Source organism: Nomascus leucogenys, chromosome X (genome assembly GCF_006542625.1).
Source record: "Nomascus leucogenys isolate Asia chromosome X, Asia_NLE_v1, whole genome shotgun sequence".
In the NCBI taxonomy this organism is placed as follows: Eukaryota; Metazoa; Chordata; class Mammalia; order Primates; family Hylobatidae; genus Nomascus; species Nomascus leucogenys.
In genome coordinates, this window is record NC_044406.1 from 104641107 (window position 1) to 104777898 (window position 136792).

Here is a 136792-nt window from a genome sequence, read left to right on the forward strand (position 1 = left end):
CCCTTCACCTTCCATCATCATCGTAAGTTTCCTGAAGCCTCCCCAGAAGTTGATGGCCAGCATGTTTCCTGCACAGCCCATGGAATTGTGAGCCAATTAAACTTCTTTTTTTATAAATTACCCAGTCTCAGATATTTCTTTATAGCAGTGTGAGAATGGACTAATACAACACTATAATAACATTATCCACTGCAACAACTATGTAATAGCCTAATCAATACAGCCCCAAAAGCAGAACTTTTATACAGTTTTACTTTCTGCCTAAAAGACTGCTTCCATTACAACTCCATCAGAACTGAATCCAGCCTATCCAAATCCCCATCTTTCTGTGGAATAGAATTTAACTGAGGTTATATGGCAGAAGAGATAGCCAAAGAAATACCACCCAGTATAGCACATCTTAAAATGATGATACATTATAGATGGTAGATAGATGGATAGATAGATAGAATATATCCTTTTAAATGCATGACTGATAGTTGAGATGGCGAGAATAAGAGCCAGTAAGGATATGTTAGCATTAATCCAGAAGGAAAAGAAAGCTATAAATCTGGCATTTCCTTTTGGATAGCTATTGGTTCCTAGCAACCCTAGAGAGTAGGTTTTTTTGTTTTTTGTTTTTGTTTTTTTGTTTGTTTGTTTGTTTTTGAGATGGAGTCTCACTCTGTCACCTAGGCTGGAGTGCAGTGGCGCAATCTCAGCTCACTGCAACCTCCGCCTCCCGGGTTCAAGCAATTCTCCTGTCTCTGCCTCCCGAGTAGCTGGAATTATAGGCATGCCCCACCACGCCTGGCTAATTTTTGTATTTTTATTAGAGACAGGGTTTCATGATGTTGGTCAGGCTGGTCTTGAACTTCTGACCTCAGGTGATCTGCCTGCCTTGGCCTCCCAAAGTGCTGGGATTACAAGCATGAGCCACCACGCCTGGCCCCTAGAAAGTAGTTTTAACGGATCACTCAAGTGCATGGGGCAAAGGAGACAACTTCCAGGGCCCAAGCAAGGTTATAAATTGGATCAGACACACAGTATCCCCCTTCTTCTCTGATTAAAGTCAGATCCCCAAATGATAATAGATGAACAGGGGGTAAAACTACCACTCAGAGGCAGATGGTAGAGATATGGGCCTGCCTCGGTTTTAGCTCTGTGAAGTATGGGGAAAAAATAAGGGGGAAAAAAAGAACTCCTTGAAAGCTTCATAACCCCAAACTTGTACTCAGGTAGGTCTAGGTTCAACTTTCACATTATCTGTATGATCAAGACATTTCACACTGGAAATTAAAATCATCCTGGATTAATAGCGTTCCAAGTTACTAGCAGGGTTAAGTGCAACTCTTCTCTGGAAGAATACACTTTAAACCTAGGCCTCAAAGAATTTCCAAAGAGAAAGTTCCAACGAATATATGTTCACAAATAAAGATCATAGTACACATTTTAAAAATACAAAAGACAGGTTAAAGCATATGGGGGATATAATAAGAAGGACCACGGTGCATCTAATGTGAGTTCTAGAAGAAAATATTAAGCAGAATAGGAGAAAGGCAATATCCAACAGTTAATGGCTGAGAGTTTTCCAAAATTAGTGAAATGTACAAATCTTCAGATTCAGGCCACATTTAATGAGCATCTTCACTCTGTCTACTGAATTAATTAGGCTAATGCCAACCCTTCATTAGCCCACATGAGAATCCTGGATTGACCACAGTCAAGGCACCCAGTCATGATGTCAGCCTCTAAAAGAGCAAAGGACAATGAGTTTAGTTGCTTGAATAAGCCTCGTGGGTTGTTTCAGAATACTAGAACTGAAATTATGTATGGTCAATGTAGACTTTTTTTCAGAATCGGAAGCAGCATCCAATAGGTGAGCTCTGTTAATTCTAACTCCTAGCTCAGCCATTCTGCAATTTCCAAAAGGAAAAATAGAGATAAAGGTATGCATTTGGTGTGGTATACCAGAAAAAGCATGCACTTAAGGCTCAGTACTCACCTAAGTTCAAATTTTGACCGTGCCACTGTGCTTTGGATTCCTACCTACACAATGAAAATAAAAATATAGTGGAGAAAGGTTTGAGAATTAAGTGATTGCGATAACTTGTAAAATACAAGCTAGATCATAGGTACAGACTAAATTATTATTTCCTTTTTACCCTCATCCCTCTTCTTAGGTCATGACTTTCAGACTTCTGCCCAAGACTGAGGCCAGATCCATGGTTCATTTCTAAACAAGTTGTTTACTGTTTTGTTTTGTTGTGTTTTGTTTTGTTTTGTTTTGAGATAGAGTCTCACTCTGTTGCCCAGGCTGGAGTACAGTGGTGCGATCTCAGCTCACTGCAACCACTACCTCCCGAGTTCAAGTGATTCTCCTGCCTCGGCCTCCCGAGTAGCTAGAAGCTGGAACTAGAGGTGTGTGCCACCATACCTGGCTAATTTTTGTATTTTTAGTAGAGACAGGGTTTCACCATATTGGCCAGGCTGGTCTTGAACTCAAGTGATCTGCCTGCCTCAGCCTCCCAGAGTACTGGGATTACAGGCGTGAGTCACCACACCTGGCCACAACAAGTTGTCTACTCTGCACAAAATGATCATTTTGGGTATAAAACTTTGTCAGAAAATTTGAAAAACTAAAATTATGTCTACTATTTCCCAACTTGAAGAGGTATATGGCAGGTCTAAAGGAATAGATATTCCCAACCATACCAGCCAGCCACTGTGACTTAGATGGGCAGTGTGTAAAGGTGGACAGGATGACAGAAGAAGACAAAAAATCCAGCAGGGCAAGCTAGATTTCAAGTCCAGACTTAGTACTGGCTAGGAAACATAGGAAGACTATAGTCACGGCAGGCTGATATGCTGAAGATTTGGCCTCAAAGGTGAGGAACATAGGCAAAAAACCATAAGTGAAAAGTTAGGGATTTTGTTTTTCAGGGACTGGCCAATGACTAATGGGAGCCCCATCCCCAGATGATATGGATCATGTGTCAGATTCCAGGCTTAGACAATGGAGATGAAAAGCTCAGTCAAGGATCAGGCCATACCACTGTTAACCTGATATGTAGTACAATACCTGGCATATAGTGAGCCCTTAATCTGTTATTAATTTTGTTGAAGAAGCGATGAATGATCATGCAACCACAGTGACACCAGATAATGACACTGGAAGGTCACTAGTAAGATTAACATTGAGGAATGCTATTCAGCCTTTAAAAAGAAGGAAATACAGTCATTTGTGACAACACAGATGAACCTGGAGTACACTATGCTAAGTTAAATAAGCCAGGCACAGAAAGACAACTATTGCATGATATCACTTACATGTGAAATCTAAAAATGTCAAACTCATAGAGACAGAGAGTAGAGTGGTGGTTGCCAGGGCCTAGGGGGAGTAAGGGGCCATAGCCAAGAAATGGGAAGATATTGGTCAAAAGATACAAAGTTTTAGTTAGACAGGAGGAATAAGTTCTGGAGATCTATTGCACAACATGGTGAATATGGTTAATAATAATGTATTATATAATGGAAAATTGCTTGCAGCCATAAAAAATTAATGAGATCATGTCCTTTGCAGGGACATGGATGGAGTTGGAGGCCATTATCCTTAGCAAACTCTCAGGAACAGAGAACCAAATACCACATGTTCTCACTTATAAGTGGGAGCTAAATGATGAGGACACATGGACACAAACGGAACAACACACACTGGGGCCTATTGGAGGGAGAAGATTCGGAGGAGGGAGAGGATCAGGAAAAACAACTAGTGGGTACTAGGCTTAATACCTGGATGATGAAATAATCTGTACAACAAACCCCTATGACACAAGTTTACCTATGTAACAAACCCACACTTGTACCCCTGAGCTTAAAGTTAAAAAAAGAAAAAGTGAAAATAAACATGGAAAATGAGACCAATGGCTAATATAAGTTACAGAAAAGAGAACAGAGAAAAATAGGAAGCAGGAAATTAGCAAACAAATAATGGAGAATTTGCCTGATTTGAAGGGTGTGAGTTTTCAGTCTGAAAGAGTTCTGCAAGTGTTCGACATAATAACACACATACACACAGACACACACACACACACACACACGAGTACATCATTTGAAAGTCTAAGGTATGAAAAAAAGAAAATTGCTAAAAGTAGATTTTAAATGTTCTCACCACAAAATAGTGATACATATGTGAGGTAATGGATGTGTTAACTAGGTTGATTTAATCATTTCACAATGTGTGTATATATATTTAAAACATCACATTATACACCATAAATATATACAATTTTTATTTGTCAATTATACCTTAAAATCTAAAAGTATTTGGAATGAAAAAAATAAAGATTGACATTGGAACTGAGCGCAAGTTCTAAAGGCAAGCAGATTCACCCAATGGGAAAGACCACAGAAGCAGGAATCAGGCAGTCCCTAACATCACATGCGCAGGAGGATTGCTGGGGTTCTGGGGAACATTTTGTAAATGGGTTTGAATTTGGGGCACAGTGTGTGCGTAGTGTATATGATGCTAAACATTTCTTTCATATCTTAAATGCATGTTAGGTTATTTTTTCTGAATTCAGTGTTTTTCTGTTAAGAGAAACACAACGTAATGTTCACTCCAGTGTTACATTTATTCCCAACGGCACTCAAGGACTTCAGAAAGCAAATAGTCCATGTTGATGTATTACATGTGCTTTTATCATGACCTGCCTAGATCTGTGGTTCTTAACCAGGAGAGAGGATAAGGATATTTATCCCTGTAGTAGTTTTCTATTGCTTCATTACAAATTACCACAAGGTTAGTGGCTTAAAACAATGCCAGTTTATTAGCTCACAGTTCTGTAAGCCAGAAATCTGAGTACAGTGTGACTAGGCTCTCTGCTCAGGGTCTCACAAGGCTGAAACCAAGGTGTCAGCCAGGCTGCATTTACATCTGGATCTTGGGGTCCTCTCCCAAGCTCCTGCTGACTGTTGGCAGACTTCAGTTCCCTGCAGCCACAGGACTGAGTTCCCATTTCCTTGCTGACTATCAGCTGGGGGTTCATTCTCAGCTCTTAGAGGCCACCCATAATCCACACCTCATGGCACTCATAGGCAGTTCACAGCATAGATGTTTGTTTTCATCTAGGCCAGCCAGAGTGCATTTTTCTGACTTCCTCTTCCCCATCAGCCAGAAAAAAAATCTGCTTTTAAAGAACTCATGTAATTAGGCCAGATCCATCTATATAATCTACCTAATCTTTTTTTTTCTTTTTTTGAGACAGAGTCTCACTCTGTCACCCAGGCTGGAGTGCGATCTGGGCTCACTGCAACCTCCGCCTCCCAGGTTCAAGCGATTCTCCTGCCTCAGCCTCCTGAGTAGCTGGGATTACAGGCATGCGCTATGACGCCCAGCTAATTTTTGTTTTTTTTCGTTTGTTTGTTTGTTTGTTTGTTTTTTATTATTATACTTTAAGTTCTAGGGTACATGTGCACAACGTGCAGGTTTGTTACATATGTATACATGTGCCATGTTGGTGTGCTGCACCCATTAACTCGTCATTTACATTAGGTATATCTCCTAATGCTGTCCCTCCCCCTCCCCCACCCCATGACAGGCCCTGGGGAATTTTTGTATTTTTAGTAGAGACGGGGGTTTCACCATGTTGGTCAGGCTGGTCTCGAACTCCTGACCTCATGATCCACCCACCTCAGCCTCCCAAAGTGCTGGGATTACAGGCATGAGCCACCATGCCCAGCCTAATCTACCTAATCTTAAAGTCAACTGATTTGGAACTTGAATCACATCTGACAAATCTCTTCACAACAGCGTCTAGATTAGTTTGCGACTGAATAACTGGGGGATGTGTGTATACCAGGGGCTGGGAATCCTGGGGGCCATCTTGGAATACCGCCTACCACAACCCCCCAATGTTGAGATGTACCCATTTAGATAAAGCATACCATAAAAAATGCAAAAAAAATCAACCAATTGCTTTTTTACTTGTTGCAATATTATTGTTTTAGATACTTCACTCATTAACATGCTTCATTTGTTGCAGGCTAGTAAAACTTCAAACTCTGGAGAGGTAATGAAAAAATAAAATAATAAAATCAAATCAAAGTGTAACCTGAGGCATGTCACCACTTTCAACATCTCAGTTTTCACATTTGTAAAGTAAAGGTGATAATATGATCTTTCCTACCCTTAAAGTGCTTAAGAGTTCAGGCTCTGAATTCAGAAGGCCTTGGGCTCAAATCCTGACCACTAAAAACTAGCTGTGAAACATAGGGCAAATTACTTAACTCTTATAAACCTCAATTTCCCTACCTGTAAAATGGGTATAATAGTAGCATCTTCTTCATTTAGTGTATGAATTAAGTGAAATAATATATGCAAAGTACTTAATGTGGTGCCTGTTACCTAGTAAGCACTAATTTAATGATAGTGATTATATTATCATTAAATAATAGATGAAACTGTCTTAGAAAGTATGAATAACTATTGTCACGTAACATATTATTGGCCGGGTGTGGTGGTTCACGCCTGTAATCCCAGCACTTTGGGAGGCTGAGGCGGGTGGATCACGAGGTGAGGAGTTCAAGACCAGCCTGGCCAACATGGTGAAACCCTGTCTCTACTGATAATACAAAAATTAGCCAGGTGTGGTGACACATGCCTGTAATCCCAGCTACTCGGGATGCTGAGGCAGGAGAATCGCTTGAACCTGGGAGGTGGAGGTTGTGGTGAGCCAAGATCGCGCCATTGCACTCCAGCCCAGGAGACAAGAGCAAAACTCTGTCTCAAAACAACAAAAACAACAATAAAAAAAGAAACAAAAAACCATATTATTACTAGGTACACACAGAGAACATACCATTAAACAGGTACTGTACACATATGGTGGACATGTATAGTATCTACACATATTATTGCATATTTATTTAATGCACCACCTTAATTGTGTAGTCAAAATTCCCATTTATCTGTCTCTGAACACATTCGGTGTAAACATATCAGTATATATTCCCAAGAGAAACATACTACAGAGAATTGATAACCATCTTTGAAAAGATGAAAGGTTTTGTATGGACTTAGTAACCAGAATCATAACCAGTGGATGAAAATTACAGAAATGTAGATTTGGGCCAAATAAAATGAAGAAATCTGCTAACATTAGAGGTTACCAAAAAATTGATTGGATAAATACTAAACTCCATGTCCTTGAATGACCATTTATTGGTGAAGTTTGTAGAAGGAATTCATCTATGAGATATGAGGCTTGGACTAATGACCTTTAAAGTTCATTCCCACTTCCAGATACCATCACATTGGGGATTAGGTTTCAACATATGAATTTTGAGAGAACACAAACAGTCTACAGCACCAGAAAATTCTAGTTGTTGCTGTTGAGTGTGTGTGTGTATGTGTATATTAGCCTGGTGATTGACATTTCTATATAAATATTTGCCTTTAGATTGAGTTTCAGGCATTTAAAAAAAATAAACAAAGATGCCATGGGTGGTAGACAAAAGACATCTTCTCCAGTTTGTGACCCAGAATAATTTTTTTGAAGGATAAAGTTCATGTGCCTTTATTCATTTCTCTTTAGATCACACCATATATACTTAATGTTTTGAAAAACAAAATTATGCTTAGTCCATATTGTTAGAAGTATACCTCCAACCTTGCTCCAAAAAGCTCCCAACCTGTTTCACAGATTCACCATTTCTAGTTGCTTTAGAAATTACCATTACTTATTCTCTTTATGTGTCAGGCTTGCAGTGCAGAAAATATGACTTTCTACTGGTAGACTAATTGCATTTCAAGATTTGCTTTGTGGGTATTTTTTCAAAGTTCAGCTTCTTGGTGGTATTTATTGAAGTGTTCCAGAAACCGTCTTACCTACAATAGGCCCAGGACTCACAGTTATGCACTATGTTGGAAATTAATTTTAGATCTTAATTTTGTATGTAAATCTACCTTGCATATGATAGGTTATATATTTTCTTTTAATAATTCCCCCTTATTTACAAAGTAATACATATTCACTGTAGAAAATCATTACACAAAGGTACACATAAGGCACAAACCTCTTATTATTATTATTTTAATCAGCAACAAAAGATGCTCGCCTTAATCCTTTGTGAATATTTTTCCAGAATTCTCCATACACAGAGGTATACACATGTGCATAGATAAATGACTGACATGAATGGGATTATTCTATACAGTATTCTGTAACATCTGTTTTCATTTAACACTTTATGAAGTCTTTTCATGTCAATCTATATAGAGACTTATCCCTTAATAACTTATATAAACATGTTGCTACTGTCTGCTAGTATCCTTTTGTTTGTCTGTTTGTTTGTTTTGCTAGTATCCTTTCCTTGAAAAAACATTCTATGCAGTCCTAGTAAGGAAGATAATCATAGTAGTCTCTCCTGATTTGGCAAGTGGCAAGGAATCAGCTGACCCAGGCCTGAACAAATGAGAGTTCTGTATGCTCCTAGCTAGATGGGCCTCCTAAGACCAATCAACATCCTCTCTGAAATTTAATATATAAACACTGACAGAGAAAGTCTCACTTCCTTTGGGACTGAGAGTTATTAAGACATTATAAGCTAAAGTTCCTTGCAGCCATCTTTACTAACTGTAAGAAAGAAGTTGTTTGCAGTAGGAAAATTGAAGCCAAAGCACAAAAAGAAGCAGATGGACAGAAAGAGAGAGTGTATTGATATATCTTGGGCCCTGGATCCAGCCATACCTGAAGCTACCACATCTGGACCACAGTCAGTTCTGCTATAAAGGGGCATGGGCATTCCTAAAAATCACTCTGCTATGCAAAATTGTTCAATAAAAACCACAAGGCTTATGGGGAAAATGGGGTAGGGGCACAACATTCAAAAATTTCATCAGTGATATATACACAAAAAGATATGAACCTAATAAAAATGGCAGCACAGTTTTACACATGTAAAATGATTAGGAAATACATAAATGCTACAATAAAGATGGTACTTTATTTTGAAACAGACCTGAAATTTGCTTGTGGAAGTAGGTATCAGAAGGGTTGCAGGTTGTAGACCAGGTACAGTGGCTCACGCCTGTAATCCCAACACTTTGGGAGGCCAAGGCAAGATGATCACTTGAGGCCAGGAGTTCAAGACCAGCCTGGGCAACATAGTGAGTAATATTAAATCTTTTCCTGTCAACATTATGTCTCAAATCACCTAACACTGTACATAAAAAATTATTTTTCCTGAGTTATCACTTTAGCTCTTGTTTGTAACAAAAGGCTACATGCATTAGGATGTACTTGGAACACTGATGTTCTGAGTGACTGGTTACCCTTGGGGTTGAGGCAAAATTGGCCTTAAGGATGTTGCCAGTTTGTATTATTCTTGCCAAGAGGAGAGAATGAACATCCCACAGATAAGTTGTTCCATACAGTGCCTGTGACCTCTAGTCTTTGGAGAGTAGAGTATTTGCTATGCAGATAAGGAATTTAGTTAAGCATAAAAATTTTCCCTAAACCCACCTTACCCTTAGATCTATGAAATTTTAATAGTCATTGGGAATGAGCCAGGTAGGAAAGGTTTTATTCTTATTTTTATCTACACACGATTTTGCAGCATCATATGATGTGCTGAAACTATTTAATTTGAGGGTATTTTTAGTTCTGAGATACCCTAGAAAATAGTATCTTATGGACCAAGGATCTGAAAATTTTTCTGTAAAAAAGACCTGATAGTAAATATTTTAGGCTTTGTGGGTCACACAGTCTCTGTCCCAGCTACTCAACTCTGCCATGATAGCAGCCATATGCAATACATAAACGAATAGTCCTGGCTGTGTTCCAACAATATGTTATTTACAAAAACAGAGAGTGGGATTCCCTATTTAATAAATGGTGCTGGGAAAACTGGCTAGCAATATGTAGAAAGCTGAAACTGGATCCTTTCCTTACACCTTATACAAAAATTAATTCAAGATGGATTAAAGACTTACATGTTAGGCCTAAAACCATAAAAACCCTAGAAGAAAACCTAGGCAATACCATTCAGGACATAGGTATGGGCAAGGACTTCATGTCTAAAACACCAAAAGCAATGGCAACAAAAGCCAAGATTGACAAATGGGATCTAATTAAACTAAAGAGCTTCTGCACATCAAAAGAAACTACCATCAGAGTGAACAGGCAACCTACAGAATGGGAGAACATTTTTGCAACCTACTCATCTGACAGAGGGCTAATATCCAGAATCTACAATGAACTCAAACAAATTTACAAGAAAAAACAAACAACCCCATCAAAAAGTGGGCGAAGGATATGAACAGACACTTCTCAAAAGAAGACATTTATGCAGCCAAAAGACACATGAAAAAATGCTCCTCATCACTGGCCATCAGAGAAATGCAAATCAAAACCACAATGAGATACCATCTCACATCAGTTAGAATGGTGATCATTAAAAAGTCAGGAAACAACAGGTGCTGGAGAGGATGTGGAGAAATAGGAACACTTTTACACTGTTGGTGGGACTGTAAACTAGTTCAACCATTGTGGAAGTCAGTGTGGCGATTCCTCAGGGATCTAGAACTAGAAATACCATTTGACCCAGTCATCCCATTACTGGGTATATACCCAAAGGATTATAAATCATGCTGCTATAAAGACACATGCACACGTATGTTTATTGCGGCACTATTCACAATAGCAAAGACTTGGAACCAACCCAAATGTCCAACAACGATAGACTGGATTAAGAGAATGTGGCACATATACACCATGGAATACTATGCAGCCATAAAAAGTGATGAGTTCATGTCCTTTGTAGGGACATGGATGAAGCTGGAAACCATCATTCTCAGCAAACTATTGCAAGGACAAAAAACTAAACACTGCATGTTCTCACTCGTAGGTGGGAATTGAACAATGAGAACACATGGACACAGGAAGGGGAACATCACACTCCGGGGTCTGTTGTGGGGTGGGGGGAGGGGGGAGGGACAGCATTAGGAGATATACCTAATGCTAAATGATGAGTTAATGGGTGCAGCACACCAACATGGCACATGGATGCATATGTAACAAACCCGCACGTTGTGCACATGTACCCTAAAACTTAAAGTATAATAATAATACAATAAAAAAATAAAGTTACACTGTCCCTATTATTTTGAAATTAACAGTCTAAAAAACTTAAATATGTAAACCATAAATCTGTAAATTGAAAAATTAAGCAAATATTTTAAAATACAAATTCTTATTTTTCATGATTTTTGGATAATTGTTTTAATGTGACAGTAACTGACAGCAATGACTACAAGTGTGTAAGTATACACAAATTATGTTTTGAAACTGATTTGATTTGTTACTCTAATAATGTTTACCTATTAAAAGTGAACTTTTAAAATTGCAACAACAAAAAAAACAGAGAGTGGGACAGATTTGTTCAGTGGACCATAATTTGCCAATCTCTGCTTTGGACCAATAGTTTTTCATTTGTTCTTTTTTTATTGGGCCTTAGGACAGTCTCTGGAGATTCAAGGAAGGTCAAACAGACAGGGACCTCAACATTGAAACCCTCTTTCAAATAGAGCAGTTTTTATTTGTATACTATATGGACTTTTGCATAAAATTAAGTTTGATTAAGGTTCCATTTCTAATACAGAAAAAAGCTTCAAAACCACTGCCTTGGATGATACCTAAAATCTGCTGCTTTAAAACTCAAGAACTGATATTTCAGGCAAAATAAACACATCTTTTCCATCTTTAAAAGTGATGATGGGGCCGGGCGCGGTGGCTCACGCCTGTAATCCCAGCACTTTGGGAGACCGAGGCAGATGGATCAAGAGGTCAGGAGATCGAGACCATCCTGGCTAACATGGTGAAACCCCGTCTCTACTAAAAATACAAAAAAATTAGCTGGGCGTGGTGGCTAGCATCTGTAGTCCCAGTTACTCGGGAGGCTGAGGCAGGAGAATGGCATGAACCCAGGAGGCTGAGCTTGCAATGAGCCGAGATCCAGCCACTGCACTCCAGCCTGGGTGACAGAGCAAGATTCCATCTCAAAAAAAAAAAAAAGTGATGATGGGCAGTATTTATATGTGTTTTAACGTTTCTAGCAATTCATTCTAGCAATTGGCTTTCTCATGCAATTGATAAAAGCATTTAAACGGACAACTTTAAAAGCTCTAAAAATGTTACCAGTTTATCATTCCTATCCATTTTACCTTTTTCTAAGTATAATGTTTAAGACAGCTTAAAAGGTCCAAGAGAGCTGATATGGTATATGGCAAAAAAAAAAAAAAGCACCAAACTAGGACTCTGTATTTGTCTCCACTGCTAGATTATTAGCTTTTTGTAGGCAAACTTGTCTTTTTCTGTTTTGTTTTTGTTGTTGTTGTTTTTGAGACAAGAGTCTCCCTCTGTCGCCCAGGCTGGAATGCAGTGGCGGGACCTCAGCTCACTGCAACCTCCGCCTCCCAGGTTCAAGCAATTCTCCTACCTCAGCCTCCCGAGTAGCTGGGACAACAGGCAAGTGCCACCACGCCCAGCTGACTTTTGTATTTTTAGTAGAGACAGGATTTTGCCATGTTGGCCAGACTGGTCTCGAACTCCTGACCTCAAGTGATCCACGCACCTCGGCTCCCAAAGTGCTGGGATTACAGGTGTGAGCCACCACGCCGGATCTAGTTGTCTTTTTAATCTGTGAATTGTCCTCAGCATCTAAAAACGCTGCATGACACCAAATTGTATATGTTTACTGAACTGAGTGACTGGTTTCCACACACGGCATGTTTTTTGTTGTTGTTGTTGTTGTTTGTTTGTTGTGTGTGTGTGTGTGTGTGTGTGACAGGGTGTGGCTCTGCTGCCCAGTCTGGAGTGCAGTGGTGCTATCTCAGCTCACTGTAGCCTCAACCTCCTGGGCTCAAGCGATTCTCCCACCTCAGCCTCCACAGTAGTTGAGACCATAGGCACATGCCACCACACCCACTTAAATTTTGAATTTTTTGTAGAGACGGGGTTTCACGATGTTGCCCAGGCTGGTCTGAAACCCTTGAGCTCAATAAATCCGCCTGCCTCGGCCTCCCAAAGTGCAGGGATTACGGGCGTGAGCCACCGCGCCTGGAACTAACACCTCTATCAAATAGAGAAAACTAACTTTTTTTCTTTGGAAGCCATAAATTCACTATCAGATATCTAGGAAGACAATACATTCAGGTAGTTACATCTTTCCATAAATATATCTTTCCCTACCTTATATCTGGTATCTTTCCATAATCCAAAAAGAAAACAAAAAAACCTATCTTAGTGAGCAAAACGTTTTTAAAAGTTAGTACTTTGAGTTACATTTTTATACCTAGGAAGTTAATTAACATGTATAAGACACATAAAACCAGCCGGGCGCGGTGGCTCACGCTTGTAATCCCAGCACTTTGGGAGGCCGAGGCGGGTGGATCACGAGGTCAGGAGATCGAGACCACGGTGAAACCCCGTCTCTACTAAAAATACAAAAAATTAGCCGGGCGTGGTGGCGGGCGCCTGTAGTCCCAGCTACTCGGAGAGGCTGAGACAGGAGAATGGCGTGAACCCGGGAGGCGGAGCTTGCAGTGAGCCGAGATTGCGCCACTGCACTCCAGCCTGGGCGACAGAGCAAGACTCCGTCTCAAAAAAAAAAAAAAAACACATAAAACCTAATAATTTTTAGGTTTGACAAAAGTCATACCCTCACAAGGATCCACAGATCCTTTGTCTCCAATTCTGAAACTCCAAAAGCTCTGGAAACCAAGTTTCTGTTTTTTTTTGTTTTTGTTTTTGTTTTTTTTTAGTAATTTATTTGACAGTCAAATAGATCTATCCTAAACTTACTTGTCAGAAGCGTCTGACTCAAACTGAATGAGGCTATTTACTTGTATTTATTTATCCCGTATGAACAATCATATATCTTGCTGCAAAAATATTAATGTATTTGATTATGCAGTGTTTTCCCTAAACTCCCTGGGGTATTATAGAATATACAGTATATGACATTTGGTTTTTACCCAAGTCCACCAGACCACAGCAGACCTTGCCCTGATTGCTTGACAAAATCTAGAGCCCCTTTCCAGCTTCTCTGAGGCCATACCCCTGGCTCCAATCCAGCCTTTTCTTGACTACTAATTGAGGCTGCACGAACAGCTCAAAATGCCTATCGTGATGTCAGTTGGAGAAATAAACATGCTGTGTGATCATACCGAAAGTCAATGTTATCACCTTGATGGTCAATGACCCGTGGTTTAAGAAGGAACATCTCGGTTTTTTAAAAAGTACCTTTCTATTTTTATCACCGGATGCTGGGCAGTTGAGGATCAGAATTAAGCCATTAGCTCGTAGGCTTGCAATGATATCTGCTCAATAAATATTTACCATTTAGCTGACGCACATCTTGGGCAGTATGTAAGAACTTCTCTCACATTGTGTTGGCAGCGACAGACATGTGCGGAGAAAAAGTAACCGGAGGCCTTATACTGGCTCAGCTCCAGCAATAAATCCATCATTACTCCATGGAACTGGCACACTCCCCGTGTATATCTCAAGGACCCCACCCTCTGGCCGGCAGGATCATATCTAGGGATCTCAATTAGAGATCTCGTAGTGAATAAGGGCGAGTTATTCTTGTAACGCCAGAGGTGGTGGACCTGCCGACGCCCTAGGGTGGGACATTCCGGGCTTGGATAGTAAGACATCGTAAATATACGCCAAAATGCCCACACCAACGTTTCCAGAGAGTATTTCTTTACAAGTAAAAGACCGACTCAAAATCATCCCTCTCAAAACGCGTCTCTTTGGAACTGCAGAGTTAGGGAGTTAAGACGTTCTGCCTGACCCCACCTACGTCGGGCTTGCGCTCTCAGAGCCAGGGCACCACGCCGCTCCTGCGCAGGTCCTAGACTCCTCCCTTCGGGAGGCTCACCCCCTCCCTTCTTGGCTACTTCCGGCCCTCACCGAACGCCCTCAACGCGCTTGCGCCGTTTTGATAGGCTTCTCGGGCAGAAGTAATCGGAGCTCTGCCTCTGTGGAACCGCCCCCGCCACCTCTTCGCTCCGCCCATGTGTTACCGCCCCTCCCGAAATCTCGCGAGGGTAGGTGCGCGTCGGTATTTTGCGGGCAACTAGCTCTTCCAGCTGCTGTAAATTGCTGCTGCGGGAGAAACTGGAGCCGCTGTAGCCGGCGCGCCCTTCCTCCCCTACTGCGAGGAGCCACCGCCTCTTTCGCGCTCCTTATACACCTATCACTGGGAGCGGTGGCAGCAACATTCCCTGGACCCACCGCCGCCTCTTCAGGCGGCCGCTTTGCCGGTCATTCCCGAAGCCCGGCAACTGAGGGCGGCCCCCTTTCCTTAACAGTCTCTTCGCTACAGATCGTCTGCTCCCTCAGCCTCGCCTGAGACCCACTTCCCCAGTCTCGCCCGGGTGGAGGTCGACGAGGAGGAGACAAGAGTCACCCTTCCTCCAGGCGGCGCCGGCCCCCTCACCCGCGGGTGTGTCCTATAAATGGCGTCGGAAAGCGACACCGAGGAATTCTATGATGCCCCTGAAGATGTGCACCTAGGGGGCGGCTACCCCGTGGGGTAAGTAACTGCAGCTATGGCAGGAAGCCGGGCATCCCAAGCCCACCGCATCTTCTGTGCCTTCCCCCTACACCTCTCCCAGGTCCCGCTGTGTCCGCCACCGGTGTTCCTCCCCGTCTCACTGGAGCACTTCAGAACCCAGACCTGAGGCTTCTTAGGGCGGGGTGACTCGGAGAAGGGGGAGTCAGCCACCTCGGGCAGCCTCCCGGCCGATTCCCTACTGAACGGTCCCAGGGTCTCTCTCGGAGCCCGTTTCTCTTCTGATCTAGCCTTCTGTGAGGGGGAACAGCTTACGTGCCTGAGTCGGAGATTTGTATCTGTGGGGTTCTGAGCTTACCTTTCAAACATCCGTTTTGGCCTCCGGTACCGTAGATTAAAGGAGCAGTAACAGGAGAAATGTAACTTGTAGTTTTTTATCCTCCCGTTTACCGCTAACTTACCTATTCACTTCAGAGGTGGCTGTAACTCTCCCCTATTTGCCGTCCTCTTTTTCTTGCACACAGCGAAAAGGAGCGGGGGGAAGGTTGGGTATCTGCTTAAGAAAGTCCTCTAGCGAATGTACTCTAGATCAACAGTGTTTTATTAAAATAACACCTTATCGTGAGGTAAAGGAAATCGAATACACGGTCCCTATTAGGAAGAATGCGGTCTAAAAGGATGGCCAGACAGAAGAAATGTGCACAACTGACCGCAGAGGGACAAACAAGTGCTGAGTAATCTGGTGATTGGAAGGAGAGCCCCAGCTTTGTGTTCTTTATCTAATTCTGCAAGATGTTTTAGTGGTGATTAATATGGGTGATTCCGAATAGGAAGTACAGTAGTTGGAATGCTCGCTTGACTAGGACTTGTATTTACTTACCCACTTCTCCACTTTTCAAAGTTGGGGTAGTGCTTTAAAGCGATTTCGCCGAACTCCCCTACGAATGTACGTGGAAATAGAGGCAGTGAAATATATTTTCATGCCGTAAGAACTTGAGGATTGGTAAAATGTATATGTTAGTATAAAAGACTAATATGGTTCCAGAAGTTCACTGCCTTCAATTCTCATACTTACTCCGTGGGAGAAATACCCGCTGTGATGCAAGTATAGTTAGCCACGCATGCTAGAAGTCATTCTAAAAACTAATGTATGTTTATACACAATATGCACCAAAAAGTTACAGTAATAAAATCAGAAAGCAATGTACGTTGGTAGATTTCAGATGTGTGTCTTTCCACCAACCTTCATGTCACTGTTGTGGGATTTTGGGGTGGCAGTGGCCAATCTTGAGATGGCACCTAATCTCCTTCAAGTTCAATATCTGAGACAAATTTAGAGCTAGGTGTAGAGCATAGGAAATACATTTGGGTTTTGAAATGTATTGGATTTCCGTGAAACTTAATTTTTGTGTGTGTGGTTTTCCCTTCAAAGTAATGAACTGACAATTCAGATTAAATGAGAGACCAAGTCCTTTGGTACTTTTGTGTGTGTGTATTGGGGTGGGGGAGGGAAATCATCAGTTTATGAGATGATCAGTTTAGAACTACTCTGTGGATATTGTTTCTTTCCATTGAATAAGTTTAATTTCAAAGGACGCAAGTTATATCAGGACCTGTGTAAACTGTCTAGTCCAGTACCTGGGCACAGAGAAAACATTCAAAATGTTCATGCTTTTCTCCTTCCTTTCTTGGCATTGGCAAATTTGTTAACTTTACCCAGAGCTTACTTTGGGAGATATATAGAACTTGGAGCTATTTTACTTATCTAAACCGGATGAGTCATTTTGATAGAATTGATAGAGTCACTTCTTCCCTCATGAGATAATATAGCTTCTCAAGCACTTTGATCCTCTGATATTAGGTGAAAACTGAAAAAAGTTTTTTTGGAACTCAGCTTTCTAATTTTAACTTTAACCTGCCCAATTACTAAGTGTATTGAGTTCTATGGATAAAACTATAGGGTCAGTTTGTGGATTTCAGGGCTCCTTTCTGTATTAAAGGATTGGAAAGAGAATAGACTAATCTGGAGAATTGCATCTGAAAAGAACTGGCAGCACTGAGGGCAGAAAAAGGTTAGCATCATTTACATTTTCCTCTATCCTTTGTGGAAGGTTGTACATTTGCATAAGACACCGTGAGGAGATCTGGGTGGGCAACTTATAACCTAGAAATGTAGTGAGAAATCTTGATTTGTGGAAACAGATTGCCTTACTAGATATTGGTCATCAGAAATATGTTCTGTTCCTTGATATGATCTGGAGTGGCAAACTATACAATTTCTAAGGTTAATAGACTGAATTTGGGCACTTCAGAAATGTTCCTTGCTGTTGTGTGTTTGGGAGTACACAGACTATGTCAACAAATTGTAGTAAATTGAATAGGCAGTGGAGACTTACCTCATGTTTTGTTAATTAGCACAATCCTAATACACAGGCTATTTCCTAAAATTAATTTATTTCTTGCATTTTCCTTCCAATGATGTCTTCAGCTTTGTTAATCTACTCTTTGAAAGCAAATTTAATAAGTTAAAAATCAGCCCAGTTTTTTTAGAGACTTTTAATTCCAATATAGCCTACTTTTCCACAGTGGCAGATGATCTTCACTTGCCCAGCTTTGCAATATATGCCATATTTATAATGCTTTTTAATTGATATTTTAGTTCAGGTTTTCTTTATTCTTTTCTTTTTTCTTTTTCTTTCTTTTTTTTTTTTCAAGACAGGGTCTCACTCTGTTGCCCAGGCTGAAGAGGTGGTGAGATCATGGCTCACTGCAGCATCAAACTCCTGAGCTCAAGTTATCTTCCCACTGGTGCATACCACCCTGCTCAGCTAAAGTTTTTTTTTAGAGATGCGGTCTTGCTATGTTGCCCAGGCTGGTCTCAAACTTCTGGCTTCAAGCAATCCTCCCACCTCAGTCTCCCAGGGCGCTGGGATTACTGTCAGGCATGAGCCATCTCGCCAGGCCCAGGTTTTCTCATTTTTATCTTCATTTTTACGTATGAGGAACTTTTTTTTTTTTTTTTGAGATGGAGTCTCGCTCTGTTGCCCAGGCTGGAGTGCAGTGGTACGATCTCTGCTCACTGCAACCTCCACCTCCCAGGTTCAAGAGATTCTCCTGCCTCAGCCTCCTGAGTAGCTGGGATTACAGGTGTGCGCCACCACGCCCAGCTAATTTTTAGTAGAGACGGGGTTTCACCATGTTGGTCAGGCTGGTCTTGAACTCCTAACCTCATGGTCTGCCCACCTCGGCCTCCCACAGTGCTGGGATTACAGGTGTGAGCCACCGCGCCTGGCCTAGGAACCTTAAACTCAGAGATGGTTAAGTGAATTTGTCCTAAGAGAGAGCTTTTAAGTGGCAGAACTGGGATTTGAAACCAGCTCTTCAGACTCCTAGTCCAGTATTTTTTTTTTTTTTCTGTGGAGGGCGATGAGAGCAGTGACAGAGAGGTGGACAGAGATCCTCCCCTGGTAAATTCTGGAGTAAAATGCTTTAAGACCAAGTTGCTGAATTGAACTGATACATCTTCATTAAAACCAGCAGCCCAAACTTTTTTGTTCTCTTGGCAAGAAATTCCACTTTCTTTCAGCAACGTGTATTTTTGTTTAGTCAGATAGGAATTTTGCAAGATCATAGCCTGTTGCAGCTAGAAGGGACATCTAGTTAAACTCCTTCGTGTAAAATGTTGTGAAAACTGAAGCCTAGAGAGAGAAAGGAACTTGTAAAAGCTGCCACAGCAAATTAATGGTGGAGCTAGGTCTAGAACCCAGATCAGTTTGACTGTCTGGCGTTCTTTCTGCTACCGGGCTGTCTTTTGATAGAGCAGGAAAGAGAGGAGGAATTGTGTGGTATACTAGAAAAGAGCCCTGGACTGTGAGTCATTTTATTTCCTCATCTTTAAATTGAGGGGATTACACTCTTGAGAACCCTTCCAACTCTAAATGTCTTTATATTGAGGTTTAATAGTGTGCTTGTATTGATAAGCTTTTGTTCTTGGTAAATCTTTTGTGATTTTTTTTTAACCTTTTAGTTTAACTTAATGGTATTTGGTACATAGTTCAAGACCCATACATTTGAAATTAAGTATTTACTGGGTAAATTATATATGAGATGAATGCCCCTGCTAACTCATGTGGTTTATACTTACACATACTAAAGGCTGGCACTGAGAACATGTTGTAAAAATAAAAGTAACATTTTCAGCACTCTTTTTTTTTAGTGGCAGCCAAAATATTTTTGAGGCCTTGGAAGAAGGATAGAATCATAACATTTTTAGAGTAGGAAGGGACTGGAGATCATTTTAGCCCAGCCTTCCCTTTTAACTGAAAGTGAAATTTAGGGTCTGAGAGGGGAAGTGACACATTGCTAATAAGGGCAGACTTGGAACTAGAACCCAGGTCTCTTGATTCCTCACTTATACCATGCTACCATATCTGCAGGAGAAGGGAAAGTATTGCTGGGTATTCCTGCCATAGGTTTCTGGCACTTACCCTATTAGCTGAGCTTTTAAAATAATTTACTTGACTGTTTCTTCATACCTTGCCTATCAGAGGTCTTGAACTGTTTTAGAATCCTAAGTTTTGCTCACTAGTTTTTTCCAAGTGAAAGTGAAAAACAATGGCAAAATAGCTTGTCTAAGAACAGTGATTATTTGTATTATTTTATTCTTAGGTGTTTAGTTAGTATTAACTGCAATCTACCATATTCAGATTGGAATAATGATAAAATCTTAAGTCATGGGAACTGAGACCAAACTGTCCTGAATAATTGTTAGGTCTGAAAAACAAAAAGGTGTGTAGCTGCCTTTGTTGAAAACTCAGCTTCTCACTTTACTTAGTTGTCAGAAACATTTGTCTCTGAATTGAAAATTGATACAAGTTTTAATTCAAAAAATACCTGTACAATATTTATTACTTTAGGGAAGTTTCCTTAAAAATGGCTGTTGATGAGTTGACATTTGATCACAAATTTGATTACTGAAGGCTTTGAGGAGTGATAGAAGTATATTTACAGATGCTGTTTTATCGCACTCATGTAACATCATTGAAGTGAGAAAAAAAAAAACCCCTCTACGTATTAGTTAGTAAATTCAAGTTCTAAATTTAGTGACATCTGGCCAGGCACCGTGACTCACACCAGTAATCTCAGCAGTTTGGGAGGCTGAGGCGGGTGGATCACCTGAGGTCAGGAGTTCGAGACCAGCCTGGCCAATGTGGTCAAACCCCATCTCTACTAAAAATACAAAAATTAGCTGAGCATGGTAGCACACACCCAGCTACTCCGGAGGCTAAGGCAGGAGAATCACTTGAACCCGGGAGGTGGAGGTTGCAGTGAGCCGTGGTTGCACCACTGCACTCCAGCCTGGGCAACAGAGCAAGACTCCGTGTCAAAAATAAACAAACAAACAAACAAGTTATATTTAGTGACATCTAACTGTCAATTGGTAACTCATGGGGGTAGGATAGTCCATAGTGGCATGGCAATTTGGGGGCTCAAATTGAATCTGTATAAACTCCTGTAAATTGGAAACTTTATTCTCTTCTTGTGATAATCTACTTCGTAAGATAGGACAGATAAAATTTGTGTTTTTTTTTTTTTTTGAGACAGGGTCTCACTCTGTCACCCAGACTAGAGTGCAATGGTGCAATCTCAGCTCACTGCAGCCTCGACTTCCCCAGGCTCAGGTGATCCTCCCACCTCAGCCTCCCAAGTAGCTGGGACCACAGATGTGCACCACCACGCCCAGCTAATTTATATATATATATACACACATGCACACGTATGTATATACACACATATATATGTATATACATTATATATACGACGTATATATAATGTATATACATATATATGTGTGTATATATATACACGTGTATATATATATACACACGTGTATATATATATATACACATGTGTATACACGTGTATATATATATATACACGTGTGTATATATGTATATACGTATATGTATATATATATATATATATATTTTTTTTTTTTTTTGTAGAGATGGGGTTTCACCATGTTGCCCAGGCTAGTCCCAAACTCCTAGGCTCAACTGATCCAACCAACCTCGACCTCCCAAAGTGCTGAGATTACAGGTGTGCACCACTGCACCTGGCCCTTGATTTTAAAAAATATTAAAAACCTAAATAGCTTTAGGATGTGAAGTATAGTGGTGGTCTTAAACAGAAAATAATTTCTAATTATTGGTATTTTAGACTTACTGTCTAACCTTTACATTACCCAACACTCCGTATGTTTGTACTCTTCAGTTCATTGTTAAGACTTTGACAGAATCAGATGAATTTGCCAGGCAAGCACCTTTAAGAGGCTGCTTGTTTCCTCCTCATACTCTGCAATTTTGGTAGTTACTTCCTGGAGTAGTAGTGGAGGTGGAGGAAGGGAGTATAAAGAGATCATGCAGGTTGTGGTGATGGAGGTGGAGGAGGTAAAGGTAGCCCCAGCAGTAGGTATAGAGACCAAGTTACAGTGCTGCTTCCTGGGGCATGGATAACTGAGATAAGACACATCCCATCATTTTGATACACATGTTCACAGCATGAATTAAATAACCCCTTCTCTAACAGATTAATAACCTATAAGAAATACCTCAAATCAAAGTAACAAAAATTGTAGGTACTTTATGATGTCCTACTGATATTTAGCTTGAATTGATAAATAACCTATGTTTCTCATTTCTATCCATAGTTAGGCTAATGCCTACAAACTTTCACAAGGTCTGTTCCCCTCTCACTGTTGGATATTATTCAGCTAACCAGCTAAACCTTTAATAGGGTGCTTTCCTTACTCTTCAGAGTGAAACTCTTTCTATTCCCTTATTTCAAACTCAGCAGTCTTTGTGTTAGTCTGTCATCTCATGATTCAAAACCGAGGAAAAAGCACCTACGACATAATGTGGGCCTCATACCTGATGACAACCCCGATGTTTTTCCTCAGTCAGTATACAAATTTATCTTGGTTACTATAGCAACCAGTCTATCAGTTATTCTTCTAGCTCTTTTGCCTTCTCTCAGATACTAGGATTACCATATAATCAGCTTCTGCCAGAGCGCTTCAGGTCTTAGAGTTCTATTACCAGCTGCAACTGTCTGGCAGTTCACAGTTTGGCATTCCATCAGAGTCAGTTGTTTTTTAAGTCCACAAAACCTTTTTGTCTCCAAATCTTTTTAAACATTTTAAACGTATAATTTAACAAAAACATGTTTAGGCAGCAATTTCCTCATACTAATTTTCTCAATCCAGTGTTAGTCATTGCCCTGAAGATTGAATGCATTGCATCGCTGCATCCAATAGCCATCCCTTTATAATAACAAGTAGAATCAATTTCCAGATCGAGGGTGACCATTTAGGAAATATATTTGCAAATGTGATTTTAGACTCAGTAGCATCACAAACTAGCTAAAATGACTTAAAAGCATCTTGATCATCAGCAGCTACCAAATAATCCAGCTTTTAACAAAAATGATTTCTATAGGTTGTAGAAAGAATGTTTGGCCTTTAGATTAATTCATTTTAATTTGAGAAAACTGTTTAGAAAACTAATAGGAAGTGTTATCTTTCTTTTGTAGCCCTTGAATAAACAGGAAGAGAACAGTAAAGACTGAATACTTGTATGGGTCTTTTTTTTATATATTTATTTGACATACTTTTTTAACTCTTAAAAACCTCAGAATTCATGTAACTAACATAGTTTTAAATTTTAAATATGTTTACCTGTTTTGCTCAAAATAAGGATTGGCCAGGTACAGAAGCTCACACCTGTAATCCCAGTGCCATTAGAGGCTGAGGTGGAGGGATCACTTGAAGCCAGGAGTTTGAGACCAGCCTGGGCAATGTAGCAAGACCTCATCTCTACAAAATGTTTTTAAAAATTAGCTGGGTATAATGGTGCATGCCTATAGTTCTAGCTATTTGAGAGATTGGGGCAGGAGGATTGCTTGAGCCCAGGAGGTCGAGGGTACAGTGAGCTATGATCACGCCACTGTACTCTGGCCTGGGCGACGGAGCCAGACTCTGTCTCTTTAAAAAAACAAAACAAAACAAAACAAAACAAAAACTATAGTTAAATTATGATAATGCTTCAAGGAAATCTTTAATTGTACAAATAGACTTAAGACCGGTTTCACTTTCTCCACAGAGTCCTGATCTTTAAAATTTTTCAAAGGGGGAGTCAGTTTTTTAAAAAATCTGAGGATGAAATATAAGATTTTTTGAAACTTCTGAGGGAAAACTTGAATGGTATTTTTTTATTATACTTTAAGTTCTGGGGTACATGTGCAGAACGTGCAGTTTTGTTACATAGGTATACACTGAATGGTATTTTCTAATAGGTATCCTATACAGAACAAGCCATACCTATAACAAGCTATCTATATCTGTATAAAACCTACTTGGCCACTACTAATTGTAACAGACTATTCCAGTACAAAACTCATTGAACCATGGGCATTCTTATGAACCACAGATCAAACTTTCTAGAGAATCTATAAATAGTATGTAGTGCTGTATGCAAACTCACTGTCTCAGGAGCAAGCATCCTGATTACTAAGCAAGCTCAAGAGAAGAGGTGGGAGTATTCTTTCTGACATTGTTCTTGAACTGGTAAGAATAGCTGTGGATGAACTTAATATCCATAGTCCTCTTTTAATTCTGTGCCTGAAAGTATTTATTGAAATTGGAAGACTAAGGGAATCATCTTTCTGGTTATTAGCAGTACTGTTAACAATTGAATTTTTTTTTTAAATCTGTCTTTTAAAATATATTACCTATCCATGCCAAACTAAAATGGCAGGTGGATTGAACATTTCACTCAGCCCCAACTCCACCCCTTTCACTGCCAGCTTTTTCTTTCCTAGCTTACTCAATGTCATTAGTGCAGAGATTTCCTAGTATAACTACTTCTTGTCCCTTAAAACTGAGAAGGGTCAGTGATGGAAGAAATATAAAGAGTGGGAACTTTTGGAAGGAGTAAGGGAAAAATTGGTTACCTTGGATATGGTGGACAAGCTGGTAAAGACTGTTTAGTGTTACAGGTGGGGCTTAGTCACTGGATTAGTGAAAGATGGGTGAGCAGAATGAACAAGTAGCTTGATAAAACTAGTAGCTTTGTGAGTGAAAGCAAGTAGGTTTGTCTGTATTTTGCAATGGGTATTTTATCTTTATTAGCTTGGCTTAAGGGTTAAGGTTAATGATTGAGATCAGTCCTTTTTCCTTTAAGTGCACGTTACTGTGCCTATTATGTCCCAGATCATAGCCCTTAGCTGTTGACTTTTAACCTTTGCCTTATTTCCCAGCATAGTCCACAGTTACGTCTAGCAGTGCACACAAGGTTTAGTTGGGGAGGCAGGTGGTGAGTAAGCATGCTCTGTGGTATCTACTGCTCTTCACAATTGGTTCTGCTTTTGAACTTCCTGGTTCTCTCCAATCTCCAGTCACCCCTAACCACACACAGGTACCAGTTCCTATAAGAGGAGGTAGGTAAGGGAGCTAAGGCAAAGAGAGTGCTTTAGATGTATAAGATCTTCATAACTTGGGGACATCCTATACTCAGTGAATATTAGATGTTAACAGTGAAACCTTGGGAGGTGTTGCCAGTTATCCTGCATTCCTATCAGTTCCTTGTTACCAACTTTTTTCAGGAATGAATGTGTTCACAGTAAGAAATATTATAGTGCTACATGTTACATGCAAAGAATGATAACACCATAATGCTAACTAAGGGTGGTCATTTGTTTTCAAAGTTCTTTTAAAAAGTTAGTGTTTCAAACAATGAAAAGCAGTATTTTTATGCCCTTCATTTTAAGCTTTGACATAATTGATTACGGTATGGTAGCCAGGTCAGAAAATGACCTTGCTTCTGAAAAAGCTGGAATCCCAGACACTGTTACTTCATTTCAAAGGGTTATGTTCTTTGTTCCTAAGGGAAACCCCCTCAGGATATGAGCCATTGCTGATTTGGGTTTCAGTGCCATGTCAAAAAGTCTTAATCCCAGATTTTTTTTTTCCTACAATTGTTTTATGGATTGTTGTCAGTTGCTTAGTTAGGCCACAGTACTGTATTGTGTTTTGTTTTTATTTTAGTATAACTGATTCATTTTTTTGGCCACAAGCCTCTAACTAGAAACACAATGTTTCTTTTTCTCTTTCCCTTCAAGTGTGTTTTGTAGCAGTCACAAAGAGTGACTGCTTTGTCACTCTTTGTGACTACCTACCTAATCAAACCTCTATTGGCTTTCAAACTAATGGGAAAAATGTATTCCTAATAGCTGGGTAATTACCAAAAAGTTAAATGATTAGTAATTACTGTTTAAGATATAAATAAGATTGAATAATTTGTAATAATAAATAGTAAAGGGCTTAAACTTGACCTACATAGTGTGTTCTGTAGGTAAGCATTCTAGATAATTGAAGATTTTTGTAGAATATATATATCAAGTCATTGATATATATTTCTTTATTTTTTTATTTTTTACTTTTTTTTTTGAGACAGAGTCTTGCTCTGTCACGAGGCTGGAGTGCAGTGGCACAATATCAGCTCACTGCAACCTCCACCTCCCGGGTTCAAGCGATTCTCCTGCCTCAGCCTGTGGAGTAGCTGGCACGCCACCTTGCCCCACTAATTTTTGTATTTTTAGTAGAGATGGGGTTTCACCATGTTGACCAGGATGGTCTCGATCTCTTGACCTCGTGATCCTCCCACCTCGGCCTCTCAAAGTGCTAGGATTACAGGCATGAGCCACTGTACCTGGTCTGATAAATATTTCATTAGAAAAAGAATGTAGAAGTAGAAATTCAAGTACATAAAGCATAGAAATTAAATTTAGAAAATAAAGTACTTAATAGCAAATTTTACTGAAATATATTTGAGTTTTTGTTATCCATGATATTGCAGGAAAACATGAATAATTAAAAGCTATCAGTTACACGACAATCTCAGTTCAGTCATTAGTTTACCATCAAAGCTTTTATCAAAGATAATAATAGTAGGTTTTCTTTAATTTTAAAAAATAAATAGTTTGGTTTGAGTTTTGTTCCTCTGCTCATCTTTGGTGATGAGCAGTGAACTCAAAAGAAGAAAAACAAATCTTGAAGTCTGAGTAGTTCACTAATAGAATTTATCAATTTAAATTTTTAAAAAGGGGGGCTCACGACAGGTGCTTTAGAATGCTACTTTTTATTTAGAAGGTACTGGCATTTACTTTTAAAAATTAGTACCCCACCAGGTGTGGTGGCTCATGCCTGTAATCCCAGCTACCCAGGAGGCTGAGGCAGGAAGACCCTTTGAGGCCAGGTACTTGCGACCACGCTGGCCAACATAGTGAAACCCTGTCTCTAACATTTTTTTTTTAAACTTAGCCAGGCATGGTGGTACTTGCCTGTAGTCCCAGCTAGGTGGACGTAGAAGGGGATTACTTGAGCCCAAGAATTCAAGGCTATAGTGAGCCATAATCATGCCACTGCATTCCAGCCTGGGCAACAGAGTGAGACCCCGACTCTTAAAACACACACGGCCGGGCGTGGTGGCTCATGCCTATAATCCCAGCACTTTGGGAGGCTGAGGCGGGCAGATCATGAGGTCAGGAGATCAAGACCATCCTGGCCAACATGGTGAAACCTCATCTCTACTAAAGATACAGAAAATTAGCTGGGCATGGTGGTACACGCCTGTAGTCACAAACTAGCTAAAATGACTTAAAAGCATCTTGATCAATCAGCAGCTAACAAATAACCCAGCTTTTAACAAAAATGATTTCTATAGGTTGTAGAAAGAATGGCCTTTAGATTAATTCATTTTAATTTGAGAAAACTGTTTAGAAAACTAATAGGAAGTGTTATCTTTCTTTTGTAGCCCTTGAATAAACATGAAGAGAACAGTAAAGACTGGATAGTTGTATGGGTCTTTATTTTTAAAAAGCCACGTGTCTTTCATTTTTTTATATTTATTTGACAAACTTTTAACTATTAAAAACTTCAGAATTCATATAACTAAAATAGTTTTAAATTTTAAATATGTTTACTGTTTTGCTCAAAATAAGGATTGGCCAGGTACAGAAGCTCACGCCTGTAATCCCAGTGCCATGAGAGGCTGAGGTGGAAGGATCACTTGAAGCCAGGAGTTTGAGACCAGCCTGGGCAATGTAGCAAGACCTCATCTCTACAAAAAGTTTTTAAAAATTAGCTGGGCATGATGGCGCATGCCTGTAGTCCTAGCTATTTGGGAGGCTGAGGCAGGGGAATCACTTGAACCCAGGAGGTGGAGATTGCAGTGAGCCGAGATCGCACCACTGCACTCCAGCCTGGCGACAGAGCGAGACTCCGTCTAAAACAAACAAAAAAGAAAAAACCACCACCACACACAGATTAGTACTCCATTTAATGTTTTAGGTAACTTACAAAATCATATTAATATGGCCAGGCACAGTGTATCACACCTGTAATCCCAGCACTTTGGGAGGCCCAGGCAGGTGGATCACTTGAGGTCAGGAGTTCCAGATCAGCCTGGCCAACATGGTGAAACTCCGTCTCTACTAAAAATACAAAAAGTTAGCCGGGCATGGCAGCACACAGGAGCTCCTCCAGCTACTCGGTAGACTGATGCAGGAGAATCCCTTGAACCCGGGAAACAGAGGTTGCAGTGAGCCAAGATCACACCACCGCACTCCAGCCTGGGCGACAGAGTGAGACTCCATCTCAAAACCAAAAAAATATCTTAGCACTTTAGCTTGATAAAGCTTCTATAATACGGCCTGTAGCCCAACATCTTGTTTACTTTTTCAAAAGTAACAGTGATCTAGCATGATTGCATTAGATGTTGATTTCTCTAGCCAGGCATAAATTTAGTCATCTGTTTCTGTCTCGATTTTACTGGAAATTACTTTAAGTCATTAATAGATTTGACTTTTATTCTAACCTACTTTAACAAATTGGGACATTGTGATATAGCTGCCTTACCTTGGTGTTATTGTTTTACTCTAGCTATTTATTGAATGGTTGTGAATGTGCAGAATAGAATGTTTTTAGTTTGGAATTCTTGAGTAGGCCCAGGAAAATGGTTTTCTGTTTATGTCAGTAAATACATTATCAAGCTGTTCTTTTAGGAATATGGCATAAAGCTGCACTACATATATCATTTTTGAAAAATCAGGTTGTCATTTTAGATAAGATATAATTGTGAGAAGGTCCACTTGAAGTTTTGTAATTACCCTGTATGTGACCAGATGCACAACAAAGTTTCCTTTGATTTCATTAAAGATCATTTACAAATATTGCCACAAAACCTTCCAAAAAACATAGGGCCATTGTGCCAAATTTTCTCACTATTTCTATTAATATCATTGATAAAATAATTATTTTAGATATAATCTGCTACGCTTTCATAGTATTTAAAATTTAAATGTCCTTTCAAAAGGTAATAAAAGTAATAATTCACATCTTGAAGATTCAGTTAATTTCCTATTAGATAATTGTCATGACTATTCTCAGCTTTTTGTGAATGTTGTTAATAAACCAGTATTGCTTTGTATCCAAGGAAATTCGAGTGATTTCTATTTTCTGCTGCCTAGTTACATGACATTTTGGGATGTACTAGGAAAATCAGACTAATTTATGATTGCCTAGCACTTATTTTTTTCCTGCTGTTTTTAGACTTCTCAGGTTTAGTTGGTATTATCACTTTTGGTAGTAGTCAACTTAAAATATTAGTAGTCAGCTTAAAATAGGACTGTGAGAATGAGAGTGGTACTGTTACAAATGATTTAGGTTTGAAAGGCCAGCAGATGATTTTTCTCTTAGATGCCATTTCTTCAATTTGAGTAGTACTGTCTTAGGTTGAAGGTGCTTATATACATTTCAACTCCAGTGTACAGTATTACATACCACATTTTAAAAGCTGTGTACTTAGAGCAAGATTTAAGAACAAAGCAGAACAGTCTCTTGTTCTCTAAACTTGAAGTGTTTTTAATTTTTGGTTCAACCTAGGGTTAGTTTTGTTTGTTTTTATTTTTGTTTTTTGCTTCATTTTTTGTTGTCATCATTTTTCTGCCTGGCCTCAGTGGGCCCAAGAAAGAGTTCTTGTTAAGTGTTTTCTGAGCACCAGACGCGTGATTCCCTGTTTAGACTTAGCACTTCAGTGTTGGTCTTAGTTTGCTATCAAATCTTACTGTTTCAACTTGCTGGGCTTTAGAAATCAAAACTCTTTAATTAGTTGCTTACTTTAATGACTGGCTAAGTCCTTATCTATGCTCATACCCTGTTCACCTCAAGGACCTTAGAATCCTAGCACCTTCTTTGTACAGGCAAGCTATTTGCTTTGCATGATTCAGTTCCTTGGTGCACTGCTTAAGCTTATCTTACTTTTATATTTTCCTTGTAACAAAGGATAGAGGGGGATAAAAACAAAATCAAGCTGTAGGGTAATTTCCTGGTGAACCTTTTGTAGTCACTTTCATGTAAGAAAAATGTTTCCCAAGCAACCAGCTTTATTCTAGCTGACTCACTTTGTACTCCCTCCTTCCATGTCATTGCTCCTTTTTACCTCTTTAGGAGTCTGTTAGGAATTTTGCAACCTGACAAAAGGCTTCTGCAGAGCCAACCACCATGTTTTTTCCTCAGGGCCTGAAAAAAAAGTGAGTCTTCTTACTGACAGGAAAATAAAAAGAGACCGTGTTAGTCAGTTTTTTTCTGTATGTTCAATTGTTCTGGTATATTCTTTTCATTGAGTATAATGAAAAGTCTGAAAATAATGTTAAGTGTGAGATTGCTCTCATATTTCCTTTTTGTACTTTAGGAGGTGGTTCTTTGAGTTCCTAGTTGTTTAGTTGAATATGAAGCAGGTGGCAAATGTAGGTTTGGTCTACACACTGATTCCTTCCTATTCGCAGAAGGGTTCATGTGTTTGTTTTTAGATAATCTTCAGGTAAGGAATAGAGAAACACCAAGCCCAAGAGGCAGAAGGATCTGTCTATAGCTAATGAGTGAGAAACTAACTGTGGGATGGTTTATGGTCTCTGGCTCTTTGAAACCACAGACATTTAAAGTTATTTTTAAAAAGCCAACTTGGCTAGGCACAATGGCTCATGCCTGTAATCTCGAGGCAGGCAGGGAAGCCAAGGCAGACAGATTTCTTGAGCCCAGGAGTTCAAGAACAGCCTGGACAATGTGGCGAAACCCCATCTGTTCAAAAAAATTAAAAAATTTTTTAAAAATTAGCCATATGTGGTGGCGCACGCCTGTTGTCCCAGCTACTCTGGAGGCTAAGGTGGGAGGATCACTGAGAGGCGAGGGTTGCCAATGACCTGAGATCATGCCACACTGCACTACAGTCTGGGAAACAGAGACCTTGTCTCAAAAAAAAAAATAACTACACCTAAGCACTTACACCATTATTTTAAGTCCTGATTACTTTAAGGCCATACCACATGAGTGCTGAAGATCTGAATTTAAACTTGGAAAAGGTGTTCCTATAATTGCCTGGAGAAAAACCAATAATTGCCCAGAGAAAAACCACTTGCAGAAGCTATGAAAAACCAAGTTAGATTCCTACTAGTCAGCCATGTCAGTAGCTGATTTCAAAATATGAGTTTTGCAGTAAGCCAGGCAAGACAGTGCAAGTAGCTTCTATTTGGGAATCTAATCTATATGGGTTCTTAATACATACTTGTATTGATTGCCATTCAAATATAGGAGCTATTAGTGCTTCAGTTGTGGGAAAATTGTGAGATTATGCATTGACAGAATTGAGAAGCAAATTCTACTTCATGTTGCAGAAGGCTCATCAGATTTTAGATTGATATAGGAATAATATAACATATTTCTACTACCTTTTTTGTAAAGTGAGGAGACTTCTGAAGTGACTTTGTATATGTAGTAACTGAATCCCTTTTTAATGACAAAATAATTTTAATTGATATTTATCTAGAAAGTTGGCTTTTGATGGTTATTTGACCTATACAGGTTAACCTCATTTTGAACATGTTGACTGAGGACAGTTTCAGTGATTATAAGTCAATTCACATATCTAGAGATTTTGTCAATGTGTTACAGTAGCCATCTTGGTTTTGTGGGGCAATCTAAGCCAAAAATAATGAAGCTGTTTATATACCTTCCTGCTTTTTGCTGAGCATTTTTGATCAATGTACATAATACCATGCATATAGTATTTGCATTTAAGCCTATTCAGTGCATGCACTGTCTGGAAGAGCTCTGACTAAATAGATACATGTGCAAATTTTTTCCCCATTCAGTGAACACTATTAAAAAATCAGATGAATATTTATACAGTGGCATTGGCCATGCAGTTCTTCCTGCTTTGTCCCTTTATCACACACTAACAGAACATAGGATTAATTATCCACCTAATTAACTTGGGGGTGGGGTAGAGTTGCTGGATAAAGTACAAGACACTCAGTTCAATTCCAATTTCAGATAAACATACTAAAAATGTATTCATTGTTTATCTGAAATTGGAATTGAACTGGGCATCCTTTATTTTTAGTTGCTAAATCTGGCAACCCTAGGTGGGGAAGAGGCAGGAGACTAGTAGATATAGGCACAGTTGTGAGATCTAAATACACCATGCATTGACAAGAATAACCTTACTCTCAGGGGAATACTAAGGTTTTTTTAGCGCAATGGTGTTTATTTTAGTGTCCAATGCTTTTTGTTGTTGTTGTTGTTGTTGAAAATGCATCAATGCTCAAAGCTCAAAAATAGTAAAACATGGCTCACACTGATAATCCCAGCACTTGGGGAGGCAGAGAGGCAGGCAGATCACCTGAGGTCAGGAGTTCAAGACCAGTCTGGTCAACATGGTGAAACCCCGTCTCTACTAAAAAATACAAAAGTTAGCCGGGCGTGGTGGCAGGCACCTGCAATTCCAGCTACTTGGGAGGCTGAGGCAGGAGAATTGCTTGAACCGGAGGTAGAGGTTACAGTGAGCCAAGATCGTGCCGTTGTACTCCAGCCTGGGTGATAAGAGTGAAACTCTGTCTCAAAAAAAAAAAAAAAAGGGAGAAAAAAGAAAAAAATAGAAAAATGTAACAACATATTGTTTAGGGATACATGCACGTATGATGAAACTATTTTTGAAAACAAAAAATTAAGGGAACAATAAGCGAAATCTGAGATAGTGGTTACCTCTAAGGGAGCAGAAAGCAGATGGAATAAAGCACATAGTAGCTGCACTGGTATTAATGCTAATTCTCAGTTAATGTGGTGAGTGACAGGATGTATTTTTTTATGCTTCATAATTACATGTACACATTGCACATATCAAATACAGAATAACATTTTAAAAGATAAGTTAAAACAGACTTCAATAAGAAAATTAGCCTATGTGCAAAATTTAACTGTATATACTTTCTAAAATAAATCCAAAATCCAAAAAGTAAGGTCAAAAGGCATTCTGAAATTTTACCAGTTTGCTAAAGATCATATTGCGTAATTAATAGATTCTAGAATGATTACTTATCTGCTGTAATACATCTAAAATAATTAAACTCTTTGGTTTATGAAAATTTCATTTTTATTACTTGATGTCTACAGTGGTGAATCTTCAGTTTTTGTCTTTACTTGGAAAGATTACTGATTGTTCAGATATATTATATGCCAAATTAAAGGAAAGAAAAACAGCAGCTAGAGCATGCATTAAGTGATTAATTCAAATGAGCTAGGCCTAAACTTTAGGATTCCTAGAACAAAAAATCAGAAATTTGTTTTCCTTGATTAATTTTTAAAAGTTAGATTTCTAACTCCTCCTTTGTAAAAACTATTATGACAGTCTACAATATCCATCAGTAAGCAGAAAAATTCATCTTTAGTAAGTGCCAGTTTAGAGCATTAAGCTGAAGTTAGTGTTTAGTGTAAATGTATTTAGTGTTTTAAAGCACTTCTAGCTCTCTATAGTCTTATATAATTTTGTCTTGTAGAAATAGCTGGAGGGTCTATTCCAGAAAGCCTATCCAAATATGTCCTCTTACCCCACTTACATACACACTTAGGTGCCCCTCCTCTGTGCTTCAAGGTTATCATGTGCTTGTGTCTCTCATTGCAGTTGTTACCTTATATTGAAATTATCTGTTATATTTTCCTCAGCTTATCAGATTGTGACCTTTCTGTGGGCAAGGGCTGGATCTTTCTTACTCTTTATATTTCAATGCCTGAAAGTGCCTGGCACATAGTAGATAACCAATAAGGATTTGTTGACTGAATGAAGGGACCTAAAGACTCAACTAATACAGCTCCTTCATTTTACAGGTGTGGAAACTGAGGTTTAAAGAGATTGTGACTTTAGAAATAGAAACAAGACCACAGAGATTGTCTGTTCCAGCCTTCTACAATATCCCTATTGAGACATCATTGAGTTTCTGTTTTAATACTTTATCAGGGAAGCAGCTCATGGCTTTTTCTAAACTCAAGTTGTTACTGAGATTGTTAGGTTGAACAAAAGCCTATCTCTTTGTAATTTCTACCCTTAGTCCTAGTTCTGCTGCATAATGCTTCAAACATTTGAAAACAACTACTTTTCTTCCTTATCTTCTTCTGGTTAGCCATCCTTTATATCATTCTACTCAGTTTCTAGAACATTCACCAAATTGATTTCTCTTTTGAATATGTTCTGTTTCATCAGTGTTCCTTTTAAAATGAATCTCAAAAAGTATATAATGTTCCTAAGTGTGCTTTTATCAGTAAGAAGTAGAATAGAATTTACCATTCCCCTTGCTCTGGACATGATAGTTCTGATAATTCAGCCTAAAAACACAGTAGTTTTGGCAGCCATATCACAGTCTTTGTCTGAGCAATCAACCAAAATACCTAAATGTTTTCACATGATTTGCTGTTAAGCCATGTCTCTCCCATCATGCATTTTACATTTATCCCTACTACATTTTGTAGTGTTAAGATTTGACACATTGTTCTAGCCCATTGAAATATTTTGGTGGCCAATTGCAGTGGCTCACACCTGTAATCCCAGCACTTTGGGAGGCTGAGGCAGAAAGATTCCTTGAGCCTGGGAGGTCGAGGCTGCAGTGAACCATGATCGTGCCACTGCACTCCAGACTGAGCAGAGCAAGACCCTGTCTCCAAAAAAAAAAAAAAAAAAAAAGATTTTGGGGTCCTGTCAGCCAGTTTACCTGTCTCTCCCAACTTTGTGTTATCTGCAAATTTAGTAGATATGCCATCAGTGTCCTCATCCAAGATATTTGTAAGAACATCAGGTAGGGTAGAAAATAATTTAGTGCTTAAAACCAGATTTTTGTGTGTATACAATATTCTCTTTTATTCTAGGCCAGTAACCCTATCAGAAGAGGAAATTAGGTTACTCTTGCATGATTGGCTTCTGTGAATGCTTGCTGACTCTTAATGAGTATCTTTTTCCCTTGCATAGGGCTCTTAAACAATTAAACAGTGTTTAAGAAATTTGTTTGGAATTGACATCAAATCAATCTGTCTGTAGTTGGTGGCATCTAGGCATCTACTTGCTTTACAGAGTTGACTATTAGTGTTTTCTTTACATCATCCCCTTCCATTCCCCTGATTCTTCAAAGGTTTTAGATGGAAATTGAGCTCTGTAAATTCTCCGATACACTGGGACATAATTTGGGAGAGTAGAATGGAAGTCACTTATAATGTTAATAGTTAGATACTTTTATCTCCTTGAATGCTTTGGGATTCAGTTTCCTCTTTCTACAATTTGTTTTTCTCTTTCTGGTTTGACTTATCAGTAATTTTAATAGAAAAAAAAAGCTGAGATAGCCTTTTACATTATAATAATGTATACTTATCCATATATAAGTAGACCTGCACTTTATATTTGTTGTGCTTGTTCTGAGTATAAATTAAAAAAAATCTTTGTCTCCGGTATTTTTTTTAAATCTTAGCACATTCTGAGTGCCAGCCTTTCTGATAATGTTCTTACAGGTTTTTGCAATTTTTCTTGGATATGTGCCCATTCCATCCCTCCAATCTCTCCTGCATGTTTTTAAAAAAATATTTCTTCTGACATGTCACCATGAAGATGCAATCAACAAAATTCAGACATGAGAAATTCTACAGGATGAGCAACCTACTTTCTTCAACACATGAATTGCAAGAAATAAGAGAGATTGAAGGGGAACCTGCTGATTTATTGAAAGAGACATATCAACTGATTGTAATATATGGACCTTATTTGATTGACATACACCAAACGTAAAAAAATTTGGGCAGTCTGGGAAGTCTGAATGTTATATAACAGCATGTTATATATAATATATATAATCTATTAATGTATATAATAAGGAATTGTTAAATTTTATAGTAGTGTTGTGGTTATGTTTTAAAGAGAAATCTTTGTCCCTTTTAGATGCATACTGAAATATTTATGGTTAAAAATGAAATGGTTTCAGCTGGGCGCAGTAGCTTACACCTGTAATCCCAGCACTTTGGGAGACCGAAGCGGGCGGATCATGAGGTCAGGAGATGGAGACCATGGTGAAACCCCATCTCTACTAAAAATATAAAAAAATTAGCTGGGCACGGTGGTGGGCGCCCGTAGTCCCAGCTACTCAGGAGGCTGAGGCAGGAGAATGGCATGAACCTGGAAGGCGGAGCTTGCAGTGAGCCGAGATCACGCCACTGCACCCCAGCCTGGGCAACAGAGCAAGACGCCGTCTCAAAAAAAAAAAAAAAATGAAATGGTTTCTGGGATTTGCTTCAAAATAATCTGGCAGAGGGGTGGAAGAGGAGTACTGATATTGATCATTGTTGAACATGATCAACGTGTTGTATATTTGGGTTTATAATATTACTCTCTCAATTTTGTATATATTTGAAATGGCCATAAGTAAATGTTGGAAAAACTCCCCCTAAATATTTATTGTCACATAGATTTTTACTGGCAGATTTGGGACTAAAACTCAGGTCTCCTGATTCCGCTCTTTTTTTTAATTGTGTAACTAAAATTATAACTCTTGTACTTTCAGATTGATGTCATGTTGTCCTTTCAGTCTCTGGGACCCCCAAGCTTTCCCTGAGAAATTTGTGGTGGTGCTTGTAGATAAATTAAGGCCTTACTAAAGGGCCACAGTTTCACTTGACTGGCTACCCACCTATGTGAAACCATAAGGGACATTAGACTTACTAGTGTAGAGAGGCTGCATGGGTTATTAGAACCAGCAAAGAAACTTGGGTCCTAGTCTTCACCAGGCCTTAGCATAAGTTCTAAGATGGCAGGGACCATGTCTGTTTTGTTCACTACTTTATACTCAATACCTGGGACCATGCCTGGTACATGGAAACAATCAGTAAATGTTGAATTAATGGATTAATTTAACCAATGGCATAATTTCCCTCACATGTAAAATGAGACAGTTGATCTAAATGATTCTTAAGTTTCCTTCAAACACTGAAAACAAAAAGTACTCTTGCCTTCTGACTGATTTTTTTAAAATCCTTTTAGGATTTTGAAAAGGATTACTGTAAATTTCTTTAACACTAGGTAACATCAGTAGGTAATATGTTCACTTTGAGTAACTGTGATAGAAAAACCACAGTTGTTATATTGCGTTGAAATCTCTTTAAAAATAGACTACTGTTATATATTTTCTGTTAGATTGGTATTTATTTCTATAAAGTACATGGATAGTGTTCTCAACATACTAGAGAGTCAGGTTTAGCAAGTTCCAAAGTGTAGCCATCTAAGAAGGTTACTAAAATGTTCCCTTTGCTTGCATACTTGTACTTTTTGCTTCAGTTGTATTGAATGCAATACTATTATGTCAGAGTTTATAAAGGATTTGACATTTTGCTTCCGTGGAAAAATCAATGGGCAACTTTTGGTTAAGTGACAGTTATTGTCATCACATCAGTGACTAGGCTCCTATCATTAGGAGTAATGACCTTGTTATGAAATTTTGCTTCAGGTATCTGAAGGTTATCGCTGAATCAGGTCAGAGTTTATAAAAGAAAACTAATTCCTATACCGTTTTATAAAATCACCAGAACAGTGTTTTGAAGCCATGTACATGTTTTGAAATAGTGATATATATACACACCTCTTGAGGACCTTTCCTCATTCCCCCAGCTCCTTCTGAAGCCTTGTCTTGGCTGATACATGGATGTTGATGGCCTCCCTTGCTGCTTCTCCCAGCAGTGTTTACCAAGGGCCTTTGGGAAAGGCTTTCATGACATCACAGGGCAGCTAGAGGGGAGAAGTGTTGGGAGACTGGAAAAGGCCTCTGTGTGTGTGTGATGCCACTAATCATATCAAGTAGCAATCCATATACTCTTCCTTTTTTTTTGAGACAGAATCTTGCTCTGTCACCCAGGCTGGAGTGCAGTGGTGGATCTCGGCTCACTGCAACCTCTGCCTCCCGGGTTCAAGCGACACTCCTGCCTCAGCGTCCTGAGTAGCTGGGACTACAGGTGTGTGCCACCATGCCTGGCTAATTTTTTTTTTTTTTTGTATTTTTAGTAGAGATGGGATTTCGCCACATTGGCCAGGCTGGTCTCAAACTCCTGACCTCAGACGATCCACCCGCCTTGGCCTCCCAAAGTGCTGGGATTACAGGCATGAGCCACCATGCGTGGCCAAAAAAAATTTGTATAATTAAAATGCTAAATGAATAGGGACTGGAGAAAGCATGTAATAAACTATTTTATATTCAGACATGAGCTGTGTTAATATAAACTAAATGTTAGCTAGTGTATGAAAATAACTTTCTTTTTTTTTTTTTTTTTTTTTTGAGACAGAGTCTTGCTCTTTCACCCGGCCCTATCTCGGCTCACTACAAGCTCCGCCTCCCGGGTTCACGCCATTCTCCTGCCTCAGCCTCCCGAGTAGCTGGGACTATAGGCACCCGCCATCACGCCCGGCTAATTTTTTGTATTTTTAGTAGAGACAGGGTTTCACTGTGTTAGCCAGGATGGTCTCGATCTCCTGACCTCGTGATCCCCCCGCCTCGGCCTCCCAAAGTGCTGGGATTACAGGTGTGAGCCAGCATGCCCGGCCTTTTTTTGAAATGGAGTCTTGCTCTGTCCCCCAGGCTGGAGTGCAGTGGCGGGATCTCGGCTCACTGCAAGCTCTGCCTCCCAGGTTCACGCCATTCTCCCGCTCAGCCTCCTGAGTAGCTGGGGCTACAGGCGCCCACCACCACGCCTGACTAATTTTTTGTATTTTTAGTAGAGATGGGGTTTCACCGTGTTAGCCAGGATGGTCTCAATCGCCTGACCTCATGATCCGCCCGCCTCGGCCGCCAAAGTGCTGGGATTACAGACGTGAGCTACCACGTCCAGCCGAAAATAACTTTCTAATAGAAAACAGGATATAATGCATTAAAATGTTCTATTTATATTGAAAGTTGCTGAAGTACTAATCTTTTTTTTTTTTTTTTTTTTTCTTGAGACGGAGTCTCGCTCTGTCGCCCAGGCTGGAGTGCAGTGGCGCAATCTTGGCTCACCGCAAGCTCCGCCTCCTGGGTTCACGCCATTCTCCTGCCTCAGCCTCTCCGAGTAGCTGGGACTACAGGCGCCCGCCACCGCGCCCGGCTAATTTTTTGTATTTTTAGTAGAGACGGGGTTTCACCGTGGTCTCGATCTCCTGACCTCGTGATCCGCCCGCCTCGGCCTCCCAAAGTGCTGGGATTACAAGCGTGAGCCACCGCGCCCAGCCTGAAGTACTAATCTTAAAATTGCCTTTATATTCAAAACCTAAGTGGAAGACACACTAAATAATGTTAGTATTTGATCTGTAAGCCATGTGGTTTCTTAGTAGAATATCAGTACTTATTTGAATCAGAATTTATTTTGAAGCTGTTTCAGACGTTGCTTTTTGTGTTTAAATTCAATGGCAGCATTGATAGACACTGTCTTCAATTTCAGAAACTATGCTGCAAAATCAAAAATTTGCTGTTTTTGACATTAGTCTAGGCAATGATTTTTTGGATTTAACCCCAAAAGCACAGGCAACAAAAGCAAAAATACACAAATGAGATTGTGTCAGACTAAAATTGGTCTGATAAAATTGCACAGCAAAGGAAACAACAGTGAAAAAGACAACCTACAGATTGGGAGAAAATATTTGCAAAACATATGGTTTAGTTGTTTTCTGCCCTCCAATTCTCATGTTGAAATGTGACCTTCAGTATTGGAGGTAGGCCTAGTGGGAGGTGTTTCAGTCATGGGGCAGATACCTCATGAATGTCTTGGTGCTGTCCTCAGATGAATGACTTCTTGGCCTGAGTTCACGCAAGATCTGGTTGTTTAAAAGTGGGTGGCATCTCCTCCCCCACTTTCTTCCTGTCTTGCTATGTGATGCATCCCTTTTGCATTCCATGATTGGAAGCTTCCTGAGGCCCTCACCAGGAGCAGATGCTGGTACCATTCTTCTTGTACAGCCTGCAAAAACATGAGCTAAAATAATAAGAGTCTCGCTGTGTCTCCAGGCTGGAGTGCAGTGGCGCAATCTCGGCTCACTAAAACCTCCAATTTCCTGGTTTAAGGGATTCTCCTGCCTTAGCCTCCCTGAGTAGCTGGGATTACAGGCATGCAGCAGCACACCAGCTAATTTTTGTATTTTTAGTAGAGACGGATTTTCACCATATTGGCCAGGATGGTCTTGATCTCCTGACCTCGTGATCCACTCGCCCCAGCCTCCCAAAGTGCTGGGATTACAGGCATGAGCCACCGTGCCCAGCCTAAACCTTTTTTTTTTATAAATTACTCAGCCTTAGGTATTTCTTTATAGCAATGCAAATGGACTTAAACACCATACATCTGATAAGGGATTAATACCCACAGTATGTAAGGAATTCAAACAACTCAGTAGCCAGAAAACAACCCAATTTAAAAATGGGCAGAGGACCTGAACAGAAATTTCTGAAAGGAAGACATACAGACAGATGGCCAGCACACAGTGGAACCCTATTCAACCTTAAGAATGGAATCATGTCATATGTGGCAATATGGATAAACCTAGAAGACATTATGTTAAGTGAAATAAACCAGGCATAGGAAGACTACTACTGTATAATCTCACTTATATGTGGAATGTAAAAATGATGAACTCATAGAAGCAGAAAGTAGAATGGTAGTTGCCAGGGGTTGGGGGAGTAGGGAGCAGCTGAGGAATGGGAAAATATTAGTCAAAGGGTACAAAGTTTTAGTTAGATAGGAGGAATAAGTTCTGGAGAACTATTGCACAGCATGATGACTATAACAATGTATGTTTCAAAATTGCTGAGAGTAAATTTTGAATGTTCTCACCACAAAAAAAGATCAGTATGTAAAGTGAAGAATATATTAATTTGCTTGATTTAAAGATTTACCATTTTTGTAATTAGTATTAATATGTTGGAAGTTTGAGTTTTGTTTTGTTTCTGCTGTTAGGTGAGCAAGGAAGCCTAGCTCTTGAAAGTTATATTTTTGTTCAACTTTGTAAGAAGCATATTTATTGTTTAAATAAATATTTATTGATCAGATAGTAAATGCATCAGAAATATTTGATTTAAAGGTGCCCTATGATGAAAGCTTTGGAAAGGAAAATGAACTTTTGAAGCTCTCATTTTGGTTTGTCGGGTTTTCTTTAAAAACATACCACCAATACTCAAATATGTCTACATGTAACTTCAGAGTTTTCTGAAAAATTTTCCACGTGTATGTGGTTAATAAAGTTATTTTATGTAGACATTTGAACTTTTTCTGGGAAAAATTACTGACCTTAATATGTAAAAAGGATAAATCCAATTTACCCCATTTAGTATCTACAGAATATTTTGAAGAAATATTTTTCTATTTTTCTTTTTTTATTTCTTTTTTTTTAGCTCCCTACTGTCACTGGAGAAAAAAATATTTATCTAGTTAACTAGATGTAGCAAAGTATTGGACATTTCTGGGTATGTACGTGTATGTCTGATTATATCCATGTTTTATATAATATATTTCAAATTTAAGGGAAATTAGAGGATATAATATTTAGATCATTAATCATGGTACAAATTATATCTCCACTCTCAAACTAATGAAGGATCTTAAGACAAAATTCCCTAAAATTATGGGAACTCTAAAATCCCTTGCTTAAGATATTTCTGCTAGTTCGTGGGAGAGCTAAGAGTAGAACTTAATTTTCTTGACATCTAGTTCCCCATTTCTCCCTCCCATCCCCAAACTTGAACATGAATAGTTGTTTTCTTTAGGCACATAAACACTGAAATAGTCTACTGTTATTATCTCTACTTTGACATTAGAGACTTATTTACAGAGAATTGTTGAGTTGTCTAAGGATACTGAAGATTAATAACACCTCACTTATCTGGTGGCCACCTCTGTGGTAATGACAGTTCTCAAGATACAGCTGAAAACAAGAAATAAGCATTTAAAAAGCCTCTGAACAGTTCAATAATAAAAAAAAAAGTGCCACAAAGTTCAAAATAAGATTGTGTACTTAAAGTCTCGTGGGGAGACTCTTAGGATCCCTAGATTCTCCCTTCACCATACAATTTCATATTAAGGAAATCTGGTGTCCCAGCTCAATGCAGATTAGAAGCACAAGTGAGAAGGATGGTGGGAAGAAAGCTTTTAAATGCAGGTGCATGGCTGACTGTAATAAGCCACCGCTTATAGGCTGGGTGCTGTGGCTCACGCCTGTAATTCCAGCACTTTGAGAGGCTGAGGAGGGAGGATCGTCTGAGGTCAGGAGGTCGAGACCAGCCTGGCCAATGTGGTGAAACCCCATCTCTACTAAAAATACAAAAATGAGCCAGGCTTGGGGGCGGGCACCTGTAATCCCAGCTACTTGGGAGGCTGAGGCAGGAGAATAGCTTGAACCTGGGAGGCGGGGGTTGCAGTGAGCCAAGATCACGCCACTGCACTCCAGCCTGGGCAACAAGAGCAAAACTCCGTCTCAAAAAACAACAACAACAAAAAAAGAAGTGACCACTTAAAGTGAGGAAGGAAACATAAAACTATAAAACACAGACATTCCAGGCATAGTAACCTAGGGTCCTAGAAGGCAAATAAGTCTGCACTTTAGGGTCCCTAAAGTGTATTAAAATATAATGTAGTATTTGAGTGTGATAATTAAGAAGGAAAATTGTATATCCTTTGTTTTAAGAAGATATTTTCAGGGAAAGAGTACTGAAACTGCAGGGTTTAACCTACTCATGTACTTATTTACAAGCTGCTTTTGAGATTTTTAAGTTCAAAAATAGTTAAAATATTATCAAAAATTTGGCACTCAAAAGCTTCATCTCTCTGGAAATTTTACATGTGGAACGTTTCATTATTTCATTCCCTAGCAGTGCCAAGGCAATTAGGTGTTAATTGTAGTTGTTAAAGGCAGGTCAGGATTCAGAGCCTTTGACTTAATCAGTTTAGTCCAATTCAAGAAGCAGTGTTAATTGCCTTTACTTTGGTGCTCATACACAGCACCAGTTACAGTGTTTTCATAATTATCTTCTTTTAAGTCCTTACCCAGAGAGGAGGCAATATTGCGAAGTGGTTGAGAGAATGGGCTCTGGAGTCAGGCTGCATAGGGTCAAATTCTGGCCCTACTGTTTACTAGCTGTACAATGTAACTGACCTAATCTGACTCAAGCCAATTTTTTGTTCTGTAAAATAGAGCAAGTAATATAACCACCTAATAGGACGGCTGTGAGGACCAAAGAAGCTAAAACATGTTAAGTGTTACAGTTTTTAGCAAATGCTTAATAAATGATGGCCATTGTTTTCTTTTCTTTTTTTTTTTCATTATACTTTAAGTTCTGGGATACATGTGCAGAACGTGCAGGTTTGTTACGTAGCTATACATGTGTCACGGTGGTTTGCTGCATCCATCAATCCGTCATCTACATTAGGTATTTCTCCTAATGCTATCCCTCCCCTAGCCCCCCACCTCCTGACAGGCCCTGGTGTGTGATGTTCCCTTCCCTGTGCCCATATGTTCTCATTGTTCAGCTCCCACTTATGAGTGAGAATATGCGGTGCTTTATTATTTTTACAACGCCCCTATTAGGAAAGTTTTGTGTGATAATACTAAATAGTGTTTTTTATTGCTTCTTAGGGTGAAATGAATTGTTTTTTTTTCATCTTGGCACATGATACGAATCATTTTAGCCGACTTTGCAAGTTATAAATATGCCTTCACTTTTTACTAGGCATTAGTGTTCTATAAATGGATTTAGAAATTTGTCACAAAAGAATTCTACTCTCACAGATTACCCTGTTAAAGACAGTTTTAGGCTTAATAGACTTGAAATTGTAGTAATTTGAAATGTTCCTACCTACCAAGGCCTTAACAACTTTGTAACATTTAAAATATACCTCAAACATGAGTGTCTTTTGTTACTAGTTTATTTAGTGATGTCACCCAGCTGTAAGCAGGATCCCATTTTAATCACCAGCTCAATATGATATAGCTTTTTCATGTTCCCTGTCGTAAATGTGCTGGAACTTGACAGGCTATAGGGGACCTTTGCTGTATTCCAGAAATTGGTCTCAGGCTCCCCACTACTGACAGACTGCCAAAGTGCCTTTGAGAAACTTGGAGCATTTCAGAGCTGCTGAAGAGACTACACTATCATGTGTGTCCCATGTACTCACTTACTTCATCCTCATAGAAGTTCTATGAAATAGATTGTTTTACCCCCTTTTGCAGAGGATGAGATCGAGGCTTGGAGAAATGATTTGATCACACATAGGATAAATAGTAGAAACAATATTGAAGCAAGGTTGATCTGCTCAAAAGCCTGTATTTTACTGTCTCCTTGTCTCTCAAAAGAAAATAATAAATTACTCTGTATAGTTTGTATACAGTTATATGTAAAGCCCCACCAGGACCAATCTAGAATATTTCCCATATATTTCCATGTGTGTCAGTAATTAGCCAATAACTTTGATCCTATGAATCAACAGCCAGAGAGTACTGTTTTTGAAACCAGTGACACACAAGAAATAAATATGGCTTCCGGTTTTTTTGTTTTTGTTTTTTTTTTGACAGCTAAAAAACCTGTTCAGATATCTCAAGGTGTGAGGGTTGCTGGAAAGGCCAAGTTTCTTCTCTTCTCTACCTCATATGGGGCTTAATTTTAAAATATCTTACCGTTGCCTTTATGCCTTTGTTGCAGGTGATTGGCATTCTGAATTTGTACCACATGGAAATTTGTGCCCCTTAAAGGTTTTTCATGCTAGGTGTAGTAGCTCACCTCTGTAATCCCAGCACTTTGGGAGGCTGAGGTGGGAGGATCGCTTGAAGCTAGGAGTTCAAGACCAGCCTGGGCAACAAAGTGAGACCCCATCTCAAAAAAAAAAGAAAACAGGTTTTTCATTTTTGCTTTTTAATATTTATTGTTTTGATTGCACTTGTATTATTTAGGACAATGATTTGTATGGAATCTTCTTTCTTTTTTTGAGTATGGATTAGCCTCAGTCCTAACTAATCAATTCTAGATAAACAGGATTTTGATACATTGTAGTGTAAGTTTGTCAGGGGACCAAAATAATTAGCAATGTATGTTTTCATTTCTGGAAATTGTCCTTTGTTAACACATATTTATATTGACCAGACATTGTAATTAAATGGGTACTATTTTATGACAACTACTTTTTTTGTTTTCTAAACAAATTTAACTCCCTCCCCCAAACTAGAATTGTATCTAATTTATCTTTGTATCTCTAGTCTTGGTACATAGTAGGTAATTCATAAATGTCAGCTTTGGGTGTCTGGTTTTGTTTTTTGTTTTGAGACAAGGTCTCGCTCTGTCACCCAGGTTAGAGTGCAGTAGCACAATCATGGCTCATGGCTCCTGGGCTCAAGTGATCCTCCTACATCAGCTTCCCAAGTAGCTAAGACTACAGGTGTGCAACCCCATGCCTGGCTGGTTTATTTTTATTTTGTAGAGATGGGGTGTCACTATATTGCCTAGGCTGGTCTCAAACTCCTGAGATCAAGCTATCCTCCCGCCTTGGCCTCCCAAAGTGCTGGGATTACAGGTATGAGCCACTGCACCCAGCCCATAAATGTTTGTTGAGTAAAGGGATTGATTTTCTGTTACTCAAAAGTAATTTTTTTAACAAATTAAGTTTTTATTAGAGGTCAAGGATTCCTCTACCAAAGGAATCGTTACCCAATTTGGCATATAAAAACATGTTAGTAGGACTCATTGCTTCTCTTGGTTGTGCTCCAAAATACGACTTTGAGGAAAAGTCACTTAATCTCTTGGAATCTCAGTTTCTTGATCTGTAAAAAGAGGCTGTGTGATTAGATCATCTTTAAGGTGCCTTTCAATTCATATTTGCATCATGTAATCATTGGATTTTACCAAAAAAAATTAGAAATGGCATATTAATTATTTAAAACTTTCCTACTGCATAACCCCAAGGTATAGCTAAGTAGCCTTATGCTTTGAAGCAGGTATCAGACTGTTCCTATTCCAAAAAAAAATGTGGGGGAAGAGGCGAAATGGTGAAAAGTTACTTTTAAAAATTATTACATCCAGGCCAGATGCGGTGACTCCCTCCTGTAATCTCAGCACTTTGGGAGGATGAGGCGGGTGGATTGCTTGAGCCCAGGAGTTCGAGACCACCCTGAGCAATATGGCAAACCCCGTCTCTATACAAAAGTGCAGAAATCAGCTGAGCATGGTGGCACGTGCCTGTAGTCCCAGTACTTGGGAGGCTGAGGTGGGAGGATCGCTTGAGCCCAGGAGGTTGAGGCTGCAGTGAGCCATGATGGTGTCACTGCACTCAAGCCTGAGTAACAGACTGAGACCTTGTCTCAAAAAAATATGTATTATATCCAGAGTAGTCTAAGAACAGAGTCTTGCCCCAGTAGAAAAATGAGCTGAGAGCGGTACACAGTGGTTCGTTCCTGTAATCTCAGTACTTTAAGAGACTGAAATGGGAGGATTGCTTGAGCCCAAGAGTTCAAGACCAGCCTGGGCAACATAGTGAGACCCCGTCTCTACAAAAAAAATGCACAATATTAGCTGGGTGTGGTGGCGCATGCCTGTAGTCCCAGCTACTCAGAAGACTGAGGCTGGAGGATCGCTTGAGACCAGGAGGTCGAGGCTGCAGTGAGCCAAGATCACACCACTGCACTCCAGCCTGGGCAACAGCAAGACTCTGTCTTAAAAAAAAAAAAAAAGTAAAAGCTGAGAACAAAAATGGGTATCTCTCTTCAAAAGCGATATAAATGTCTAATACATATGAAAATTTTCATCCACACTGGAAATCAAAGTACACATTAAAACACCAATGAGATATACTTTTGCCTGTCAACTTGGTAAAAAAAAAGTTTAAAATAACACTCATTTTTGGTGACGGTATTAAGGAACAGGCATTCATAGAGCAGTAGGAGTGTAAACAGGTACAAGTTGGCAGTTTGAAAGTAGTATTATGTCATATGCAACTCTATATATGCATATGAAGACAAAAGATACTCAGATCTCTAGGTGATAAGATTATATATGAATCACTTTCATTTTCTTCTGTTTTTTTTTTTTTTTTTTTTTTTTTTTTAAAGAGATGAGATCTTGCTGTCTCCCCCAAGCTGGAGTGCAGTGGCACAATCATGGCTCACTGCATCCTTGAACTCCTGGGCTAAAGCAATCCTTGTGCCTCAGCCTCCCAGGTAGCTGGGTCTACAGGCAATAGCCACCACACCTGGATAATTTTTAAATTATTTGTAGAGACAGGGTCTCACTCTGTTGACCAGACTGGTCTTCTCCACTTTTTTTTTCTTTTTCTTTTTGAGATGGAGTCTCGCTGTGTCACAGGGCTGGGGTGCAGTGGCATGATCTTGGCTCACTGAAACCTCTGCCTCCTGGTTCAAGTGATTCTCCTGCCTCAGCCTCCCAAGTAGCTGGGATTATAGGCACGCACTCCATGCCCTGCTAATTTTTGTATTTTTTGCAGAGGTGGGGTTTCGCCATATTCAGGCTGATCTTGAACTCCTGACCTCAGGTGATCCGCCCGCCTCAGCCTCCCAAAGTGTTGGGATTACAGGCATGAGCCACTGCGCCCAGCCTCTTTTCCACTTTTTGTTTTCCACATTTTCTATGTGCACACAGGACTTTTCAATCACAAAATATATACACATTTTTTAAATGTGGACTTGTCTGTAGTAAGTGTATAGAAGTATTTGTCTTCTCATCTCCTCTATTCAACACCTCCTTACTTTTATTTCTGAACAGGTCTCCAGGAAAAGTTGGGCTTTCAACATTCAAGGTAAGTTGTGCTTTCTGAAAGTTATGTTTTTAGAAATTGTATACTTTTTATTCATGTTTTTGTGTAATTCTTCATTTTCTTCCTTTTGCTTTTTTTTTTTTTTACTTATTTTTTACTCAGTAATATTGTCATTATGTCCTACTTGGTATAAATAGGTACTCTAGAAATGCCTAACTAAATGTTATGCTGTAAGGAAGGAACTGTAAGTATTTTTTAGATTTCTACTGATTTGTATTTGTTTATAATATCTAGAATAAAAGAACATTTGTGTGTGTGTGTGTGTGTGTTGAAAAAGTAATACTTGGCCAGGCATCGTGGCTCACACCTGTAATCTCAACACATTGGGAGGCTGAGGTGGGCAGATCAGTTGAGGTCAGGAGTTCAACACCAGCCTGGCCAACATGATGAAACCCTGTCTCTACTAAAAAAAAAAAAAAAAAAAAAAAAAAAAAAACACAAAAATTATCCAGGTGTGGTGGCGCAGACCTGTATTCCCAGCTACTTGGGAGACTGAGGCAGGAGAATCGCTTGAACCCAGGAGATGGAGGCTGCAGTGAACTGAGATCATGCCACTGCACTCCAACCTGGGTGACAGAGCGAGACTACACCTCAAAAAAAAAGCAAAAGATTAATACTTGCATGACAAAAATGTACAGTAACTGAAACACATGTATACTACTTCTTGTGGGCCCATGTACCATCACTATATATAAAAATCAATCCCAGCTTATATTCAGGCAGAGGAGTTTGGTATTGAGATATTATGCCACTGAGAGCCATTTTAAGTATAATATATCACCAAACAGAACTATTTATATCAGATAGAGTGTATATTGTATATGTATATGTGTATATGTATATTTATATGTATGTGTAATCTCAAACATGCTGTATTTTTTTCAGTTCCAGTATACCGACCTTCTATTTATACACATTGGATACCAGTCTCTTTGATAAATTATGATATGTTTATATGAAATATTCTACAGTAGTAGAAATGAATGAATTAGTTATATACAATGACATGGATGAATTTCAGCACTAGAGTGTTGAGTCGGGGGTAACTACTCATAGAAAAACGTATACACTAGCATTCCATTTTTATTAAGTTCAAAAGCATGCCAAACTAAAGAATATATTGTTTAGAGAATAGATTGTTTAGAGATACAAGCATGGTAAAACTGTGAAGAATTACCAGGGAATGAGAAATACAAAATTTAGGATATCGGTCATTCTCTGAGGGGGAGAGATTGTAATGGAAATGGAGAAGGATACACAAGAGACTTGAAAACTGATAATAATGTTCTTTTTCTTAAATTGAGTGCTTAAGAAAAGTTATATCATAACTCTTTTCTTATGCTAAATAAAAATTATTTTGTATTTACTTAATATTTAATAAAAACAGTCTTTAAAAGTAATAACATGTGTAGGGTTGAAATTTACTCAGGACAAAAGGTATATGGTTGAAAATGTAGCTTTCCTTCCACTTCTCATCCCCTACCTCTCAAACTTCATATCCAGAGGCGATTACTGTTTATGCTTACAGGTCTTAAAAGCCATTTAGCTCTAAGATATTTTTATATTATAACAAATAGATCTGGAGAATTTACTTTACCCCAGTAATTATAGATTGTCCTTAACTTGAATGAAATTAGATAACAAGTATACATATTTAGTAAATAAATATGAAGTTGGATATTGTTCATTTTTTTAACTTTTTATTTTGAAATAATTATAGATTCACAGGAAGCTTTAAAGATAATGCAGAAATGTCCTGTATATTCTTCACCATTTCCCCAGTGGTTATATCTTAATTATAGTACAATTTTAAAATGAGGAATTTAACGTTGGTGCAATGCAAGTGTATAGTTCTGCGCCAATTTATCATATGTGTATATTTGCATAACCCCCACAATGAAGATGCAGAACTATTTCATCATCACAAAGATCTCCGTTGTGCTACCCCTTTATAATACACCCACCACCATCCCCATATCATCCCTAAATCTGTTTTCCATCTCTGTAATTTTGTCACTTAAGGAATGTTCTGTAAATGGAATTATATACTATGTGACCTTATGCGATTGGTTGAAAGGGTCACGATCCATCCAAGTTGTTATCTGTATCAATGGTTTGTTTCTTTTTATTGCCGAGTAATATTCTATGATAAACATGTACTGAGGCTATTGAGTGCATATTATGAATAACAATATATCTATTGATATTGTAATATAAAGGAAGGCTTGATATAGTTATGATTGTTGGTGATTTTACAGTCTGATGGAAGAGACATGTATACAAAAGGGCAATTTATGAGGTCTCGATGTTTGTAAAATAGAGTAGATGTGTTAACCGCCACAAGGGCTTTGGAAGAACAAGAGGAAGATAGAATTGACGTGAGAGCACTGTTACCTGAAATAGCAGAGAAAAGTTTCAGGGAGGAAATAGAACTTTCGCTGAGCTTTGAAAATTGGGAGAGGTTTGCATAGGTAGATAGAGAAAAATTGGGAAAGCATTGTAGTTAGGAAATAGTAGGGACTAATTAATATGCAAAAGCACGGGATTTGCTAGGAGCATTGAAAAACTAATGTGACCAGTGTAAAAGTTTCAGTGGTAGAGTATTGGAAAAGTAAATTGAGGCCAGATTGTGACGAGCCTTGAATGTCAGGTTACCTGATTTTATCATAATACTATGTATACCTGCATTGAAACATCACATTGTACCCTGTAAATATGTATCATATTATGTGTCAATTAAAAATTAAATTATAATTTAGAAAAGAGATGGGGTGCAGTGGCTCACGCTTGTAATCCCAGCACTTTGGGAGGCTGAGACGGGCAGATCACCTGAGGTCAGGAGTTAGAGACCAGCCTGGCCAACATGGTGAAACTCCATCTTTACTAAAAATACAAAAATTAGCCAGATGTGGTGGCACACGCCTGTAATCCCAGCTACTTGGAAGGCTGAGGCAGGAGAATCACTTGAGAGAGGTCTGAGGTTTCAGTGAGTCAAGATTGTGCCACTGTACTCCACCCTGGGCGATAGAGTGAGACTCTGTCTCAAGTTAAAAAAAAAAATTTAGAAAAGAACTCTGATCTTTAAAATTTTGAAGCAGGATATTTTTGGGTTTCTTTTCCTTGCTTTTCTTTTTTTCTTTCTTCTTCTTTTTTTTTTTTTGATGGAGTCTCACTCTGTCACCCAGGCTGGAGTGCAGTGATGCAATCTTGGCTCACTGCAACCTCCACCTCCTGGGTTCAAGCAATTCTCCTGCCTCAGCCTCCCAAGTAGCTGGGATTATAGGCACCCACCACCACACCCAGCTAATTTTTGTATTTTTAGTAGAGATGGGGTTTCACCATGTTGGCCACACTGGTCTCAAATGACCTCAAGTGATCTGCCCACCTCGACATCCCAAAGTGCTGGGATTACAGGCGTGAGCCACTGGGCCCAACCAGGATATTTTTGTTTTCTGAAGGTCTCACTCTGTTACCCAGGCTAGAATGCAATGGCACAATCACAGCTCACTATAACCTCGAACTCCTGGTCTCAAGGACTCCCCCGACCTGAGACTCCCAAGTAGCTAGGACTACAGACTCAAACGCCACACCCAGCTATTTTATTTTTATTTTTTAGAGATAGGGTCTTGCTAGGTTGTCCAGACTGGTCTGAAACTCCTAGCCTCAAGCCATCCTCCTCCCTTGGCCTCCCAAAGCATTGGGATTACATGAATGAGTCACTGTGCCAGGCCTAAAGTGGGACATTTAAAAAGTCAACTTTTATATGTCTTACAGCTATGCTGCCCAAGGTTTGTGGTTTTTTTTTTTTTTGTTTTTTTTTTTTGCTCGGAAATTAAGAAAACTGGTGGAAGGGTGGAAGAAAGTTTGGAGGAAAAAGACTTAGGTGCAAAGAAAGCTGTCAAGAGGCAGTTAAAATGTCAAGACATGAAACTTCAGCAAAGGCAACAGCATTGAAAGGAATGGATGTATGGATATGACCGTGATTTAAGAGTTGTTTACTTTTTAAAACAATTTTCTCAGCAAAAAAAAGAGTGGAAGTCACATTTCTAAGTTTTTCTCTTTTTTTAAAATTTCACTTTAGTAGCTTCCCTTCCCTTACTACTAAAAATTACAAGTTACCTGAATTTTTCTATAATTAATGTTTTTAGCTTAATGTTCTTTGGTAGGTAATAATGAAGATTTCTGTGAGTGTAGATCACTTTCATACAAATACTTTGTTGGGTGTGCTTATTAAAATTAAAAAGCTGAAATCTTACAACCAAATACTGCAGGGGGGTTATAGACAGCTCTGTAATATCCAACACAGATGGAGGTAACTGTGATATGAATTGCTAAAAATTGAATAAGCTACCATACCTTTTAAGGAAGCAAATTTTTGATACCGTGATAGATAGGAGTTAGAGAAATTGCCTAATAGTAGGGAAGCTGGGATTTAGTAAGTACTGCATTTTAATAATGGGTCAGCACATCACCAGAAGTAGGTAATGGACTGTCTCAAGTATAGCTAGGTTGGCATTGGTTGTCTGTGGACACATGCTTGGCTTCCATTCCTTTGTCCCAAAAGCCTGATCAAGGTGTTAGAAGGACCTTATACATCACGGAGAGAAAATCATAATTGACTATATATCCTAAGTCTGATTTTATTAAGAAGTCTGCTCTGGAGATCAGGCCCTCTGGTAGATGCCATATCACTCCTTTAAACTTGTGACTTAAAACAGCAGAGTACCTTAGGAGTTACTATCTTTTAAAAGTTCAGACTCCAAGAGAGTTTTGTTAAAGCCAAATAAAATGGAAGTCTAATCACTGCTTGCCTGTTTTGGCTAGTGTAGGAATGTTAATCTTTTATAAGTAAATAATTGAAACAAATTAGGCCGAGTGCAGTGACACATAGGCCGAGTGCAGTGACTTACGCCTGTAACCCCAACACTTTGGGATGCTAAGGTGGGAGGATAGTTGCATTCCAGCCTGGGCAACTGCAAGACCCTGCTTCTAAAAATCAGTTAATCAAATTGAGGTCCAAAGATTATTAACGTGTAATTTTATGTAGCTTAATTTAGGGAAAATATCCACAGAATTATGCTGTACAATGCTTCTGATTTTCCTATTGATAAACAGTTATTAGAAAATAATTGGATAAAAATAATTAATAGGACAGTTGAAGGTGTTTCTCTAATATGCATCAACTGTTATTTTATTTATTTATTTGTCTTTTTTCCTGCAGACCCTGTTCTGCTGAGAGCATCAACTATTCTTAATGGTGATCAGCTTCCAAGTATTCTTTTTTTTGAGACAGAGTCTCGCTCTGTCCCGGGCTGGACCAAGTATTCTCTTAATGGTGATCAGCTTCCAAGTATTCTCTCTCCACCTTGTCAAGGTTATCTTACCAATCGGTCTTGGTTAGATTTTTATTTCTTTTTTTTATTTCTTTTTTTTTTCTTTTTTTCTTTTTTTTTTTTTTTTTTGAGACAGGGTCTCGCTTTCTTCCCCAGGCTGGAATGCAGTGGCATTATCATAGCTCACTGCAGCCTTAGGCTCCTAGGCTCAAGTAGTCCTCCCACAACAACCTCCAGAGTAGCTGGGACTGCAGGCACATACCACCATGCTTGGCTAATTATTATTTTTTTTAGAGGTGAGGTCTCACTATGTTGCCCAGGCTGGTCTCAAACTCCAGGTCTCAGCCCATGCCTGGCCTTCTTTCGTATAAAACCAGGATCCAATTAAAGCCTATGTAAACTTAAGATGTATGTATTAACTGAAGAAAAAACAGAGCATGCATCATTCAACATTCATTCAGCAAATGGTTATTTAGTGCTGGACACTGTTTTAGGTACTGAACAAACTGTAGATAGAACAAACAAGGTCCATCTCTCATGGAGCTTACATTCTAGTGGGACAGGGAAGAGACAAAAAATAAGCAAGTAAATAAGGTCATTTTGAACGATAAGTGCAATGAAGGAAAATAGGATAATGTTTTCCCAGCACCATTTATTGAGTAGGGAAGCCTTTCCCCATTCTTTGTTTTCTTCAGATTTGTCGAAGATCAGATAGTTATAGGTGTGTGGTCTTATTTCTGTATTCTCTATTCTGTTCTATTGGTCTGTGTGTCTGTTTTTGTACCAGTACCATGCTGTTTGGTAACTGTAGCACTGTAGCATAGTTTGAAGTCCGGTAGAATGATGCCTCCAGCTTTATTCTTTTTGCTTAGGATTTGCCTTGGCTATTCAGGCTCTTTTTTGGTTCCCTATGAATTTTAAAATAAAATTTTCTAGTTCTGTGAAGAATCTCAATGATAGTTTAATAGTAATGGCATTAAGTCTATAAATTGCCTTGGGCAGTGTGGCCATTTTAACGATATTGATTCTTCCTATCCATGAGCGTGGAATGTTTTTCCATTTGTTTGTGTCATCTCTGGTTTCTTTGAGCAGTGGTTTGTAGTTCTCCTTTCACCTCCCTAGTTAGCTGTATTCCTAGGTATTTTCTTTTTGTGGCAGTTGCGAATGGTGGGAGTTTATTCCTGATTTGGCTCTCTACTTGACTATTAGTGTATAATAATGCTAGTGATTTTTGCACATTTATTTTGTATCCTGAGACTTTGTTGAAGTTGTTTATCAGCTTAAGAATCTTTTGGGCTCAGACTATGGGTTATCTAGATATAAGATCATGTTGTCTGCAAACAGGGATAGTTTGACATCCTCTCCTCAATACCATTACTAGGTATATACCCAAAGGAATATAAATCATTCTGTTATAAAGACACATGCACACAAATGTTCATTGCAGCACTATTCACAATAGCAAAGACATGGAATCAACCTAAATGCCCATCAGTGATAGACTGGATAAAGAAAATGTGGTACATGTACACCGTGGAATACTATGCAGCCATAAAAAAGAACGAGATCATGTCCTTTGCAGGGACATGGATGGAGCTGGAGGCCATTATCCTTAGCAAATTAACGTGGGAACAGAAAACCAAATACTGCATGTTCTCACTTATAAGTGGGAGCTAAATGATGTGGACACATGAACCCATAGAGGGGAACAACACATGTTGGGGCCTATCAGAGGGTGAAGGGTGGGAGGAGGGAGAGGAGCAGGAAAAATGACTAATGTGTACTAGGCTTAATACCTGGGTGATGAAATAATCTGTACAACAAAACTCCATGACACAAGTTTACCTGTGTATCAAATCTGCCCATGTACCCCTGAACTTAAAGTTAAAAAAAAAAAAGAAAAATAGGATAATGTGATAGAAAGTTAAGGAGTCAGGTAAGGCTATTTTGAGATGGTCAGGGAAGTATTTTCTGATAAAATAGCACTTGAGCTGTGACCCTAATGGCAAGGAACCATCCTATTGGCCAGAATGTAATTGTGGGGGAGTGGTATGAGAGGGAGATGAGGAGTGTAGAAGATATAAAAAATGTAGGCAGAGGCTATGTCATGTTTAGGCCTTCATGGGCCTTGGTACTGTTTGGATTTTATCTAATACTTAAGAGTCCATGAAACAATTTTTTTTCTAGAAGAATCTGTGTAAGATTGGTAGTATTCCCCAAATTCTGGGGGAGGAGTTCAGTGCTCGAAGATATTGCAAGTCCTACAGAAATTTCACTGGCACGTTAAATCTTTAACATTTTAATAATCTCTGGAATAATTTCATTATTGAGCCTATTGTGGTCATATCCTGATACTTGTATAAGTGCCACCTAAATAATTAATGTGCCTTGAGTCCCTTATCTGTCTAAAATGGTTATAATGACCTTCCTCTAACAAACTCTGTGATGTGCACAAAGAATTATGATTTTTTTTCTCAGTATCAAGAGTAGCATTCAAATTGCTGTACTTCTATAAATAGACAACTTCAGACTGAGAAGAGTATTGTATTGAGATTTGCAAATATATGATTGTCTTATTTTACCCTAATTTTTTCCAGCAGAAATGCAGTATCCATTTCTAACCTCCCAAATATATATATATATGTACGTATGTGTATATAAATGTATACGTAGATATATATGTATTTTTGGTGGGTTTAATTTTTTTCATCTTTTTTCATACTTTTTTTTAGGGGCTTCATTTAACTTCTGGTTAAGTCTTGATTTCTTTTATCTAAAGCATGTAGAATTTTAAGAAAACTGTTCCCTGAATGTGGTTTTCTGTGATATATACTTTTGTATTTGTGCATATTTATGGAACAATGCTTTGGGAAAAATAACAATTTTGATTCAACCCCTTGCTTAAATTCTTAATCCTTTTTAGCTATAAAAGTACTTAGAAGTTCTTATCATCCATTACAGTTTTTTAATGTTAAAAAGTTGAGCAAGTTTTCACATTTAAAGGTAAATATCCTATTGCAGAATAATAGAATATTGCTGATGGGTAACTTTCTTATGCAAATTACATTGTCCCATTTGGCATAAAGTTTCTGAGCATCTATCAGTATTCAGAAATCTAAGCCCTTTAGGCTGGGCACAGTGGCTCACACCTATAATCCCAGCACTTTGGGAGGCTGAGGCGGGTAGATCACTTGAGGTCAGGAGTTCGAGACCAGCCTGGCCAACAAGGTGAAACTCTATCTCTACTAAAATTACAAAAATTAGCCAGGTGTGGTGGCACACACCTATAATCCCAGCTACTCGGGAGGCTGAGGCAGGAGAATCAGTTGAACCCGGGAAGCGGAGGTTGCAGTGAGCCAAGATTGTGCCACTGCACTCCAGCCTGGGTGACAGAGTAAAACTCTGTCTCAAAAAAAAAAAAAAAAAAAAAGAAGAAGAAGAAATCTAAGCCCTTTAAGGGCCTTTGATTTATTAATGCTACATTTTCTCATTTGTACCCCTTTAAAGCATATTTTTAAAGAAAAGATGTCATCATTTGGTCTCTATTTCTTTTCTTTTTCAAACAGGAAACAGAGAACACTGCAAACAAAGTTGGAAATGAGTCCCCTGTACAAGAATTGAAACAAGATGTGTCTAAAAAGGTTGGAAAGATACAATGTCAATATTAGTTTATAGCAGACATCATATTTATATGGTATATTTCAAACAGTTTTTATATTCTTTTAGTACAGCGCTCTGTACATGGCTGATGTTCAGCAAATGTTTCATGAATCTGTCACATTTGTGGTTGAAGACATTTCAGTCTTTTTAGAAGTCCTTTTCATATTCTAATTGGTAATTTATCCTTGAGACAATATTTTGTAAAATGCTTTTATTTTTTATTCTTGTATTTTTATCAGAATAAGCCCTAACTATTCTTGAGGTTACTACCAGGAGTTATGGGTATTGAAAAGCTCAGTGCAGCAACATTCTGATGTCTTTAGGAATCAGAAGTTATAAGAAGTCCTTACTCTGATAGTACCTTTGATACCTTTTAAAAAATTGATGCTATGAAGCTTCAAAGGTTGGTTTACTAGAAGAGACTGACCACAAGATCAGTATTTTGAAAATGGGCAGTTCACAGTATCAGGATAAAACTCAAGGAGAAAGATAGGATGGTGTGTTTTTATTCATTTATACAAGTTTTAAGTGTTTTCTATGCCCCAGGCAATGTTCTAGCCAGTGGATTTCCAGAGGCTAACAAAATGACACATTCTCCACCCCAGAGTTTCTCCAGTACTGACACTCGACATTTTGGGCTAATAGAGGGTAGGGGAAGGCCTGTTGTGTGCATTGTAAGATGTCTCAGCAGTATCCCTAGCTTCTACTTACTAAATGCCAATAGCATCCCCAACTCCCAATTATGACAACCAAATATATCTCCAGATGTCTGGGAAGGGATGTGGAACAAAATAACCCCTAATGGAAAACCACTGTTTTATCCTTATGGAATTTAGAAATTTAATGGACTACGTTTTTTTGTTTGTTTGTTTTGAGGCAGGGTCTCACTGTGTCGCCCAGGATAGAGTGCAGTGGCACAATCATGGCTCACTGTAGCCTCCACCTCCTGGGCTCAAGTGATCCTCCCACCTGAGCCTCCTGAGTAGCTGAGACTACAGGTGTATGCCACCACGCCTGGATAATTTTTGTATATTTTGTAGAGACAACGTTTTGCCATGTTTCCCAGGCTGGTCTTGAAATTCTGAGCTCAGGCAATCCACCCACCTCAGCCTCCCAAAGTGCTGATTATAGGTGTGCAACACTGTACCCAGCCAGACCACGTATTTCAATATTGATCATACTTTTTCCTTTAAAGGAAAAATGTTCCCTTTTGGGACAAATGGTGGATTGCATAGCAGTGCACATAACAGGAATTGAACCATTTTTTTTAAATAAGAAATTGCCTATAATTCTATACTGTAACACACAGGTGTCTTGATTTTTCAGCATTTCCTTCTGGTTCTCACCCATTAGCATACATTTTTCTGCCTAATTGTAGTGTAGGTAGAATTTTATATTCTTTTACTCTTACCATTTTTAGATTTTCCTCATACTTCTATATGATTTCTGTACTCAGATGCATCAGTTTCCATCAAGTAAATGGATTACAATGTATCTAGCCATTTTTATTGTTGAAACTTAAAATATTCCTGTTTTTTCCACTATAGCTTTTCTTATCTTTTTAAAGAATGTTTTTCTTAGGATAGATTACAAATGTATAACTTATCTGTAGTTAGTGGGGAAAAAAGATGATTTTAAGGAGAATTTAGAAGTTTAAACAGTAGTGAGAAAACACTGTGGAGCAGAATGAGGTTTAAGATTCTAAATAATCACTTTTTAAGTCCTAGCCTTTTCAGTTGAATTAAGTATGAATCACTAATGATAAAGGCTATGGGGATATACCCTGGACAAGGGCATACTCTGCTCTCGAGTAACTTACATTTTAGTAGAAGAAATTGGATAAACACAAAACTAAATGCAGTAAGTATTCAAATAAACTCAGAAACTATTGTAAGAACACAAAGGGAAGGAGACTTCTTGCTTGGGGGTAGGAATGAAGATGACTTCATGGAGGAGGTAACATCTGAGCTGATTCTTAATGAATGCATAAGATTTGGACAGGCTAGGCCGGGCACGATGGCTCACACCTATAATCCCAGCACTTTGGGAGGCCGAGGCGGGCAGATCACCTGAGGTTGGGAGTTTGAGACCAGCCTGACCAACATGGAGAAACGCCATCTCTACTAAAAATACAAAAATTGGCTGGGCGTGGTGGTGCGTCCCTGTAGTCCCAGCTACCTGGGAGGCTGAGGCAGGAGAATCACTTGAACCTGGAGGCGGAGGTTGCAGTGAGCCGAGATTGCGCCACTGCACTCCAGCCTGGCAACAGAGCTAGACTCCATCTCAAAAAAAAAAAAAAAAAAAAAAAGATTTGGACAGGCTAAGATGGGAGAGGAAAGGCATTACTGAAGGCATGGAGGTGGGGAATGTGCATAACATTTGAGGATGAGCCTAGAGAGCAAAGTTAGGGCTGGATTATAGGAATGCCTTATGTCATACTAAACTGTCTGCTTTTTATTTATTTATTTTTTTTGAGACTTGAGTCTCGCTCTGTTGCCCAGGCTAGAGTGCAGTGGTGTGATCTCAGCTCACTGCAACCTCCACCTCCTGGGTTAAAGCAATTTTTCTGCCTCAGCCTCCCAAGTAGGTGGGATTACACCAACACACCACCATGCCAGGCTAATTTTTTATATTTATTTATGTATTTATTTATTTTGTATTTTTAGTAGAGATGGGGTTTCACCATGTTGGCCAGGCTGGTTTTGAACTCCTGACCTCAGGTGATCCATCCACCTCAGCCTCCCAAAGTGCTGAGATTACAAGCATAAGTCACCGCGTCCGGTCACAGTGAGCTTTTTGCAGCAAACGATGCTTTAGCATAATCATCTCTATGTATGTCTTGGTTCTCATTGTTCTCTTAGTCTTTCCCTTTTCACTATTTCCTAAAATCCAGAAAAAAATGACAGGGCTAGGCACCATAAGAAGGTGTCATGAGGCATATCAAGAGGCAGAAAACATGGACCTTTCTCTCCAGGTACTAATTATCTAGTGTAGAGAAAATAAATAGAGCTAGCCTATATACAGCTCTGTATTTGTATTATAGTCCATACTATACTGAACAGTAAGAATAATAATAGAAGTGCAGAGGAGGGAGAGATTATTCTCAGATAAGGGATTGGGGAATACGCGTTTTCAACCTCATTTTAACCCCTCTTGTGGCACAGACATTTCCATTATGTGTAGTGATTATTTCAAACCTTTATACTCACCTCACGGTCACTGTACCCACTCACATCCCCCTCACTTTCAGCCGATAACCTTGTTTCCTACTCCACGTAAATATTAGAGGCTAAAAAGCCTGAATCCATTCCTTTGTATCATCTTTCACTTCCTTTACCTACATATTTATTGTTATTTCTTACCTTTTTTTCATGTCATCCATCACTGAAGATTTAGTATTCTTGTTTTCTGTCCATAGTAGTGTGGTATAATACAAAGATCACTGGATTTTTAAGAAAGACCTGGATTTCAGTTTTGGCTTTGTAGCTTACTAATTGTGGGACTGGCAAAATTCTTAAAGCCTTTACCTCAGAGTCCTGCTTTTCTAGGAGGGAGGTAATCCAGCTACCTAACCCAAAGGCCTGTATGACAGTTAAATGAGAATGTGTATACTAGATCTAATACACAGTAGGCCTTCTTTCCTTTCTTTTCCAGAACATTGCTCTGTTATCTTCTTTTCCAGTAGTTCCTTCCCTTCAGGTTATAAAAGTGCTGGGTCACTTTATCGAAGTCTTTTTGCATTTATAGCTGAGCTTTTGAAAACTCAGACCGTGCTAATGTCTCTGTATCTTCACCTCTTATTCATTCTCAAATCCATTGTAATATGATTTCTGTTATCATTGAGGTTCTCAGTGCTCAGTAACCACCTAATTGACAAATTGGTTGGACTCTGGTTCTGGTGAAAGCAAGGTAATTTCTAAGGTTAACAATTTGAAGATTGAGAAAAACTAACATATAGAACATGCTAAGAAATCAGGGATGAATATTACTGAGCAGCAGTAATGCCCAGTTCAAATTAGCATGAAATTGTAGTAAACCAGATTAGGATGGTTCTGTGATGCATTCTGTTAACTTTCTGAAGACAGGGAATTGAGAAAGCAGAAGTTGTTCATGGTTGGACATGGTGGCAGGATAAGTGATCTGGGAGATTTAATGTTAGTAATGACAAGACCGGGGAGAAAATATATTCTAAATGTTGGTAGAAGATAATAGAAAGCCTGTTTATATTTTAAGCTACATATAAGAAAGAAAGGGGGCCAGGCGCAGTGGCTCATGCCTGTAATCCCAGCACTTTGGGAGGCCAAGGCAGGTGGATCACATGAGGTCAGGAGTTAAAGACCAGCCTGGCCAACGTGGTGAAACCTCGTCCCTACTAAAAATACAAAAATTAGCCCGGCGTGGGGCACACACCTGTAATCTCAGCTTCTAGGGAGGCTGAGGCAGGAGAACTGCTTGAACCTGGGAGGTGGAGGTTGCAGTGAGCCGAGATCGTGCCACTGCACTCCAGCCTGGGTGACAGAGTGAGACTCCATTTCAAAAAAGAAAAAGAAAGAAAGGAAGGGAAAAGACAAGGTAGACTGGGTATTTGAACGCTTTTCATGGTCCTGCCGTCAGTCCAAATAGTGGAGTTCAGGTGTAGTCTGTTTAAGAATGTTAATCTCCCTCCATCTGCTGGTTTTTGGGTCATAAGCTTGAGTTCAGAGCTAAACAACTTGAATTCTTCTCCTGGGGATTTGGATTATCGTGGTTTAGTTAAGTAGGCTCAAACCATTAGGCTGGTATTACAACAAGTTTGGCATAAATATGTAAATGAATCAGGATATTGAGTCTTAATGTAAGTTTAGGATTGAACTTGATTTGACAGGGTTATTTGATCTTTTGTACCTAAGTATTAACACAAATTCCCTATTATGAAGGTTAAGAGTATAGATGCTGGAATCAAACTCCCTGGGTTTATATCTGCTTCATCACTTACTAGCTTTGTGACCTTGGACAAATCATTTGATTAGTTCCCTCATTTGTAAAATGGTGACAGTAGGGGTAGAATCTCATAAGGTTGTTGTAAAGATTAAAATACGTAAAGTGTTAAGAACATTGCCTGGCACATACTAAGTACTATGTAAATGATTAGCTGTTATTATGTTCTTATAAATAGCTTCATTTTTAAAAACTACGTTTAACCCTTTCATCAGATTATTGAAAGTATTATTGAGGAGAGTCAGAAAGTACTACAGCTTGAAGATGACTCTTTGGATTCCAAAGGAAAAGAACTCTCTGATCAAGCTACTGCCAGTCCTATTGTGGCTAGAACAGATCTGAGCAATATACCCGGACTGTTAGCCGTAGATCAAGTACTACAGGAAGAATCCCAAAAGGCAGAGAGTCAGAATACATTTGAAGAGACTGAATTAGAATTAAAAAAATGCTTTCCTTCTGATGAAACCTGTGAGAAACCAGTAGATGAAACTACAAAGTTAACTCAAACAAGTTCAACTGAGCAGCTTAATGTGCTTGAAACAGAAACAGAAGTATTGAACAAGGAAGCAGTGGAAGTCAAAGGAAGTGATGTTCTAGAGCCTGTGTCCTCAGACTCCTTATCTACTAAAGATTTTGCTGCTGTGGAAGAAGTGGCCCCTGCCAAACCCCCAAGACACCTTACTACGGAGCCTGATATAGTGGCTAGTACAAAGAAGCCTGTTCCAGCACGCCCACCTCCTCCGACTAATTTCCCACCTCCTAGACCCCCACCTCCATCTCGACCTGCTCCACCGCCAAGAAAAAGGAAAAGCGAGTTGGAATTTGAGACTCTGAAAACTCCTGATCTAGATGGCAAGTATTAATTGAGAAATCACTCTGTTGGTTGGGCACAGTGGCTCACCCCTGTAATCCCAGCACTTTGGGAGGCCGAGGCGGGTGGATCGCTTGAGCTCAGTTCAAGACCAGCCTGGGCAACATGGCAAAACCCCGTCTGAACAACAACAACAAAAAAAATACAAAAATTAGCTGGCCATGGTGGCACGCGCCTGTAGTCCCAGCTACTTGGGAGGCTGAGACAGGAGAATTGCTTGGGCCTGGGAGGCAGAGACTGCAGTGAGCCAAAGTCGCGCCATTGCACTCCAGCCTGGGTGATCAGAGTAAAATCTTGTCTCAAAAAAAAAAAAAGAAGTAACTCTTTGTGGTGAAATTTTGGAGTTGAAACTGTTTACCTTTCTGCTTTTATTTCACTTTATAAAAAAACTCACTGGCAACCAAGTCATTAAAATTATTTCTTTAGTAATAGACAAAATGTAAAAATGTTTACATTGGTGAAAATTACTTTACTATAATTGAACACTTCAGCAGACTTCAAACTTTCAAATCTGTTGCCATCTGAGAGAGGGTGGCATGGTGAAAAAAACTTGGGATTTGGAGACCCAAAGTCTGAATTCAAGTCCTACATCTTTTTTTTGTATGAGCTGTATAGTCTTGAGGAAATTAAATAACTTGTTTGAACCATGGTTTCCCTGTATAGGAAATGAGAGTAATCAAACCACTTTCCTCACAGGGTTGTTACAAGAATCAAACAAAAAGGGTTGTTATTGTTATTATTATTATCATTGCAGTTCCCAAAGAGAATATTACGTCTGATTCTCTCCTAACTGCAAGCATGGCTTCAGAAAGTACGGTCAAGGATTCTCAGCCTTCTCTTGATTTGGCAAGTGCTACCAGTGGAGATAAAATAGTTACTGCCCAGGTTGGTGAATTAGTGTTCTGTTTCATATAGACTTTATCAGCTCCCTGCAACTGACTGGTTTGTTGATGATTATTCTATATTCTCCAGGCCAAATATTTCTTTGTCCTCCAAACCTGACCCCCTTACTTCTCTTGATCAGCTCTGCTACACACTAACTGGGTGAGCCTAGCAAGCTGTTTAGCATCTGGATCTCAGATGCCCCATCAATAAAATGGTGGAAGAATCCTTCCTTGAGGGTTTGAAATGAGCTAAAATATGCCAAGTATCTAGCAGGTAATAGGTATTCAAAAAACGACAGATGCTACTATTTGTAATATTGTTGGTACTAATAAACACCAACTATAGTCTGTGTTTGTCCTGTATTGGTCAGAATTGAAGACTTTTTTTTATAATTTCCTTTTCCTAATCATAGAAAAACTTTATATGCTAGGAAGTGGGCTACACAAAAGACTTGATAACATTAATTTTACCACAGCCAGATTCTGGGACTCAGAGCTACTTACATGGTAGCTGTGGTGGGTCGGGCTACCAGACTAGAACATAGGACACTATAGTCTTGTTATAGCCTTAGAGCAGGGGTCAGTAGTGGCCTGCTTTGGAAGGATCCCCAAGCTAAGAATGTTCTTTACATTTTTAAAGGTTGTTTAAAATAAGAAGAAGAATATGTGACAGAGACTATATATGAACAAAAATGCCTTAAATATTTACTGTATGGCTCTTTATAGAGAGAAGTTTTCTGACCCCTACCTTTGAGGTAGCCACATACAGTCCAGATTAATAGCAGTCTTAGTAGAGAAATGCTTTTTGGCCAAGTTCAAATAGAACATTTATTTGTTTTCAAGAACACTAAGACATTATTTCATGAGCAGCAATAGTTTTGGTTCCTAATGTTTTTCAGCATGCTGGGAAAAATGAAGGACTGAAATGTAATGTTCCATTTAGATTTTCAGCAGACTCCATTATCTGAATTATAAAATTCTTTAGAATTATGTGTGGTAATAATTGAAAATTTATAGAAATTGAGTCAGTCTAATTTCTATTTATAAAATTATATTTCCAGGAAAATGGAAAAGCACCTGATGGGCAGACTGTAGCAGGTGAAGTGATGGGCCCTCAGAGACCTAGATCCAACTCTGGGAGAGAGCTTACTGATGAGGTAGAAATAGATTTTTTTGTTCTTGTTCTTAAAACATAAAGTACAAAAAGCATAATGGGAAGATGAAAACGTTCTGGAGATGGATGGTAATGATGGTTGCATAACAATGTGAATGTACTTAATGACCCAGAACTATACACTTAAAAATGGTTAAAATGGTAAATTTTATGTTATGTGTAGGTTACCCCAATTTAATTTTTTTAAGTTTATTGCTGTTACGCAAAAAAAAAAAAAATACAGAAGAAAAAATGAAAATTGAAGATTGTCTTTGTTTTGTTGATATGCTGGATATTGCATCTCTGACTTAAACTTGCCCTTTCACTCTATTGCATAGTGGAATAAATATATTGAAAGCAAGGTTTATATTTTATAGAAAGTGGGCTTTAAAAGAACTTGATATTGAGGCCAGGTGTGGTGGCTCACTCCTGTAATCCCAGCACTTTGGGAGGCCAAGGTGGGCGGGTCACTTAAGGTCAGGTGTTTGAGACCAGCCTGGCCAACATGGCAAAACCCTGTCTCTACTAAAAATACAAAAATTAGCCAGGCGTGGTGGTGTGCATCTGTAATCCCAGTTACCCAGAGGCTGAGGCAGGAGAATCACTTGAACCCGGGAGGTGGAGGTTGCAGTGAGCCGAGATCACACCACTGCACTCCAGCCTGGGCGACAGAGCAAGACTCGGTCTCAAGAAAAAAAATTTAAAATAATAATAATAATAAAAACTTGATATTATAAATAAATGTTATACCAACATAAATTTTTTTATTATTTTAATGGTTTCTTATCATTAAAACTTAGTATGCACCTATTTGCCAACTTATTCAGAATTAAATTTTACAGCAAAATCTTAGTTTATGTTTCTTTAAAACAGTACATTTTTTAAAATACTGCACTTTGGAAAACAGTTTGGCAGTTCCTCAAAATGTTAAACATAGTGTTACCATGACCCAGCAATTCCATTCCTTTGTATGTACCAATGAAAAATGAAAACATATGTTCACACAAAAAAATGTACACAAATACTCACAGCATCATCATTCATAACAGCCAAAAAGTGGAAACAACCCAAATGTTCATCACTGATTGGATGGATAAATAAAATGTGGTATATTCATACCATGTTATATTTTTTAGCAATTAAAAGTAATGAAGGAATAAAGTACTGATACATGCTACAACATGGATAAACCTTGAAAACATCATGTTAAGTTAAAGAAACCAGACGTAAAAGGCCGTATATTACAGGATTTGATTTATATGAAATTTATGGAGTAGGCAAATCTATAGAGACAGAAAGTAGATTAGTATTTGCCAGGGGCTAGGAAGAAAGGGAAATGAGGTGTGACTGCTAATGGGTAGGGAATTTCCTTTTGGGGTGCAGAAAATATTCTGACTTAGTGGCGATAGTTGTACAACTCTGTGAATATACTAAAAACCATTGAATTATATGCTTTAAATGAGTGTATTTTGTGGCATGTGACTTATATCTCAAAAATGTTAGAAATTATTGTGTGCAGTATTGAATGTATCTAAAAAGCCTTTAGCTTAAATTTTAGGGGATTTTATAGACTCAAAAAGATAATTAAATTGTAGGTCATCTTGGTGTGATTTTTTTTTTTTAACCTCAGGAAATTTTAGCCAGTGTAATGATTAAGAACCTGGATACTGGAGAAGAAATACCTTTGAGTCTTGCAGAAGAGAAACTACCAACAGGCATTAATCCTCTCACGCTACACATCATGAGAAGGACAAAAGAATATGTAAGGTATGGCCTAATGTTGTTATTTGTCATTTATAGTATTTCAGAGTTGTTAAGATTTCTCTGTTAATGAACTATGACAACCCCTAATTTCGTTTCATTCAGTCTTTATTCTGGAATTAAAATAGAGTTAGATAATGTATGTATTCTTTAACTTTGCTCTTCATTATGACTGTACAGTTACTTGGGGGAAATAGTATAAATATTAAATCCCATAGCACTTAATTTCTGTTTTTTAATGATTTAAATTATACTTGAGACAATATAAAAACAGTGAGGCAGCCAGGTGTGATAGTTCATGCCTGTAATACCAGCACTTTGGGAGGCTGAGGCAGCACTTGGATTCGGGAGTTAGGGAGGAGCCTGGGCAACATAGTGAGACCTCATCTCCACAAAAATAAATAAATAAAAATAACAAAAAAAGAGGCTAAAAAGCTATGTAGAATGAACACTTAGTCTTCTGAAACCTTGCTTTAAGGATCATAAATTGTTTAAATATTTGTACTGTTTTTGTAGGATCAGAAAATGGCTTTAAAATGAGATGAGTGACTTTACTACGAGATGTATGTAGATCTATTGAATCATTTTGGTAAAAGCAGGAGCTATTTTATTAAATGTAATGCAGGATGTACTTAATGAGTGGGGAGGAAGATACCTACGAGTTACTTTTTTATTTCCCTACAGCACATTTTGCCAAGCAAAAAGGCTTGTTTGTAGTAGGTTTTTCATAAATTTCTGAATTGCATTCATTTATATGTTGTACATTGCACCTTGCTTAAAGATTCTTTTCTTCAATTTCTGAAGCCTTTAAGTTGTCAGGTCCATCATTTAAATTAAAATTATATGGGCCGAGCACAGTGGCTCACACCCGTAATTCTAGCACTTTAGGAGGCCAAGGCGGGTGGATTGCCTGAGCTCAGGAGTTCGACACGAGCCTGGTCAACATGGTGAAACCCTGTCTCTACTAAAATACAAAAAAGTAGCCAGACATGGCGGTGTGCGCCTATAATCCCAAGTACTCAGGAGGCTGCGGCAGGAGAATTGCTTGAACCAGGGAGATGGAGGTTGCAGTGAGCCAAGATTGTGCCACTGCACTCCAGCCTGGGCGACAGAGTGAGACTCCATCTCCTAAATAAATAAATAAATAAAATTATGTAAAGCTTATTAGCGTAGTTTTTCTTATTCTGATTAACTGGTTATATAGTAAGTATAAACAGATTTTTAAGAAGCATAGAAGAAATGGTTTCTTTTAAAACAACTTCCCCTTCTTACAGTAATGACGCGGCACAGTCAGATGATGAAGAGAAGTTACAGTCTCAGCCAACAGATACTGATGGTGGAAGGTTAAAACAGAAAACGTGAGTTACAGTACATCCCTTTTCTTCATTTCAAGTTTTTATTTAAAAAAATATAAGAACTACCATACTATTTTAAATCATGCTTCATATAGTTTTTATGTCTACCCACCACCACTCCTCCCTGTCCCTTGCTGATGGGTTATGAAGTTGTATTGATTAGTTTTAAAGCATCCAGGCCGGGCGCAGTGGCTCACGCCTATAATCCCAGCACTTTGGGAGGCCAAGGCAGGCAGATCTCCTGAGATCAGGGGTTCAAGACCAGCCTGGCCAACATGATGAAACCCCATCTCTACTAAAAATAAAAAAATTAGCTGGGCATGGTGACAGGTGCCTGTAATCCCAGCTACTTGGGAGGCTGAGGCAGGAGAATCACTTGAACCCGGGAGGTGGACTCCACTGCACTCCAGCCTGGGCGACAGAGCAAGACTCCCCCTCAAAAAAAAAATGGTGGTAATAATAATAAAGCATCTGACATACAGAAAATGACCAGTAAGTGTTGCACTATACTTGTGTTGTTTTTCTACCAGTAGGTAGGTACGAAAAGTGTTAGTAGAAGAACATGATTGTCCTTGAAATTGTCTTTTCCCTTTCTCTTTATCTCTGCAATCCTGTTTGTCTTTCTAAACCCAACTATAATGAGATTCTTCCTGACTACTACAGTCCATGGCAATTTTCTTTCTTTTCTCAATTTTGGGAATACCTGTAGTCTATAACTAACTTTTTCCCTTTACAATATATTATCTTAAGCTGTTTTCAGACAAATACACGTTAAACAAGCAAAGCGTATGTTGCAAAAGGATTCTGATTATGCCATCCTTCTGTTTCCCCTACAAACTTCTAGATCAGTGGTGGGCCTATACATTTTGTTTGATTATACACAAGTCACTAAATTGATAATAATTAAGTCTAAGGTCCAAAGTGAATTATCCACTTGAGTCCTTTTCCTAGTGTGTATCAAAGAAAGCATTGAGAATTTTTAGGAAAGATGTACCTAAAATGCAGGCATATGATAGCACCTTAGGTATTTGGAACTTGGCCATCTAGTAGTTGCAGTTATCGGGAACCTGAGAATAAGGAATTACTACAATTATTCAGGGACAGATAAACATCCAGAAGAGATGTCACATAGTCCATGCACTAAAGCTCATTATTTTTCTAAGAGAAAAGTTCCTCAGGTTTATTCAAAGCCATTATGCTTATTTCTTACATCATTTTTTTAAAACTCTGTTCAGTGTCTGAGCTTACTGCAAAATAGAAGCAGCAAACTGTGACAACATGCAAGTTGACACATAAGAATGTCAGGTAATCAGAAAAATGATAAAATAACTCACAGTATAGGTGGGTGCAGTGGCTCATGCCTGTAATCCCAGCATTTTGGGAGACCAAAGTAGGAGGATCACTTGAGCCCAGGAGTTTGAGAGCAGCCTGAGCAACATAGGTAGACTCACTCTTTACAAAAAAATTTTAAAAATTAGCCAGGCATGGTGACACACACATGTGGTCTCAGCTACTCAGGAGGCTGAGATGGGAGAATTGCTTGAGCCTGAGAGGTCGAGGCTGCAGTGAGCCGTGATCACACCACTGCACTTCAGCCTGGGTGACAGAGCAAGACCTTGTCCCCCGCACCACCCCCCTCCCCCAAAAAAAGAACTCATAATGTAGCACAATCATCGTACCCCAGTGCTTTTCAACCTTTTCTTATGCCATTGACACACAGAGAACATAATAGTATCTGCACTGAATGTTGGGGTAAGCTGATAAGGCAGCTGATGGCCAGAGAAGATTGGCCCAGGCTTCCCTGGGCCCTGCCCTGTTGCCTTGAAGGCTGTGTGGGGAACCAATAGTATGGCCCACCTGCAATGCATTAGAAAGGCTCTGAATGTATTAAAGAACCAAAATGACGGTAACGATCTTATCCATCAAGGAATGAAATTTAGGGAACATTAAGTGCCATTTAAGAAGGCATAAAAGTAGATATTTTAGAACTATTCTCATCTGAAATAATTAAAATGTCTGTTTTCTTGGCTTTTAAAGTGGTAGTAAACTTATAATTATCCAGAAAATACAGCTTCAGAGTTATAGGTAGCAGAGACCTTATAATGGTTTTAAAAATGGTTTATCATCTGTGTTTTCTGGTTATCAAAAGAAATACAGAAATATGTAAAATAGAAAATGAAAGTTTCTCATAATCTCAGCCCCAGAAATCAGTTTTAATAGCATGGTGTATTCGCCATAGAATTTTTTTTTTTCTCATAAAAGCAGGGCTACTCTATGTCTATAGTTTGTCAACTTGCTGTTTTTTTTGTTTGTTTGTTTGTTTTAGAAAATCAAATTATCATGGACATCTCTTTATATCAGCACTAATGATATATATATTGCAGTCTTGCTGAGAGCCAGATATGAGAGTTAAGTGCTTGGGATATAACAGTTAAGACATTAAGAGGCTGGGCGCGGTGGTTCACGCCTGTAATCCAGCACTTTGGGAGGCCGAGGCAGGTGGATCACCTGAGGTCAGGAGTTCATGACCAGCCTGGCCAACATGGTGAAAGCCTGTCTCTACTAAAAATACAAAAAATTACCTGGGCGTGGTGGTGGGTGCCTGTAATCCTAGCTACTCGGGAGGCTGAGGCAGGAGAATTGCTTGAACCCAGGAGGCAGAGATTTCAGTGAGCTGAGATCATGCCTTTGCACTCCAGCCTGGGCAACAAGAGTGAAACCCTGTCTCGAAAAAAAAAAAAAAAAGACATTCAGGATGGGTGCAATGGCTCATGCTTATAATCCTAGCACTTTGGGAGGCCAAGGCAGGTGGATCACTTGGGTCCAGGAGTTCAAAACCAGCCTGGGCAACGTGGCAAGACCCCGTCTCTACAAAAATACAAAAATTAGCCAGGCATGGTGGTGTGTGCCTGTAATCCCAGCAACTCAGGAGGCAGAGGCAGGTGGGTCCATTGAACCTGGGAGGTCAAGGCTGCAGTGAGCCAAAATCATGCCACTGCACTCCAGCCTGGGCAACAGAGCAAGACTCTGTCTCAATTTAAAAAATTTAAAAAAAAGACATTCATGGTCTCTGCCTTCATAGAACTTCTGTTAAATGGGAGAAATAGGCATTAAACATATAATTGTACAGATAAATCTAGCTACATTTGTAGTGATTGCTATAAAAGAAAAGTTCCAGGTGCTGTGGAAGTATTATAGTAGTTCCCTCTTATCCATGGGGTATACGTTCCAAGATCCCCAGTGGATACCTGAAATCACAGATAGTACCAGACTCTCTATCTACTGTGTTTTTTCTATCTGATAACCAAGAAGGCTACTAAGTAATGAGTGGGTATCGTCTATAGCGTGGAAACACTGGACAGAGGGATGATTCACATCCCAGGTAGGATGGAGCAGGATGGTGTGAGATTTCATCATGCTACTCAGAATGGCACGTGATTTAAAACTTACAAATTGTTTCATTTCTGGGATTTTCCATTTAATATTTTTGGACCATGGTTGACCGGGGTAACTGAAACCATGTAAAGTCAAACTTTGGATAAACGGGAACTATATAACTAAAACTCTGTCTAAAGTTTAAAAGGCCATTTTGAGAGAGCTGTTCGATCTGAGACCTAAAAAGTGAGTGGGAATTAGCCGAGGGAGAGGTGTTCCAGGCAGAAATAACCACACATGCAAAGCCCCTGAGGTTACTATAAGAGCTTGGCACATTTAAGAAGCTGAGGTTTGCCTCATTAATTTTATTGTATTTCATACCAGCACTTATTTATTTGTTCCTCTATTGACAAAAAATTCAGTTTATTTCCACTTTTTGACTATTCTAAACAGCGTTACATTGAACTTCTCTGTATATATAACTTAACAACTTTTAAAAATACTGTCCCTCATGAACTCCCATGAATCAGTAAAAATTTACTCCTGATTCGTATTTCTTTTGATTTTAAATATCATCATGTACTGTGCATTGCTTTTTATAATCTTAATATATGAAATCTGAGACTTAGCTAATTGAAAATGCAATAAATAAGTCCTATTTATGGAAGCTTGAGATGCATACTTACATTACCTTGTGTTTGGGAATACCTACTAGGAAAGCTCAGCCTAATTTTATTACATGCACCTACCCAAACTGAAAGAGAAGGGACAGGGACCATCTTAAGCTACCAAAGCATTCTATTTTGTGAGTAAATATCTCTTTACTCTTTATTGGTAAAATGTATTTTTAAGAACAGCTCTCTAAAGCAGCCTTCTCAAAGCAGTTCTCACCCCCAGACTCTCTAAATTGGATTATCCGGGGATGGAGCTGAGGTACCTACACTTTAAACACTCCCCTCCCCACACTACCTCTGCCAATCAATTTTTATTCACCATTGAAAACCAAAGCTCTAGAATATATGAATATTGTAAATTGGGGGAAAAGGTATGTGTTTCTTTTGCCATATTGACTTGAATATGTTTATTCCATAGAATAAGGGATTTGGAACTCAAACCTTATTATTTATGTTTAAAAAAGTTATTTCAAAGTAGTATACTTTATCAGTCGCAGCTAATACATTTGTCTGCAAATTATTGGACTTTTACAGTTAACTGAGTTGATACTTTTTTCATTTTTGTTAAGGACTCAACTAAAGAAGTTTCTTGGAAAATCAGTAAAGAGAGCAAAGCACCTTGCTGAGGAATATGGTGAACGTGCTATAAATAAAGTTAAAAGTGTTAGAGATGAAGGTGAGTTAAAACAGAACATTTCAACTGATCATTCAATTAATTCGTAATCGTCTAAATTTAGCCTGTAGTTTATAAGAAGCATTCTATTTAAAATAGTAAACCTTTATAGCTGACGTCTTAGTATGTCAATAAATAAGGTACTCTTATCACTTAATTTTATAAGTGTGAAGAAAAATGAATTTATACATATTTTGTGACTTTGACAGTCTGAAATGGTTGAGTGTTAAATAATCAGTTATAAATTTGTTTGTTTGTTTGTTTGTTTGAGATGGAGTCTTGCTCTGTTGCCCAGGCTGGAGTGCAATGGCATGATCTTGGCTCACTGCAAGCTCCGCCTCCCAGGTTCACACCATTCTCCTGCCTCAGCCTCCTGAGTAGCTGGGACTACAGGCGCCTGCCACCACACCTGGCTAATTTTTTGTGTTTTTAGTAGAGGTGGGGTTTCACCGTGTTAGCCAGGATGGTCTTGATCTCCTGACCTCATGATCTGCCCGCCTAGGACTCCCAAAGTGCTGGGATTACAGGCCTGAGCCACCGCATCCAGCCATAAATTAGTTTTTTAAGGCTATTTGGTTTTGGGTTTTTTTGTTTTTTGTTTGTTTGTTTGTTTGTTTTGTTTGTTTGTTTGTTTGTTTTTTGAGAAAGTCTCGCTCTGTCACCCAGACTGGAGTGGAATGGCATGATCTTGGCTCACTGCAACCTCCGTCTCCTGGGTTCAAGCCATTCTCCTGCCTCAGCTTACCAAGTAGCTGGGGTTATAGGCACACACCACCACACCTGGCTAATTTTTGTATTTTTAGCAGAGACAGGGTTTCACCATGTTGGCCAGGCTGGTCTCGAACTCCTGACCTCAGGTGATCCACCCACTTCTACCTCCCAAAGTGCTGGAATTACAGGCGTGAGCCACCACGTCTGGACAAGGCTTTTTTTTTTTTTTTTTGGAGATGGAGTCTTGCTCTGTCACCCAGGCTGGAGTACAGTGGCACGATCTCGGCTCACTTCAACCTCTGCCTCCTGGGTTCAAACAATTCTCCTGCCTCAGCCTCCTGAGTAGCTGGGATTACAGGTACCTGCCACCACACCTGGCTAATTTTTGTATTTTTAGTAGGGACAGGGTTTCACCATGTTGCCCAAGCTGGTCTCGAACTCATGACCTCAGGTGATCTGCCCACCTCAGCCTCTCAAAGCTCTGGGATTACAAGCGTGAGCCACCGTGCCTGGCCAGCTATTTGGTTTTTACAAATACAGTCAGTCCTCCATATCCATGGGTTCCACATGGAGGGATTCAAACAACCCCAGATAGAAAAATATTTTTAAAAATGTATAAAAAATAACAATACAACAATAAAACATAATAGAAAAAATAACTATTTATATAACATTTACACTGCAGTAGATATTATAAGTAATCTAGAGATTATTTAAAGTATACAGGGCAAGGCATGGTAGCTCATGCTTATAATTCCAGTACTTTGAGAGGCCAAGACAGGAGAGCCGCTTGAGGCCAGGAGTTCGAGACTAGCCTGGTCAAACATAGTGAGACCCTGTCTCTACTAAAAAATAAAAATTAGCTTAGTGTAGTGACATGTACCTATAGTCCCAGCTACTCAGAAGGCCGAGGAGCAGGATTGCTTGAGCCCAAGAGTTCAGGGCTGCAATGAGCTATGATTGCACCACTGCACTCCAACCTGAGACCCTGTCTTTAAAAAAGAAAGCAAGTACATGAAAGGATGTGCATAGGTTATATGCAAATACCGTGCCATTTTATGTTAAGGGATTTGAGCATTCGCAGATTTTGGTACCATAGCAGGTCCTGCCATGGATACTGGGGAATAACTATATTTTCAAAATTAGGTAGGGCTGGGTATGGTGGCTCATATCTGTAATCCCAACACTTTGGAAGGCTAAGGCAGGAGGATCACTTATGCCCAGGAGTTGGAGACCAGCTTGGGCAACATAGTGAGACCCCCGTCTGTATAAAAATAAATAAATAAATTTTTTTGATTAGGTAAATTTTCTAAATTTGCACATATCTTAACCTCCTATGCCTTTGTCATTATTGTACTCATTTGTTTTATTTAATGAAACTTACATAGTACTTATTCAGTGCCTGGGACTGTACTAAGCACTTTTTACCTGTATTCATTTAATCCCATAGAAACCCTATGAGGTAAGTACCATCATTATCCCCATTTGATAGATGAGAAAACTAAGAGCCATCGAAAGTTGAGTAACTTGCCTGTGGTCACACAGATAATAAATGACAGAGCTGGATTTGAACCTGGCAGTCTGGCATTAGACTCCATGTTTTTAACCAGTATGTTATATAATAAATAAATTTTGCTCTTCCATTTAATGAATTTTCTTGGTATGCAGGAAATATGAAATTATGATAGTAGCAATATCTACATTAGCTAGTAGTGATTTCTGTTGCTTTTCTGTTCAGTGTTTCATACTGATCAAGATGATCCTTCATCAAGTGATGATGAAGGAATGCCATACACAAGACCAGTTAAATTCAAAGCAGCACACGGTTTCAAAGGACCGTATGATTTTGATCAGATCAAAGTGGTGCAAGATCTTAGTGGTGAACATATGGTAAGCAACTTTTTCATTTTTTAGGATTGATACTGTTTTTGTTAAGAGAAATACTTTGGCTTCTACAAAACTATCTCTTTCTATGTATGTAACTTTGCTAGCCTGACTCAAGAACAGTGAATTTATGTTAACATGATTTAATGAATAGGTAATGCAGAGTCTATCTCTGAATTATTCCAGAAGCGACTTATCGGCCAGGTGCAGTGGCTCACGCCTGTAATCCCAGCACTTTGGGAGGCCAAGACAGGCGGATCACTTGAGGTCAGGAGTTTGAGACCAGCCTGACCAACATGGCGAAACCCTGTCTCTACGAAAAATATAAAAATTAGCCGAGCATGGTGGCGGGTGCCTGTAATCCCAGCTACTTGGGAGGCTGAGGCAGGAGAATTGCTTGAACCCAGGAGGCAGAGGTTGTGGTGAGTCAACGTTGTGCCACTGCACTCCAGCCTGGGCTACAGAGTAAAAGACTCCATCTCAAAAAAAAAAAAAAAAAAAAGAAAAAAAGGAGTTATCGAATAAGTAAACTCTCAGCCTGTATCACTAAGAAAGCTATGCAAAGGCACCAAACTTTAAAGCAGTTAAATTAGAGGGTGGTCTGTAACTTTGAAAAATGTTTAAAATGTTCCCAACCATATTTTAAATAATTTACAAAATATATCAGAAGGTCAATATATGTTGTAAAGTGAGATATTCAGCTAAAACAAGGAGAGAGGTAAAAGTTCAAGTTCTCCTTTAGAGTTCAGATGTACCAATGTAGATGCAATAGCACAAACTGTATTGCAGTTAACCCCTGAAAATGCTAGGAACACAAGGAAGGTAGTGATAAAATTTAGAACTGAATAAATAATACTGTGCCCTTGATCAGGGAATCTGTTTACATTTTAAGTCTAAAAGTTGGCTTAACTGGAATGAAGCAACCATAAATATATTGGCTGGCAACCAAATTCAAATTTGAATTTTGATGTTTACAATCTATAGATAAATGTTTGAGTTGATTTTAGTATTTTCCTTAAGGAAATTGATGAATTTCCTAGTACTGTATTGACTCGTTACTTCCTGTTTTAAATAAAATCTCATCATAGTAGGCTCCAAATGACTCATTTTTAATACACTTGAATTTTGTAGAAGTGAATGGCTATTTCAATAAATGGGCCGTGGCATAATCTTTTTGATACATCTGAATGTGTATATAATAGTATTTCTTGTAATAAGATTTGGTCTTTCCAACTTAAGAGGTTCGTGTTCTTTCTCCCTGCTCCTCCACCCCCACCACACACACATACTTTCCTACTGTTTTCAGTATCTAGAGATTCTGGTCATATACTTTGAAACCTTGTTTCTAGAGAGAAAAGTAGGATGAGACCACACCATTCCAATACAACTACCTTTTTTTTTTTTTCTTTTTGTGGCAAAGTCTCACTCTGTCACCCAGGCTGGAGTGCAGGGGTGGGATCTCAGCTCACTGCAGCCTCTGCCTCCTGGGCTCAAGCAGTCCTCCCTCCTCAGCCTCCTGAGTAACTGGGACCACAGGTGCACACCACCATGCCTGGCTAATTTTTTGTATTTTTTGTAGAGATGGGGTTTTGCCATGTTGCCCAGGCTAGTCTCAAACTCCTGAGCTCAAGTGATCCACCCACCTGGACCTCCCAAAGTGCTGGGATTACAGGTGCGTGCCACCATGCCCAGCCCATTCCAAAACTGTAATACTTCTAAGTGCTCGATGCTATACAGGTAACTGCCAAGGTGGGCTTCAGTCTTCCTCAATCCTGCTCAGTTGTTAGTGCTTTGCTGAGGGCTCTGCCACCCATCTTTACATTCAGCTAGGGGACTAAGATCCCCAACTAGGATTTGTGCTTTTCCAGTGAAGATTTCTTTCACTTTAGAACTTTAGAACTCCCATTTCTGTTAATATGTGGATAGGGTTTGAGTTCTTGGAGTTGTTAGTTTAGATTATGGAACACTACAACTATCTTACCCTACCTTTCTTCTGAAAGTCTACTTTTGTGTTATTATAGCACCATTGAACTTTTGGACTTAAGTAGTGTTAGCAATTTGAGCGTTATCTTAGTATATGTAATTTGGCATAATTTTAAACTTTGGCTTTAAAGTAATGTCTCTATTTTATTTTATTTATTATTATTTTTAGATTGAGTTTCGCTTTTGTTGCCCAGGCTGGGGTGCAATGGCGCGGTCTTGGCTCACTGCACCCTTCACCTCCCAGGTTCAAGTGATCCTCCTGCCTCAGCCTCCCAAGTGGCTGGGATTACAGGCGCCCGCCACTATGCCCAGCTAATTTTTGTATTTTTAGCAGAGATGGGGTTTTACCATGTTGGCCAGGATGGTCTCGAACTCCTGACCTTAGGTGATCCACCTGCCTCCCAAAGTGCTGAGATTACAGACATGAGCCACTGTGCCAGGCCAAAAGTAAAGTCTCTAAAGGTGTAAAGTATTAACTTTGAAACTTCTTTTGTTTTCATAGGGAGCTGTTTGGACCATGAAATTTTCTCACTGTGGCCGATTACTTGCCTCAGCTGGACAAGACAATGTAGTGAGAATATGGGCTTTAAAAAATGCTTTTGACTATTTCAATAATATGCGAATGAAATACAATACTGAAGGTATTTTTCATCTATTTAAAAATCTACAGAAACCTGAAGTTTTTACATTTTAGGTATACTGATGCCCTACTTTTCTGGCGGTCATTTGCAGCAACCACTACTTATGATAATAGCCAAAAATTTGAAAGTAAGACAGACATCAATGGCAAAAAGTCTCTAAACCCAATGAAAAGAGCTGCCACAAAGCTTTTGATTTATCCCTTTCCAGGTGTAGTGTGTAGTTAATTTCGTCAACTATTGAGAACATGTTATTTGGTTTCCTCTGGCAACCTTCAGTTCTATCCTAGGTTAAAATAGAATTGCTAATTAAACTGGAAAAAGAATGAAAATCATATATATCCAGTAAGTAAAAATGATTAAGGAAAGAGTCATGGAAAATAAATGTGAATTGTCAATATATCAAGGGATATATGAAAAAATGTTGAAAAGAGAAGCCTCAGAACATTATGTACACACTGATTACAACTATGTACAGATATTTATGTATCATGACGTTATCAGGAAAGTATATAGAACTGATGTAAATTTGGGCTTAAGTTCATAGGATTCTTTTCTAATAACTATTTAACTGTGTAATAAGTTTTTTCCACACCCTCCCTGCCATCAAGTAAGGCTGCAAACGAGAAGTAAAGCCTAGGAGAAAGGAGAAAAAAGGTGGCCATGGGTGAGAGTATATAGTCAAAGCACCAATTTGAGGAACATAGAAGTCTAGGGAGATTCACTAAACTGGCAAGCTAGGCCTCATATACTTGAGTAAATCCTGTGAGTATTGCTTGCATTATGTTTCAATACTTAGTTGAAGATGATAATAATTTGACAAGAAGTTAAACTGTGTTTACTATATGGTGAGTTTTTCTAGTCCTAGCTGTGTGTCATTTCTTTTACTGCCCTGCCAAGAGCAAAAAGACTATTTTCAGTGGCCCTTGAGACTAACCCCAGCCCTGACCCTTTCTGCTCCTTTATTGTTCCTCTTGCTACTTGCCATGATTAATAAGAATGTGTTCTATTCGAATACTGAGGATTTAACAGTATTTTGTTTACTAAAGTAGGGAAATGGTTAAGCCATTTTATGAAGTTTTTATGTAAAAATGATTAAAACAAATATTGTGGCTCTTATAGGGTTATACCTCAATTGTTAGTATTTTTCTAGAATACTATATTCTCTAACTATTAGACATTGCTGTGTCATTACTTTTGAATGTTATATTTTGGTGGGTCTGTGTGTGTACATACATGCGTTTTTTACAATTATTATGTTGTTTTTAGGACGTGTGTCCCCATCACCCTCTCAGGAAAGTCTAAGTTCATCAAAATCGGATACAGATACAGGGGTATGCTTATTTTATGGTTACTATGTTTTCAGGTATGATTTAATTTGTTTACCATAAAGTATTTTTGTGTATCAGAAACTACAGTTGCATGAAGACACTTAATTAAAATTAAGATGTATCATTAGAAACAAGAGTTTCTTCAATTAGAAGAAATTAGCAAATGAAAATTTTTGATGTTTAAAGGTTGCCAGACAGTGAATACTATTGCTCAGGGTACTATACCACTAATGTAAACTTAAATAATACAAAAGCCCCTCCCCTCAAATCCATGTTAGACATTTTTTAAATAATGATAATAGATACCCAAATAAGAGGTAATTAAGGACAGAAAAAAGATATTTAAGTATTTTAATTTTCTAATCTTCTTGGTTTAATAAACACTTTATCACAGTTTCAGATAAGGTATCTTAATGATTTTCATTTGGTTTTAGAGCTGGAAGGTTAAGTATAACCAATTTTAAACCTAAAAAGCAGAATACACAATATTGTACTAAGTTGTCACCTGTGCTTTTTGTGTGTTACATTAGGTAAGGGTGATACAAACAAGAGAACCTAAAATGTCTACCTGCTCAACAGTATTTTCCTGAGATTTCATTGGCTCCAGTATTTGACACTACGTTTTCTCCTTCTCGTGGCTTTCCATGGTTCTGTTTTTCCTTGTTCTCTTATACTCCCACTGTTTCTTCTTCCATCTCCTTACATTTACTGTTTCTCAGGGTCTGTTCTTGGCCATTTTCAATAGACATATTTATGCTCTTCTTCTAGTCCTGAACTGGCTTTAGATCTGTAGTTCTTTGTTTACTCTCAGTAACTATGATTTTTAAACAGGAACATTATTGTGCTTGCTGCCTTTTCATATAATATATAGGATCTCTCTACCTACATGTAATTCAACCATATCAACTAATAGGTCCAAAACTAGACTCCTTCAACAAATGTTTTCTGAGTGCCTGCTATATGTGGCAGACACTGCTCCCTGCTATAAAATCAAATGAGACATATTCTCTGTCCTCAGGGATCTTGTGGACTAGTGAAATGGGTAAACTCACAATTACAGTATTAGATGGTGATATTCTACAGAAGGTACTACACAAAAATAGGTTAGCCTTATAAATCACAGTGTTAGGAATAGTTTCGTGGAAACTTGTTATTTGAGCTAGGATTTAGCTATATGAGAGAAGAAAGGAAGGAGCGTGTCAGACACAGGGAATAGCAAGTGCAAAAGCATGGAGGCTAGTATGTTAAAGGTACTACAAGGAATTACACATGGCTGGGAAAGGCGCATGTGTGAGATTGGTGGGAGAGGTAGGCAGGAGTGGAATTTTAAATGACTTTTTGTGATAAACCAAGATGGAACTTTATCCTGCAAACTACTGGGAGCAGGGTGGGGCTTTGAAGGATTTCACTCAGAGGCATAATTACCATGTTCAGATTTTTGTTTTAGAAAGGGTATTCTGGTAGTATTGTGAAGGATAGACTAGGTGGGGGCTTCAGGTTAGAGACAGGGAGACCATGTAAGAGGCTATTAACCCAGAGAAATGGCTACTTCCGATTTTGATGATTATGATACCAGTAGAGCTAGAAACTGTAAAGATAAGCTGAATTGAGAGATGTAAAATAAGTCTAATTTGTAGGACTTGGTGACTGACTAGCTGGGGTAGTAAAAGTGAGTAGCCTAGGATGAATCACAGGTATCTGGCTTGAGTAGTTAGCTAGATGGTAATGGTCATTCATAGAAATATTTTTTATTTTAATTTTTATTTAATTATTTTAATCCATAAGTTATTGGGGTACAGGTGGTATTTGGTTACATAAGTTCTTTAGTGGTTTTGGTGCACTCATCACCCAAGCAGTATATGCTGCACCTATTTGTAGTCTTTTATTCCTCACCCCCCTCCCACTCTTCCTCCCAAGTCCCCAAAGTCCATTGTATCATTCTTACATCTTTGCGTCCTCATAGTTTAGCTCCCACATGTCAGTGAGAACATACAATATTTGGTTTTCCATTCCTGAGTTACTTCTCTTAGAATAATAGTCTCCAATCTCATCCAGGTTGCTGCAAATGCTGTTAATTCATTCCTTTTTATGGCTGAGTAGTATTCCATCATGTATACATACCAGTTTCTTTATCCACTCGTTGATTGATGGGCATTTGGGTTGGTTCCACGTTTTTGCAATTCCAAATTGTGCTGCTATAAACGTGCGTGTGCAAGTATCTTTTTCTAATAATGACTTCTTTTCCTCTGAGTAGATACCCAGTAGTGGGATTGATGGATCAAATGGTATTTCTACTTTTAGTTCTTTAAGGAATCTCCACACTGTTTTCCATAGTGGTTGTATTAGTTTACATTCCCACTAGCAGTGTAGAAGTGTTCCCTGATCACTGCATCCATGCCAACATCTATTTTTTTATTTTTTATTATGGCCATTCTTGCAGGAGTAAGATGGTATCACACTGTGGTTTTGATTTGCATTTCCCTGATTATTAGTGATGTTGAGCATTTTTTCATACGTTTGTTGGCCATTTGTATTTTTTTTTTTTTTGAGAATTGTCTATTTATGTCCTTAGCCCACTTTTTGATGGACTGTTTTTTTCTTACTGATTTGTTTGAGTTTGTTGTTCATTCTGGATATTAGTTAGTCCTTAGTTGGATGTATAGATTGTGAAGATTTTCTCCCACTCTGTGGGTTGTCTGTTTACTCTGCTGACTGTTCTTTTGCTGTGCAAAAGCTCTTTAGTTTAATTAAGTCCCAACTATTTATTTTTATTGCATTTGCTTTTGGGTTCCTGGTCATGAAATCCTTGCCTAAGCCCATGTCTAGAAGGGTTTTTCCAATGTTATCTTCTAGAATTTTTATGCTTTCAGGTCTTAGATTTGAGTCCTTAATCCCTCTTGGGTTGGTTTTTGTATAAAGTGAGAGATGAGGATCCAGTTTCATTATCCTACATGTGGCTAGCCAATTATCCCAGCACCATTTGTTGAAAAGGGTGTCCTTTCCCCACTTTTTATGTTTTTGTTTGCTTTGTCAAAGATCAGTTGGCTGTAAATATTTGGGTTTATTTCTGGGTTCTCTATTGTTTTCTATTGGTCTGTGTGCCTATGTTTATACCAGTACCATGCTGTCTTGGTGACTATGGCCTTATAGTATAGTTTGAAATCAGTAAGTGTGACGCCTCCATATTTGTTCTTTTGCTTAGTCTTGCTTTGGCTGTGTGGGCTCTTTTGGTTCCATATGAATTTTGGAATTGTTTTTTCTAATTCTGTGAAGAATGATGGTGGTATTTTGATGGGGATTGCATTGAACTTGTAGATTGCTTTTTGAAGTATGGCCGTTTTCACAATATTGATTCTACCCATCCATGAGCATGGGATATGTTTCCATTTGTTTGTGTTATCTATGATTTCTTTCAGCAGCGTTTTGTAGTTTTCCTTGTAGATGTCTTTCGCCTCTTTGGTTAGGTATGTTCCTAAGTATTTTATTTTTTTGCAGCTATTATAAAAGTGATTGAGGCCGGGCACGGTGGCTCACGCTTGTAATCCCAGCACTTTGGGAGGCCGAGGCGGGCGGATCACAAGGTCAGGAGATCAAGACCACGGTGAAACCCCATCTCTACTAAAAATACAAAAAATTAGCCGGGCGTGGTGGCGGGCGCCTGTAGTCCCAGCTACTCGGAGAGGCTGAGGCAGGAGAATGGCGTGAACCCGCGAGGCGGAGCTTGCAGTGAGCCGAGATTGCGCCACTGCACTCCAGCCTGGGCGACAGAGCGAGACTCCGTCTCAAAAAAACAAAAAAAAAGTGATTGAGTTATCGATTTGATTCTTCGCTTGGTTGCTGTTGGTGTATACAAGAGCTACTGATTTGTGTACATTAATCTTGTATCTGGAAACTGTGCTGAATTCTTTTATCAGTTCTGGGAGCTTTCTGGAGGAGTCTTTAGGGTTTTCAAGGTAAACGATCATATTGTCAGCAAACAGTGACAGTTTGACTTTCTCTTTACTGATTTGAATGCCCTTTATTTCTTTCTCTTGTCTGATTGCTCTGGCTAGGACTTCCAGTACTATGTTGAAGAGGAGTGGCAAGAGTTGGCATCCTTGTCTTGTTCCAGTTCTCAGAGAGAATGCTTTCAGTTCTTCCCCATTCAGTACTATGTTGGCTGTGGGTTTGTCATAGATGGCTTTTATTACACTGAGGTATGTCCCCTGTATGCTGATTTTGCTGAGAGTTTTAATCATAAAGGATGCTGGATTTTGTCGAATGCTTTTTCTGCATCTGTTAAGGTGATCATGTGATTTTTGTTTTTAATTATGTTTATGTGGTGTATCACATTTATTGGCTTGTGTATGTTAAACCATCCTTGCATCCCTGCTATGAAACCCACTTGAACTTGGTGGATTATCTTTTCGATATGTTGTTGGATTTGGTTAGCTAGTATGTTGTTAAGGATTTTAGCATCTATGTTCATCAGGGATATTGGTCTGTAGTTTTCTTTTTTGGTTGTGTCCTTTCCTGATTTTGGTATTAGTGGGTGATGCTGGCTTCATAGAATGAATTAGGGAGGATTCCCTCTTTTTCTATCTTGTGGAATAGTGTCAAAAGAATTGTTACAAATTCTTCTTTGAATGTCTGGTAGAATTCTGCTGTGAATCCATCTGGTCCTGGACTTTTTTTGAGATGGAGTCTCACTCTGTCACCCAGGCTGGAGTGCAGTGGCGCGATCTCAGCTCACTGCAGCCTCCGCCTCCTGGGTTCCAGGGATTCTCCTGCCTCAGCCTTCCTGGTAGCTGGGATTACAGGCACACACCACCATGCCCGGCTAGTTTTTGTATTTTTAGTGGAGACGAGGTTTCAACATGTTGGCCAGGCTAGTCTTGAACTCCTGGCCTCAGGTGATCTGCCTGCCTCGGCCTCCCAAAGTGCTGGGATTACAGGCATGAGCCACTGTGTCCGGCCAGTCCTGGACTGTTTTTTTTTGTTGATAATTTTTAAATTACCATTTCAATCTCATTGCTTGTTATTGGTCTGTTCAGGGTATCTAATTCTTCCTAATTTAAGCTAGGAGGGTTGTATTTTTCCAGGAATTTATTCATCTCTTCTAGGTTTTCTAGTTTATATGCATAAAGGTGTTCATAGTAGCCTTGAATGATCTTTTGTATTTCAGTGATGTCAGTTGTAATATCTCCCATTTCTCTTCTTAATGAGGTTATTTGGATTTTCTCTCTTATTTTCTCAGTTAATCTTGCTAACAATCTATCAATTTTATTTATCTTTTCAAAGAACCAGCTTTGTATTTCATTTATCTTTTGTATTTTTTGTTTGTTTCAATTTTGTTTAATTCTGCTCTGATCTTGGTAATTTCCTTTCTTCTGCTGGCTTTGGGTTTGGTCTGTTCTTGTTTCTCTAGTTCCTTGAAGTGTGACCTTAGAATGTCAGTTTGTGCTCTTTGAGTCTTTTTGATGTAGGCATTTATAGGGCTATGAACTTTCCTCTTAGCACCACCTTTGCTGTATCCCAAAGGTTATGATAGATTGTTTCATTACTGTCATTCAGTTCAAAGAATTTTTTAATTTCCATCTTGATTTCATTTTTGATCCAGTGCTCATTCAGGAGCAGGTTATTTTATTTGCATGTATTTGCATGGTTTTGAAGGTTCCTTTTGGAGTTCATTTCCAGTTTTATTCCACTGTAGTCTGAGAGAACACTTGATATAATTTCAATTTTCTTAAATTTATTGAGGCTCGTTTTATGGCCTATCATATGGTCTATCTTGGAGAAAGTTCCATGCGCTGTTGAATAGAATGTGTATTCTGCAGTTGTTGGATGGAATGTTCTGTATATATATCTGTTAAGTCCATTTGTTCCAAGATATAGTTTAAATTCATTGTTTCTTTGTCGACTTTCTGCCTTGATGACCTGTCTAGTGCTGTCAGTGGAGTATTGAAGTCCCCAACTACTATTGTGTTGCCGTCTATCTCATTTCTTAGGTCTATTAGTAATTGTTTTATAAATTTGGGAGCTCCAGTCTTAGGTGCATAAATATTTAGGATTGTGATATTTTCCTGTTGGACAAGGCCTTTTACTGTAATATCATGTCCCTCTTTGTCTCTTTTAAATGCTGTTGCTTTAAAGTTTGTTTTGTCTGATATAAGAATAGCTACCCCTGCTCGCTTTTGGTGTCCATTTGCATGAAATGCCTTTTGCCACCCCTTTAAGTTTATTTGAGTCCTTATGTCTCCTGAAGACAGCAGATAGTTGGTTGGTGAGTTCTTATCCATTCTGCCTCTCTGTATCTTTTAAGTGGAGCATTTAGGCCACTTAACATTCGATGTTAGTATTGAGATGTGAGATACCTCATAGTGTTACTTGTTGCCTGTGTACCTTGGTTTTTTTTGTTTTTGCTTTTTAACTTCCATTTCTGTTTTATAGGTTCTGTATGATTTATGCTTTAAAGAGGTTCTGTTTTAATGTGTTTCCAGGATTTGTTTCAAGATTTAGAGCTCCTTTTAGCAGTTCTTGTAGTGGTGGCTTGGTAGTGGCAAATTCTCTCAGCATTTGTTTGTCTGAAAATGACTGTATCTTTCCTTCACATATGATACTTAGTTTTATTGGATACAGAATTCTTAGTGATAATTGTTTTGTTTGAGGAGGCTGAAGATAGGGCCCCAATCCCTTCTAGCTTGCAGGGTTTCTGCTGAGAAATCTGCTGTTAATCTGTTAGGTTTTCCTTTATACATTACCTGGTGCTTTTGTCTCATAGCTCTTAAGATTCTTTCCTTTGTCTTAACTTTAGATAACGTGATGACAATGTGCCTACGCGATGATCGTTTTGTGATGAATTTCCCACTTGTTCTTTGTGCTTCTTGTATTTGAATGTCTAGGTCTCGAGCAAGGCCGGCGAAGTTTTCCTTGATTATTCCCCCAAATATGTTTTTCAAACTTTCAGACATCTCTTCTTCCTCAGGAACATCAATTATTCTTAGGTTTGGTTGTTTAACATAATCCCAGACCTCGTAGAGGCTTCGTTCATATTCTCTTATTCTTTTTTCTTTGTCTTTGTTGTATTGGGTTAATTTGAAGACCTTGTCTTCGAGCTCTGAATTTCTTTCTTCTGCTTTTTCAATTCTATTGCTGAGACTTTCCAGAGCATTTTGCATTTCTATAAGTGTGTACAGTGTTTCCTGAAGTTTTTATTGTTTTTTTTCTTTATGCTATCCATTTCCTTGAATATTTCTCCCTTCGCTTCTTGTATCGTTTTTTGGATTTCCCTGCATTGGGCTTTGCCTTTCTCTGGCGCCTCCCAGATTAACTTAATAACTAACCTCCTGAATTCTTTTTCAGGTAAATCAGAGATTTCTTATTGGTTTGGATGCATTGCTGATGAACTAGTGTGATTTTTGGGGGGTTGTTAAAGAGCCTTGTTTTGTCATATTACCAGAGTTGGTTTTCTGGTTCCTTCTCATTTGGGTAGGCTCTGTCAGAGTCTAGGGCTGAAGGCTGTTGTTCAGATTCGTTTGTCCCACGGGGTGTTCCCTTGATATAGTACTCTTCCCTTTTTCCTATGGATGTGGCTTCCTGTGAGCCGAGCTGCAGTGATTGTTATCTCTCTTCTGGGTCTAGCCACCCAGCAAGTCTACCCAGCTCTGAGCTGGTACTGGAGGTTGTCTGCAGAGAGTCCTGTGATGTGAACCGTCTATGGGTCTCTCAGCCGTGGATACCAGCACCTGTATCAGTGGAAGTGGCAGAGGGGTGAAATGGACTCTGTGAGGGTTCTTAGCTTTGGTGGTTTAATGTTCTATTTTTGTGCTGGTTGGCCTTCTGCTGGGAGGTGGCACTTTCCAAAGAGCATCAAGCTATGGTAGTATGGATTGGAAATGGTGGTGGGTGGGGCCCTAGAACTCTCAAGAGTATATGCCCTTTGTCTTCAGCTACTAGGGTGGATAAGGAAGGCCCATCAGGCGGGGGCAGGGCTAGGTGTGTCTGAGCTCAGAATCTCCTTGGTTGGGTCTTGCTGATGCTGCTGTGGGGGATGGATGTGATGTTCCCAGGTCAATGAAGTTGCGTACCTAGGAGGATTATGGCTGCCTCTGCTGAGTCATGCAGGTTGTCAGGGAAGCGGGTGAAAGCTGGCAGTCACAGGCCTCACCCAGCTCCCACGCAAACCGAAGGGCCAGTCTCACTCCCACCATGCCCCCTCAACAGCCCCAAGTCTGTTTCCAGGCAGTATGGGATCTGGGCCTGAGAACTTGCCCCAGGCTACCCACCTCCCAGATGCAAAACAAAAAGGCTTGGTTCTTCCCCGACCTATGGAGTCTGCACACCAGATTCGTGCCCTCCCCTTTCTGGCCAGGAGGCTTCTTGCCAGTTCAAATTGTTACAAAGTTCAGCTGGAGACTTCCTTCTCCCTATAGTGTTTCCCCTCCTATTCCTCTGGCTGCCCTCCCGAAGGATCCCTGTGGTGCCAGGCAGGAATGGCCTGCTTGAAGACCCAGTGAGCTCCCAGGGCTTTCCTGCTGCTTCCTCTACTTCTATATTTCGCTGGGCTCTCTAAATTGACTCAGCTCCAGGTAAGGTCAGAAACTTCTCCTGCAAACAGACGTTCAGTTTCCCCATTGGGGGTGTGTGTTCGGGAGAGGAGGATCTCCCTCTCCCACTTCTGCAGTTTGAGCACTCAGAGTATTTGGGGTGTCTCCTGCATCCTGCAGGAGCATTCTGCTTCCTTCAGAGGGTCTGTGGGTTCTCTTGGGATTCCTGGTTCTTTCTTGGAGTTGATCTACAGCTAAAATTCATGGTGTGAGCCTCCGCATGCTGCTCTGTCCATCTGAGTAGGAGCTGCAATCTAGTCCTGCCTCCTGTCTGCCATGATGGCATCCCATTGTGTTTAAAATGTTTCTTAGAGATAGCATATAGTTAGACCATGTTTTTTTAACCACTCTGCCAGTTTCTGTTTTTTAATTGGTACATTTATGCCATTTAAACTTACTGTAATTATTGCTACTTTAAACTTAAATCTGTCATCTTTATGATCATTCATTGAAATATTTTCATCATTCACCCACAAACCTGCTTCTCCTCACTTCTGAACCTTGTTTAGTGGCATCAACATCTACAAGTTACCTTTTTAACTCAATCAAAAATACTCCATTACTTTTTCTTCCTTACCCACATTTCAAATTAGTAACAAATTCCTAGCCACTCTACCCCCACTCACAAATACCTGTGGAACTTACCCCCTCATCCCTAATTGTCACACACATCGTCTAGGTCTTCAACACTCATTTAAATGCTTGCCATAGTCTCCTAATTGTTTTTTCTGCCTCTGGTCTCTACCCAATTCATTTTCTACACTGCTACCAGCTAGCCAGGTTTTTCAAAACAGATTGACTGTGCCATTGTGTGGTTTAAAATTTTTTTTTCTTTTTTTTGAGACAGTCTCGCTCTGTCGCTGAGGCTGGAGTGCAGTGGCATGATCTCGGCTCATTTGCAACCTCTGCCTCCCTGGTTCAAGGGGTTCTCCTGCCTCAGCCTCCCAAATAACTGGGATTACAGGCACTCACCACCATGCCCAGCTAATTTTTGTGTTTTTAGTAGAGATAGGGTTTCACCATGTTGGCCAGGCTGGTCTTAAACTCCTGACCTCAAGTGATCCTCCCACCTCGGCCCCCCCAAAGTGCTGGGATTACAGGTGTGAGCCACCATGCCCAGCCTTGTGGTTTAAAATCTTTTGACAGCCCTTTATCTCCTCTGCAATAAGATTCTTCCCTATATTGCCTAATCTTAACTTTTGACTCAGTTCCAATTCCCTAGTGCCAGTGCATCCTACCAGCCATGCCTGATACGGGTCCGTACACTAAGCACTTTCACTTTCATGTCTCTGTCCCTGTTGTTTGCTTTGCCTTCACAGGGCAAAGCCCTACTTATCTTTCAAGATTCAGCTCAAATATCTTATTATTTTCCCCAAATCCAGCAGGTAAAATTGTTCTTCATTTGTATTGTAATAGTACATCATAGGTACTTTTATACTGATATTACCAAGTCTTTCTTGTTAGTCTGCCTGGCTAGGCTCTGGGCTGATTGAAGGCAAAGAACTGTACTTCACAGATTTTAGTATCCTTGGAATCTAATTCCATTCCTGATTGTAGCAGGCCTGTAATCATGTTGAATTCCTGCCTGCCTGTGGACCTTTATTCCTATTGTTCCCCTTATTTGGATGCCTTGATCATCTTTCTATTCAAAGCATGCCCATTCTTCATGGCCCACTTCCTCCATAAAGCCTCACTGACTAATGTAGCAGTGATAATTTTAACTGCTTTGCTTTAGGGAAAAGGGCTTGCTTTATTAGTTTAATTTACCATACAGTTTCCAGGCATTGATTACTATTAAAAATAGACACTATCTGTAGTATCTTTTATTGTGCTTATTTCAGCAATCCTACTTATAGATCCTTAACTACATCCATCTAACCCCAAACAGACCTAAGTAACTCACAATTTTATTGAATACAAAGCCTTTTTACATGAGAAATAATATTTATATCCATTGTTTTCGGGAAGAGATCATTTGGGGTTTGTTTCCCTTCTGTCATTTTATTTGGGGACAGTTAAAAGAGGTTTCTATTTCACATGCCATTAGAGTTTGACACCAGGAATTATCTTTTAACCTAGTGCTAGCCACAGTGAGGCACAGTAAACACAATGGAGTTTATGTTCCTGATGTGTGTATTCTTTTTTTTTCTTATGATAGTGATATCTTTTTCATCTCTTTTGAAGTACTTTTTCAGTCTTTTGTCTTAGCATCTGTGTGAAATATAATATATAAAAGTATTGTACAGTTGAACATACAGAGTGATGTACCCAAGATCACTCACCTATGCATTGGTAATGCCAAGCCTAGAATTCTGGCTGTTTTCTGTTTCTGTTAATTTTCAAAATTAGCTCAGTAAATGTAAGAAAGACAGGAAGAGATGCATGTTTAATATGCTCCATTATTTTAGACACTTATAAAGTAGGGATTTTTTTAATAGTTGGGTTTTGCAGAGACTATTAGACCTCATGGCTTCTAAGAATTGATAATTGTATCAGATTGCAAATATGAATATACTGTATCCATTTTAATAAGTATAAAATTTATTTTTGATACTAGAAGCTGTAAGTATGCTGTTTACCTAGAAATTAATGTTTTTCTTGCAAATTTATGTTTAATGTGCATGACTAGGGAACATTAGCATAGGTGTTATAGCATTTAACTGCTGCTTAAAATTTTTGAGAATAGGCCAGGTGCAGTGGCTCATGCCTATAATCCCAGCACTTTGGGAGGCCCAGGCAGGAGGATTGCTTGAGTCCAGGAGTTTGAGACCAGTCTGGGTAACGTAACAAGACTATGTCTCTATTTAAAAAAAAATAGCCAAGCGTGGTGGCATGTACCTGTAGTCCAGCTACCTCAGAGGCTGAGGCATGAGGATCACCTGAGCTCAGGAGTTTGAAGTTACAGTAAGCTGTGATCACCACTGCACTCCAGCCTGGGTAACAGAGCAAGACCCTGTCTTGAATAAATTTTTTAGGGCCAGGCGCGATGGCTCATGCCTGTAATCCTAGCACTTTGAAGAGGCCAAGGCAGATGGATCACCTGAGGTCAAGTGTTCAAGACCAGCTTGGCCAACATGGTGAAACCCGATCTCTACTAAAAATACGAAAATTAGCTGGGCATGGTGGCATGTGCCTATAATCCCAGCTACTCAGGAGGCTGGAGCAGGAGAATTGCTTGAACCGGGAGGCAGAGGTTGCAGTCAGCCGAGATCGCACCATTGCACTCCAGCCTGGGCGACAAGAGCAAAACTCCGTCTCAAAAAAAAAAAAAAAAAAAATTTCTGAGAGTATATCATTAGAATCTAGGACTTGGGTAAAGGAAGTTAACTATAAGGGAGTGAGAGAATTTTTGTGAAATGTCGGTATGCAGTATTTGATACAGATTTGTCTTGGTACTATTAATAGCCTCACTTTACAAATGAAGGTTTAGAGCTGTTAAGTAACTCAACAATTTCACAGTCATAGCATCAGAATTAGAACCCTGCTCTGTCTCTAGAGCTTATGTTTTTAACCATTATGCTCCAGTGGTTGACATCTTGAGGTCTGGGACTATGTCTTCATTCAGTCTACAGATATTAAGTGCCTACTATTTTTATTAATCACTGTTCTAGGAGCTAGAGATATAGTAAGTGAACAAAAGAGACAAAAATATCTGTGAACAAGAGACAAATAGAATGGAGCATACATTCTAGTGGAAGAAGACAGAAAATAAGTAAATTTTATAATATACAGTTTTTTTTTTTTTAGATAGAGTTTCACTATTGTTGCCTAGGCTGGAGTGCAGTGGCACAATCTTGGCTCACTGCAACCTCTGCCTCCTGGGTTCAAGCAATTCCCCTGCCTCAGCCTCCCAAGTAGCTGGGATTACAGGCATGCACCACCACTCCCGGCTAATTTTTTTTGTATTTAGTAGAGATGGGGTTTCACCATGTTGATCAGGCAGGTCTCGAACTCCTGACCTCAAGTGATCCACTCGCCTTGGCCTCCCAAAGTGTTGGGATTACAAGCGTGAGCCACTGCGCTAGGCTATAAGTTAATTTTTTAAACCACTTTATTGAGGTATGATTGGTATTCAAAAAGCTGTATATATTTATTATATAGAACTTAATGAGTTTGGAGATAAGTATACAAGCATGAAACCATCACCACAGTCTGTGCCATAACCCAAGCATCACCTATAAAAGTTTATTCTCATCCTCTTATTTATTAAGTATACGATACAGTATTGTAAACCATAGGCACTGTGCTATATAATAGATCTCTCAAACTTAATCATTTTGAAAGTGAAACTTTGTGCCCTTTGACTAATACCACCTGTTTCGCCAGCCGCAGGCCCTCGCAATCACTGTTCTACTCTGCTTCTATGAGTTTGATGTTTCTAGATTCATCATATAAGTGGCATTATGTAGTATTTGTCCAAAAAGTATCTGGCTTAATTTCACTTAGCATAATGTCTTCCAGTTTCATTCATGTTATCACAAATGCCAGGATTTTCTTTTTATGACTGAATAGTATTCTGTTGTGTGTATATGCCACATTTTCTTTATCCATTCATCTGTCAATGGACATGTAGGTTGTTTCCATGTCTAGGCTATTGTGAATAATGCTGCAGTGAACATGGGAGTTCAGATACCTCTCTGACATACAGATTTTATTTACTTTAAATATATACCCAGAAGTGGAATTGCAGGATCATATGGTAGTTCTATTTTAAGTTTTTTCAGGAACTTTCATACTGGTTTTCCTAGTAGGTGCACCAGTTTACATTCCCATCGACAGTGTACAGGGTTTCATTTTATCCACATCTTCACTAATACTTGTTATCTTTTATATATATTTATATATATTTATATATATTTATATATATATTTATATATATTTATATATATATTTATATATATTTATATATATATTTATATATGTATATTTATATATATTTATATATATATTTATATATATATATTTATATATATTTATATATATATTTATATATATTTATATATATATTTATATATGTATATTTATATATATTTATATATATATTTATATATATATTTATATATATATTTATATATATATTTATATATATATTTATATATATATTTATATATATTTATATATATTTATATATATTTATATATATTTATATATATTTATATATATTTATATATATTTATATATATTTATATATATATTTATATATATTTATATATATTTATATATATATTTATATATATTTATATATATTTATATATATTTATATATATTTATATATATATTTATATATGTTTATATATATTTATATATTTATATATATTTATATATGTTTATATATATTTATATATTTATATATGTTTATATATATTTATATATTTATATATGTTTATATATATATATTTTTATATATTTTTATATATTTATATATATATATAATGGTCATCCTAACAGGCGTGAGGTGATCTATCATTGTGGTTTTGATTTGGAAATCAAATCACCTGATTAATTGGTGATGTTGAGCACCTTTTCATGTACTCATTGGCCATTTGTATGTCTTCTTTGGAGAAATGTCTATTTAGGTCCTTTGCCTATTTTAAAAATTGGGTTATTTGTTTGAATTTTGGGGTTTTTGACATTCAGTTGTAGGAGTTTCTTACATATTTTAGATATTAACCATTCATTAGATATACGGTTTGCAAATATTTTCTCCCATTCTGTAAGTTGCCTTTTCATGTTGATGGTTGTTTCTTTTGTTGTGCAGAAGCTTTTTAATTTGATACAGTCCCATTTGTCTATTTTTGCTTTTGCTGCTGGTGCTTGTGGTGTCATATCCAAGAAATCATTGCCAAGTTCAATGTCAAGAAGCTTTTTTCCTGTTTTCTTCTAGGAGTTTTACAGCTTCAGGCCTTACATTTAAGTATTTAATACATTTTGAGTTTATTTTTGTATGTGGTGTAATGTAAGAGTCCAATTTCATTTTTTTGCATGTGTATCTCCAAAGGTAATCAGTTTTGTGAAGAAAAGTAAAACAAAGTGGGATGGCAGGGAGTAAATAAGGTGGGTGAGCAAAGCTTCACTGAGAAGTTGTTGTTCGAGCAAAGTATGAAGGAGGTAAGGAAATGATCATATGATAAGACCATTCCAGGTAGAGAGAGCAGCAAGTGAAGCTGCTATAAGGCAGGAGTTCTGGTGTGCTCAAAAAACAGCAGCAAGGGCAGCTGGAGCCAGTGAGTGAGAAGGAGAGGAAAATAGAAAAGGAAAACATAGAGGTATCGATGCAGGGATCAGAACATGTAGGACATTGCAAGGATTTTGGCTTTTGCTCTAAGTAAGATGGGAATCAGTGGGTTTTCAAACAGAGAATGACATAATCTGATTTATTTTAAAAGGATCATTCTGACTTCTATACTGAGAACAAACTATAAGAAGATAAGGACCAGGCACAGTGGCTTATGCCTGTAATTCCAGCACTTTGGGAGGCCAAGGTGGGCGGATCACCTGAGGTCAGGAGTTCGAGACCAGCCTGACCAACAAGGTGAAACCCTGTCTCTACTAAAAATACAAAAATTAGCTGGGTGTGGTGGCAGGTGCCTGTATTCCCAGCTCCTTGGGAGGCTGAGACAGGAGAACCACTTGAACCTGGGAGGTGGAGGTTGCAGTGAGCCAAGATCACGCCACTGCACTCCAACCTAGGTGATGGAGCAAGACTCCATCTCAAAAAAAAAAAGATAAGAAATGTCTTGTTAATTCTGGTATTCCAAATAAGCAATACAGTATATCTGCTACATATTGTATGTGCTAATGAATGTCAGAAGCCTTAAATTTTCCATAGCAATCCAACTTTATAATATCTTTAGATAGGCCGGGTGTGGTAGCCCATGCCTGTAATCCCAGCACTTTGGGAGGCCCAGGCAGATGGATCACCTGAGGTCAGGAGTTAGAGACCAGCCTGGCCAACATGGTGAAACCCCGTCTCTACTAAAAGTACAAAAAAATTAGCTGGGTGTGGTGGCGTGTGCCTGTAGACCCATCTACTCGAGAGGCCGAGGCAGGAGAATCACTTGAACCCAGGAGGCGGAGGTTGCAGTGAGCTGAGATGGCGCCACTGCACTCCAGCCTGGGCAACAGAGCGAGACTCCGTCTCAAAAAGAAAATCTTTAGATAATTAGAACATTTGAGTATGGATTAGATACTAGATGATATAAATAGTATTTTTTAGATATGAGAATGGCACAGTAATCATATTTAAAAGAAGGGTTATCAGAGGTATATATAGAAGTATCTACTGATAAAATTATTAGTGTCTAGATCTTGCTTTCAATGCTGCAGCAAAAATAAACAAAAATGGGAAGATTGATAAAGTAGGTAAAATTTTGATAATTGTTAAAGCAGGTGATGGATGCATGGGGTTCAATATATTATATGGAGTTCGTTATACTCTTCCATCTACTTTTGTATATATTTAAAATGCCCATAATAAAAAGTAGACAGTGGCCGGGCATGGTGGCTCATGCCTGTAATCCCAGCACTTTAAGAGGCCAAGGTGGGAGGATCACTTGAGCCCAGGAGTTCAAGACCAGTCCAGGCAACAAAGAGAGACCCTGTCTCTCCAATAAACACAAAAAAAAATTAGCTGAGTGTGGTGGCACATGCCTGTGGTCCCACCTACTCAGGAGGCTGGGGTGAAAGGATCGCTGGAGTCCAGGAGGCGGAGGTTACAGTGAGCCAAGGCCATGCCACTGCACTCTAGCCTGGGCGACAGAACAAGATCCTATCTCAAAAAAAAAAAAGAAAAATATATGTATATAACATTTTACTTGGTAATTCTACCTTTAATAATTTATCATAAAGGAATAATCAAGAAAAAATAAATACCAAAAAATGGAACAAAAAACAAAAACAAACCAAAAATTATTAGATATTCTGAAAGATAAGTAAAAAGATTCTCATTTTAGTGTTCTCATAATAGCTAAAATTTGAACAACCTAAATTTCTAACAGTTGGAAAATAAAAACTGGTATAACCCGTGCAGTAAAATACATGCAGTCCTTAAATTGTTTTCAAAGACTATTTAATGATGTTAAAAATGGTCACAATAAAACATAAAGTGAAGAAAGCAGAATGTAAAATTGGATACAATATTACCACAATTTTGACTAAAAAGTACCTATAAATATACATATATATTTTAAGGGATAAGAGTCTCCCTCTGTCACCCATGCTGGAGTGCTGTGGTACCATCATAGCACATTGTGACCTCAAATTCTGGGTTCAAGCAATCCTCCCACTTCAGTCTTCTGGGCAGCTTGTGCTACAGGCAAGCACCACCATGCCTGGCCTTTTTTTTTTTTTTTTTTTGGAGATGGAGTCTCACTCTGTCACCCAGGCTGGAGTGCAGTGGCGCGATCTTGGCTACTGCAAGCTCCACCTCCCGGGTTCACGCCATTCTCCTGCCTCAGCCTCCCAAGTAGCTGGGACTGCAGGCGCCTCCCACCACGCCTGGCTAATTTTTTGTATTTTTAGTAGAGACGGGGTTTCACCATGTTAGCCAGGATAGGCTCAATCTCGTGATCCGCCCGCCTCAGCCTCCCAAAGTGCTGGGATTACAGGCATGAGCCACCACGCCCAGCAAAATGGGCAGACATCTGTAACTAACTCATTAGTTCATATTATTGAGAGAAACTGCTCTAGCCATCTCAGTACATCCTCTTCACCACGAAGTAAGCTCCGTGAGGGCAGAAATCTTTTTTTTTTTTTTTTTTTCACTCTCGTCCAGGCTGGAGTGCAGTGGCGCGATCTTGGCTCACTGCAAGCTCTGCCTCCCAGGTTCACGCTATTCTCCTGCCTCAGCCTCCTGAGTAGCTGGGACTGCAGGCGCCCGCCACCACGCCCAGCTAATTTCTTTGTATTTTTAGTAGAGACGAGGTTTCACCGTGTTAGCCAGGATAGTCTCGATCTCCTGACCTCATGATCTGCCCACCTCGGCCTCCCGAAGTGCTGAGATAACAGGCGTGAGCCACCGTGCCTGGCCTGTTTTTTTAATTAAAAAATAATTTTTGGGCTAGGCACAGTGGCTTATTACACTTGTAATCCTGGCACTTTGGGAGGCCGAGGTGGGTGGATCAGTTGATATCAGGAGTTCAAGACCAGCCTAGCCAACATGGTGAAACCCCGTCTTTACTAAAAATACAAAAAGTAGCTGGGTATGGTGACAGCCACCTGTAATCTCAGCTACTTGGGAGGCTGAGGCATGAGAATCGCCTGAACCCAGGAGGCAGAGGTTGCAGTGAGCCAAGATTGCACCACTGCACTCCAGCCTGAGTGACAGAGCAAGATTCCATCTCAAAAAATAGTAATAATAATGATTATTTTTGTAGAGACAGTCTTACTGTGTTGTCCAGGCTGATCTCAAACTCCTGGCCTCAAGCAATCCTCCTGCCTCAGCCTCCCAAAGCACTGGGATTACAGGGACGAACTACCGTGCCTGGCCCTATAAATATTTATAGATAAAATACTTTAAGGAAATATGCTAAATTATTGATAATATTCTTTATCTCTGAGTGACAGGATTTTACATCTTTTGATTCTTTATACTCTGTTTTTCTAAAGTTTTCTTTTATGCTTACCTACTTTTATTAAAACAAATGGAAGAGGGGAATGTAAATTAGTTCAACCATTGTGGAAGACAGTGTGGCAATTCCTCAAAGACCTAGAACCAGAAATATCATTTGACCCAGCAATCCCATTACTGGGTATATACCCAAAGGAATAGAAATCATTCTGTTATAAAGATACATGCAGGCATATGTTCATTGCAGCACTATTCCATATAGCAAAGACATTGAATCAACAAAAATGCCTATCAATGATAGATTGGATAAAGAAAATGTGGTACATATACACCATGGAATACTATGCAGCCATACAAAGGAATGAGAGCATGTCCTTTGCAGGGACACGGATGGAACTGGAAGCCATTATCCTCAACAAACTAATGCAGGAACAGAAAACCAAATGCCACATGTTGTCACTTATAAGTAGGAGCTGAACAATGAGAACACATGGACACAGGGAGGGGAACAACACACACTGGGGCCTGTCAGGGGGATGGGAGGAGGGAGAGCATCAGGAAAAATAGCCAATGCATGTGGGGCTTAATACCTAGGTGATGGGTTGATAGGTGCAGCAAACCACCCTGGCACACGTTTATGTAACAAACCTGCACATTCTGCACATGTATCCTGGAACTTAAGAAGTATTATTTTTTAATTCAAAACATAAAAAGAAACAGAGACTATAAAAGTTTCAGGTTTAAACTTTTTGACCCATTAATAACCCTAATATAAGGATAAGGAAATAGGCCAGGCACAGTGGCTCACGTGTGTAATCCCAGCGCTTTGGGAGGCTGAGGCAGGTGGATCACTTGAGATCAGGAGTTCGAGACCAGCCTGGCCAACATAGTGGAACCCTATCTCTACTAAAAATACAAAAATTAGATGGGTGGGGTGCCGTGTGCCTATAATCCCAGGTTCTCGGGAGGCTGAAGCAGGAGGATTGCTTGAACCCAGGATTCAGAGGTTGCAGTGAGCCAAGATCGTGCCACTGCACTCCAGCCTGGGTGACAGAGCGAAACTCAGTCTCAAAAAAAAAAAAAAAAAAAAAAAAAAAAAGGAAATAGTCAAATATGGATAAAGATTCAAAGATTCACGTTCCAGGGCATTCATTGAATTGCTGGGTTTTATTTGTTTGTTTTTTGTTTTGTTTGTTTGTTTGTTTTTGAGATGGAGTCTCGCTCAGATTCTAGTGATTCTCCTGCCTCAGCCTCCCAAGTAGCTGGGATTACAGGTGTGCACCACGCCCGGCTAATTTTTGTATTTTTAGTAGAGATGGAGTTTCACCATGTTGGCCAGGCTGGTCTCCAACTCCTGACCTCAGGTGATCCGGCTGCCTCAGCCTCCCAAAGTGCTGGGATTACAGGCATGAACCACCACGCCTGGCCGAATTACTGTTTTTATTAGCAGAAAAGTTGGAAATGTCTAAGTGACCAACAAAGGAAGAATGATTAATTGTGATGCATCCATATTATGCAGCTACTAAATGTTTTCAAAGCATGAAATGCAGAAAATGCTCATGGTAAAATAGGAAGATTGGTAAATTTCATGTTCAATGTGATTTCAAATACATTTTTTAAAAATGAAAGATTGAAAAGAGACAAAATGTTAGCAGGTTTGGGGTGATTTTAATTTTTCTGTTTTTTTTTGTTTTCCAAATTGTCTACACTGATCATGTATTACTTTATAACTTAAAAAATTCAGGCTGGGTGTGGTGGCTCACACCTGTAATCCCAGCACTTTGGGAGGCTGAGGCAGGTGGATCATGAGGTCAGGATTTCAAGACCAGCCTGCCAAGATGGTGAAACCCCGTCTCTACTAAAAATACAAAAATTAGCTGGGCACGGTGGCAGGCGCCTATAATCCCAGCTACTCGGGAGTCTGAGGCAGGAGAATCGCTTGAACCCGGGGGGGCAGAGGTTGCAGTTAGCCACTGCACTCCAGCCTGGGCAACAGAGTGAGACTCCGTCTAGAAAGAAAAAAAAAACAGAAACAATTTAGTCTGGTCATGGTGGCTCATGCCTGTAATCCCAGCACTTTGGGAGGCTGAGGTGGGTGGATCACCTGAGGTCAGGAGTTCAAGACCTGCCTGGCCAACATGGTGAAACCCTGTGTCTACCAAAAATATAAAAAATTAACCAGGTGTGGTGGCATGTGCCTGTAATCTCAGCTACTTGGGAAGCTGAGGCAGTAGAATGGCTTGAACCTGGGAGACAGAGGTTGCAGTGAGCCAAGATCTTGCCATTGCGCTCCAGCATGGGCAACAAGAGTGAAACTCCGAATCTGATTTGTATGTAATGAGGGAAGCCTGTTTAGCTGTATGTCTCCCAGCAGTGCTCACTAGTCTGGTAGCAAAATTGAGGGGGGCGAGGATGGTAGTCATCTAGCATTAGAAGTGCTTGGCAAAGGTTACAGGAGTCTGTGTTGGTGGTCTACCTCCATGGTTGATGTGAAGATGTTTTTTATAAACTGTAAAGTCCTACACGAATAATAATGGTACTTTTTAATCTATCCCCATGCCACTGACCTAATTCAAGCCCTCATTATTCTTACTTAAACTTATTGACTGCTTTTCCTGCCTCAACGCTCTCTCCAAACCATCTTTTACATTACTGCCCAGAGTTCTTTTTCTGAATCACCGGTAAGATGGTGGTGTTTTTTTTCTCTCAGAAACCTGTGTTGGCTCTCCATGTCTGAACTTTTAAGCCACAAATTTGAGGCCTTTTTATTATTTATTTTATTTTATTTTATTTTATTTATGTATTTTTGGAGACAGAGTTTCACTCTTGTGGCCCATGCTGGAGTGCAATGGCATGATCTCAGCTCACCGCAACCTCCGCCTCCCGGGTTCAAGCGATTCTCCTGCCTTAGCCTCCCAAGTAGCTGGGATTACTGACATGCGCCACCATGCCCGGCTAATACTGTGTTTTTAGTAGGGACGGGGTTTCTCCATGTTGGTCAGGCTGATCTCGAACTACCAACCTCAGGTGATCCGCCTGTCTCGGCCTCCCAAAATGCCGGGATTACAGGCATGAGCCACCGTGACTGGCCGAGGCCTTTTTAAATGTGATCCCAAAGTACCTTTCTACCCTAATTTCTGACTACATCTCCATATACTGTTTTCTCTGCCCTCATCATCCTACCTACCTTTCCCTAAATATGCAAGGCTTAGCTAACCCTCTGTTCTTGCTCATGCTATGTCATGTAAAACATTTGAAGGACAAACTTTGGACTTACAATTGGATGACTTGTATTACTGCTTTGGTTCTGCTGTTCACAGGTGGCTGTGTAGCCTTTAATATATTATTTTAACCTCTTTGATCCTCAGGGGTTTTGTGTGTGTTTTTTTTGTTTGTTTGTTTGTTTTTACTAATTTCTTTATCTTTATACTGTTAATACCTACCTCAAAGAATTGTTAGAATTCAGATAATGAATACGAAAGCATGTGGTAACTAGATGCACAGTACACATGTATGGCATTATTTTCTACCTACCTCTGTCAGTATGCTTTTGACTTCAAATAACAGAAATCCAACTGAAAATGGCTTAAACAATGAGGAAGCAACTCTGGAGGTAAGGCGGTTCCAGGGTTAGTTAATTCAGCAGCTCAGTAGCATCGTCCTACTATCTCCCTGCTTTGTACTCTTTGTTTTGTTCCTTTCGGCTTTTTACACTATGGTCTTAAGATGGCTGCTACAGTCTTAGTTGTCACATGAAGACAGCAATGTTCAGATGCAGGAAAGGAGGAGTCCTATTAGTGTGCCTCTCTTTAAGGGTGAGAAAATCTCTCTAGAAGCCTCCCCTCATCCCCACCCCATAAACTTTGCGCGATGTCTAATTCATGGAAATTGTACCACATGCCTAACCAGTCATCACTGGGAAGGGAAATCAGCTAATCTTCATTAGTTTAGACCAATCATGATTCACTCGCTGGTACTGGCCGTCACCTCTCCTGAAGGAACAGATGCTTAGAAAAAGGATAAAGTGGGGGCTCTATTAGGGAGGGAAAAGATTGTGATAGCACGATGTCTTCAGGGATGACCCCGGTTTGTTAGGGCAAGGAGATGAAAGGAAGAGGTGCTAAGTAGTAAATCAGCATAAAGGGGAGCTTGCTTTTGGTGACTCAAGATTTCAGTCAGGCATCATACAAAATGATGAGAGAACAGACGAGGTGGGAAGAATGTGAAACTAGTTTTACACTGCAGTTTCAAAGTTTATCTTTATATCCAAATAGGTATGCAGTGGAACTGATGAAGACCCTGATGATAAAAATGCACCCTTTCGGCAACGGCCATTTTGCAAATATAAAGGACATACTGCTGATCTCCTTGATCTTTCATGGTCTAAAGTAAGAAATTCTTATTTGAATCATATATTAATTCTGCATATAAGCAGCTGATGCTGTAGTCTTAAAGCAGAATTTCTTCTCTGGGAAACCTGTTTTTTGTCTTAAGGCCTTCAACTGATTGGATGAAGCCCACCCACATAGTCAAGGGTGATCTCCTTTACTTAAAATCAACTGATTATAGATATTAATCACATGTACAGAATACCTTCACAGCAACAACTAGATTGGTGTTTGATTAAATAATTGAGTACTAGCTTAATAATTAAATAATTGAGTATAGCTAAGTTGATACATAAAATTAACTGTTATAACCACCTTCCTACCAGAATTAATACCTTTTCTTTGAACTCATTCTCCTTAACCTTTCTCTAGCATTTGATGATTTGATGCTGTTGATCTTTCTTGAACTACTTGATTTTGGAGCACTGTATGTTCTAGATTCCCTTCCTATCTCACTGACTATTCCCTTGTTTCCTTCATGGAGGAAATATGTAATAGTTAAAAAAAAATTGAGAACCTGTGCAACTATACCTGCTATGTACCAAGTACTTTTCATTCACTCAAAACATATCTGTTGATCATTTTACCACCTGGTTAAGAAATGACCTCTGGAGCCAGACTCCCAAGGTACATATTCTTCCTAGTCTGCCCCTTACGTTGTGTGACCTTGGGCAAGTTTTTTAACCTCACCATGCCTCATCTGCAAAATAGACATAATAAAAATACCTTCCTCATAGGGTTATAATAGGGAAAGATTAACTGAGCTAGTAAATATAAAGCACTTGCCTAGAACATAATACATGTTCAATTAATATTAGCAGTGATGATAATGATTAACTGAGCTAGTAAATATAAAACACTTGCCTAGAACATAATAATGCTCAGTTAATATTAGTAGTCATCATCATCATCATCATCATCACTATCTGCCAAGTAGCATTTTAGCCACTGGGGACACAGACAAAAGTTAAGTACTTTACATGTGCTCTGTTCGTACCCTCAAAACAACCTTACGCGATTGTTGATGTTTCCTTATCAAGGATTTAAAAAACCAAGGGTCATACGTGTTAAAGAACATGCTTAAAGGCGTATAGCTAGGGAGTTACGGGAGTTTAGGTTCAAACCCTATGACTTTGGAGCATTACTCTCTAGCCCATTCCAGTGTCACAATAGCTAATCACTACAAGGAAACAGGATGACAAAAATAACAAATGTTGGACACGTTGAAAGATTTAAGAAATCATAAATTTTTTATACTTTCTTTCCATTTTATACTTTATTTCCATTCTATCTCTTAGGAGGCAGCAGTAATATGATTTAGTATCTATCCAGGTACCTAATTGTCTCAAGTGAGTAATGTGCGTTTTTAAGAACTGGTGCCAGCCTAAAAACCACCTGGTCTTACTGGTCCTTGACGATGTGCATATAGAATACCAGTCTGTGAAGAGATAAGTGCAGAAACCAAGAGTAAACTATTTAGAAGTGTTTATGGCAGTTTTCACAATAAGTTTATACCTGTTTAATCTTTTAAAACTTGGGCTTCTATTTTGTATAATAATACAAAATGGGGCTTTTATTTTATATGCCTTTTATTTTTATTTCATTTTTCTAGTAAATGTTTTCTGTATTTTAAAATAGTTTCAGTCCACAACTCATTGGAAATTTAAAAAAACAAAAACAGTCCTTCACCAGAAATAGTCTGAGAAGCACTAGTCTAGATGAGTTATTTCAATGAGGTGCTGCCCCATACAGGAATGGTTCCTAAAGGTCTATCCTCATATCCCCAACCCCTCCACCCCACCTCCATCCAGAGGAAAGGAACAAAATTTCTGCAACAAGATTCTAAGCCTCTCCAGGATAGAATCAGATATTATTTTACTGTTTTTTGCTTTTCAAACACCAACTCAAACCAAATATTGTTTCTCCTTAATGTCTATCACAGTGTTTTTCGTGAATTTTCTATTTGTTGAAGGTGTATTTTGTGCCAATAACAAGAATTACCCTGTTAATTCTTACAATAACACCCCCATGAGGTAGTCAACCTGATTTTGTCTCCAGGAAGAGATTGAGCCCCTGTGACCTATCTAAAATCACAAAATTAGTTATGGGTAGAACTTAGATTTTAATCTAATTTATCTGACTTCCAAGATCAGTGCTTAATTTAAGAACGTTACTTAATTTCGTTTAATAAGAAGTATTTATTAAATACTTATAAAAGAACAATTTTTTGTTAAAGAATGCTTATTTGGAACAAGTCTTAACATGTCTTCAGCACCTTCACTTAATATTTTAGGGATGTCTTCGTACCTCTTTAATATACTCAAAGCAATGAACTATTGCAGGAATTGAATACAGTCAGTTTCTGTTTTTTGTTTTTTTGTTTTTGTTTTTGTTTTTTTTTGAGACGGAGTCTCACTCTGTCGCCAAGGCTGGAGTGCAGTGGCACGATCTCAGCTCACTGCAACCTCCATCTCCCAGGTTCAAGCGATTCTCCTACCTCAGCCTCCCCGAGTAGCTGGAATTACAGGCATGGGCCACCACGCCCAGCTAATGTTTTTGTATTTTTAGTGGAGATGGGGTTTCCCCATGGTGGCCAAACTGATCTCGAACTCCTGACCTCAAATGATCCACCTGCCTCAGCCTCCCAAAGTGCTGGGCTTACAGGCATGGGCCACTGTGCCCAGCCAAATAAAGTCAGTTTTAATGAACATAGGTTCATGGTGTGCCATAGGTTAAGTTTTTATACAGTTGTTATTAATCAACAGGAAATTATAATGCAAACTGCATATACTCTTCAAAACTTTTCTGGAACTGAGTGGATCTTGAAAATAAAAATGATTGTTAGATATTTCAAAGATTATTGTAAATCTTCCAAATTCTGTTTTTTAATTCTTTACTTTTAATCATAAAGTATACCATCTATTTGAAAACAGGTACACCACAATGTACCTACTTCATCGTGTTGCTATATAATGCGAAGAACAATGCTTAACACATCGTAAGTGTGCGATAAATGTCATCATTGCCTTGATTTGTTTAGCACCTTTAGGCACACCAAAGAATACAGAGGTGTCATTTGAGTTTTCTCATTCATTATAACTCATAGTTCTCCTCCTTAAATAGATTACATTTAGGAATTAATAAGCTTCTGCCAGCTGAAAGCTTTTGACAGATAGGCGTTTGGTTCCTGGGCGATGGGGCCATCCCGGTGCCTAAGTCAGTTACACTACCATCTTCTAGCCTTGAACATTCTGTGATCTATTCTGAAAGATTTGACAATTTCTATTCTCTAATTTTCTTGCCTAGAGTGTGACAGGTGCACAATAACTTTTCATTTCCATGCTGCATTATAGGATAATCTTTTTGAAGACATTTTAAATGACAATTAGAGATCTATGTGAGTTAAAATTCACCAGTGTTATCAATGTGAAAATAACTGAAGTGACAATAAAATGAATAGATGCCTTACACTGATAGCTAAGTTCCAATATGTGCAGGTGATAACAACTAAGGCACACCTTAGTTCTCTGCTGGTGCCTGGCAGATTTCTTTAGACATTGATAAGATTCATCTGAATTTCAGAACAGGTAATGTCAAAAAGTTTTAGAATCAGTGAAATATGGTATTTAACTGTTTGGGGGAAAATAGGATCTTCCAAGTAAATTTGATAATCTTTTGTTCTTTCTGATGCTGCATTTAACAATAACAAAACTGTTGGGATACAAAAACCAAAAGTTCACTTTTATTGTATAAATAGGGTTCTTTTTCATATAGTGATAACATAGTCAATGTCATTTTCCCCATAGAACTATTTTCTTCTTTCTTCTTCAATGGATAAAACAGTCAGATTATGGCACATTTCTCGAAGAGAATGCCTTTGCTGTTTTCAACATATAGATTTTGTCACTGCCATAGCTTTTCATCCAAGAGTAAGTAACTATTTATACATGTTTTTGTTAACCTCTAAGGAAGGTGAGAGAACCTGGTTTCTCTAGAGGGCAGTTGGACTACAGGAAAAAAATTATTAACAGCTACATAGTTATGAGCAATTTAATTTTGTGTTTCATTTTGCTTTAGAAATGAGAAAGGAAATATTCTGCTGATCTGCATTAGAAAAACTGGGGATATTATATCCTAAATCTTTATTAAGACATGCAAGGTATAAATAAATGAAATAAAGTATCCTATTAAAGATGAGAGATATGGAGATGGAGGAAGAAGAGACAGCAGATGGATAAATGAGAAAGGGAAGTACCTAGGCAGAAATAATGAGAAGATTGAGGAGGGAGGAGACAGAAAAAGACTGAAAGAGGCAAAGACGAAAATTCATTACAAGATATACTGAATTCATATTGTTAGTCTTGATATCCCTTCTTTATTCCTTTTCAGTATAGAAAATCCTTTCATATCTTTCCCCCAGAAGTAAAGTATTTCATATGATTTCAGCCAAATGAGAAAAATCTGCTGTCATGGAATTGCAGACCTATTGTATGCCCGTAGAGGATAGAGCCACCAAATGCTTAAGGCTAAATTAGTTACAGATTTCTGCAACTGTAAGCAAAAGGGAAATCACATGTCAGTGTTGACTGCACTAGCTCTATTAAGCAGAGGACTCGAGCTGACCCTAGCAACAAGTTTCCCTTACCTAAGTTGGTGTTATGATTACATTTCCAGTGGTGTCCTCATCTTTATATGTTTAACACACATTATCTTTTTAATGTAACATTTTAATCATATTCACATTTCTTAATCTCCCCCAAATTAAGAAGACTGACTTGTTTTCAATATCCTTTCCTTCCCTGAGCAGGCTTGTAACATAAGCAGTGATAATTCTGAACCCTTGAAGACTTGTTTAAGGGCCAGGCACGGTGGCTCACGCCTGTAATCCCAGCACTTTGGGAGGCCAAGGCGGGCAGATCACGAGGTCAAGAGATCGAGACCAACCTGGCCAACATGGTGAAACGTTGTCTGTACTAAAAATACAAACATAAGCCAGGCGTGGTGGCAGGTGCCTGTAGTCCCAGCTACTCAGGAGGCTGAGGCAGGAGAATCACTTGAACCCAGGAGACAGAGGCTGCAGTGAGCTGAGATCACGCCAGCCTGGGCAATAGAGCGAGACTCTGTCTCAAAATAAAAAAAAAGAGAAAGAAGACTTGGTTAAGAATTTTGGTGGCTCACGCCTATAATCCCAGCACTTTGGGAGGCTGAGGTGGGAGGATGGCTTGAGGCTAGGAGTTCAAGACCAGCCTGGGCAACACAGTGAGACTCCACCTCTATCACACACACACAAAAAAACTGTGTTAATTCTTACCAGTTTTGATGATCAAGTCATTAGAGTCTTCTTTCTGAATAACACCCCCATCCCTGTCCCCTATACACACAACAAAAGGATGGATTTACCCCATCAGCAACTGTGAGCAAAATCTTTCCATCCATAAATCTTTCCATAACTCTATTTTGGCTATAAAGTATCAGGTTGGAAAGAGATATTTGGTTGTGATCGTTTTCTTTCTCATTCTTTTTCTTTTCTTTTCTTATTTATTTATTTATTTATTTTGGAGACAGGGTCTCACTTTGTCACCCAGGCTGTAGTGCAGTGGTGCAGTCTCAGCTTACTACAGCCTCAACTTCCCTGGCTCAGGTGATCCTCCTGCCTCAGCTCTCCAGGTAGCTGGGACTACAGGCATGCACCACTATGCCTGCACTATGCCTAGCTAATTTTTGTATTTTTAGTAGAGACAGGGTATTGCCATGTTGCCCAGGCTGGTCTCAAACTCCTAGGCTCAAAGTGATCTGCCCACCTCGGCCTCCCAAAGTGCTGGGATTAAAAGCATGAGCCACTGCACCCATCCAGTTGTTTTCCATGTGGTATTTTATTATTCGTTTAACTTTCTGTTCAGCCATGATTTTTTTTTTTTTTTTTTTTTTTTTTGAGACAGTCTCCAGGCTAGAGTGCAGTGGCACAATCTCAGCTCACTGCAACCTCCACCTCCCGGGTTCAAGCAGTTCTGCCTCAGCCTCCCAGGTAGCTGGGATTGCAGACATGCACCACCACATTCAGCTAATTTTCGTATTTTTAGTAGAGATAGAGTTTCACCATGTTGGCCAGGCTGGTCTACAACTCCTGACCTCAAGTGATCCGCCTGCCTCGGCCTCACAAAGTGCTGGAATTACAGATGGGAGCCACTGTGCCTGGCCCAGCCAATGATTTTTTATAGTGCTTTTATTTGGTTTTGTTTTGGAAACTATAAAGCCCTATTTCTAAAAATCATACTGACCTGGAGTGTTGGAGGGGTTAGGAAAGAATAGGGTAGTGATGCCTTTTTTTTTTTTTTTTTTTTTTTTTAGGAAATACGACTTTTATTATAATGTTAAAGGAAGAAAGGTAGCAGAGTTAGAAAAGAAATAGCAAAATGGGCCAGGCGTGGTGGCTCATGTCTGTAATCCCAGCACTTTGGGAGGCCGAGGTGGGTGGATCACCTGAGGTCAGGAGTTCAATACCAGCCTGGCCAACATGGTGAAAACCTGTCTCTAATAAAAATACAAAAATCAGCCAGCTGTCGTGGTGCATGCCTATAATCCCAGCTACTCAGGAGGCTGAGGCAGGAGAATGGCTTGAGCCCAGGAGGCGGAGGTTGCAGTGAGCCAAGATTGTGCCACTGTACCCCAACCTGAGTGACAGAATGAGACTGCGTCTCAAAAAAAAAGGGAATAGCAAAATGGAGATACACACACATAGATGTATGTATGTGACAATTCTGAATTAGAAGACTAAGAGTATTTTTACTTGTTCAGCTCTTCTACTGGTACACATTGAGTGAGCTTACTATACCATAGCCATGAAGATGTCTATTATTTGTAGATTGTCTTTGACAGGTTTCAGAGATGGGTAAGAATAATAATCTTTGGCAAGGAACAGAAACCCTTAGGGCAGGGGGGTTTGGGGTGGGGGAAGGAAAAAAAAAGAAGAAGAATCTTGGCTGGGTATGGTGGCTCACTCCTATAGTCCCAGCACTTTGGGAGTTTGAGGCAGGAGGATCACTTGAGGCCAGGAGTTCGAGACCAGCCTGGGCAACATAGGGAGACCCCCATTTTTATAAAAAAATTTAAAATTAGCCAGGTATGGTGGTGTGCTTCTGTGATCCCAACTACTTGGGAGGCTGAGGTGAGAGAATTACTTGAGCCCAGGAGGTCAAGGCTGCAGTAAGCCGTGATCGAGCCTCTGTACTCCAGCCTGGGCAACAAACTGAGACCCCATCACCAAAAAAAAAGAAAGAAAGAAAAATTATTATGTTGCCAAAAACAAAACAAGCTAAGTGGTAGGACTGATTTAGTTTAAAGGAGATTTCTCAATCCTAGTACTGTTGACATTCTTTGTTACACAGGGGAGAGAAGGCTGTGCATTACAGGATATTTAGCAGCATCCCTGGCCTCTACCCACTAGATACTGGTAGCATCCTGATCCTCCCACCAGTTTTGACAACCAAAATGTCTCCAGATAATGCTAGATATCCCCTGTGGGGTCAGATTGCCGCAGGTTGAGAACCCCTGATCTGAGAGCAGAATTTGAATAATGAAGTAATTCTCTGTTGACATGGTGTTAGAGTTCCAAAAATGACTGGTTTGGGGGGCCACTAACTGATGTTACTCTGTATCCAAGTGTTACATGTATCCCAGAGGAAGGTATGATATAGGATAGTGTTTCCCATAGCATGTTCCTGAAAGGTCTAGCACCTCCCCTAAACACGCCCCTTGAAAAAAAGTCTGTGGTTAAGTATGTTGAAAAATGCTAGCTACTTTATCCTCTCTTTGGAGATTCAAAATGCAGGTTAACTGAGAATCACGTTTAACTTTTTGTAACCCAGAATTTCTCAAACTTACTTGATCACAGAATCTTCTTCCATGCAATACACACTCAAATGTTTACGTTATCTGTTGACATCCATATCTTGCAAAACGGCAGTTTAAGGATACGATAATTAGAATTTTATTTCTCCAAAGTGAATAGTGAGGTTTCTTATTGTTGTTACTGCTTTCGGTGCATAAAATAATGCTTGCTTAAAGAATAAAAATTTTTAAATGAAATCTTTTTTTTTTTTTGAGACGGAGTCTCACTCTGTCGCCAGGCTGGAGTACAGTGGTGCGATCTTGGCTCACTGCAACCTCTGCCTCCCAGGTTCAAGCGATTCTCCTGCCTCAGCCTCCCGAGTAGCTGGGACTACAGTCACGCACCACCATGCCCAGCTAATTTTTATATTTTTACTAGAGACGGGGTTTCACCATGTTGGCCAGGATAGTGTCGATCTCTTGACCTTGTGATCCACTGTCTTGGCCTCCCCCAAAGTGCTAGGATTACAGGCGTGAGCCACCGCGCCTGGCCCTGAAATCTACATTTTTAAACTATTCTAATAGACTTACTGATTTGATTTGCTAATGAGTTTTTTCTTGATGTGGTAAAATGAAAACTTTCTCTTTTGCCACCTCTTTAGGATGACAGGTATTTTCTAAGTGGGTCTTTGGATGGAAAGCTCCGCCTTTGGAACATACCTGACAAAAAAGTGGCTTTGTGGAATGAAGTAGATGGTCAGACTAAATTGATCACAGCTGCAAATTTCTGTCAGAATGGCAAATACGCAGTGATTGGGACATATGATGGCAGATGTATTTTCTATGATACAGAGGTAAATGATTGTTTTTTGTAAATTATATAATTGTATACTTAGTAAACACTTCCATGGTTTTGGACAAGTTGTTTATCCCCTCTGGGCTTTAACTGTATTTTCTCTAAATAGAGACAAATAATACCATGTCTGTCTTAAGAGTTGGAACAGATGACTTTTGAGATGTCTTCTAATTCTAATTTTAAAAAAAATTTTTTGAGATGGAGTCTCACTCTGTTGCCCAGGATGGAGTGCAATGGAGCGATCTCGGCTCACTACAACTCCACCTCCTGGATTCAAGTGATTCTTGTGCCTCAGCCTCCTGAGTAGCTGGGACTATAGGCACGTGCCACCACACTCAGCTAATTTTTGTATTTTTTGGTAGAGATGGGATTTCACCATGTTGGCCAGGCTGGTCTCGAACTCCTGACTTCAAGTGATTAACCTGCCTCAGCCTACCAAAGTGCTGGGATTACAGGCGTGAGCCACCACGCCCAAGCAAAAAGAATTTTTTTATAGAGACAAAGTCTCATTCTGTCACCCAAGTTAGAGCGTAGTGGTGCAATTATTGCTCACTACGGCCTCGAACTCTTGAGATCAAGCAGTCCTCCTGCCTCAGCCTCCTGAGTAGCTAGAGTTACAGATACGAGCCACCACACATGCTCCTAATTCTAATATCTTAAATGTATGATTTATTTTTAGCATTTGAAATACCATACACAAATACATGTCCGATCTACTAGAGGGCGCAACAAGGTTGGAAGAAAAATTACTGGCATTGAGCCTTTACCTGGAGAAAATAAGGTACTACAGTATTCAAAACCATCTCTCTCCATACTATATGTAGATTCTTGAAAGTTCTTAATATCTTGGCAAAAAAATGTATTCTCTTTCTTGTGGAATACCGCTTTTCTTCTAGTTTTGAGGTGTACGTGTGTAACACCCTTTTTGGGTTGTAGCTTAGCTTGTACTAAAAGATGATATTTTTAACTTTTCATTTGATCTACTTTTAGATACTGGTAACCTCAAATGACTCCAGAATCAGACTATATGATTTGAGAGATTTGTCACTATCCATGAAGTATAAGGGTTACGTCAATAGCAGCAGCCAGATCAAAGCAAGTTTCAGGTAAATTGGCAATGAGATGTTCCCAAAAGAGATCAGGACATTTCTCCCCTAATTCCATTTTTCCATTGGTCTATGCCTTATGTTTAATGGGGTTCTTTTCACTTTTGCAAGTAGTAGTTTATCATCATGCAATACTTACCTTGTCCACCTATATAGTATATAGAATTCGAATTGACCCTGTTCTGCAAATGAACAAACCAAGACTCAGAAAATTAAGTGATTGGCCTGAAGTCATAGTTGTAGAGCCAAGATTAGAAGACTGTCATCTCTAGAGTTTTTGCTTTTGTACCTTTGTTTACGCTTTTAAGAGGGGGCTTACATCTCATCTCGCCACTCCCCTCCCCGCCCCATTGTCTTGAACCTTTTAGGAAAGGAAGGAACCTTTTAGGACTCTAAGAAAGCATTTTAACACCCCACAGCACAGTGTCTTGTATTCAAAACTTTACATGTCATTATTATTTAAATTTCTAATTTGGGTTCTGGACACTCTCCTGAAATAGGGTTAGCTACCTTTTCTTCTTTCTAGCCCTCTTCTTTTGCCCTTTTCTTACCAGTTCTTTTTTCTTGAATTATACAGTAATTAATTCAATTGGTAAAGTATTCTGCTTCTGTCTTTCACACCTTAAATCATCATTCCTCCCAACGTGGATTAACTAACATCACAGTTACTTAGAGCTTTGATGCAAATACAAGTGCCAGGCCACTACATCCCATGTACACATTTAGAACATCTAGAATGAGACCATGAGTCTACATATTCAACAGGCTCCTTCAGGCGTTATTTTAGGTATCACAAAGTAGGAAGCACTGATAAAGGAAACCTTTAAACATATATACACACACATTTTATTTGCTTTTCCTTTCTCCCCCAAATTCAGCCATGATTTTACTTACCTCGTTAGTGGTTCAGAAGATAAGTATGTTTATATCTGGAGTACTTACCATGACCTAAGCAAGTTTACTTCAGTCAGGAGAGATCGTAATGACTTCTGGGAAGGTATTAAAGGTAAGTACATACTTGGCTTTTGTGTGTCTTATAAGAGAATCAAATTAAAGTGGATATGTACTAGAAGTAAATTCATGACCGGGCACAGTGGCTCATGCCTGTAATCCCAGCACTTTGGGAGGCCAAGACGGGCGTATCGCAAGGTCAGGAGATCGAGACCATCCTGGCTAACACAGTGAAACTCTGTCTCTACTAAAAATACAAAAAAAATTAGCCGGGCGTGGTAGTGCACGTCTGTAGTCCCAGCTACTCAGGAGGCTGAGGCAGGAGAATCGCTGGAACCCGGGAGGCGGAGGTTGCAGTGAGCCGAGATGGCACCACTGCACTCCAGCCTGGGCAATAGAGTGAGATTCCGTCTAAAAAAAAAGACAAAAAAAAAGAAGTAAATTCATTTAGGCATTATTTTAGAGAGGCAGTTTGACAATGATAAAGTGCCTTGCATTTGGCTTTGCTTGTTTTATCTATACTAAGGAAGAACTTTGGTCTAAAATTTGAGAAGTCAGGGAATTTCAGAACTTATATGTGATTTTTTTTAGAAAAGTTTTTGGGTTTTAAATCACTCTTAGTTACTTCTATGTTAGTTTTTAAGGATATTTGGCATATAACATACAGTATCGTGTTTGTCTTGGTATCCAATTTGTCAGTTATCCTGAAGTAAATTTTTTCCGCAGCCCACAATGCAGTTGTTACATCAGCCATCTTTGCACCAAACCCAAGTTTGATGTTATCTTTGGATGTGCAATCTGAAAAATCAGAAGGGAATGAGAAAAGTGAAGATGCTGAAGTTTTGGATGCCACACCTTCTGGTAAATCTTTACTTGTCCTATATTTTTTTCTAGTCAGCACTTAGTAGCCTCATTTATCTCATATGAGTATAATGAGGTTTTCACTAGTATAAAGAATATTTCTTTTTTCTTTTTTCTTAAGACAGGGTCTTGCTCTGTCACCCAGGCTGGAGTGCAGTGACGCAGTCACAGCTCACTGCAGCCTCAACCACCCTGGACTCAGGTGATCCTTCCATGTCAGCCTCCCGAGTAGCTGGGACTACGGGCCTACGCCACCATGCCCAGCTAATTTTTGTATTTTTTGTAGAGATGGGGTTTCACCATGTTGCCCAGGCTCGTCTCAAACTTCTGGGCTCAAGCAATCCACCCACCTCAGCCTCCCAAAGTGCTGGGATTACAGGCGTGAGCCACCAAAGAATATTTCTTGTTTGCAACTTAATGGTTGTCAGATATCCATTCCTGAACTTTTCAGTAATATATTTCCTCAAAGTTTTACCTGTTTTAAATTCGCCTGAGAATTAAAAATGAGAAATTTGGGCCTGGTGCAGTGGCTCACACCTGTAATCCCGGCACTTTGGGAGGCCAAGGCAGATGGATCACGAGGTCAGGAGAACAAGACCATCCTGGCTAACACGGTGTAACCCCGTCTCTACTGAAAATATGAAAAATTAGCCGGGCGTGGGGCGGGCGCCTGTAATCCTAGCTACTCGGGATGCTGAGGCAGGAGAATGGCGTGAACCTGGGAGGCGGAGCTTGCAGTGAGCCGAGATCGCGCCACTGCACTCCAGCCTGGGCGACAGAGCAAGGCTCCGTCTCAAAAAAAAAAAAAAGAGAAATTTGGATGTTCATAACTATGGGTAACCATTCTCTTTAGAGAAGTGCAAACAATATATGCAAATGTAAAACTTCTTTATTACCTGTCTCTTCTACTAGTCCGTAATCTCTGGAAGACAGAGACTTTTCATGTCTTATTTATTGCTGTATTGCCAGTGTCTCACACAGTGCTTGCCTACACATAGTAGGTGCTTAATGAACATGTGCTGACTAAATGAATTAAACCCAAATGAAGCAGGGCTAATTTTTCTACTTGCCACAAGTTAACAGCTTCTTGAGATAGGTGGCTATTTACAAGTTTGTAATTTATTGCCATTTGTAGCGTATATGCTTTGAGAATGAGTATTAATTCCAATTATATACAGTGCTCATATTAGGAAGGGAGAAGAAACTGTCAACAAGTAATACTGAGTGCCAATCAGTTATATAAAAATCTGGGCCGGGCACGGTGGCTCACGCTTGTAATCCCAGCACTTTGGGAGACCGAGGCAGGCGGATTATGAGGTTGAGAGTTCGAGACTATCCTAGTCAACATGGTGAAACCCCGTCTCTACTAAAAAACTGCAAAAATTAGCTGGGCGTGGTGGTGCATGCCTGTAGTCCCAGCTACTCAGGAGGCTGAGGCTGGAGAATCGCTTGAACCAGGGAGGCAGAGGTTGCAGTGAGCCGAGATCGCGCCACTGCACTCCAGCCTGGTGACAGAGCAAGATTCCATCTCAAAAAAAAAAAAAAAAGACCAAGGTGAGCAGATTGCTTGAGGTCAGGAGTTCAAGACTAGCCTGGCCAACATGTTGAAACCCTGTCTCTACTAAAAATACAAAGAGTAGCCAGGTATGGTTGCGCACCTCTGTAATCCCAGGAGGCTGAGGCAGGAGAAGTGCTTAAACTCGGGAAGGTGGAGTTTTCAGTGGGCTGAGATTGTGCCACTGTACTCCAGTCTGGGTGACACAGCAAGACTCTTGTCTAAAAAATATATATATATATATGGCAGGTGTTGTGGTGTGTACCTGTAATCCTGGGTACTTGGGAGGCTGAGGCAGGAGTTCTTGAACCCGGGCAATATAGAAGACCAGCCCGGGCAACATAGAAGGACACCCAACTCAAAAAATATGTATATAATTTTTTTTAATTTTTAAATCGATTGCATAATAGTTTATTGATTGTATTGTCTCATGCTACAGATTACAAACAGGTCATAAAGCCACAGGAATAGATACAGTGTACAAAGAGTGCTTCTAAAGTATTTGAATGCTAAAAAGTTATCAAGTACTTTAATCTCAAGTAATTTTTTGTAGTATTATTTGGACTATCTACTCCACTCACGACACTATTCCTTCTGTCTGTGAAGAAAAATTTTGATAACAAAGATGAACTTCAGTCTAGCATTTCTTTCAGTACAAGATACAAAAATAAACCAAGTTAGAATGATTAACCTTTACTAAATGCCTGTTTAACTGCTTTCTGTTTTCTTTTTCTTTCCTTCTCAGAATCACATCCAGCTTCTGTCTTCTAACTTAAGTCATTTACGTTTTTTCTTTTTTTTTAACTTATGAATGAATGACGTGGTGTCGCTCTGTTGCCCTGGCTAGAGTGCAGTGGTACAATCATAGCTCACTGCAACCTTGAACTCCTGTGCTCAAGCAATCTTCCTGCCTTAGTGTCCCCAGTAGCTAGGACTACACGTACTACCATGCCTGGCTAATTTTTTTTTTGGTTTTTTTTTTTGTTTTTTTTTTTTTTGCTTTTTGATAGAGATGAGTTCTCATTATGTTGCCCAGGCTGGTCTCAAACTTCCAGCCTCAAAAAGGTTAGTCCTACTTTGGCCAAAGTGCTTGGATTACAGGCATGAGACATCACACCTGGCCTTTTTTTTTTATTCTTTTCTTTTTTCCCAGTGCTACCTTTTTATATTCTATATACTTCCCCTGCATATTCCACAGGAAATTCTAGCTTTTAAAACAATTTGAGGAAAAGTAAAAAGTACGGGTTTTCTTTAACTTCTCAAAAATATACCACATTAACAAGGTTCAGTTAACTAACTGGGTCCTTTTTTAAGAGGCACAAATTTTAGTGGATTGTACTCAGATTTGTGTTTGTCATTTTGTACCCATGTAGGTGTAGTCTAAGAATAAGCTCTCTTAAACCCAAAATGTGGGATCACAAAATATATTCAATTGCCCTCTCTCTCTGTTCCTGACGTATTTGGCAATTCGAGCCTCAATTTTCTTTATGTGTAAAATAATGATGATAACCTAGTTTATAGGGTTTCAGTAAGAATTAGATATGACATGTATAGGCTGGGCATGGTGGCTCAGGCCAAGGCAGGAGGATCACCTGAGACCAGGAGTTTGAGACCAGCCTGGACAACATAGCAAGACCCTGTCTTCACAAAAAAATTAAATAATTAGCCGGGCACAGTGGCGCATGCCTGTAGGGAGGCTGAGGTGGAAGGATCCTTTGAACCCAGGAGTATGAGGTTACAAGTAAGCTGTGATGGTGCCACTGCATTCCAGCCTGTGCAACAGAGTGAGACTCTATCTAAAATATATATATATGTGTATATATATATATATATGTGTATATATATATGTGTATATATATATATGTGTGTATATATATGTGTGTGTGTGTATATATATATATATATATATATATATATATATACTTGTACGTGTAAAAGTGCCTAGCAAAATGCCTGGCATATAGTAGGCATTATTGTTATCATTTTCATTATTATTGTGTCTTACAAAGCATTTTATATGTATGGTGAATTATTTTCTTCTCTATCCTTTCTCATATTCCTAAGTCCTTTGCTGCTGCTACTACTGTACAGCACTGCTATGAGATATGCCAAAAGGGTGGTAAAGGAATGTTCAAAGGCTTAGGATATGTTTTTAGCACATCTAAGTGAAACCATTTTGTGTGACTCATCCTGTCCACAACTTTCCAATTAAAGTTTGGATTATTTTCTTCTTTTTTAAATCTCAAATTAAAATCTCAATTCTCACCTATGTATAATACAGTTAGTTAACACTGAATATTTTTATTAAATGCTTTTATGCAACTGGCAAATGTAAGAGGTAAGCATTTATGCCATTCAGCATAGTTACATAGCTTTTCAGTAAGGACCATATGGCAAAAGGTGCTGTCAGCATTCACACAGCAAACATGTGTACTTCATTTCATGGCAGTTTCAGTATGTCTGCTATACAATAAACCTTACTGGCAACCTCGCTAGACACCCCTGTTAGCAACAGACTTGCCCAGCTGATCCCATTCTGCCAGCACTCCAGTCCTGGGGCTGAATGACACACTAGCTTCTTGCCATGCAATGAAGCATTAGATAACTTAGATGCCTAGGCTGCCTAGGAATAAGTCCAAGCATCCAGGCCCCAAGAGACTGTAATATCCTCAAGCCAGGGAAAGACCAGCTAGGACAAGGTAAGTGAAAGTGAGCCTCAGAGCAGAGGAGAGATTCAGCAGAATGAAAGAATTACAGGAGCCACCCAGAAAAGGAGACTGAAAAGGTGGGGAGATGATCTTCTCCCCTGAAGGTGGAGGGTCATGGGCATGGGATAATTGTGGCAGCAGGCTTCATATTCCTTTAAAAATCAACTTAAAACTTTTTTTTTTACTTTTAAGGTATTACGAAGACAGATAACACAGAAGTTCTTCTCTCTGCTGACTTCACTGGAGCAATCAAAGTGTTTGTTAATAAAAGAAAAAATGTATCTTAATTTGAAATGGCATTTAAAATAAACATATCAGTAAGTTTCTATATGTATCAGAACTGAAAAAATATAGTGTTCCAGGCTAACATACTTTTTAAATTTTTATTGAAAGTTGTTCAAATATAATATATTTTTTGAGAGGCAGTGTTAATGATCTAGGAAACCCTGGGCCGATAGAGTAGAAAGGAATATGGCTAGAATAACATTGCCAAACATTAGGCTTTATGTTTTGTTATGTTTGTGTTTTCGTTGTATAATTATGAACATGCACAAGTTTCTGCATGAAAAGATATTAATATATTAATCACATGTATGTGCCTTTTGGTTACATGCATTAAATCTAACAGAGTTAAATTATTTCAGTGGCTCTTTTGGCCTCTTACTAGGGGGGATAGTCTTGTTTCTAGCTTAAACAATTTTTTTTTGCACAAAATTTCATTTTTAATAAAAGTGGTATCTTTTGACTGAGTTATTGTTTTGAAAATGTTATATAGGTTTCCAATAGGTCAACAACCATATGTAAATGGTTTTTATAAATTTCTCAATTTGGGGACAAGATTTTTTTGTGGTCTAAATTGTGGGCTTAAGATTCTTTTCTTTATATGTGTACATATAATTTTTTTTTCTTTGCCACACTGGAGCACAATGTTTCTATGTAAAGAATTATTTTCATTCTTTATCCATGAGCACCAGGCTTTGCTCACTTAAAAAAAATTAAGCCACATTAAGGAGTGAGTCTTCTTTTTTACAATAATGTAAAAATGAAACTGTTTACATTTTTTTAAAGCATTGTAGTTTTTAAAAATTAAGCTGTTTTGTTTTGTGTTGTTGAATTTGAAAGCCTTTGTAAATATCAATATAATGTACCAATGAAATAACATCTGGGGCAATGAAACCCTGATCATGTTGTTGATGGTTAGCATATGTTTCTGAAAATTAAATATGTATTATTAAAAGTTGGTCTCCAACACTTGTTTAAACATGGCTTTATTTTTAATTGACTTCAGTAAATCAAGGAATGCAAGAAAAATAAACTCTTGTTTTAATCATTTAAATTTTAGCAACAGAAGACCAGATTTTAGATCCCTAAATTATAATGCATTAGTTACATGCCTTAAAATTTTTTAAATTCTAGCTTTAAATTGAACACTGCTAAGAATTCATCTATATGCTTATATGTTCTTTACTGCATTTGTTTTCAGCACGTAAGTGAGAAGTTGGGGAGCCACAGACATATCCTTGTTGATTAGCATGCTCCTAGAGTGTTCTAGGCTTTCTAGTAAATTACATATTGTTTGTTGCTTTTTTCTTGCCAGTCCTGTGCTTTCTCCCTCTCCCCTTCCCCCTCCCCTCTCCTCATCTCTCTTTGGTTACTTTGGCTTCCTAACTCTCCTGTACTCTCCCTGTCTGAATTGTTATGCCATTCACTTTCTAAAAACCAGGCACAGTTTCTTTAATCTCAAGGTCTGGGTGGCATTGTGATTGATCCCGTGTTTCTTTTTTAAACTTGATGTCTTCAGCTCTTTGAGGCAGCTTGGCTTTCACTGACTTCTGCCTGAGAACTTGTAGTCGGCTGTGGTGTTGATTGTTTTAACTGCAGATAATCAGGGTATTATTATATGACTATCTCCTGATAGGTTTTATATGGTTACTTGACCAAAAAGACAAAACGAGTTGGGATGCAAGCTTAAAAGCATAATACTGGCCGGGCATGGTGGCTCATGCCTATAATCCCAGCATTTTGGGAGGCCGAGACAGGTAGATCACCTGAGGTCAGGAGTTCAAGATCAGCCTGGCCAACATGGTGAAACCCCGTCTCTACTAAGAATACAAAAAATTAGCTGGGCGTGGTGGCGGGCACCTGTAATCCCAGCTACTCGGGAGGCTGAGGCAGGATAATCGCTTGGACCCAGGAGGCAGAGGTTGCGGTGAGCCAAGATCGCACCATTGCACTCCAGCCTGGGCAGCAAGAGCAAAACTCTGTCTCAAAAAAAAAAAAAAGCATAATACTGACACTTGTTATTGCTATATGCATACACTGAATTTAAAATAAGGTAGCATCAAAATATATACCAAAAAATTGAACACTATTTCTCTTTAAAATGAGTATTAGATATTCTCTATAACGAGTGATATGGTATTATAAAAAAAAAAAGATCACAGGTTTTAGAGTCAGGTAAACTTGGATTTGCTTCCTTCCCGTTAGCACATTGCTTGGGCAAGTTATTTATCCTACATTACTACTACTTCCTTATCTGTAATATGGGAATACCTAACTTAAATTGCAAAGATTTGCTAAGAAATCATGTATGTGTAAAGCTTGGTGCCTAACCAGTAGGTATACTCAACAGATGTACATTTCTTACTGCCTCTCGCAAATCCCTGAGTACTCTCCCAGACCAAAAATAAAAGACGATATATGGAAACACTTTCTTTTTGAGATGGAGTTTTGCTCTTGTTGCCCAGGCTGGGGTGTAATGGCGCAATCTCGGCTCACCACAACCTCCGCCTCCCGGGTTCAAGCGATTCTCCTGCCTCAGCCTCCCGAGTAGCTGTGATTACAGGTATGCGCCACCACGCCCAGCTAATTTTGTATTTTTAGTAGAGATGGGGTTTCTCCATGTTGGTCAGGCTAGTCTCGAACTCCCAACCTCAGGTGATCCACCCGCCTCAGCCTCCCAAAGTGCTGGGATTACAGGCACGAGCCACAGCACCCAGCCAGAAACACTTTCTAGACATAGGGATTTCATGGACACACAGCATTTTAGGGATTGACATAGGGCACAGACATTTTTTAACACTTTTTTAACAGACACCATCTACTATCCCCACTTCATAAAAGATAAAACATTTTAATACTAAAAACATAGGCCAAGCACTATCATATAATCTTAGAGCAACCAATAGTCTATTAAAATGAATACACTTGACTTTTGAAACAAGTAATTATATTCCCTTACTTTTCTTACGATACCATGTTATATTTTTCAATTAAGGAACCAGTATTGGTATAATTAACTAAACTCCACGCTTTATTCAGATTTCGCTAGTTTTTACCCATATTTGGTCATCATGTGTCCTTAGACCCCTCTTAGCCATGACAGTTTCTCAGACTTTCCATGCTTTTGATGACCCTGATAGTTTTGAGGAGTACTGGTCAAGTATTTTGTTGAATGTACCTCACATTGGATTTGTCTAATGTTTTTCTCATGATTCAGCTGGGGTTGTGGACTTTAAGGAAGTGAATTGCTCTTTTCATTACATCAACTCGAGGGTACGTTCTTATCACCTGGCTGAGGTAGTGTCCATCATATGGGCACAATTTAAGCAATCCATCAAACATTCAGGTTGTACCTGTTTTTTATCACTGTGAATAACAATAGGAGATAGAGAAATATATATCTTGTCAGAATTTCCAATTATTGATCGAAGGTGGTAGGTCCTTAAAATGAAAGTACAAAGCATGAACTCTTAACAGTAAGCACCAGCCTGGGCAACATGGTGAGACTCCGTCTCTACAAAAAAAAAAAAAAAAAAAAAAAAATCCAGACGTGGTGATGCATGCCTGTGGTCCCAGCGAATTGGGAGACAGAAGCAGGAGAATGGCTTGAGCCCAGGGGGTCAAGGCTGCAGTGAGCCATGTTCACGCCACTGTGCTCCATGTGCTCCAGCCTGAGCAACAGAGTGAGACCCTGTCTCAAAAAAAAAAAAAAAAAACGAATAAGCAATGTATGAATTACAAGAAGTTCCTGCATAGAATTGGGAACCCCAATTTGTAGTCCTGGTTGTGGTGGCCTTGTGACTTCAGGAAAGATAAGTAGTTCTCTGCAAGTCTATTAAAATGAAGTCTTTGGACAAAGATTTCTAACTCTGATGGTCCATGTGGTCCATGTGCTTGCCAGCAGTCCTTCAGAAATAGTGCAGCTGAGGATTTCCTCACTTTCTCATTCATTTATTCAAATTCCTGCTGACATTATAACTTGTAATCATCTGTGGCATCAGAATGGCACAATCAGTGACTGAGTTCTACTCCTAGAATATCTAATTACAAGATCGGTATATTGAGAAGCATTTTCCCTGATTTTTTTTTCTCAAAATATGTTCATCAACTGGATCAGTATACACTGTCTCCTCTAGGTGGTACCCAACATTTAAAATATTGCAGTGTATACTATTTGGATAAGAAGACCAAAAGCATAATTTAAAATTGCTAGGAGAAATGCCTTAGATTTTCACCATCCCTACTTGGAGGGGGGAGGAACATTGCAACAGACGTCAGTGCTTTGCTTCTCTTAGGACCAGAACCAAATAGAAAGGGGACCAAGAAGCAAGAAAGAATTGCGCTATTCTATTGAACCTCTGAGCAGATTGCAAATATTAAGTTTTTAGCAAACCATGAAACTAACCTAAGTTGTTTACAAAACAAAGTGAAGCAGTGCAAACTAGAACTGAATCTGTTTTCTAAGCCTAGAACATTAGTAAAAACTCAACTATTGGCTGGGCACAGTGGCTTACACCTGTAATCCCAGCACTTTGGGAGGCCGAGGCAGGTGGATCACCTGAGGTCATGAGTTCGAGACCAGCCTGGCCAACATTGGTGAAACCCGGTCTCTACTAAAAATACAAAAATAAACTGGGCATGGTGGCACGCACCTGTAATCCCAGCTTCTCAGGAGGCTGAGGCAGGAGAATTGCTTGAACCCGGGAGGCCTCTGGAGGTTGCAGTGGGCCGAGATGGTGCCACTGCACTCCAGCCTGGGCGACAGAGTGAGACTCTGTCTCGGGGGGGAAAAAAACTCAACTATTTTAAGTATGGCCAAAGTGAACTTAAATTGAACCTACCCTTGTTAGAGTCCTTAATTAGGACAGTCTTCTCTAGAGTGAGTTTTGCATGAGGCAAAAAAGAAAGGCACACTTGGTCATCATAATGAAGCTCTGTGTGTGGCAAGAGCAGGAGTGATGAAGTGGTATGGCGGCGAGAGGTACAACTGGAGAAGCAGCAGCAGCTGGGATGGACACAGGTGGCAATGGGAGTGGAAGGTGGTGGGAAGCCTCAAAATCCACAGGAGATCAAGTTGAAGCAGATACAGAAGAGAATCATTCCACTTTATTGATTATTATGGATTGATTTCACCCATAGAATATGTATGAAAGTCAATCACAGGTCCCTGTAAGTAATGTTCAACAAATATTTGATCTGAATTGAGTCTGTTGCAGTGCATACAACAATATGAAAAAGAGTAATTGAAGAGACGTTGGAAACTGACTTCCTTGGGTCAGTTTTTGCCTTAACATGATCATTCACTAATCAGTGGAATAAACCGTTAGATAAACCATTAAGTCAGCCAAGCTTCCATGCACCTTCATTAGGGAACGGAGTTATTTTATGCTTATAAGCAAATTCTATGAAAGCTTTCACTCTTGTGCACTAATGTCAAGAGCAGGATATTTTGTTTTTCCTTTTTCCAAGTCATCTCCTTTCAGCCCCATGGGGACTTCTAAAATTGTGGTCCGCTATGCCTTCCTCAGAAGCACCTGGGAATTAGTTTAACGTGCACTGAATCACGGTCTGTTGGAGAAGGGATGCAGGAATCTGTTTTCAACAACTTTAAGAATCCCTGAGCTAGGAATAGAAGTTTAAGCAGCTAACTCATTCAGGTAAAGGCCAAGAGACAGACAAGTAGGGTCACAAATTGCCCAAGGCCTACAGCCAGTGGTGTACTAGTAAATGTTTCACAGTCCACTCTCCAAAAAAAACCAAAAATAAATTTGTAATATTTGCTAATTTCCATGGTGTAAATACTCCCACGGTGGCCAATTTTAAGCTAACAATGTGACATCACCTAACACAGTGCACTGTAGCACTGTTACATAGTATTTGTACCAGAAAGATAGAATAAATAATCTCAAGATCATAAATGGTAGTACAGCATAGTAAAATCAGGAAGTGATGAGTTTTTAGTAATTATTACCTGTATCTTTATTATAACTTCATTGTAATATTGATTTAAATTATGGCTGTGTTTAACAAATGGCTTGCAAATTTTAATGATCACCTCTCACCATTACCTGAAAACATTCTTGAAAAAGACACACATCCCTCCTTTGGCCTGTGGACTAATCAGAGCACATGAGCAATCTCAGAGAACCTGCCATGGATCAAGTGAGGAAGGAGAAGTGTTAGGGGAGGCATTGTTTACGGATGGATTTGGCCAGTAATCAACAATCAGGAAGAGCTATTATTGTGTTCATTCCCCTGGGGCCTATGTGGCCACACAGAACCAAGTAGGCAGCTTAGCCTCCTCATTCAGAGGCTTGCCCTAGAGCCTGAGCTAAGAAAAAAGACCACGGGCTTTTGGGCTTATATGCACTGCAGCCCACAGGCAAACTGCCTTCTGCATCTTATACATACTCTAGCCCAGGATTTCTTCAGCACAGACGACCTGCATGAAGTGCTTAAAATGTAATGTCGTGGCCAGGCGTGGTGGCTCACGCCTATAATCCCAGCACTTTGGGAGGCTGAGGCAGGAGGAGCATGAGGTCAGGAGATCAAGACCATCCTGGCTAACAAGGTGAAACCCCGTCTTTATGGCCAGGCGCAGTGGCTCACGCCTGTAATCCCAGCACTTTGGGAGGCCGAGGCGGGTGGATCATGAGGTCAGGAGATCGAGACCATCCTGGCTAACACGGTGAAACCCCGTCTCTACTAAAAATACTAAAAATTAGCCAGGCGTGGTGGCGGGCACCTGTAGTCGCAGCTACTTGGGAGGCTGAGGCAGGAGAATGGCGTGAACCTGGGAGGCAGACTTTGCAGTGAACCGAGATTGCACCACTGCACTCCAGCCTGGGTGACAGAGCAAGACTCCATCTCAAAAAAAAAAAAAAACAGAAAAAAAACCCCGTCTTTACTAAAAACACAAAAAATTAGCTGGGCGTGGTGGCACGCGCCTGTAGTCCCTGCTACTCAGGAGGCTGAGGCAGGAGAATCGCTTGAACCCGTGGGGTGGAAGTTGCAGTGAGCCAAAATGGCGCCACTGCACTCCAGTGTGGGCCACAGAGCGAGACTACGTCTCAAAAAAAAAAAAAAAAAAAAGCAATCGGAATCTCTGGGAGCCTGGTCTGGAATTTGCATATTTAGAAACACACCAAGCAAGTCTGATAAGCACTAAAATTCAAGAACTCCTGGGTTGAAGCAGCTGTAGTTAAGTATACATACCCTGAGGGTACTTGAAGATTTTCCAAGGCATATGTAGGCACAGATAGTTTTAAAGGAATCAATTTCCAGATCATTCACTTTCGTATGTACTCAGATTCCCAAAATCCATCTGCCTGAGGAAGTGGCAACCTGCAGAATCTTCTTTCCCACCTCCCCTTTCATGATTGCCAGTCTCTACCTTCAAAAAAGAAAACCATAATTCTCACCCATCCCAAAAGTTAGTATGGAGCATGGCCACAGGGTGTGAAAACCTCCAGAGATATAAATAGAAGGACAATCCAACATATTGGTGTTGGTGCTGAGAAAATTAGTGATACTCTGATAATGGGGTAGCATATCTTTTTGCCAGTCCAGTGGTTTCTAATTCATTGCTTTCAGTAACATCGAAGGAGGACCTAATTGCCAGCTAATCATTAAAAATAACTTTGACCATAGAATACTTTTTTATATGTAACTTGGAAAGGGTTCAAAGAAATGGGTGGCATTGCTATAAAAAAATTCCATTCTCATCTATTTAAATTTGTGAATGAGGTTCTTCAATGCTTATATCTATAAAAGAAAAGAAAAATAGGAACAAAGTTGATGTTGAACCCTGTCTCCCAGCAGTAAGAGTAATCCACAGAAACATGAACTAAAAATGGCCCCATACACTTTAGAGCTGTGTTTCCAATAAAAATGTACTTCTCATGCTTAATAATTATTGATTAAAATTGTTGTAGCCAGGTGCGGTGGCTCATGCCTGTAATCCCAGCACTTTGGGAGGCCGAGGCAGGTGGATCACTTGAGGTCAGCAGTTCGAGACTAGCCTGGCCAACATGGTGAAACCCTGTCTCTACTAAGAAAACAAAATTAGTCAGGCGTGGTGATATGCGCCTGTAATCCCAGCTGCTCGGGAGGCTAAAGCAGGAGAATCGCTTGAACCTGTGAGGCAGAGGTTGCGGTGAGCCGAGATCGCGCCCCTGCACTCCAGCCTGGGCGACAGAGCAAGACTCCGTCTCCAAAAAAAAAAAAAAAGTTACATTTATGTTGATTGGCTAGTAATATAAATTGTAAATAAATAATTTGTAAAGCTATTTTAATTCAGAAGGAAAGTGTTAACATTTTAGAGCATTGTGGTGACAGAAAATTAAAAATCATTTCAAGTTTAACGTGTATCTGATTATTTGCTGCAAGGAAGTATGACAGGATGATCTATATAAATACTTTCAGAATACAAAAGATATCATTAGGATAAAAATCTGTGGAGGAAGAGGAATGGATTTATACGTTCAAAAAGAAAAGGGAATGATGTATAGCCTTCAACTGTTAAGGAGCTTGTCTTTATGTTTTTAGAGGAATGATACTGTCAAATTGATATGGTACGAGCCCTATGGTATGATAAATATATCTTAATAAAGTTGTTGCTTTTAAAAAGAAAACTGCTAGTGCAGTAAGATTCCAAAAGTAATGTAAGATTTCTTCTAAAATATTTACAAAATGCCAGAATTGCATTCTCTTCAGTATTTTAATTTATGATGTAAAAGTTTAAATGTCAATTTTAAAACGTGTCAGGAATTATGTATAACAAACATTGAAGACCACTGGGGTAGAACATGAAGGATGAGGAGGACTGGCCTAAGGTAAGCTGGGTCTGGGTCCTTTTGAGCTTTCACACATTGTTCTCTTTTTTCCCTTTTTTTTTTTTTTTTTTTTTTGAGAAGGAGTCTCGTTCAGTCACCTAGGCTGGAGTGCAGTGGCACAATCTCGGCTCACTGCAACCTCCACCTCCCGGGTTCAAGTGATTATCCTGCCTCAGCCTCCCTAGTAGCTGGGATTACAGACTCCCGCCACAACACCCAGCTAATTTTTGTATTTTTAGTAGAGACAGGGTTTCACCATGTTGGCCAGGCTGGTTTCGAACTCCTGATCTCAGGCGATCTGCCCGCCTTGGCCTCCCAAAGTGCAGGGATTATTACAGGCGTGACCCACTGCGCTCAGCCTTCATGCATTGTTCTGAGAGCAATGGGCTGCTCTCAATGTGAAGAGTGGGGTGGGCAGAGTGTGTCAAGAATGGGTGAGACCAGAGGCTGAGCAAGCAGCTAGGAAAATGTGGCAGTAATCCAGGCAAGAAATGATAGTGGCTTGGACCAGAGTGGTAGCAGTTGGAGGACAATTCCTTCCCAGGATTAGTTTGAGGATAAAACCTTCAGCATGAAAAGGACTGAGTGGGGCACGACTGGAAACTGCTAGTGCTGTTATTAAATACAAACCTCATAAAGCAATGTGACAGCTTATATTGCTAAACCAAACTGCAAATCAACAAGAAAAGATAGCTGTCGGATATACTAACAACAATGCAGTACATCATTTGGAAGGTCATCATTATTCATTAAAAAGGTACCAAAATCCTCCCAGCTCCATCGGCAGGTAAAAAGACATTTCAGGTCTTTTATTTAAACTGGTGTACACTACTTAGGATAGTTACTTCTGAATTTACACCTAGAGGGTCTGTGTATTGTAGACCTTAAGCTGGGGCTCCCCAGCCGCTGGGCCATGGACTGGTAATGTCCGTGGCCCATTAGGAACCGGACCGCACAGCAGGAGGTGAGCAGCAGGCTGGTGAGCATTTTACCGCCTGAGTGCCACCTCCTGTCAGATCAACAGTGGCATTAGGTTCTCATAGGGGCATGAACCCTATTGTGAACTGCGCATTATGAGAGGGACCTAGGTTGCACGCTCCTTGTGAGAATCTAATGCCTGATGATCTGAGGTGGAACAGTTTCATCCCAAAATCATTCCCCACCCCACCCCACCCTACCATCCATGGAAAAATTGTCTTCCATGAAACTGGTGCCTGGTGCCAAAAAGGTTGGGGACCACTGCATTAAGCAATTATCTCTTATAACCTTGTCCCACGTTCAGAACTGCATAAAAATTCATTTGAAGTCACAGAACCATCATTTGGATCGAGTCCATCCCCCTCAACTTCCATTTCTTTGGATGACAGTTTTTTGTTGATCACTTTTTCTTTCAACAATTTTGAAAATAATTGGGAGATGGATGTGTATGGTATTTTGAAATAACTACTAATTGTCCATCCCCATTCCCGAAAGTGAAGTTCTGAAAAATATATATATTATATATGTAAATATGTTTACATATAAAATATATATAAGGTGACAAAATATTACAAAAATTAAGTCAATTCTTATGAATTAAAATGGGCTTTTTAATAGAAAAGTTTTTAAAAATTTCTTGAAAATGATGCTGCACATCAGGGAGTAGAGTGTGTTCTGTCTCTGCCATTAGCTTTATGACTTTGGGCAAATTAGCTTCCTTCTCCCTGGGCCTCAGTTTCCCCATCTGCAAAATAAGGGATTGGACACAAAGATATTTCAGTCCCTCCAGCTCTAACTGTGGTGATCTCACCACCTAATTTACCTATAGCTGTTTCCTTTTCCCTCTAGGCTTGCCGTTTGTAGGCCATTGTGTAATTTCATTTCACCTCCACTAGAGGGTGGCCAGGGAAAGGAGATGAGGCTCAAACCAGCTATTTGTATTCTTTGCCGGCAAAAAAACAAAAAATAATGTTGGCAGAAGAAATTGATATTACATGGACAAGAATGAAACTGGGATTTCAGTTGGTTTCGTTTGTCTTAGCTGTTATGCTCCTATGTTATACAAAGGAATTATGACAGAGGTGTTTTACATAATTTTCTTTTTAATTAATATAAGGAAATCAAGCACAGTTGACCATCCATATCCTTGGGTTCTGCATCCATGGATTAAACCAACCTCAGATCAAACATATTCTAAAATAAAATGAAATAAAAAATGACAATACAACAATAAAAAGTAATACAAATATTTAACAATAGAGTATATCTACATAGCATTTACATTGTATTGGGTATTATAAGTAATCTAGTGATGTTTTAAAGTGTACAGGAAGGCTGGAAATGGTGGCTCACGCCTGTAATCCCAGCACTTTGGGAGGCCAAGGTGGGCAGATCACTTGAAGCCAGGACTTCAAGACCAGCCTGGCCAACTTGTTGAAACCCTATCTCTACTAAAAATACAAAAATTAGTCGGGCTTGGTGGTACGCGCCTGTGATCCCAGCTACTCAGAAGGCTGAGGGAGGAGAATCACTTGAACCCGGAAGGTGGAGGTTGCAGTGAGCTGAGATCATTCCACCGCACTCTAGCTTGGGTGATAGAATGAGACTGTGTCTCGGAAAAAAAATATATATATATATATACACACACACACACACACACACATACATATATACAGGAAGATGTACGTAGGTTATACAAATACTACACCATTTTATATACGAGACATGAGCATCCATGAATTTTGGTGCCCATGAGGGTCCTGGAAACAATCCCCTTTGGATACTGAGGGACAACTGTATATACTTGCCTCCTCCAGACTGTATGTCCCCAACTAACAAATACAATCTCTACTAAATCAATCTTCAAGCACACCCCTTTCCCATTCTTTGTACTGGAATTTCCAGTCAAGAATTCTGATCAGGAACCTTCACTGATTCCGATTTGCTTGCCACGGAAAATTCTAGCTCTCTGGCCAACTTTCTGACCAATTTTGTTTCCCATTACTTCCCAGAAAATATCCTGTACCGGAAAAACACAGCTTTTCATTAAGATCCCACAAACGTAGCCTTGGTGTTTTCAGGGCTGACCTACTGTGTCGCGATAAAGCTGCAAGCTGGAGTCAAAAGATTTTAGTGTACCAGAGCTTGTTAGAGAATGGCTGATTCCGGGGCTGGGCAAGGTAAGCACAAGGTGAGCCTGGAGCATATTTTATGCCAGAAATTAAGGAAGTGCTCAAAATAAATGATGGTGGTATGTCACAAGGACAGGTACCACCTTGAAGGGACCGTGGGCCAAATCTGGGAAAATTGAGATTCAAAATAATTAAATACAGTAATGAATTAGACATGTTAAAAAATTAGTAAAGATATAAGTTCATACCAATAATAGATAAATAAATCGCTAAATAAAATGAAGAAGTGAGAGAACTTTACAGTAGAATTCAATTGTGAATGTGGAAGAAGTACTAGAGGTGGAAAATCAGTATTTTGCAACCATAATAGTAAATATTGGTTTAGACAAGAGTCATCAATGGATTTAGATGAGGAGTAGACTATTTGCATGGTCCTAAAGTATTACCCCACTGGCCAGGCGCGGTGGCTCACGCCTGTAATCCCAGCACTTTGGGAGGCTGAGGCAGGTGGATCAACTGAGGTCAGGAGTTCAAGACCAGCCTGGTCAACATGGCGAAACCCCGTCACTACTAAAAAATACAAAAATTAGCCAGGCATGGTGGCGGGTGCCTGTAGTCCCAGCTACTCAGGAGGCTGAGGCAGGAGAATCACTTGAACCGGGGAGGCGGGGGTTGCAGTGAGCCGAGATCACCCCATTGCACTCCAGCCTGGGCAACAAGAGCGAAACTCTGTCTCAAAAAAAAAAAGTATTACCTCACTGACTGCTTGTTAGTTGCATAGCAAAAAGAATAACTATACAGTAAAGAAATTGGACATCACCTTGACCAAGTGATCAAAATTAATATCACCAGTGGGACAGATGGATAACATGTGTCTCTGGTTTGACACCCTGAGAAAGACCCAGCAACACTTGTGTAGTATTCGAGCTGAGAATGCATCACCTGAATCTAATCATGAGGAAACACCAAAGAAACTCCAAATAAGAATACTATTTTTTTAAAAAAGGACTATATTCTATCTCTCTCTCTTTTTTTTTTTTTTTTTTGAGATGGAGTCTCACTCTGTCACCTAGGCTGAAGTGCAATGGTGCCATCTTGCAACCTCTGCCTCCTGGGTTCAAGTGATTCTCCTGCCTCAGCCTCCTGAGTAGCTGGGATTACAGGCGCCCGCCACCATGCCCAACTAATTTTTGTATTTTGGTAGAGATGGGGCTTTGTCATGTTGACCAGGCTGATCTCAAACTCCTGACCTCAGGTGATCTGCCCACCTCGGCCTCCCAAAGTGCTGGGATTACAAGCATGAGCCACTGTGCCTGGCCTACATTCTTAAAAAACAGTGATGTTATAAAAGACGAAGCTGTCCTGGTGGAGTGCCTTATGCCTGTAATTCTAGAACTTTGGGAGGCTGAAGCGAGAGGATCACTTGAGGCCAGGAGTTCAGGAGCAGGCTGGACAACATGGCGGGATCCCTACTCTACAAAAATAATAATAACAAAATTAAAAACAAAAATCAGTTTTAAAAAAGACAAAGGCTGGGTATGATGGCTCATAGCTGTACTCCCAGCACTTTGGAAGGCCAAGGTGGGAGGATTACTTGAGCCCAGGAGTTTGAGACCACCCTGGGCAACACAGCGAGACTTCTACAAATAATTTAAAAATTAGCCAGGCATGATGGTGTGCACCTGTGGTCCCAGCTACTCACAATGTTGAGGCAGGAGGATCAGTTGAGCCTGGGAGGTCGAAACTGCAGTGAGCCATGATTGCACTGCTGCACTCCAGCCTGGGCAACAGAGCAAGACCCCATTTCAAAAAAAAAAAGACAAAGACTGTAGAAATGTGTCCAGATTAAAGGAGATTAAAGCAACATGACAAATAACGCATACCAGATCCTAGATTGAATCTTGGGGGGAGATGATACTATAAAGGACATTATTGGATCAATCGACAAAATGGAAATATGGACAATAGATAAGAAAAAATTATATCCATATTAAATTGAAGTTAACTGTACTGTGGTTATGTAAAATAATATTCCTAGTCTTCAAAATATACAGGCAGGACGATCGCTTGAGTTCAGGAGGTCGAATCTGCAGTGACCCATGTTCGCACCACTGCACGCCAGCCTGGGCGACTGAAGTCTTTAGGGGTCATAAATCATGAAACTTACTCTCAAATAGATGGATACAGAGAGAGAGAGAGCATGCTCAAATGAGCCATAATGGTAGTAATAGCCGAATCTGAGCAAAGAGAAGTATATGGGTTCTTCGTACTGTTGTTTGTTTGTTTTGTTTGTTTGTTTTTGAGACAGAGTCTCCCTCTGTTGCCCAGGCTGGAGTGCAGTGGTGCGAACTTGGCTCACTGCAACCTCCATCTCCCGGGTTCAAGCGATTCTCCTGCCTCAGCCTCCCAAGTAGCTGGGATTACAGGCGCCCTCCACTATGCCCAGCTAATCTTGTGTATTTTACTAGAGAAGGGGTTCACCATGTTGGGCAGGCTGGTCTTGAACTCCTGCCCTCAGATGATTCACCCGCCTCGGCCTCCCAAAGTGCTGGGATTACAGAGGTGAGCCACCGCATCTGGCCCTCTTTCTTTTCTTCAATTTTATTTTTTGAGACAGGATCTCACTCTATGGCCCAGGCTGAAGTGCAGTGGTGCCATCTCAGCTCACTGCAGCCTCAGCCTCCCAAGTGATGCTCCCACCTCAGCTTCCTGAGTAGCTGGACTAAAGGCCCACACCACCACACCTGGCTAATTTTTTGTATTTTGTAGAGACAAGATTTCACCATGTTGCCCAGGCTGATCTCAAACTTCGGGCTCAAGCAATCTGCCTGCCTTGGCCTCCCAAAGTGCTGGGATTACAGGCATGAGCCACTGCGCCTGGCCAGGCTGGCTTCTTAGGCTCAGGTTCAGGTCTGCTCCATGTATCTCTCATTTCAGGACCCATGCCAAAAAGGAAGTAGTTACCTGTGGCATGCTTGTCTTTTAGTGGATATCAGGAATACAAGACGCCTCTTAAAGCCTCTGCTCAGAACTGATACACTATCACTTTGGCCCATTGGTCAAAATAGGACACCTGGCCAAGCCCCAAATTCCCGGAATGGGGAAATATACTCCACCAACTCTACTGGGTGGGATGTACTACAAAGTTGCGTAACAGAGGGTGCAGATGGATAATTCTCTAGGGAGAAGGAAGAAATGAGAATAATAATCCAATATTCTAGACACTCTTGTCCATACACCAGAGTAGAGTTGAGGTGGCTGTGAAGTCCTGTTTATGTTATTCTAATTCTTCATGCATTTGTGACTAACTTATTTAAGACCTACCTCTTGTACTGGATATGAGCTCCTTGAGGGCTGGATAGTGTCAGGTTTGGCTCATCATTGAATCCCCCTCATCTAGGACGGTGCCTAGTATGTAGTAGGCACTCAATAAATGTGTTGAAATCATGGATGAATAAATGGATCCCTGTTTCTGTTAGAATATTACACGACTCATCTCTCTTTCAAGAATCTCAGAGCATTTCACAGTTTTGTCAAAATGTCCTGCAGTCAGGAGAATCGTTGAACCTGGGAGGCAGACGTTGTAGTGAGCTGAGATCGCGCCACTGCACTATTAAAAAAAAAAAAAAAAAACAAGAAAAGGAAATGTCCTGCAATCACCTTGGAGAACAGAGGTCACGCTAGGGTTTGGAACAAAATGTTACAAAAGGACAAAAGCTTGTTTAAGAGATTCGGGAAGAGGAACCTACACGTGTGACTCTAAAATCATAGACTGTACCTGGAAAGACTTGATAAGAAAGATCTCCCTGATGACACTTGATTCTGGCATCATCAAATAAAGTTGAATAGAAATACATCATCCAGTCTTGCACATAAACTCCGGGACACAAACCAAGTAGGCAAAGGAGAAAAACAGATTACATGAGCTTTGAGAGGAAAGAGAAATTATTACTGCCCATTTACTTAGTCATGTTGAGTAAATCTTGAGTTGTTAATAAAACGGATCTTATTCTCAGTTAACCCCCCTGGGGCTCCCTGAGCAGTTGGAAAGAGATATTCTATGAAGAACCCAATCCATCAGATACTGGGAGCAATCAAACGTCTACCTAACAAAGAAGCAAAAGGATGCCCTTCTGCACTTCCCACATCTTTCCACAGAAGTATCCCAAAGCACAAATGTATGAATGTGGTAAGCACACAATTTTGTTGAACTCACAGGTATTATTCCAAAAATCCATGCAAAGTTTGCTTCCTGCTCCATAACATATCCAAATGCATTTTAATACAAAAATACCATTTAAAATTACTCATTGTCGTCCGGGCAAGGTGGCTCATGCCTGTAACCCTAGCACTTTGGGAGGCCAAGACGGGTGTATCACTTCAGGTCAGGAGTTCGAGACCAGCCTGGCCAGCATAGTGAAACTCCCTCTACTAAAATACAAAAATTAGTTGGGCGTGGTGGCATGCGCATGTAATCCCAGCTACTCTCCAGGCTGAGGTGAGAGAATCGCTTAAACCCAGGAGGTGAAGGTTGCAGTGAGCCGAGACCACACCACTGCACTCCAGCCGGGTGAACAGAGCGAGACTCTGTCTCAAAAATAATAATAATAATAACAAAATTACTCATTGTCTAGTAAAATGGAAACTCCAGGAAGATGCACCTTGTTGCTTTACATACGACCCCCTTTCCCAGCCTGTTCTCTTCCCCAGGCTTACTTATCTCTGTTTGAGAAACAGATCTTTTTATCATTGCGCTGAAGCTGTTAACCGTATTATAATATTTAAATCAGCCTGGCTAGATTTTGCCGCCTTATACAGGAAAGATTTCCAAAGGTGATGTCAGAAGGGAATCGAGGGCTCTTTTGCAAGTGAAAACCAAAATGGAATCAATGAGAATGAGATTGCCCCAAGGGATTTCCAGTATTTCTCTAAAAACTCTTTTGCTATTCTGCCCCTGTGGCCTAACTTGGGTGATCACTCTAAAACCTTATGCTTCTGGAATCCCCATCCCTACAGAAATCACCCTGCCTGTTTGCGCAATAGAAACATTGGCCAGTGGAGTATAGGTCGTCCAATAGGATTAGAGAAGAGGCTTCTTTTTCTGACTACAAGAGTAATTTTTATTCATTGTGTAACAAATTGAAAAGTATAAACAGGCAGGAAAAAGAATAAGCTGATGCCCCAAATCGCCTTTTGGCATATTTTCTTCCAGCTTTTTTTCTGCTTTTTTTTTTTTTTTTTTTTTTTTAGCATAATAGCAATTGTACCACATATATAATTGTTTTTTTTTTGGTGGGGACAAGTTCTCACTCTGTCACCCAGGTTAGAGGGCAGTGGCATCATCAGGGCTCACTGCAGCCTCGACCTCCTGGGCTTAAGCAATCCTCTTACCTCAGTCTCCTGAGTAGCTGGGACCACAGGCACTTGTCACCACACCCAGCTTATTTTTGTATTTTTAGTGGAGACTGGGTTTCGCCACGTTGCCCAGGCTGGTCTCGAACTCTTGGCCTCAAGCAATCCTCCCACCTTGGCCTCGAAAGTCTGGGGTTACAGGTGTGAGCTACAGCGCCTGGCTGACACAAATAAATTTTTATCTTGGTATTGCCACTTTAATATTATAGCATTTCCCATATCCTAAATACTTCTCTAATGATTCTGTTTAAAGACTATTCAGTGTCCTGATATCTAGCTGTACCATAATTTACTCAACCATCTCTTAATGTTAGAGTTTAAATTGTTTCCAGTTTTTCAGTTTTCTATAAATCAATAACACCGGCCAGGTGAGGTGGCTTATGCCTGTAATCCCAGCCTTTGGGAGGCCAAGTAGGCGGATCACCTGAGGTCAGCAGTTCAAAAACCAGCCTGGCCAACATGACGAAAACCCCGTCTCTACTAAAACACAAAAAATACTGGGCATGTGACATATGACTATAATCCCAGCTACTCAGGAGGCTGAGGCAGAGACTTGCTTGAACCCAGGAGGCGGAGTTGCAGTGAGCCGAGATTGTGCAACTGCACTCCAACCTGGGTAACAGGGTGAGACTCTGTCTCAAAAATAAATAAATAAATAACACCTGGACCGGGTGCAGTGGCTCACACCTATAATCCTATTACTTTGGGAGGCCAAAGTGGGTGGATCACTTGAGGTTAGGAGTTCAAGACCAGCCTGGCCAACATGGTGAAACCCGTCTCTACTAAAAATACAAAAATTAGCTGGGTGTGGTGGCGCATGCCTGTAATCCCAGCTACTCCGGAGGCTGGAGCAGGAGGATCATTTGAACCTGGGAGGCGGAGTCTGCACTGAGCTGAGATCGTGCCACTGCACACCAGCCTGGGTGACAGAGCAAGACTCCATCTCAGAAAATAAATAACACCTGGATGAACATCTTTGTGTACAAAATTTTGTCTGCACTATAGAGTGCACACTTAGGTAAATGTCTAAGAATGAGGACTCAAAGGATTTGCACTTTTTTTTAGAGACAGGGTCTTGCTCTGTCACCCAGACTGGAGTGCAGTAGCATGATCTCGGCTCATTACAACCTCTGCCTCCCAGGCTCAAGTGATCCTCCTGCCTCAGCCTCGAGTAGCTGGGACTATAGACTCGCACCACCACACCTAGCTGATTTTCTTTTTAAAAGTTTTTTTGTAGACACACGGTCTTGCTATGTTGCCCAGGCCAATTTCAAACTCCTGGGCTCAAGCAATCCACCGGCCTTGGCCCCCTAAATTGTTGGGAGCCACCGCGCCCAGCCGATTTGCACATTTTTAAGACTCTTGATACAACTGTCTATTAGGGTTTTTAGTCACAAGTAACAGAAGCTGATTCTGGGAAATTGAGCAGAGAAGTTGTTTACTAAAGGATATTGAGTCTTTCACAGAATTGTTGGAGGGACTGGATAATCAAGGCTAAGCTGCTAGAAATGCCCCGAATCAGGCCACAGAATAAGCTGATGGAAAAGATACTATAGCCTGTAATCCCAGCACTTTGTGAGGCAGATCACCTGAGGTCAAGAGTTCGAGACCAGCCTGGCCAACGTGGTGAAACCCCATCTCTACTAAAAATACAAAAAAATTAGCTGGGCATGGTGCCAGGCACCTGTA

General features: G+C 39.5%; 1 protein-coding gene across 1 annotated transcript; it reads left to right on the plus strand.

The window, feature by feature from the left end:
- Nucleotides 1-15072: 15072 nt before the first annotated feature.
- On the plus strand, nt 15073-118726 carry WDR44 (WD repeat domain 44). The gene is made up of 20 exons (XM_003262238.3): nt 15073-15582; nt 47746-47779; nt 56697-56771; nt 61983-62619; nt 63393-63523; nt 64584-64679; nt 66306-66442; nt 67711-67794; nt 72410-72516; nt 74963-75114; nt 77594-77732; nt 78999-79063; nt 101488-101601; nt 105408-105530; nt 110091-110282; nt 110964-111065; nt 111275-111390; nt 112269-112396; nt 113068-113202; nt 117658-118726. Exons 1-20 carry the CDS (start codon nt 15506-15508, stop codon nt 117750-117752), a joined length of 2739 nt encoding a protein of 912 aa, XP_003262286.1. The 5' UTR covers nt 15073-15505; the 3' UTR covers nt 117753-118726.
- Nucleotides 118727-136792: the final 18066 nt, after the last annotated feature.

What these genes read in the sequence shown, in the direction of transcription:
- WDR44 (XM_003262238.3), top strand. Translation starts at nt 15,506, where the DNA reads ATGGCGTCGGAAAGCGACACCGAGGAATTCTATGATGCCCCTGAAGAT. An exon ending in GGAGAGAGCTTACTGATGAG is followed by an intron (nt 64,680 to 66,305) that starts GTAGAAATAGAT and finishes TTTTAACCTCAG; the next exon opens with GAAATTTTAGCCAGTGTAAT. An exon ending in TTGATCTTTCATGGTCTAAA is followed by an intron (nt 101,602 to 105,407) that starts GTAAGAAATTCT and finishes TTTTCCCCATAG; the next exon opens with AACTATTTTCTTCTTTCTTC.